The 144,179-nt window shown below is 35.0% G+C and overlaps 6 protein-coding genes and 1 pseudogene across 13 annotated transcripts; 6 read left to right on the forward strand and 1 right to left on the reverse strand.

Moving 5' to 3' along the window:
- Nucleotides 1-17,004: 17,004 nt before the first annotated feature.
- On the forward strand, nucleotides 17,005-20,197 carry LOC139901056 (uncharacterized). The gene is made up of 9 exons (XM_071883794.1): nucleotides 17,005-17,181; nucleotides 18,060-18,268; nucleotides 18,439-18,498; nucleotides 18,592-18,716; nucleotides 18,796-18,883; nucleotides 18,936-19,086; nucleotides 19,179-19,322; nucleotides 19,684-19,991; nucleotides 20,110-20,197. Exons 1-9 carry the CDS (start codon nucleotides 17,005-17,007, stop codon nucleotides 20,195-20,197), a joined length of 1,350 nt encoding a protein of 449 aa, XP_071739895.1.
- A 2,426-nt stretch (nucleotides 20,198-22,623) lies between these two features.
- On the forward strand, nucleotides 22,624-26,196 carry LOC139901057 (uncharacterized). The gene is made up of 6 exons (XM_071883796.1): nucleotides 22,624-23,452; nucleotides 23,730-24,265; nucleotides 24,327-24,462; nucleotides 24,715-25,120; nucleotides 25,219-25,346; nucleotides 25,754-26,196. The coding sequence occupies exons 1-6, from the start codon at nucleotides 22,624-22,626 to the stop codon at nucleotides 26,194-26,196; spliced, it is 2,478 nt and encodes an 825-aa protein (XP_071739897.1).
- A 24,702-nt stretch (nucleotides 26,197-50,898) lies between these two features.
- Nucleotides 50,899-54,910, forward strand: LOC139897435 (uncharacterized). 8 transcript variants are annotated; one of them, XM_071880128.1, is made up of 8 exons: nucleotides 50,899-51,163; nucleotides 51,412-51,565; nucleotides 51,951-52,197; nucleotides 52,674-52,703; nucleotides 52,815-53,571; nucleotides 54,126-54,338; nucleotides 54,409-54,561; nucleotides 54,643-54,910. In XM_071880128.1, the coding sequence occupies exons 2-4, from the start codon at nucleotides 51,413-51,415 to the stop codon at nucleotides 52,679-52,681; spliced, it is 408 nt and encodes a 135-aa protein (XP_071736229.1). In that variant the 5' UTR covers nucleotides 50,899-51,163; nucleotide 51,412; the 3' UTR covers nucleotides 52,682-52,703; nucleotides 52,815-53,571; nucleotides 54,126-54,338; nucleotides 54,409-54,561; nucleotides 54,643-54,910. The 8 variants fall into 8 exon arrangements, with proteins under 8 accessions (XP_071736229.1, XP_071736228.1, XP_071736234.1 ...); XM_071880127.1 differs by having other exon boundaries at nucleotides 54,421-54,561; XM_071880133.1 differs by having other exon boundaries at nucleotides 54,421-54,527.
- LOC139903697 (U2 spliceosomal RNA) lies at nucleotides 53,654-53,835 on the reverse strand (annotated as a pseudogene).
- Nucleotides 54,911-57,680: 2,770 nt separating the features above from the next.
- Nucleotides 57,681-71,149, forward strand: LOC139902799 (transcription factor TGA2.3-like). Its single transcript, XM_071885427.1, has 20 exons — nucleotides 57,681-57,711; nucleotides 57,838-57,954; nucleotides 58,148-58,262; nucleotides 58,578-58,659; nucleotides 58,939-59,012; nucleotides 59,189-59,300; nucleotides 59,454-59,496; nucleotides 59,754-59,821; nucleotides 60,493-60,540; nucleotides 60,652-60,723; nucleotides 60,801-61,575; nucleotides 62,930-62,994; nucleotides 63,159-63,258; nucleotides 63,360-63,422; nucleotides 63,684-63,743; nucleotides 67,833-67,910; nucleotides 67,996-68,047; nucleotides 68,680-68,951; nucleotides 69,953-70,198; nucleotides 70,604-71,149. The coding sequence occupies exons 13-20, from the start codon at nucleotides 63,193-63,195 to the stop codon at nucleotides 70,748-70,750; spliced, it is 984 nt and encodes a 327-aa protein (XP_071741528.1). The 5' UTR covers nucleotides 57,681-57,711; nucleotides 57,838-57,954; nucleotides 58,148-58,262; nucleotides 58,578-58,659; nucleotides 58,939-59,012; nucleotides 59,189-59,300; nucleotides 59,454-59,496; nucleotides 59,754-59,821; nucleotides 60,493-60,540; nucleotides 60,652-60,723; nucleotides 60,801-61,575; nucleotides 62,930-62,994; nucleotides 63,159-63,192; the 3' UTR covers nucleotides 70,751-71,149.
- A 51,152-nt stretch (nucleotides 71,150-122,301) lies between these two features.
- Nucleotides 122,302-125,192, forward strand: LOC139897436 (exonuclease V, chloroplastic). Its single transcript, XM_071880134.1, has 6 exons — nucleotides 122,302-122,693; nucleotides 123,347-123,451; nucleotides 123,729-123,850; nucleotides 123,994-124,300; nucleotides 124,422-124,498; nucleotides 124,776-125,192. The coding sequence occupies exons 1-6, from the start codon at nucleotides 122,358-122,360 to the stop codon at nucleotides 125,002-125,004; spliced, it is 1,176 nt and encodes a 391-aa protein (XP_071736235.1). The 5' UTR covers nucleotides 122,302-122,357; the 3' UTR covers nucleotides 125,005-125,192.
- Nucleotides 125,193-129,558: 4,366 nt separating this feature from the next.
- On the forward strand, nucleotides 129,559-130,056 carry LOC139901058 (uncharacterized). Its single transcript, XM_071883797.1, has one exon. It carries the CDS (start codon nucleotides 129,559-129,561, stop codon nucleotides 130,054-130,056), a length of 498 nt encoding a protein of 165 aa, XP_071739898.1.
- The last annotated feature ends 14,123 nt before the right edge of the window (nucleotides 130,057-144,179 follow it).

Raw genomic sequence — 144,179 nt, forward strand, 5'->3', positions numbered from 1 at the left:
TATGCGTCAAAGTAAACACATCGTAACTTATGGATTTCCCAATGTGATATCCCCCATCTTTCGAACGAAAGCCTTTTATAAACCAAGGCATTCTTGGAACGTTCTTCGAATGTCTTACAAACTGATCTCGCCTTAAATAGTTGTGCCGAAGAATTCTGACCGACTCTAGACAAGATTTCATCAATCATGTCTCCGGGTAGGTCTCTTAAAATATTGGGTTGTCTATCCATTTTGTGTTTTTATACTGTAAAATAGACAAGAGTTAGATTCATAAAAAAAATACTTATTAATACAAGCAATTTTTTCATATATCATAAAGCATAAGCACACTATATTACATATATTACACCACACGAATACAACTATCTTATTCCGACTCGCTTGTCTCTTCTTCTTCAGTTTTGGTTCGTTTTGCCAAGTTTCTAGGGATATATGATGTTCCCCTAATACGAGCCGTCGTTTTCCACATTGGTTTAGATAGAAATGGTAATGGAACAATTTTGATTTGTCAAATTACCAGAATATCCTAGAAAAGACCGAATCATCAAGAAATATTTTCTTGATATTTTAGGATTTATATAGAATGCAAGAGTCGTGTAACATGGCACATGATGATGGTACTGTGAATCATCACATTCCATTAGAAACTCAACATGACTTACTGTAATATAATCACGTTGATCAAGTGTCATTATATTATACTAACTCATGCATCAGTTCCCAACATTACTTCATTAACATTTATATTTTAAGCTCGAAAGTTTACAGAATATAGAAACTAACAGTTTCTATATGATGTAACACTGATAGAACGAAGAGATTAATGATTTCAGATAAGAATAGTTATAAAAATATCTTCAGAAATATGGAGGATATTTATAATGAAAGATACGATGATATCTTGGAATTTCTAATATCGATGGATGATGAAGAAGATTTGTCTGTAAAGGTTTAGAGTCAGGAGCAAGGTATTCATTAATGACTTCAGTAGATACTGAATCATTTGGATTCTTTGAAGGCAGAATTAGTCTTTGTGATTTGTCTATAGCCTCCTTTATAGTTTGCTCAATCCGTTTTTCAGTTCCAACATTTTTGAGCTTTGCCAACATAGAATTCTTTATCATCAAATTTTTGGTTGTTAAGGTCGTTTACAGTTGTCTATGGCTTCTGCTGCTTCATTCAGCTTTTTTAACATTCAGAGTATTGATTTGTAGACTGAGTGCTTTTTAGAATTTCAGAATGAAAGATCATAATTCTAATAGATAAAGGTTATACATATAACTGTTGATGTAGATATGCTGTGAGTTTTCAAAGTACTGATTGCTGATTCCCGGTAATTGGTATGGCAGTTCTCGTTACAAGATGCAGTTGAGTATATGTTAGGGTTTTAATGAACAATTATAATGGTTCTTCGGTGCGACTTAAGTCAATGAGTAATGAAGTTGCTGGTAAGTTTACTGCTAATGTGGTGGAATATAAACGGTTCTCCGATAACGAGGATAAAATAACAACTTATATATTGAGGTTATAATAAGGCTAATCTGAATGGAAGTCGAAGTTGATTTGCTGGAGCTGTGATGAAATTGGCTAATTTGAAAAGGAATTGCAATGTTATTTTCGGTAATAACAATGCCAAAGGAATTAGCACAGCTACGCGTTAAACGTTTACTCAGTTTCCGAGAGTTTTTCAGGTGCAATACTATATGCATAAATCTTTTCTTCCGTAGATGAAGTGCGGTTGGTTCATCCACTCGATTGAGGTGTTTCAAGAATCATGATAGGTTTGAACGCAGATTGTAATCGTCAAGATACAAATGAAGTTTAAGATGAAATCAAGTGGCAGACTTGAAGAAATGTTTAGTTTCATATGTTATAATCAATATTTTAATTCATTTTAATTGTCCAATGTTATTAGTCCACAGTTAACAGTCCAATAATTCATATATAGTTTAATATAATATTCGAATTAATTAATACGTATCGTGACCCGTGTACATGTCTCAGACTCGATCACAACTCAAACTATATATATTATTATAGAATCAACCTCAACCCTGTATAGAGAACTCGATCATTACTGCATATAGAGTGTCTATGGTGATTCCAAATAATATATATAAATGCGTCGATATGATATGTCAAAACCTTAAATACGGGTCCCGATATTTAAAGTGCGTAAAATAAATAACAGAAATTAAATAACGATAAATAAAATTGCGAGAATTAAATTGCGATAAAATAAATTGTGATAATTAAATTGCGATAAATAAAATGTAATACGGAATTAACAGTTAGCTAGGATTTTGTTAGCGTGGATTCTTAACAAAATTTCATATTGTTAATTAGTGTGTTTCTAATCAATTTTTATTGTGTCCATTTTTTTTTTCTTCATTATGCCACTTGTTGGATTCTGATATGTCAAAATCCTAATATGAAATTTGAATTTGAATGAAAATAGTTATTCTGTGATGAACGGATTCGTATAACTGTGGTTGCAAGTAGGATAGTAAATGACTGTTGAATCAGATTCAAAGAACGTACAATGTAACTTATTAATGTGAAATTTAAATATTCCTCGGGTATTACCTACCCGTTAAAATATTTTCACCATTAACAGTTTGTACAAGAGATTTTTTTTTTTTAATTACAATCTTTATGAAAATATATATACATATATATTTTCTTCAGATGTATTCATGAATTTAATGAGTTAATATGATATTAAACTCATTTGCTTTTCGGTTGGAACTAGAATAAATAATCTCTAAAACTTTAGAGATTACATATTCGTCATGTCGAACGAAGATAAATGAGGTAGAACGATACGTAGAACGAAGATTATACTCAAAGTACAGATGATGATATTGAAGCATGGATTGTTGATGGTACTGGTGTTGTTATTGATGGTACTGTTGGTGCCGGTGATATTGTTGAAGCTGGTACATTTTGCACCACGTTTTCCAAATTGATTTCTCGAGCGCGAATTTCGTTGACCTCTTCAATTACTCTGGGATGATTGTCGGTAGGAATGAGCGAATGAATAAGATCTAGAATTGTGGATAAAATATAATCATTGTTGGATATGCTGGTAATGAAGGTGAATATGGTGTTTCGAATAGATTCGCCGGTAAGTGCCTCAGGTTCTTCACTAAGAGGTGAATTTGGTTGATGAAAAGGATCACCTTCTTCTTGTCTCCAATGATTAAGTAGACTACGAACCCATCAGATGAATTGATGATGGCCGGTTGGTTGATCCATTCCGGTTATACTGCTTTCGGAGCTCAAGTGTGTTTCCATATCGAAATAACTATCGGAATAACTATCGGGATAGTTATCGGAATCTGAAGGACTCGAACTGGTTGAGGGATTTATTTCGTACAATCAGATGAAGGATTTACGATAAGAAATAGATTATATGATGTATATTAGTACCCTGCAATACATAGTTTACATATGCATATATAATACTAAAATCCCATAAGTTACGAAGGAATATACGGAAGCTATCAGGCAAATGTAACAATAACAGATACGCTAAAATATAGATTTTTATCTATACACTATTCATGCAAGTAAGATATGTCTAGACTAAGAATGTTAAGCAGGTAGTTTCCTAAGGATGATAAGCAGATGATTTCCGACTAGAAATGATAAGCAAAACTTTTGACATGCAGACACGGTCGAAGTCCAGACTCACTAATGCCTCCTAACGACTTATCAGTTAGACACACTAATGCAGACCTGGTTCGCTAAGACCTCCGCTCTGATACCAACTGAAAAGACCGGTCCTAATCCTCCCGGACGAAGTCTTCAACAGTTGGTCCCATTGCGATGATCGACTCCAAATAATGTCCTTAAAATGAGCATATGCACAGCGGAAGGCTTAATTCGTACCTGAGAATAACATGCTTTAAAAAGTCAACATAAAGTTGGTGAGATATATAGGTTTGTTGCTAGCAGCCTTATAACTATGGACCACAAGATTTCATATATAAAAATATAATACTCTCGTAAGTGTATAAAATCATTCTGCTTATGTTGAGGCCTCAGTAACCAACCTTAACAATAATATAATAAGTCATCTTCGCAAAGATGGATATGTACACTCGCAAGTGTATAAATAATCCTCGAAGTACTAAACATCCGCCCACTAGTTCTTATGTCTAGTGCAGCCTACTGGATGGGGGTGTTAAACCCGATAGATCTATCTTTAGGATTCGTGCTTACATGCTATTATAACATATAACTAAATTACCTAGCACATCAATCCGCAGAATATCATTTTTAATCACTTGTGTCCATAACGTGAATCATTTATAAAAACAGTGCATGTATTCTCAGCCCAAAATATTTAAAGTTTAAAAGGGACTATATACTCACCTAATGTATTTTGTAGTAAAAATACATATAACATCATTGCTCAAATATAAGGTTGGCCTCGGATTCACGAACCTATTTCAGTAATGTATATATTAAAACACATAATGAGTATGAAATGATATTCCATCCAGTTTATATGTATTAATTATAAAATATATTACTTGTTAAAAAATATTAATGTATTTATTATTTCCAATACAATATATATCCATATATGTTATTATTATTATTATTATTGTTATTTTTAAAATAGTGAATTAGTTATATTTACGATATATGTAATAATTATATTTTTATATAAATATCTTTTGTTTGTCAAAATAGTAATTATGATAATACTAATGATAATAATACTAATATTTAGATTTAATAATGATATTTATAATAATAATTTTAATAATAATCTGTCATTTTAGTTGTATTGATAATAAAAATAATAATAATAATAGAAGTACTACCTTAATGAAAGGAGCTTAAAAAAAATAAACACTCTTGCCCAGACTCGAACCTACAACCTCCCATTCACCCGTCAACATCCCTTACCAATGCTCGGTCTCTATATATTCAGTCATACCCTAACTTTATATGTATATATATCCCGTATATCTTCATTCTAGTTCCATATCTTCTGGCCCAATCTAATAAAACGAAATTAGAAGCCCAACATGTACCTCGGCCCCAAAATCAAATCACGGCCCAAGTATGAGTTCCAGTTAAATGACCCGTTTCTTTTATCAGTTGTTTTTAATAAATCCAATATTATCAAACCATTAAAGATTCGTTTAAGATTTTTAAACAAATTAGGTTGTAACTTTGTGGTGGTGGGTTCCCGTCATTTGGAAAAAGGGAAACAGAAGTAATACATCATCATCATATTTATACGCAATAATTTTTCATCAATTCAACTATTCGCCTTTTTTCATCTTCAATTTTATAGAACACTACACCGTACAGTTTATAGGAGTGCTCCGTGGTTGGTTGAAAAGGGTTGGTGATGGTTAAAGGTTGCAATAGCAGCAGCTCTTGATAGAAGGAAGAAACAGGAAACAGATTTCGAATAGCAACAAGTTAAATCATAAAAATAACCTTCGAAAGTTATAGGTGGGTTTGTTGTTGTTATAGTGATGGTGCTAGGCTGTACAAATAAGAGAAAGATAGATAGGTGGCCGGTGATTGAAGAGGGTGGCAGGAGGATCATGGTGAGGTTCATGAAGATGAAAATAGAGAGAGGTGGATTGAACAGAAAAAGAAATAGAAAAGAAACGAAGCACTGTAGCATCGTCTTCCTCGTTTTTGGTTTTAAAACAGAAAAATAGTTATTAAGTTGCAGCTGTAACAACGAGTTGTAGCAGTTTCGAGAAAGAAGAAGTGAATAAAAAGTAAGACAAAGATGATGATGGTGGTGAAGGTCTTGCGGTGATGATGGTTGTTAGTTGTAACAGAAAACACGAAAGGGGTGTTCATGATGGGTGGATGATGGTGGTTTAATGATTGTTTGAAAACGGGATCATAAAGATAGAAAACACATGTGGTGGTGGTTAAATGGCAACCAGGAATAGCTGCAACAACAACCGAGAAGGTTTTGGTTTGTAGATGGTTGTTTGTTGTTAAATGAAAACGAGAATTGGTGGCGGTTTATGTCGATAGAAGAAGATAATAGAAACATAAACGGTTTCATGTATTGACCTTGGTGGTGATGATAGCGACATTCGTTGGTGGTGTCGAGTGGTGGTAATGAAAGGAAGAAGGATGCCGTATACAGTGGTGTCCGATTAGTGATTAGGGTTGAGGATGGTGATTGTGGTAACGGTTCTCAGTTATTAAGATAGAAGAGGGATGTTAATGGAGAAAGAGAAGGATGTAATGTGATAATTGATATGTATCTAGTTTTATAGACAATGTATCACAAGAGCACAGAAGAAATATTCATAAGTTGAAAAAAAATAGGAACTATCTTGGTTTTATTAGCTGTATAAGTTTTATATAATTAACATATTTTGATAATTCTATTATAAATGACAATTATATAGATAATAGTATTAATAATACAAATACTAATGAAAATAGATTTAAATACTGATATAGATAATAATAATAATAATAATCTTATTAATAAACATAATATTGTTAATAATAATATATATTAAATTGTTTATATTTAATTTATATTACAAAAATTATTTTTAACAATAATAATAATGATAACAGTTATGATAATAACAATTATATTCAATCTTGCAATTAACTTTACTATATAAATTTTATGTGATATTAATTATGTAATATCTGATATATTATTTAACAGTTTGTATTGTGAATTTAATATTTATACCTTTTAATATATATATATATATCTATTTATATTTATAAATATATCTATTTTAAATTAGTTGTTCGTGAATCGTCAGGCTTGGTCAAAGGGTAACTGGACATATGAACATAGTTCTAAAGTTTTTGAGACCCAACATCACGAATTTTGCTTATCGTGTCGGAAACCTATAAAGGTTAAGGTTTAAATTTGGTCGGAAATTCTCGGGTCGTTACATAACAATATATACATATATATCAAAGTATGTTCAAAATATATTTACAACACTTTTAATATATTTTGATGTTTTAAGTTTATTAAGTCAGCTGTCCTCGTTAGTAACCTACAACTAGTTGTCCACAGTTAGATGTACAGAAATAAATCGATAAATATTATCTTGAATCAATCCACGACCCAGTGTATACGTATCTCAGTATTGATCATAACTCAAACTATATATATTTTGGAATCAACCTCAACCCTGTATAGCTAACTCCAACATTCACATATAGAGTGTCTATGGTTGTTCCGAAATATATATAGATGTGTCGACATGATAGGTCGAAACATTGTATACGTGTCTATGGTATCTCAAGATTACATAATATACAATACAAGTTGATTAAGTTATGGTTGGAATAGATTTGTTACCAATTTTCACGTAGCTAAAATGAGAAAAATTATCCAATCTTGTTTTACCCATAACTTCTTCATTTTAAATCCGTTTTGAGTGAATCAAATTGCTATGGTTTCATATTGAACTCTATTTTATGAATCTAAATAGAAAAAGTATAGGTTTATAGTCGAAAAAATAAGTTACAAGTCATTTTTGTAAAGGTAGTCATTTCAGTCGAAAGAACGACGTCTAGATGACCATTTTAGAAAACATACTTCCACTTTGAGTTTACCCATAATTTTTAGATATAGTTTCATGTTCATAATAAAAATCATTTTCTCAGAATAACAACTTTTAAATAAAAGTTTATCATAGTTTTTAATTAACTAACCCAAAACAGCCCGCGGTGTTACTACGACGGCGTAAATCCGGTTTTACGGTGTTTTTCGTGTCTCCAGGTTTTAAATCATTAAGTTAGCATATCATATAGATATAGAACATGTGTTTAGTTGATTTTAAAAGTCAATTTAGAAGGATTAACTTTTGTTTGTGAACAAGTTTAGAATTAACTAAACTATGTTCTAGTGATTACAAGTTTAAACCTTCGAATGAGATAGCTTTATATGTATGAATCGAATGATGTTATGAACATCATTACTACCTTAAGTTCCTTGGATAAACCTACTGGAAAAGAGAAAAATGGATCTAGCTTCAACGGATCCTTGGATGGCTCCAAGTTCTTGAAGCAGAATCATGACACGAAAACAAGTTCAAGTAAGATCATCACTTGAAATAAGATTGTTATAGTTATAGAAATTGAACCAAAGTTTGAATATGATTATTACCTTGTATTAGAATGATAACCTACTGTAAGAAACAAAGATTTCTTAAGGTTGGATGATCACCTTACAAGATTGAAGGTGAGCTAGCAAACTTGAAAGTATTCTTGATTTTATGTAACTAGAACTTGTAGAATATATGAAGAATACTTAGAACTTGAAGATAGAACTTGAGAGAGATCAATTAGATGAATAAAATTGAAGAATGAAGTGTTTGTAGGTGTTTTTGGTCGTTGGTGTATGGATTAGATATAAAGGATATGTAATTTTGTTTTCATGTAAATAAGTCATGAATGATTACTCATATTTTTGTAATTTTTTGAGATATTTCATGCTAGTTGCCAAATGATGGTTCCCACATGTGTTAGGTGACTCACATGGGCTGCTAAGAGCTGATCATTGGAGTGTATATATCAATAGTACATAGATCTAAAAGCTGTGTATTGTACGAGTACGAATACGGGTGCATACGAGTAGAATTGTTGATGAAACTGAACGAGGATGTAATTGTAAGCATTTTTGTTAAGTAGAAGTATTTTGATAAGTGTATTGAAGTCTTTAAAAAGTGTATAAATACATATTAAAACACTACATGTATATACATTTTAACTGAGTCGTTAAGTCATCGTTAGTCGTTACATGTAAGTGTTGTTTTGAAACCTTTAGGTTAACGATCTTGTTAAATGTTGTTAACCCAATGTTTATAATATCAAATGAGATTTTAAATTATTATATTATCATGATATTATCATGTATGAATATTTCTTAATATGATATATATACATTAAATGTCTTTACAACGATAATCGTTACATATATGTCTCGTTTAAAAATCATTAAGTTAGTAGTCTTGTTTTTACATATGTAGTTCATTGTTAATATACTTAATGATATGTTTACTTATCATAGTATCATGTTAACTATATATATATATCCATATATATGTCATCATATAGTTTTTACAAGTTTTAACGTTCGTGAATCACCGGTCAACTTGGGTGGTCAATTGTCTATATGAAACATATTTCAATTAATCAAGTCTTAACAAGTTTGATTGCTTAACATGTTGGAAACATTTAATCATGTAAATATCAATCTCAATTAATATATATAAACATGGAAAAGTTCGGGTCACTACAGTTGGGTCGAATCGGGTTTGGTTAGTGCATAGGTTTATGTGAACTAATCTTGCGCTAATTGTTTTGTGTTGTATTCGAAATCCATCAAGCGAGATAGACATTGTACTAGTAAGTTAATGCGAGATGCTCGTGTAACAATGACTAGCTACCATTGTTACGGGTGCAAACCGTGTCAAACAAGCGATGTACGACGATTGTTGAGCAAGATGGGGCGGTAAGGTGTATATGTCTATATATATGTGTCGTTTCTTTTCGTTTCGTAGTTTAACCTATTCCGTTTTATAGAATGAAGACAAGAAACGGACCCGATACTGAGAATGGGGGCACGAGTGATGACCCCGAGTTCACGGCCAAAGTCGAGGCCATTTTGAAAAGTCATCATGCGGCTTTCCTAGAAGATGTTAAGAAGATGTTTCTAGATACGATTGACGAGCAATTAGTCAATGTAGTAAAGGAACAAATTAAGGTTGTCCTTCAAGAGGATAATGTTGGAAGGCGGGACTTTTTCTACAAGAACTTCAAAGATGCTCAACCTCCCACTTTTGAGGCGAACGGAACCCACTTAAGAGTGCCCGATGGATCTCCGATATGGAGGGGGCTTTTCGTACTTGTGAATGCCCTCTCGATAAGAAGACGAGGTACGGTTGTAGCATGTTGAGAGGTGATGCTAATTTGTGGTGGGACGCGAAAATCCAACTTTATGGTGAAGAACAATGTATGGAATTCACGTGGGATGAAATCAAGGTGGAATTTTTCAAGGAATACCGAACGTCGGTCGATCTTTTAAGGCTTAAAGACGAGTTGCGTACTTTGAGACAAGGGTCAATGGACTTGAACACTCTTAAGTCCACTTTCTTGGCGAAGACCCAATTTTGCCCAGAGTATGTTGGTAATGATCAAATGTTGAAGGAAGACTTTTACCGAACCTTGAATGATAGTTATCAAGAAAAGATTAGTGTGAACATGGTGAAAAGTCTTGACGAGTTGTTTAATATGGGCAAAGGTTTTGAGTCGCTCGTCTTGAGAAAAAAGTGGCTTTACTTTTGGCAAAAGGAAGTTTGAAGCTACTAGTCAATCGAACTTTTCAAACAAAAAGCACAAGAACGGCTCCGAGAGTGTTGGTAGTGTGAAGAAGGGTGCTTCCGGAGATTTTACCTATGAGTACTACAATTATGGACAAAAGGGGCATATGGCTCGTGATTGTCCGAAACCATCATCTACCACCAAGCTTACTTGTTTTAATTGTGGTAAAGAAGGGCACCGAAGGACGGAATGTCCCGATTTGCGGGGTGATCATGTTAAGAAATTGGAGAAAGCGGAGGGTACGGCTCGGGGGCGAAATTATTTGATGACCAATGATGAGGCCAAGCAATCCAATGAAGTTGTCTCAGGTACTTTCATGGTTAACTCTAATCCGACAAGGATATTATTTGATAGCGGTGCTAATTTGTCTTTTGTGTCGCCTCGATTTGTGTCTAAGCTTAACAAACCGCTAGCTAAGTTAAGTCATCCGGTAGAAGTCGAAATAGCGGATGGTAAGACGGTGCTAGGGGTTGATGTGTGTAAGGATTGTAATGTTGTGTTTGGTACCGAAACGTTTAAAATTGATCTCATTCCCATGACTTTGGGTGAGTTTGATATTGTTGTGGATATGGATTGGCTCAATCGTTATAGAGCCGATATTGCATGCCATGATAAGTTCATTCGTGTAAAGACCCCAAGTGGGGGAGAGTTGATTATTCATGGTGATAAACGAAGAAGACTCGTACCATTATGAACTTATGCATGGTCGCGACGTTTTCTTAAGAGTGGTGGTATGGGTTTTCTTGCCCATGTAGTTGATACTCGTGATGAGCCACCATCCATTCGTGAAATTTCGGTGGTTAATGAATTTGAAGACGTTTTTCCGGATGAGTTACCGGCTGTTCCAGAGGAAAGACAAGTTGAATTTCGCATTGAGTTGGTTCCGGGAGCTACACCCATTGCTAAAACTCCTTATCGTTTAGCGCCGACGGAAATGAAAGAATTGTTAAATCAAACCCAAGAGTTGCTTGAAAATGGTTTCATTCGACCGAGTGCTTCACCATGGGGTGCTTCGGTTTTATTTGTGAAAAAGAAAGATGGTAGTATGCGGATGTGCATCGATTATCGGGAGTTGAACAAAGTGACGATCAAGAATCGTTATCCATTGCCTCGGATTGACGATTTATTTGACCAACTCCAAGGTGCGACGTATTTTTCTAAGATTGACTTGCGGTCCGCCTATCATCAAGTGCGGGTCCGTGAGGAAGACGTAGAGAAAACGGCTTTTCGAACGCATTACGGGCATTATGAGTTTGTGGTTATGCCTTTTGGTCTTACGGATGCACCGGCGGCATTCATGGATCTTATGAACCAGGTGTGCCAACCTATGTTGGACAAGTCAGTAATTGTGTTCATTGACGACATACTTGTTTATTCTAAGAGTATGAAGGAACATGAGCACCATTTGTGGGAAGTGTTGAAGACATTGCGGAAGGAGAAGTTGTATGCTAAATTCTCCAAATGTGAATTTTGGCTAAGGGAAGTGCAATTCCTTGGCCATATTGTGAATAGAGAAGGTATTCAAGTAGACCCGGGGAAGATTGAGACGGTGACGAATTAGGGAAAACTGACTACGCCTACGGAAATTCGAAGTTTTCTCGGATTGGCCGGTTATTATCTTCGGTTTATCCAAGACTTTTCTAAAATCGCTTCTCCGTTAACGAAGTTGACAAGGAAGAACGTGAGATTTAATTGGGAAAATGAGCAAGAAATTGCTTTCCAATTGTTAAAGGAGAAATTGTGTCAAGCTCCGGTGTTGGTATTACCGGAAGGGATTGAAGATATGACGGTTTATTGTGATGCCTCATTAAATGGAATCAGGTGTGTTCTAATGCAAAGGGGTAAAGTCATCGCTTATGCCTCTCGACAATTAAAGGAACACGAAAAGAGATACCCGACTCATGATCTTGAATTGGCGACGGTGGTTCATGCGTTGAAAATTTGGCGCCACTACTTTTATGGTGTCAAGTGTACGATTTATTCGGATCATAAGAGTTTGAAACATCTCTTTAATCAACGAGATTTGAATTATCGTCAACGTAGGTGGATGGATGTGGTAAAGGATTATGATTGTGAAATACTTTATCATCCGGGTAAGGCGAACGTGGTCGCGGATGCGTTGAGTCGAAAGAGTCAACATCCGGCAATACAAGTAGGATCGTTACGCATGATTATCACTAACAATTTTCTTGTGAAGCTCAGTGAGATTCAAATTGAAGCTTTTATTAACAACAAGCATGAAGAACGAATCGTGGGGCAAATGGAGTCCATTACCTTAGGCCCGCATAGTTTGTTGTCTTTTCAAGGAAGAGTGTGGGTGCCTAAGAGGGGTGACTACCGACAAGTGCTACTTGATAAAGCACATAAATCAAAGTATTCCATTCATCTGGGTGCAACAAAGATGTACTATGATTTGAAGAAAGAGTATTGGTGGCCCGGCATGAAACGTGATGTTGTTAAGTATGTTGAACAATGCGTCACGTGTTTGCAAGTTAAAGCCGAACACCAAAAGCCGTACTGTAAGCTACAACCATTAGAAGTCCCGAAATAGAAGTGGGAGCACATTACCATGGACTTCATTACCAAGTTACCAAAGACGACGAGAACCCAATTTGATACGATTTGGGTGATAGTTGATCAATTAATAAAGAGTGCTTTGTTTCTTCCCATTCGGGAAATGATATCGTCGGAGACTTTGTCCAAGTTGTTTATCAAGGAGGTGATATCGAGGTATGGGGTTCCAATATCTATTGTTTCAAATCGAGATACTCGTTTCACGTCTCGGTTTTGGAATAAGTTTCATGAAGATATGGGTACTCAATTGAAAATGAGCACGGCGTATCATCCTCAAATGGACTGTCAAACCGAGCGTACGAATCAAACTTTAGAGGATATGTTAAGGGCGTGTGTTATTGATTTCGGTGGTAGTTGGGATGAGCACTTACCATTGGTGGAATTCTCATACAATGATAGTTACCACACTAGTATTAGGATGCCACCTTATGAGATGCTTTATGGGCGTAGGTGTCGAACTCCTATTTGTTGGGGAGAAGTAGGCCAACGAGAAATCGGGAGTACCGATTTGGTCTTGGATATGAATAGTAAGATTAAGATGATTCGGGCTCGACTTAAGGCGGCGCAAGATAGACAAAAGTCTTATGCCGATAAAGGAAGGCGACTGATTGAATTTCAAAAAGGTGACATGGTGATGCTTAAGGTATCGCCATGGAAAGGTGTTATTCGGTTTCGAAAACGAGGAAAGTTAGCTCCTCGGTTTATTGGTCCTTTCAAGGTTTTGACGCGTGTTGGTGAGGTTGCTTATAGGCTAGAGTTACCCAAAGAACTTGCGGGAATTCATAACACATTTCATGTTTCCCATCTCCGTAAGTGTCTTGCGGATGACTCTACTTGGGTGTCATTAGATGAGATTGCTTTGAACAACAAATTAGAATATGTTGAAGAGCCGATTGCAATTCTTAATGAGAAGGTTAAAATGTTGCGGAACAAAGAAGTTAGAACTTACAAAGTGCAATGGCGACATCGAAAGGGTTCCGAGTTTACGTGGGAATCCGAAGAGTTTGTTTTGGTTTATCTTCCGGCTTGTCATGCGGCTTGGATCGCGAGAACGCGCTCTGATTCAAGTGGGGGAGAGTTGTAACATCCCTTTTTCCTCAAATATGACTTAAGGTGCGTATTTAACTTCGTGTACGTTTAATATTGTATCTATGATCGTTGGTATATAGCTTGAATGTTAGAAAATGGACGATCAGGTCCAATGTCGCGTTCCAATGGGTTATATTGCGTCTGGGTTTATCACGAAACACGATGGGTATGCCCAAGTCGCGATGGCTCGAGACCCCCTTGCTCCTGTTAATCTATCGCGTATAAAGCACTTGTGTCGCATCTGGGTTGATCGCGAAACGCGATGAGTTTGTCTGAAATGCGATGCGACCTGAACCCCACTTCTGATTAATCTATCGCGTTTAAAAAATGTGGATCGCATTTAAGTTATCGCGTGTCGCGATGGTCAGTCGCGGATCTCGACAGTGGTCGCTGTTTTACCTTTTTAGCCATTTTAATTGGCATCTTTTGGGGGTATATTAGTCCTTTCATTTGTGGCCGATTTTGAGGGTCTGAAAACTGATCCAATCTTATCCTATCCTCATTTATCACATCTCCATCTATCTAAATTAAATCTAGAGAGAGAGTTGAGGTTTTTAGTGAGAGAGAGCTCACTTGGAGAAGAAGGAGACCAAATCTCACCCGAGTCCAAGTTTTAAAGTTGTTCCCTACGTCTCTAGCTATGTTGCGATAGTATTGGTAAGTCTTAACTCTATGTTTTGAGTTTTAATTGATTTATGGCTAGGGTTTATTTCATTTGAGACTTGTGAGACCCATTTGGGGGTCAAATGGGTGAATTTGGGTTAAATTGATGTGAGGAAAACCCTAATGGATACAATCTAGGGTTTGGTCATGTGAATTGAGGTATGTAAGTGTTAAATTGTGTTGTTAGTCACTAATACACTTGTTAAATGATGAAAGATTGTTAATGGGTTAAGTTTGACCAAAACTTGTAAGTCTAAATGGTAAAATGGGTCAAATGGGTAATGGTTGACCTAGTTGGGTGAGATAGGCATGAAATGCTGTGTTAATTGGTGTTAGTAGACTCTAATCACTAGCTTTTAGTGATTTATGATGAGTCATGGCCATTTATGGGCGGTTTTGGTGTAAGTGAGTCATTTAATGCGTTTGGGTCATTAAATGCTCAAGGGTTAAGTGTTAGTGGTTAATTCCACTAGAATGTATGTTAATTAAATGCATAATGTGATAGGTGCATTACATTGAAGGTTGCGAGCTTGATTCCTAGTTCACCAAAGGCGATAAGGTGAGTGGAATAATTATATGCGTGCATATATAATGTATTTATTTGTGTAGCATGAGTTGTGAAGTGTTGATGTGTCAAGACACCACATTTCACGTGGCGAGTGAAGTGTTGACGTGTTAAGACACCACTCTGGGGTGAAGTATCGACATGTTAAGATGCCACTCCAAGAGTTGTAATGGTTGAAGTGTCGACGTGTTAAGACACCGCCCGGGGTGAAGTATCGATGTGTTAAGATGCCACCCGTGGGGTTAGAGTACGATGTGTTAAGTACTCTAACGGTTGTTGTGAACACCGATGGGAAATTCGAGTACCATTCCTTTGTACGATTGGTTAACCATGGTTGTGTGTTGTAATGCGGCATATTATATTGTTCGAGTTATATGCTTTTGTTTTGCTAGCTTGTGTGGTCAAAGGTTTAACATTATACTTGTGATAGTATGATTATTTATATTGCTAACATGTATGCGGTAAATGCGTAAGTGATTGCAAGTAAGTAGGTTGTATATGTAATCGTATAATTGTTGCACTCACTAAGCATTAGCTTACCCCTCTCGTTGTTTATCTTTTTAGATGCATGTGCGGAGAAAGGGAAAGGGGTTGTTGGGCACTAGTTTCCCTTGTTGGATGCTTGTTGAAGCTTTTTGAAGTTGGCCTAGTGTTTTGGGTAGTTTAGCCCCAAACCATGCTCAAGTGTCGTTTGGATTAAAACACTCATTTTTAACGGGTCGAACTTGTATTACATTTGCTTAAGGGCCTTAGTGCCGTTTGGAAACATTAACTTTGTGATATTGCTTTAATAGGTTGAATGGAATGTTTCACGTTATGTAACCATTTAATTGGGCGTTAATGGTTTATTCAAAAAAAAAATTGTCGTGTTGATTATGGGTTGGGTTGTTTCAGAATGATTCCAAATTGATATTCACAAAAAAAAAATACATACATTTTTATTATTAACCAAAATCAAAATCACAATCTATATCAATATCATTAAGTCTAAATCAAAACCCAAATCTATATCCAAAAATCAAACATTTATTTCATGCTCCTATAATATCTATATACATATAAATTTTGGCTCCCATCTTCATAAATGAGGCCTTTGCACCTAATTGTTAAACTTACTAATAATGCATACAATGACCATTTTACCCCTAACTTATAAAAATATAACTATATTAATTTAATAATTTAATAAAAGTTCTTAATTTTATTATTTTACTATATTAGATATGTTTAATTTAACAGTACTTATGTGTGTACGACCCTAAAATTCAAAGGTATTCCTTCCCCTCCAACCATGTATAACCGACAGTACCACCAACACCTCTAAAATTCCTGTGCATGTCTGATTAACCAGAGTAGATTGAACGAAACTTCCATTGATTGACACCAGAAGGGTTGGGGTGCATCGTCTGCCCCCGAGTTCTCTCTAATTATAGGTCATTCGCAGTCGATTTCCCCCAATTTGTTCGTAGCCGTCAGTGATGACTCTAAATCCGGTGTTAATTTTTCCAGGTAAGACATTTAGTTCATGGATTTGTTAATTGTTAATTAATTGGCATAATTAATTTTCAATAAATACATATAATATACATTAATTTGTGGTTTAAAAGTTATTATAATTAATCTGTGGAATTCGATTAGTCACCCCTTTGATATTCCCTCAAAATGGCAGTCCACATGTATGGTAGAAGGTTATAAATTGCTAGGCTCACCCATGTTACTACGCATTACTACAAAGAACACATATTACAATGGCACTTGCAACTCAAAACCACACCGTCCAAGCTAATGAAAGAACTTATTCATACCTTCATGAGCTGCAGGTTGGTAAGGAGGCGGAGGTCAGAATCATGATATGCCGCACGTGGGATACGCATACAAAATATGGGAAATACCTTAGTACCGACTTCATTGCTTCGGATGAGCAGGTTTGATAGTTATATATGTATTAGTTGTTCTTTTCAAACAACAAACCATGTTTACAAATATAAAGCTTATTTGTGTATATGTTTTTCGTATACATGCCTCATTGTATCCATTTGTGTTGTTTAGAATTCAATATATATGTGTTTATGTATGTGTATATAAATGTAACCTTCTGTTTCAATATATTGATATAGAAGATGGATAAATGAATGGAAGCTCAAAATCTATTGTTAAAGGCTTATTTGGGTACATATAAATATGTGTTTGTGTGCTTACAACTATTTATATACATATTTTGTTTCAATTTATTGATATAGAAGATGGATAAATTAGTGGAAGTTCAAAATCTGATTTTAAAGGCTTATTTGGGTACATATAACTATGTGTTTGTGTACCCACAACCATTTATATACATATTCTATTTCAATATATTGATATAGAAGATGGATAAATCAATGGAAGTTCAAAATCTGCTGTTAAAGGCTTATTTGGGTACATATAACTATGTGTTTGTGTGCCTACAACCATTTATATACATATATGTCTTCTCTGTTCATCTTTATGTTTATTAACAACACTTTGGTCATATTTATACTACGATGAATACGTGTAAACATAGTTTAAATATTCTGTCTATATCTATATATGTGGTCTGGTGTCTGTGTATGTCTCTGTATTCATGTAGGTAGGGTTGCATATATAAAAAGAATGCCCACAAATTTACATTAGATTGAATGTGTTGTGTGTTTGTATATGTTTAGGTCCATAGATGAGTTTTCTTATATGTTTAGGTACACATATGACTAGACAAACATATATATAAAGAATCCATGTACAATGGTAACATGTCTGACCTCTTTTCCAGGGTAATGTGATTTAGCTAACTGCCAGAAACACTGTAGCTCACTTTTTTATCTCAAGGTTAAAAGAAGGATCAGTATACTTGCTCAACAAATTCGAGGTGATCCCCAAAAAGGGCGACTACCGCCTACTGAGGGATAACAAGGTAGTTATTCAGTTGCAGGGTTCTACCTTCCTCAAGAAAATATCAAGTGATGAGCATGAAGGGTTTATCCATCACCCGTACACGTGCGTGTCATTTGAAGACTTGGAACCAAATGGTGGAAAATACTTAATAGGTACACCTATTGTCAACTACACCTGTAAATTGTTTTTGCGTATTTATATTATTTCTGTGCACCCTCTAACGACTCGAATATATATGTTTTAAATGTTGTGGGGTGTGTTCTAAATGTCAGGTCAGTAACTCCCCAAAGAGGCGGCTCCACGACACTTGAATTTGAGCTGGTGAATGAGAGGTTGGTTGTTGACTTAACTCCAAATACACTCCTTGCATGATTTGCCTCACTGTTTTATTCTAACCAAGTGATATTTTTTGGTTTTTGTTCAAGGCGTCGGAGGGTTCGGGTAACGCTGTGGGGGAAATTGGGCGACTCTTTCCTTGCTAGGAAACCCGCTGCTCCTGCACAGTATAGCATCATTTTATCCTCCATTTCTGTTAGAAGGGACTACTATGGTATGCCTCATTACTCTTCTCCTATGTGTCAACGTTGTCACACCCTACTTCTCTAACCGTTGGCCCATTACATCTGCAGGCGGGACATCTCTCTTAAGCACGTCAGCCACTTTGGTAATTGACGACACTCAGATACCGACTCTGGATGATTTTATCAAGAAAATCAGGTTTGTGTTTCCTTGCCATCCGGGCTTATAAAGTATATTGCGTATCTTGCAGCCTCCTCACAAATCATGCTTCCTTGCATTGCAGCGACATGAAATTTGCTGATGACATGGGAAAATTGGCTCTTCAACGGCAACTCCCAGTGCCAAAAGAGGGTTCCATCGCTGACCTCCTGGCACTAGCCCACAGAGGCAAAAACAATGTTGTAAGTACATGTACATTAGTTAAGTGGCATGTATGGCCAACTCCTAATAATGTATAATTTATGGAAAACATACTTATTGCGAAAAATATTAGGCCGATGTGTTCAAGTGCACAGTGGAACTCACCAACGTACGGATGAAAAACGGCTGGCATTACAATAGCTGTAGTATTTGCAAGGCCAGGAAGAGCATTACGAGACAGAACGGGGGCTTTTGGTGTGAATCGTGTGACAAAAAGGTGCCCGAGCCACTTACAAGGTTGTCACTGTCCATTTTTGTGTTAAAGTTATTACACTATGAAAATAAAAACTATCTTTGTTAACATAGTACACCGCCTAACACCTGGTCTACTAACCGGCTCACAGGTTCCGCATTCAGTTTGACGTTAGGGATTCGACCACTGAAACTGTTGTGGTCATGTTTAATGAAACAGCTGAGCAGTTGGTTGGGGCAACCGCTCAATCCCTGTTGGATGCATAAGATGCGGTAACATTTTTTCGGGCATATCATCCATTTGTCAGTTAATAACATAGGAGCAAGAACACATAACATATGTGTGTCAGTTTAAATAACATTTCTACGTGTTCACATACTTACAGGCAACCTGCACCACCATTTTACCTAATCCACTTGCCAATCTACTTAATACAACCCAAGTGCTGCTTTTGAAGATCAACTCTTACTATGAACATGGAACATATGAAAGTTTTAATTGCATAAAAGTTTATTCGGACGAAAAAGACTCCGCACCGTTGTTGTCCGAGAATTTGGATCCAGGTACATTTTCTCCAGCTGCTAAAGTAGGTGCTGCCTCAACAATTCCGTCAGCTACAACTCCAAAAGGGGTTAAGAGATCAATCGAAATTCCTACTTCAGTGAAGGAATTGGAATGGCGTAGCCATCGCAAGTAAGACATATGTTGGCTCAGTATTTAATGCATACACTTACGTTTGTTCATGTACATATAGCTAAATGTTTCTCGGGCTGACTTCCGATCTGATATAAACCATTATCATACACTGCAGGTTTATTGTTACAACCTCCGATTCAGAAGATGACACACCTGCTGTTGTAGTTAACGAGATGGATAAGGCTGGCCTGAGCAACGCATGAAAAGGATCTGCGTATTTAAATAAATAGCTCCATCTGCTGAGTTATCCTTATGTTATTTGTCGTTTTGAACGAACACTTTTTGCTTTGTTGGTTTTCCTGTTTGGCCTTATGCTATGGCCTAAAAACTTAAGGTTTATGGTTTTTGGATTTTAAATAAAGTTATGGTTTTTGTGATGTTGTGTTGTTTACACTCACTTTAATTAAATCTCATTCTACCATGGTTGTTAATCTGTGTTATACAACTCACCTGATTGGTTGCACAACCAACAAATATAAGGCCCTTTCGTTTGAAAATTTGACCTTCTCCTCCAACCGATATACATGTACAGTTTTCGTATGTTGATTTCAAGTCAGTTTACTATTCTCGTGTTGTGGGGTATAAGGCGGAAGCAATAAGTTTATCGTGTAAGTGTGCACCCATTGGTGAGGTGTGGTAGAAACCACTTCTGCCCCATTTCGACTTATAAGAAAGCAGGCTTTAGTTTTCCCCCTTCAAACACTTCCCATACTTGATGGCCATGCTCCAGGTATCATCACTCAAGTTTACCTTTAGTTACCGGCCCTTTATTACTTCCAGTATCAAACACTACCTATATAATTGACCCGTTCATTTACGCCTGCGATGTCTTATGTCATGCAGCCCGTCTTCATTGGTAAACTGTTTTTTGAAATATTACTAATATATTTCACCAGATTAGATGGCTGTGTTATTAACATCATATACTCACATTAATGTCCCCTAACAGGTTGGAAGACAATTAACCTACATGAATGTAGAGAAACCAATCATTCTCTGCATGGTATTTATTATGACTTTATGCCTAACCCAATTACTATTCAATGTTTGCAGAAAAATGAAAGGACTTAGGAATAGGAAAAGCCTCCACATACATTCATTTACATCTCTATATGAACCTATTTTCTACATCATCAAATTCAAACATCTCAAATGGAAGTAACTGCAAATACATCCACCCACCGAGATAATTGGCCAGGTCTGTTATACACCACTCTGCTGTTGCAACAAATTATTTTTGTTATAAATATACATATGACCCTTTCTCCCGTGTAATCCACAGGACAATGGCCAAAGCTGGCAATATCGAGCAACACAAATAATGGTCTATCAATTTGCTTCTCAAAAACAACAACCCCGTTTGGGAAAACACAAACGTTATGTGCTCTCAAGTTAACTGATGCTTGGGATCTGGAAGGAGGTAATTTCAAACTAATTAAAAAGTAGCTTATGTTAGATCAGTTTTGGTATTAATACAAAAACCTTTCTAACCATATCCCTTAATTTTATAGGGGGGGCAAGTGCAGAAGAAGAATTCGTATCGTTTCCAGAACCGTTGATCCAATCAATAAAGATAGAATCAATCACCACACTAATCCATGGTCAGCTCCAGCGGTTTATTGGCCTGAAATTTGACTGGCCCATTATGGGGTCAAATTTCAGTAAGTGCAAAGCAATTTACTTTACCAAACTCATAGTTTCAAGTAGTCACTCATTCTTGATGTACCCCTGTTTGCATTTGGTAGCTATGTACATTATCAACACATCTCACACATTACGTATTTCAGGTGGCCCAGTCAACACATCAGATGGTCAAAGGCAACCGAGCACCACAGCAGGTTTATCCCATCTTAAGTGGTATATATTCGTCGAGGTTCGCTCCCACTTTTTCTGAGGTTATTTTAATACACGCAGGTATGAGTCGGGCAGGTTCGCAGTAGCCTGGAAGGACCATTACAAAAAAGGCCTCGAATTCTTCAGGTAGCTTGCTGACCTTTCGAGCACCATGTCAACCAATAATATTGTGAATATTCCATATACATCTACCCATGTACATATGATAACTATATTACCTACTTTTTCAGGTTCACCCGTATCTTACCATAGCCACGGCTCCCCTTCCTACACGTGCATGTTTTGCCATGCAACAATGTGGTATGAGGAAAGAAGTAACAAACCAAAAAAAACCACCAACCCAACCTTCTCCCTCTATTTCCAGAATGGAAAAGTTCTTCTACCAAAACTTAAAGACCCTCCTCCGGTCTTGAAAACATTGCTCAACTATAGTGACCACTCAACGGCCAAATTCAGAGAACAGATGAGGATCTACAACAGTATGTTTTCATTCACATCTTTTGGCACCAGAATTGACCACTCGATTAACCGTGGCCACGGACATTACACATTTCGGATTAGTGGCCAAACATACCATAAAATTGGATCGTTATTACCGGAGGAAGGGGGCCCTCCAAGGTATGCACAGCTATACTTTTACGACACACAAAATGAAGCCAGAAACCGTATGTCTGCTTTCATGGGAACCGAATCAAGCCAGCCCTTAGATGAAAACATCACCAACAATCTCATTAATATGTTAAATGAATTCAGTGCGGTTGCATAGGCCTTTCGCATGGCCCGAGATTGGGCTACTAACAACGCGACATCAAACTTTGAGCTGCGTTTGATTGCTAAGGCTACAAATACACGCCAGTATAATGCCCCTAACGTGGCGGAGGTCACAGCATTGATAACGAGTGACTTTGGACAGTGCACAACTGCTCGGGATATTATTGTCCAAAAAAATTCGCCGCCGAAGAGAATATCAGAACTTCACCAACTATACATGGCGTTGCAATATCCTTTGCTATTTCCCTATGGAGAAATGGGATATCACGAAGAAATACCATATCATAGTAATAGTGGCAGAAGGAAAACTAACAGAGGTTACCTCACCATGCGAGAATTCTATTGTTATCGGATTCAACAGTGGGAAAATGAAGGAACAACTATACTTAGAGGCGGAAGGTTATTCCAACAATATTTAGTGGACGCTTACACAGCCGTAAAAGAACAGAGACTTAAGTGGCTAAGGAATCACCAAAATGAGCTCCGCATCGATCTATACAATAACATGTGCGATGCTGTCACCCGAGGTGACACCAGAGCTACCGCAATTGGAAGGCAGATAATTCTCCCATCCTCGCATACAGGCAGTCCGCGCTATATGGTGCAGAGCTACCAGGATGCAATGGCTCTATGTCGAGAATTTGATAATCCTGATTTGTTCATCACCTTCACGTCAAACCCGAAATGGCTCGAAATTGAGGGGATGCTTTCTTATATTGAAGGTCAGCGAGCACCAGATAGGCCGGAAATTGTTGCAAGATTGTTCAAACAAAAGCTAGATGCTATGATGGCTGATATCATGAAAGCTCACGTCTTTGGCACATGTGAAGCAGGTATAACATCCTACGTCTCTAATACAACCGCACTAGTAGTTTTATTCATCTTAGTTCTTACTCACAACTTCTTTTACTTTAGACGTCATCCCGTTATTCACTTACTGAAAATTGTGTATCTACCGACTACGTTTAAATAGTGACTGTCCGAGTATTACAGCCATCACCAATTTTAATATTCATCGATCACGTTACTGCTAAACTAATTGAAACACATTACAATACAGTTGTCGCATCTCACACCCGCAAACTAACCATTATTCACCTTATTTTGCAGGCATCTATATAATTGAATTTCAAAAGCGCGGCTTGCCACATGTATATATGTTAATTTGGCTTACACTGAACTTTAAATGTACAACCCCGGAAGAGATCGATGATATCATCTCCGCTGAAATACCATGTGAAACACAGGTTCCAACTGCCTACAAAGCTGTTACTAAATACATGCTGCATGGCCCATGCGGTGGGAATATCCTAGACGCACCTTGCATTATTGATAAAAAATGCTCTAAGCATTTTCCGAAACCCTATAACGCAGAAACAACAATAGATGAAGATGGATATGCAAACTATCGCCGACGAAACAATGGAATAAAAGTCAATAAAGGAAAGGGCACACTTGACAACAGTTTTGTTATGCCTTACAATAGGTATCTCCTTCTTAAATACAATGCACATATAAATGTCGAGTGGTGTAATCAATCTCGGGCCATTAAGTACTTATTTAAATACTTAAACAAAGGGCATGATCGAGCAACTATAGTGATACAAGAGAATCTAGCCCCGGTTAATGGCTCCGCTGCAGAAATGGTAACTGAAGTAGATGAAATCAAGAATTATTTGGACTATCGGTATCTATCTCTGTGTGAAGCTGTTTGGAGAATGTGTTTCATTCGATATTCACTTCTCTAAGCCATCGGTCATAAAGCTGTCATATCATCTACCAAATCACCATACAATCACATTACGTGATTCAGATAATCTCCCTGCACTATTGCATAGGGAGAGTATCAAAGAAACCATGTTCACCGAGTGGTTTGAACTTAACAAGCGAGACCCCGCTGCTCGGAGCCTAACTTATGCAAAAATCCCTAAGCATTATGTTTGGAATCAATACGCAAGAACATGGACACGTCGAAAATAAAGAAGCTGCATTGGATGCATCGTCTACTCACACCCAGCATCGGGCGAGCGTTATTATCTCAGGTTGTTGTTAAATAAAGTGAAAGGGCCGCAAACGTATGAATAAATACATACAGTCGACGGAACTTTACACCCCACATTTAAAGATGCGTGTTTCGCGTATGGGTTGATCAATGACGATAGAGATAGAACAGAAGCTATAACTGAGGCTAGATTATGGGCATCTGGTGCACAGCTGCGGGATTTATTTGTCACAATTTTACTTTTTTGCAATGTTACTAAACCGCTCAACCTCTGGGAAGCGAACTGGGAGGCTTTGGCAGAAGATATCCTCTACAAGAAACACAGGCTATACAACTTCCCTGATTTGATCTTGAGTGAGTCTCAGCTTAGAAACTATTGTTTGTTGGAAATTCAAGGTATCTTGAACAAAAATGGTAAATCATTAGCGGATTTCCCGGATCTACCCCAACCTGACCCTGACCTCCTAACACAACTCGACAATCGTCTGATTCGCGAAGAGTTGAACTACAATCTAGCAGAATTGAAGAATGAACATCAGACCCTTTACGCCTCCCTCAACCCGGAATAACTTAACATTTATAATCGAGTCATTTCAGCTGTAACACAGCAAGCAGGCGGCCTTTTTTTCTTATATCTGGAGGTACCGAGAAAACTTTTGTCTACAAGACCATTCTTGCAAAGTTAAGGTCCGAAAAACTGATAGCACTAGCAGTGGCATCCTCAGGTAATTTCCCTTTAAACTCAAATAAGTTGAATTATAAGTCATAAATATGATTTACCCTCTAATACTCTAACTCTCTTCAACTTTTTCCATTTATTAGATAAAACTCTTTATAACACTAAAATAATGATCTTATGTTACTAATTTACTTTTAAAATACATTTTGTTGCATTTAAAAAAAAAACACCATAAATAGGATTTACACTCTAATGCTCTTAATCTTTTCCCATTTATTAGATAAAACCTGTTTACTTTACAGAAATAATGATACATGAAAATCTAAAAAAATTATCAATTATATATATATAACTAACTAATTTTTATATGTTTGCCGACTGCACATCAATAACGGTAGAAACACCAAATTCATTTTTCGATCATATGCAAAAAATAACGATCTACATATGCAGGCATCGCTTCACTACTTTTGCCAGGAGGTCGGACTGCCCACAGTAGATTCGTCATCCCTCTTGACCTTATGGAGAACAGCACGTGTGGTATAAAACAAAAAACCCATCTTGCAGGACTGATGCAACAAGTCAGGTTAATCATTTGGGACGAAGCTCCCATGACTCAGAGGTTTGCATTTGAGGCTTTAGACAAAACCTTAAAGGATATTTTGGGTGCTAAGAATGAGGTGAACAGAGGCAAGCTATTTGGTGGATTGCCTATTCTACTAGGGGGTGATTTCAGACAAATATTGCCCGTTATACCGAAAGGAAAAAGACAGGAAGTTGTACAAGCTTGCATCAACCGATCTGATTTATGGCAACACTGTCAACTCCACACCCTCTCTCGCATTATGCGGGTCAACGAATACACAGCAGATGGTCAAGTTGATCCTAGAAAATAGCAATTCAATAAATGGGTACTAGATATTGGAGACGGCTAGGTTCCAGCGGTATGTAAAGATGGAGAAGAGGAACCAACATGGATAGAGATTCCAGATGAATTCATAGTAAAATCAGAGAAACCGCCAATTGACGTGATCGTAGATACCATTTTCCCTGATTTTATTCAAAGGCATAAAAATGAAGACTACTTGCGTGAAAGAGAAATTTTAACACCACGCAATGATGATGCAGACCAGATAAACAAGCATATGTTTTAGAAGCTACACGGACAAACTATGATATATAAAAGCTCAGATGAAATATGCAAAGGCTCAACCGATGCAATCGATCAGCACTAATGGCACCCGGTTGAATATCTAAATAAATTAAATTTCCCCGGGGTACCTCCTCAAAAGCTGAAACTAAAGATAGGTCAACCAATAATGTTGTTGCAAAATTTACATCCCAACGCTGGCATGTGTAACGGGACCCGTCTAATCATAACAGACTTCCAAAAATTCGTTATTCAAGCTCGGATCATTACTGGATCCCATGTAGGTAATATGGTCATTATACACAGGATTGTGCTAACTTCCGCCCAAACAAAGTGGCCTTTTGTTATGCAACGCATTCAATTTCCAGTTAGGCCATCCTACGCCATGACGATTAACAAGAGCCAGGGGCAATCACTAGACTATGTCGGCCTCTACTTGCCGAAACCAGTTTTCAGCCACGGACAACTATATGTCGCACTATCAAGAGTCACTAACCCCGATGGTCTTAAAATAGTCATGGTTGGTGATAATGAAGGGCGGCTTCCTAACCACACAAAAAACGTCTTTTACAAGGAAACCTTCCAAAACCTTAAACAAAATATCTAAAGTTTTGCCATGTCTTTTACCTTTTATATTAACTGCTCCTATTACCTATTTATTTCAAACACATTTTTCCCACCTACCGTAACATACATACTATTACTCGGGTAGCACTGTTATTCGACCCTCACAGTGTACAGACATATGCAGGTGGTGGCATAATCAAGAAAATCAACTCCTGATTCGCCAGTTTGCTTTTTAGTCCCTACTACAATCTGTGTGATACCATTGGCTTCATTTCACTTCTTGACTATTTGTATCCAATTACACAATCCTGTATATTTAATAATTATATTCTTTGAATGCCTATATGTCCCCATTATAGAGTCGACCCATTTTAGGATAACGAAACTGTATTTGCCCACTTTGTATATCTGTAGCCCCCAATCCCCTCACAACAGACAGTAAATGGTTAGCCTCACTGTCTTTTAAAGATTACACCCTTTAAAGTCTCTCTACTATGAGTATATGATCTTTGCCTCTGTTACGAAAACCTAACAATTATATGTTTAAATTTACTAATTAATCTGCTGTATAAATGTTCCTGGTTTTTTTGAAAGTATACAATAACATGTATATGACGTGACTGTTCCCCAAGGTTACATATCGTCGCAGGTCAGCAGGTAATGTGTACCAGCTACAGTTTTTCTTATTGTTTATGCTGATTGTACTTTTATTTGTAGGTAAACTTCTGTGTTTATATTCCGTTGATGCTTCATAATTCATTCAATGTGTTGCCCACCCTATTTGTAGTTCTTCATCTCTTAAGTATATTGATTGGTTATGGTCACTGTATAGCCTTTTAACACAGCACTGGGAAACATATTGTTGCAGGTGTCCAGTCCATCTTCGTCCAGAGGATCAGCCATCACTTAATCGGCCTATTTTTTAATGACAGTCACTCTATACAAGCATACCGTTGCCCTTAAACACACTTGATTGCTGGTGATCTGCTTTGTTCTGAACACTATGCTGCATATTGAATTAAACTGTTAGTCTCTTGAATCAAGTCTCTACCATGCCTCATAAGTTTATCTTAGAATAAATGTCGTTTGTAATTGTTGGAATGCACATTTAATCAGTCCTTCATTACTATGTCAAACTTATATGGAAAAACAATGAAACCAAATATTTTGGCAGCTCATCGACCCCCGGGACTTTGTACCTATTACACATTGTTTGAAGGTGCCGTTAACGTTAACCGACATGTCCTCCATCAAACATGCCCCGTGCAACGCACGGGCAATGACCACTAGTAAATTAAAAATGAAAAGTCATAAACAAACATATATACATCCGAGTTTGAAATAAATTTGAGATCTAGGTATGCAGAACACCCTTAATAGTTTCAACTATTTTAATGAACTTGTGTATTTTCATCGTCATACTACATGCATCGGACATCCAAAACCCACTTCAGGTTGTAGATTTTATAAAGTTCCGGTCTTCACTTGCGACTCCACCATTGCTACCTTTCGATTTTTGAAGTTCCCTGAGTCGTTTACACATACGAGATTTTAATTACGCATCTCATAATCGTGTTTGAATAAGAAAAGTAAAAATTCGATCATTCTCAGCCCAATAATTACTTAAAACTTTCACACCAAAGCACTATAGTCCTTAATGATTACCTTATACAAACCATCATTCACTGTCACTTGTCTCTCTAACACATACATCAAATGCTAACAAAGTTGAATACAACCAAAAAGATGAAAAAGTATACCATTATTCCATTTAGTACCTATAATATACCCAAGAGGCCAAGATCAAGCAAGAATGGACAATATGGTATCGTGAAATAGGCTTGAAAAGAAGAACAGTAACACTTCAAGGAATCAAGAATGGCCATTGCCTCTACAATGCTAACCTCAATAGTTGATCAGCTTGGTGCCTTAGTGCATTGAAATTAATCTTTAAACCATAAAGCAAGGCTGGATTTTTGAACCAAACACATCTAATGGCATTTATGGAAGACACAAAACTGTTTCAGCTTAAACTGAAGCTAAGTATGAACGTGACCACATTCTTTTAGCAAAGATCAAGGAAATAAAAGCCACACTGTAAATTAGAGGAATAACACCTTTAAACAAAAACACGAAATACTAACCTTAATTAAGTGAATTTCTCTTGAAACAAAATACTAAAAGACAACCTTATGCATCAGTAGGGTATATATACAATAATCTGTACCAATTACAAAAAAGAAATCAGATTGCAGCGTCATTATTCCAGAAAGATATGTTTAATCGCTATATATTTATAAAAACTCAATCATACAATGTTATGATTTGATCGGAACCCATAACGTGTTTTACTCTTTCTGTCTCAGGCATTTAATCCAACAACTTTCATGAAATAAGGATATAACCCTGCCGTACCTTTTAACAAACAATATTAAAACCCTAAAGGACCAAATCATCTACTAACTATAACTTTAATGGAAAAATAATAGACTGGTTAAAGATAGACCCATATAATTATACAAAAGTATAAAATTCAGAGAGAAAAAGCTAGTATATTTATACTCTTAAAAAAATGTACTTATAGATGGTTCGAATTAATTGAATTCAGGGTTCATGTAAACGCAACTTCATAAATTATAAGCTGGACAGTTAAACATAACAATGCGTTCTTGTAGTCACCTGAGAAGATAGAACTTGCAGAAGTGCAAATGTGTATCAACTTAATGAGAAATGTGTATTCACATAGAACATCATTCCAAATTTGGAAACTTAGCTTTACACCAATAGAAGATGAACCATAGTAGAGATTATCATAGTGCTTCAGATCTATGTTATTAAGTATTAACTCATAAAAGTTCCATCATATATAAACAACAAATTGAGTTCAAGAGTACCTGTCAACATGGCTATTTTCAACTGCAACCATCTCTTTGATCAAGTTTTGTCCATATCTAGAGAAGTGTCAAAAAAATGGTTGGAGTTATAAATCAATTATGATATTTGATCTTAAACTTTGTTTGAATGTTTTTGCTTAAAAATTACAGTAACAGTTAGTCAAAAACAAAATATAACCAAATTTGTTTGTTATACCATTAGCCTTAAACACTATATAGAGTTGAGTAATTACTATTAAATATGATAAAACCTATAACGTATTTTATCACAACAGTTTTGGTGGTACTTGTCATTGAACAGAATGAACACCATATAAATGTAGAAATAATACTAATACAAGGTGTAAGATTCGAGCGTACTTGCAGCAACATCATCAGCCATACAACATTCTAACTTTATACCTAGCCAATATAAAAACAAAACTACTGGATCATACTATTTTGTCTCTTTTTGTCTCAGACGTTATCAAACATCTCCCGTGCATTGTATAATTATTACCATATAACACAACTTTTCTCACATGCATATAATCGTATTAAAGAAAACATAAAAAATGATAACATCAAATACTTAATTAGCATTCGTATAACCAAACCCCCATCGGTTTCAAGTAACGAATTCATTACAATATTTCTTTCGCATACCTTTTTTGCGAAAAAAAATCATTTCCTGAATTGATGTCCATACCCGAAGTTACTGTAAACATCAAAAACGGCTTCCATGGCCAAAGTGAAAATGTCATTTAGCAAAACCAATTATTCGAACAAAATATGTGAAGAAATTCAATCTTACTGAGGACAACCGATTACTGGAACCAAACAATCATCTCAACATATAGACTTATCAATATTAAATCTGCTGATGTTGTCGATGAATCCTAGCACGGAAACATTAACAACGTAATCAATTCAGAAAGATAGGCAATGATCCTTCTAATTCTAAATTCGATTAATACAATATAAAACCAGGAAAAGAAAGATATACAAACAAACTTACTGTATGCGATTGGTTGATTTCAAACGATGTAAAAAAAATGGGTTCGATTTTTGTATGAAATCGCCTCAGATAGAAACTGAATCGTTTTGTTAATTGATATGGTCAATTTGAGGATAAGTAGGTTATAGATTACTAGAAGTCTTAAAAAAATGCAATTATTTTCATTTATTAATCATTAAATTAAATGGCGTATCATTCAAATTTTTAAGTTTTAATTTATAGATTACTGAAAATCCTAAAAAAAAATGCAAATTTTTGGAAATTCTAAATAAATGCAATTATTATTTCCATTAATCCTGAAACAAGCACTCCGTAATACTAAAACGTCCCCTAAATTTATGGTTATTTATTTATTATATTAATTGATAATGGTTGTTAATTGTAATATTAGTAAAGTTTTAGGGTACAAACAAGCCGTTGGCCATCCGCGCGTTGCTGCGGTTATTTCAGTTAGCGGTACTCGTTTGTGAAACGACCTGGACGTAGGATAATGCATAAATTTACATAGTAAAAGTACACAACTTTATATAAATTTACATGATGGTAGGTGCAAAAGCTGGTGCATAAGTCTACATAAGTTTTCATAGAAACGTACAAAAGTTTACTTAAATGCAATTATTATTTCCATTAATCCTGAAACAAGCACTCCGTAATACTAAAACGTCCCCTAAATTTATGGTCATTTATTTATTATATTAATTGATAATGGTTGTTAATTGTAATATTAGTAAAGTTTTAGGGTACAAACAAGCCGTTGGCCATCCGCGCGTTGCTGCGGTTATTTCAGTTAGCGGTACTCGTTTGTGAAACGACCTGGACGTAGGATAATGCATAAATTTACATAGTAAAAGTACACAACTTTATATAAATTTACATGATGGTAGGTGCAAAAGCTGGTGCATAAGTCTACATAAGTTTTCATAGAAACGTACAAAAGTTTACTTAAATGCAATTATTATTTCCATTAATCCTGAAACAAGCACTCCGTAATACTAAAACGTCCCCTAAATTTATGGTCATTTATTTATTATATTAATTGATAATGGTTGTTAATTGTAATATTAGTAAAGTTTTAGGGTACAAACAAGCCGTTGGCCATCCGCGCGTTGCTGCGGTTGTTTCAGTTAGCGGTACTCGTTTGTGAAACGACCTGGACGTAGGATAATGCATAAATTTACATAGTAAAAGTACACAACTTTATATAAATTTACATGATGGTAGGTGCAAAAGCTGGTGCATAAGTCTACATAAGTTTTCATAGAAACGTACAAAAGTTTACTTAAATGCAATTATTATTTCCATTAATCCTGAAACAAGCACTCCGTAATACTAAAACGTCCCCTAAATTTATGGTCATTTATTTATTATATTAATTGATAATGGTTGTTAATTGTAATATTAGTAAAGTTTTAGGGTACAAACAAGCCGTTGGCCATCCGCGCGTTGCTGCGGTTGTTTCAGTTAGCGGTACTCGTTTGTGAAACGACCTGGACGTAGGATAATGCATAAATTTACATAGGAAAAGTACACAACTTTATATAAATTTACATGATGGTAGGTGCAAAAGCTGGTGCATAAGTCTACATAAGTTTTCATAGAAACGTACAAAAGTTTACTTAAGTTTACATAAGTGTACGTAAGTTTGCATAGGAGAATACATAACTTTATATGATGGTAGTTACAAAAGTTGGTGTAGAATATGATGGTTTTGTTGTTTGCTGGTTCCTGCTTTTGCGTTCCTGCTTTTTCTTCACGATGGCATTTCGGTGATTGCAATGGGCATAGTCTTGTTGGTTGTTTAAAAGTATGGAATACATAACTTTATATGATGGTAGTTACAAAAGTTGGTTAATGTGATGACCCGGGAAATTCCGACCAAATTTAAACTTTAATCTTTATATGTTTCCGACACGATAAGCAAAGTTTGTTAAGTTGAATCTCATAAATAGTAAACTGTGTTCATACATTCATTCAACCTCGACCAAGTCTCGACGATTCACGAACAACTGTTTGTAAATAAGATATGTATATATATATAAATAAATATATTTGTATAATAAATGTTATTAATTGTTTGTATGAAATAATTGTTATAAATAAATATTAATGTTAATGTTAATATCATTATTATGAATATTATCATTTTAACATAACATATAGATATAAAATTTGATACATTTAATTTGTCATATTATTATTATTATTATTATTAATTCTATTATTAATATTATTAGAAAATTTAATTATTATTGATATAATTATAATTATTAATTAAAAGTATTACTTTCATATAAATATGATTGAGAATCTGAATCCGTGTTGCACGTACCTTTCACACTGTGTTAAATTTGTTCCTTAATATCTAAATTAGTACAAATCGCAAATCATTTATCAAAACAATCCAAATTCTGTTTTCAGTCACAATCAAACAGTGTTTGATTTTTGTTCTATCTCCTAAAGTAATCAACATCAAAATCCATAGTACAGATTAGTTGAAGATATGATCAATATTATTTAGTTTATTATTATTAATATAATTTTAATTATTAATTATTAACAAAAAGTACATTAAATTGGCTGTATACGTTTGGAATCGAATTCATTTACACTTCTCCATCAAATTCTGTAGCTAAATTTTGTTTGAATCCCTTAAGTTGTTATGCATCTAAATCGATCACCACCACCTATCTCTATCACTTTTTATTTCTTGTTTCTACTTCATTGAACCATCACCTAAACCACTTTCGTTAAATGCACGCACGAGTGATGAACCACAAGGATATCCACCATCGAAAAATCACTTGCAATGTTTCTATTTTTCTGCTTCTATTCGCACCACTACAATCAAACCACGACAACCATTCTCCTGTTTCGTTTCGTGATCAACAAAACCCACATCATCTTCTTGTTATTAATCAATGAAACAACCGAATACCACCTTCTTTCATGCTACTCGTTACATGTATACTTCTCCCTGTTTCTGTCAAACTAAACCACCGGTACCATCTTCACCATTTAAATAAACCACCTTCATTACTTCCTTGATCAACCCATATTGCAAATTGAGAAAAACCCAACCCTCCTTCACCATATCACCACCTTACAACCTTAAACCACCATCAACTACAATTACAACTGCTACCATTTTCGATTCTATCCAGTTCCGCAAACCCCAAAACCGTGATTGTTTCTTTTTCTCTCCTCGTTAAATCAACTGCCATCAAAGGTATTATATTATATAAGGAATGATGATGATTACAATAATCTTTCTTTTAACTTTGTGGTCAACACACTTATTAAGAAACCCCACAACCATTTGTTTGATATTACTTCTTTAATAATTCTAGATAGGAACCGAACCCCACAAACATAATCAACATCCAGCTAGTTCATAAATATACAACGACATTTTTGTTGACTGCTTGATCGTGACCCACACCTCACCTCTCCTTAAGTTAAGGATTTTAAACAATTGTTTATCAAATGAATTAGTTGTTTTATATAGTGGCCGACCCCATCAAGAAGAAAAGATACCGTATATATTTTTGTTTCATAGAGGGGACACTAGTGAATTTAAGGACCCATTAATAAGAATCCCATGTATATATGTATACTTGAAGATGTAGGGTTGAGGAGGTTAGTCACTAAAAAGGGACGTTTAATATAATCATTAGGTAGCTGCGTATGATATTGATAATGTTGGTGATAGATAGAGACGAGAATGATTAGGATTAGGATTATGAAATCAGTGGTATCTCATGATATGATGACGATGATGTTCATGAGAATAATCAAGATGGCGATTGCAAAAATGATGATGATAATTATTAATGATGAAGATGAACGATTTCGATGATGGTATAGTTGATGATGGTGATACGAGAAGATCAAAATGATGATGATAAGGAGTCTGTAATATTTATGATAATAATAAACCGAACAAATCCTGCTGTTATTACTCGATTGCTGCTATGCGTGATTTTATCAATCTGTACCATAACCTAATTGATATTGGGCCATTAATTGATAGTTGGGGTGTGTGAATAGTGGGTTTATTAAACTGCTGTTGGGCCAAAAGGAGTTGGGCCAGATTATTGATATAATGACGGTTTATAAGGATAAAATGTTATAATCAAAATAGGAAAAGGCATAGATAGATCGGTGGTTATGGATTGTTATGGGTAGCGAGAGGTCGCGAGTTTGAGTCTTGCTTGGGACAAATTCTTTTACATAAGATCTAAGGTAGTCTTTATATTTTTTTATTATTATTATTATTATTATTATTATTATTATTATTATTATTATTAATGTTATTATTATTAACCATGTTATTATTATTGTGTAAATTATTATTATCATTAACATAACTAATATTATGATTATCATTGTTAATACTATTATTATTATTATTATTATTATTATTATCATTATTATTATTATTATTAGTTATTATTATTAGTAAGATAAATGTTATTACTCCTAACAACTAGAAGTATTGATATCATTAATCAAATTTTATCATTTATCAAATTAAGAGTGTTATCATTATCATTAGTGTTTTCATAAGTATTATTAAGATTATTATAAGTTTTGTCATTTTAGTATTACTATCATTGTTAGGATTATGATTAACATTGGTAATATTATTATAAAAATGATACGATTTATTAAGTATTTACATAAATGTTAGTATTATTATCATAAGTATATTATTAAGGTTATTATCATTATTTTTACCTTTACTAATATTAACTTAGTATAATTATAACTATTGTTTTAATAAACAAACGAAATATATATACATAAATATATTTAACACATACAACATAACAAAGTATTTCTTTTCTATATATATAAAACGAATATATGAAACCTAAATATATTATTAATATAAATATGATATAACTAATAAGTTATGTATGCACATATATAAAATTATTCTATTACGATTATGAGTATTAATAAATATACAAATGATATAGGTTCGTGAATCCGAGGCCAACCCTGCATTGTTCAGTTATTCGGTGTCGTCATATGTATTTTTACTACAAAAATACATTAGGTGATTTTCATTTGATCCCTTTTTACTCTTTACATTTTTGGGCTGAGAATACATGCAAATGTTTCATTAACTGTTTTACAATATTTATATGCGTGAGTTTCATTTGCTCCCTTTTTACTCTTTACATTTTTGGACTGAGAATACATGCAAATGCTTTATTAACTATTTTACAATATTTATATGCGTGAGTTTTATTTGCCCTTTTTACTCTTTACGTTTTTGGGCTGAGAATACATGCAAATGCTTTATTAACTGTTTTACAATATTTACATGCGTGAGTTTCATTAATCCCTTTTTAAATGCTTTTGCAATATATGTTTTTGGGACTGAGAATACATGCGCTGTTTTTATAACTGTTTTACGAAATAGACACAAGTAATTGAACTACATTATATGGTTGAATTATCGAATCGAATATGCCCCTTTTTAGTCTGGTAATCTAAGAATTAGGGAACAGACGCCCTAATTAACGCGAACTCTAAAGATAGATCTATCGGGCCCAACAAGCCCCATCCAAAGTACCGGATGCTTTAGTACTTCGAAATTTATATCATGTCCGAAGGAGGATCCCAGAATGATGGGGATATTCTTATATGTATATTGTGAATGTCGGTTACCAGGTGTTCAATCCATATGAATGATATTTTTGTCTCTATACATGGGACGTATGTTTATGAGAAATGGAAATATGAAATCTTGTGGTCTATTAAAAATTATGAAATGATTATTTATGTTAAACTAATGAACTCACCAACCTTTTGGTTGACACTTGAAAGCATGTTTATTCTCAGGTAAGAAAGAAGTCTTCCGCTGTGCAATTGCTCATTTAAAAGATATTACTTGGAGTCATTCATGACATATTTCAAAAGACGTTGCATTCGAGTCGTCGGGTTCATCAAGATTATTATTTAGTCAATTATAGTTAAATATATTATGAAATGATTTGCATGTCAATAGTTTCGATATAAAGGAAGTTTGTCTTTTAAAAACGAATGCAATGTTTGTAAAATGTATCATATAGAGGTCAAGTACCTCGCGATGTAACCAACTATTGTGAATCGTTTGTAATCGATATGGACTTTGTCCGGATGGATTAGGACGGGTCCTTTCAGTTGGTATCAGAGCGGTGGTCTTAGTGAACCTGGTCTTGCATTAGTGTGCTTAACTGATAGTCATTAGGATGCTTTAGTAAGTCTGGACTTCGACCGTGTTTGCATGTCAAAAGTTTTGCTTATCATTTTTATCGGAAATCATCTGTTTATCATCCTTAGAAAATTACCTGCTTATCATTCTTAGTCTAGACACATATTACTGCAATGATTGCATGAATAGTGTATAGACAAAATTCGTATCTTAGTGTATCTGCTAATTCATATCTTAGCATATCTGTTACTGTAACTTTGCCTGACAACTCCCGTAGATTCCTCCGTAACTTATGGGATTTTAGTACTATATATGCATGTGTAAATTATGTATTGCAGGGTACTAATCTACATCCTATAATCTATTTCTTATCGAAAATCCTTCATCTGATCGTACGAGATGAATCCTGCAACCAGTTCGAGTCTCTCAGATTCCGATAGCTATTCCGATAGTTATTCCGACAGCTATTCCGACATAGATGTTCACCTAAGTTCTGAAAAGAGCGTCATCGGCATGAATCAACCAATCAGCCATTATCAATTCATCTGATGGGTTCGTAGTCGACTTAATTAATGGAAATGCGCAGAAGGCAATCCCTTCCACCAACCGAATTCACCTCACAATGAACCTGAAGCGTTTACCGAACCTGTTCGAGACACCATATTCAGTCTCATTTCCAGGGTAACTCGACAAGATTATATTCTATCCTCAATTCTGAACCTTATTCATCCGCTCGTTCCGATCGACAATCATCCTGGAGTAATAAGTCAACGAACTTCACGCTCGAATAGTCAATTTGGAGGATATGGTGCAAAATGTACCAGCTTCAGCAACATCACCGGCACCAACAGTACAATCAATAATAGCACCAGTACCATCAACAATCCATACTTCAATATCATCATCTGTACTTTGAGTATGATCTTCGTTCGACATGTCGAATATGTAATCTCTAAAGTTTTAAAGATTATTTATTCTAGTTCCAACCGAAAAGCAAATGAGTTTAATATTATATTAACTCATTAAATCCATGAATACATCTGAAGAAAATATATATGTATATATGTTTTCATAAAGATTGTAATTAAAAATTCTCTTGTACAAACTGTTAATGGTGAAAATATTTTAACGGGTAGGTAATACCCGAGGACTATTTAAATTTCACATTAATAAGTTACATTGTACATTCTTCGAATCTGTTTCAACAGTCATATACTATCGTAATTACATTCACCGATATACGAATCCGCTCACCACAGAATAAACATTTTCGTCCAAATTCAATTTCATATTTAGATTTTGATTTATCAGAATCCAACAAGTGGCATAACGAAGAAAATAATTGACACAATAAAATTTGTTAGAAACAAACAAATTAACTATGAGGAATTTTGTTAAGAATCCACGCTAACTGTTCCTAGCTAATTGTTCCTAGCTAACTAATTATATTTTATTTATCACAATTTAATTATCGCAATTTATTTATCGCAATTTACATTCTCGCAATTTTATTTATCGTCATTTAATTTCTGTTATTTACTTTACGCACTTTATTTATCGTCATTTAATTTCTGTTATTTATTTTACGCACTTTAAATATCGGGACACGTATTCAAGGTTTTGACATATCATATCGACGCATCTATATATATTATTTGGAATCACCATAGACACTCTATATGAAGTAATGATCGAGTTCTCTATACAGGGTTGAGGTTGATTCTACAATAATATATATAGTTTGAGTTGTGATCGAGTCTGAGACGTATACGGGTCACGACACGTATTAATTAATTCGAATATTATATATTAAACTATATATATGAATTATTGGACTGTCAACTGTGGACTATCGACTGTGGACTACCAACACTGGACAATTAAAATGAATTAAAATATTGATTATAACATATGAAACTAAACAATTCTTCAAGTTTGCCACTTGATTCCATTTTAAACCCCATTCGTATCATCATAATTACAATCTGCGTTCAAACCTTTCATGATTCTTGAAAACACCTCAATCGATAGGATGAATCAACCGCACATCATCTACGGGAGAAAAGATTGATGCATTTAGTTATGCATCTGAAAAATTCTCGGAAACTGAGTAAACATTTAACACATAGTTGTGCTAATTCCTTAGTGTTATTATTACCCAAAATAACTTGGTAATCCCTTTCAAAGTAGCAAATTTTGTCACAGCTCCAGCAAGTCAACTTCGACTTTTCGTTCGAAACAACTTCATTATAACCTTGATACATACATTGTCTTTTCGCATTCGTTATCGGGGAACTGTTTATATCCCACCACATTAACAGTAAACGTACCAGCAACTTAACTACTCTTTGGCGTAAGTCACTTCGATAAATCATTATATTTCTTCATTGAAACCCTATCATATACTCATCCGCATCTTGTAACGAGAACTGCCATAACAATTACCGGGAATCAACAATCAGTACTTTGAAAACTCACAGCATATCTACATCAACAGTTATATGTATAACATTTATCTCTTAGAATTATGATCTTTCATTCTGAAATTCTGAAAAGCACTCAGTCTACAAATCAATACTCTGAATGTTGAAAAAGCTGAATGAAGCAGCAGAAACCGTAGACAACCAAAAATGACTTTGATCATCGGAAGTTTGATGATAAAGAATAGTATGTTGGTAAAGCTCAGAAAAGTTGGAACTGAAAAACGAATTGAGCTAACCACGAAGGAGACCAAGGATAAATACAAGGACCACACCCTATATTCAAAGAATCCAGGTAATTCTGGATCCGTTGAAATCTTTAGAGAATATCTTGCTCCGAAGTCATGTTAAAATCTTGCGGAAAATCTTTATCCATCAACCATCGAACTTAGAAATTCCAAAATATCATCATCAATATCTTCGATATTTCTGAGGATATTTTCATAAATATTCTCGTTCGAAATTATATACCTTCTCGTGCTTCCTGTGTATCATTATATTGGGAACATTCAATAAAAAAAATTAGTATCGAAAAGCGGATTATGCGAAACTATGAAGGAATCCGTGGACAAATCACAAAGAATAAGTTTGACTTCAAAGAATCCAAATGATTCTGTTTCTGATGAAATCTTTAGCGAATACCTTGCTTTCGAATCTAAACCCTTACGGATAAATCTTCTTCATCATCCATCGATATTAGAAATTCAAAGATATCATCGTATCTTTCATTATAAGTATCCTCCATATTTCTGAAGATATTTTCATAACTATTCTTATCTGAAATCATTAATCTCTTCGTGCTATCAGTGTTACATCATATAGAAACTGTTAGTTTCTATATTCTGTAAACTTCGAGCTTAAAATATGAATGTTATTGAAGTAATGTTGGGAACTGATGCATGAGTTAGTATAATATAATGACACTTGATCAACGTGATTATATTACAGTAGGTCATGCTGAGTTTCTAATGAAACGTGATGATTCACAGATCATAACGTTATCATGTGTCATGTTACATAACTCTTTCATTCTGTGTAACTTCTGAACATATCAAGAAAATATATTCTTGATAGTTCTATTCTCAGTGATTCTGGTAATTAGACAAATCAAACCGTATTATCACGTTCCTTCTTGCTTAGAACCTTATAATCATTCGAAACTCTATATCTACAAATTCTGGACTATTATTCGCTTGACTTGAAGTCGGGAAGAGAAAACCAAAGCATAGAGCTTTGAAATATAAGAGGGAATATAAAGCCCGATAACAACACATAAATTACAAATCGTGTATATCAATGTTTAACGCAACATAAAGACACGGGAGAATTAAAAACATTATAATCCCAAGAGCGAAGTAGAAGAAGGCAGATTCCTCTGGTGGAAGTTGGAAAAGGAGAATGATTGTTGCGATAGTAAGGATGAGGACAAGGATCAGAACTGGATTAAACATTTTCACCATTTAAATAAACCACCTTCATTACTTCCTTGATCAACCCATATTGCAAACTGAGAAAAACCCAACCCTCCTTCACCATATCACCACCTTACAACCTTAAACCACCATCAACTACAATTACAACTGCTACCATTTTCGATTCTATCCAGTTCCGCAAACCCCAAAACCGTGATTGTTTCTTTTTCTCTCCTCGTTAAATCAACTGCCATCAAAGGTATTATATTATATAAGGAATGATGATGATTACAATAATCTTTCTTTTAACTTTGTGGTCAACACACTTATTAAGAAACCTCACAACCCTTTGTTTGATATTACTTCTTTAATAATTCTAGATAGGAACCAAACCCCACAAACATAATCAACATCCAGCTAGTTCATAAATATACAACGACATTTTTGTTGACTGCTTGATCGTGACCCACACCTCACCTCTCCTTAAGTTAAGGATTTTAAACAATTGTTTATCAAATGAATTAGTTGTTTTATGTAGTGGCCGACCCCATCAAGAAGAAAAGATACCGTATATATTTTTGTTTCATAGAGGGGACACTAGTGAATTTAAGGACCCATTAATAAGAATCCCATGTATATATGTATACTTGAAGATGTGGGGTTGAGGAGGTTAGTCACTAAAAAGGGACGTTTAATATAATCATTAGGTAGCTGCGTATGATATTGATAATGTTGGTGACAGATAGAGACGAGAATGATTAGGATTAGGATTATGAAATCAGTGGTATCTCATGATATGATGACGATGATGTTCATGAGAATAATCAAGATGGCGATTGCAAAAATGATGATGATAATTATTAATGATGAAGATGAACGATTTCGATGATGGTATAGTTGATGATGGTGATACGAGAAGATCAAAATGATGATGATAAGGAGTCTGTAATATTTATGATAATAATAAACCGAACAAATCCTGCTGTTATTACTCGATTGCTGCTATGCGTGATTTTATCAATCTGTACCATAACCTAATTGATATTGGGCCATTAATTGATAGTTGGGGTGTGTGAAGAGTGGGTTTATTAAACTGCTGTTGGGCCAAAAGGAGTTGGGCCAGATTATTGATATAATGACGGTTTATAAGGATAAAATGTTATAATCAAAATAGGAAAAGGCATAGATAGATCGGTGGTTATGGATTGTTATGGGTAGCGAGAGGTCGCGAGTTTGAGTCTTGCTTGGGACAAATTCTTTTACATAAGCTCTAAGGTAGTCTTTATATTTTTTTTTTATTATTATTATCATTATTATTATTATTATTATTATTATTATTATTATTATTATTATTATTATTATTATTATTATTATTATTATTATTATTATTATTATTATTATTATTATTATTATTATTATTATTATTATTATTATTATTATTATTATTATTTTTAATGTTATTATTATTAACCATGTTATTATTATTGTGTAAATTATTATTATCATTAACATAACTAATATTATGATTATCATTGTTAATACTATTATTATTATTATTATTATTATTATTATTATTATTATCATTATTATTATTATTAGTTATTATTATTAGTAAGATAAATGTTATTACTCCTAACAACTAGAAGTATTGATATCATTAATCAAATTTTATCATTTATCAAATTAAGAGTGTTATCATTATCATTAGTGTTTTCATAAGTATTATTAAGATTATTATAAGTTTTGTCATTTTAGTATTACTATCATTGTTAGGATTATGATTAACATTGGTAATATTATTATAAAAATGATACGATTTATTAAGTATTTACATAAATGTTAGTATTATTATCATAAGTATATTATTAAGGTTATTATCATTATTTTTACCTTTACTAATATTAACTTAGTATAATTATAACTATTGTTTTAATAAACAAACAAAATATATGTACATAAATATATTTAACACATACAACATAACAAAGTATTTCTTTTCTATATATATAAAACGAATATATGAAACCTAAATATATTATTAATATAAATATGATATAACTAATAAGTTATGTATGCACATATATAAAATTATTCTATTACGATTATGAGTATTAATAAATATACAAATGATATAGGTTCGTGAATCCGAGGCCAACCCTGCATTGTTCAGTTATTCAGTGTCGTCATATGTATTTTTACTACAAAAATACATTAGGTGAGTTTCATTTGATCCCTTTTTACTCTTTACATTTTTGGGCTGAGAATACATGCAAATGTTTCATTAACTGTTTTACAATATTTATATGCGTGAGTTTCATTTGCTCCCTTTTTACTCTTTACATTTTTGGGCTGAGAATACATGCAAATGCTTTATTAACTATTTTACAATATTTATATGCGTGAGTTTTATTTGCCCTTTTTACTCTTTACGTTTTTGGGCTGAGAATACATGCAAATGCTTTATTAACTGTTTTACAATATTTACATACGTGAGTTTCATTAATCCATTTTTAAATGCTTTTGCAATATATGTTTTTGGGACTGAGAATACATGCGCTGTTTTTATAACTGTTTTACGAAATAGACACAAGTAATTGAACTACATTATATGGTTGAATTATCGAATCGAATATGCCCCTTTTTAGTCTGGTAATCTAAGAATTAGGGAACAGACACCCTAATTGACGCGAACTCTAAAAATAGATCTATCGGGCCCAACAAGCCCCATCCAAAGTACCGGATGCTTTAGTACTTCGAAATTTATATCATGTCCGAAGGAGGATCCCGGAATGATGGGGATATTCTTATATGTATATTGTGAATGTCGGTTACCAGGTGTTCAATCCATATGAATGATATTTTTGTCTCTATGCATGGGACGTATGTTTATGAGAAATGGAAATATGAAATCTTGTGGTCTATTAAAAATTATGAAATGATTATTTATGTTAAACTAATGAACTCACCAACCTTTTGGTTGACACTTGAAAGCATGTTTATTCTCAGGTAAGAAAGAAGTCTTCCGCTGTGCAATTGCTCATTTAAAAGATATTACTTGGAGTCATTCATGACATATTTCAAAAGACATTGCATTCGAGTCGTCGGGTTCATCAAGATTATTATTTAGTCAATTATAGTTAAATATATTATGAAATGATTTGCATGTCAACAGTTTCGATATAAAGGAAGTTTGTCTTTTAAAAACGAATGCAATGTTTGTAAAATGTATCATATAGAGGTCAAGTACCTCGCGATGTAACCAACTATTGTGAATCGTTTGTAATCGATATGGACTTTGTCCGGATGAATTAGGACGGGTCCTTTCAGTTAACACTCCATTTTGACCAACAATGGAATAGCGAAATCTGCGCTTAAAATTCCTATCACCGGCAATATTCTTACACTATTAACCACAGATTTGATCCATTTTGTTCGAGACCTAACAAACACTTTTAGACGAATTTTCAACCAATTAAACCATCTTACTTAAAAAACTGTTTAAGTAAGCTCTGACCAGAAAAGTCAGAACTACTACCAATTGACAGAGTCATTACACCATAATCTATCCAATTTATGTCCAAAAAGATTGCTAAAAGACATTACTAATTAATTTTCGATATAGAAATGAATGGTTAGATTTAAGTTTTCAATTTTGATCTAATGCATATGATTTGATTTCAAGGTTGAATTTAAAAATTTATTTTTTAATTTGACTTTTCTTACAATATAAGTATAAGTATAAGTAAGTATATAAGTATCTACTTGTTATAATTCAGTAGGCTTATAACTACCTTTAGTGGTTTGATTCTTGATGTTATAATTCAGTAGGCTTATAACTACCTTTAGTGATTTGATTCTTGATTTAGAATACTAATAATGAAGTGTAAGAACAAAGATGATAATGGAGAGAAAGAAAGAAACACTTTGTAAGTGTGAGAAATGGTGCAAGTTTAATGCTTGCATTCATGAGTATTTATAGCCTAAAATCTCAATATAAAAATACATACTTTGTGTACCAAAATTGACTATATGTATACACCAAAATTGACTATCCATATCTATATTATTATTATTATTATAACACTCCCCCTTGGATAGCAATTTTATTTTGTTGAAGATCAACTATAAATTACTGCCTCGTTAAAAACCTTGCTAAAGAAAACCCAGTGGGAAAAAAACTTTAGCTAAGGGAAAAAGAGTGCAGCATAGAGTTGACTCCCCCTCAAGTAGACATCGCTTCAGCTGTTACATCTTTTGAACATGTCTCATGCCAATGTTATGAACGTGTGTTCTGAAAATAGCAGTTGGAAGTGCTTTCGTGAAAAGATCAGCAGAGTTTTTGCTAGATTGCACATATCTCATTTCAATCTGGTTGTCCTTAATGAGATTTTGAGTGTATGAGAAGAATCTAGGTGGTATGTGTTTTGTTCGGTCACTTTTGATATACCCTTCTTTCATCTGTGCTATGCAAGCTGCATTATCTTCAAAGATAGTTGTTGGACTTTTATCGCGTTCTAGTCCACAAGAATCAGTAATGAGTTGTGTCATTGATCTCAACCAAAAACATTCTCGAGTAGCTTCATGTAATGCAATCACTTCGGCATGATTTGACGATGTAGCAACAAGTGTTTGTTTTTGAGAACGCCATGATATTGCAGTACCTCCATTTAGGAATACATATCCAGTTTGAGATTTAGCTTTATGTGGATCAGATAAATAACCTGCATCTGCATAACCAACCAAATCTTGTTTTGATTCGTTAGAATAAAATAATCCTAAATCAGTAGTTCCTCGAAGGTATCGAAATATGTGTTTGATCCCATTCCAGTGTCTTTTGGTAGGAGCAGAGCTGAACCTTGCCAACAAATTAACTGCAAAAGAAATGTCAGGTCTTGTACAATTTGTAAGATACATAAGAGCTCCAATTGCACTAAGATATGGTACTTCTGGTCCAAGAATGTCTTCTTGATCTTCACATGGACGAAATGGATCAGCTTCAACATTGAGTGATCTAACAACCATAGGAGTACTTAATGGTTTTGCCTTGTCCATATTGAAACGTTTCAAAATCTTTTCAGTATATGTTGTTTGATGTACAAGTAAACCATTAGGCATATGCTCAATTTGTAAACCAAGGCAATACTTGGTTTTTCCGAGATCTTTCATTTCAAATTCTTTCTTTAGAAGTTGAATGGCTTCATGGATCTCTTTATTTGTACCTATGATGTTAAGATCATCAACATAAACAGCTATGATCACATATCCGGATGTTGTTTTCTTAATGAAAACACAAGGGCAAGTAAGATTATTTGTATACCCTTTGCTTATCAAGTAATCACTTAATCGGTTATACCACATACGTCCCGATTGTTTTAACCCATATAAAGATCTTTGTAATTTAATCGAATACATTTCTTTGGGTTTTGCATTTGATGCTTCTGGTACCTTAAATCCTTCAGGTATCTTCATATATATATCACTATCAAGTGATCCATATAGATAAGCAGTCACAACATCCATGAGATGCATTTCTAAATTTTTAGAAACTGCCAGACTGATTAAGTACCTAAAAGTAATTGCATCCATAACAGGAGAATAAGTTTCTTCATAATCAATTCCCGGTCTTTGAGAAAAACCTTGAGCTACAAGTCTAGCTTTATACCTTGTAACTTTATTTTTCTCATTTCTTTTTCGGACAAAAATCCATCTGTATCCTACAGGTTTCACATCTTTAGGAGTGAGAATGATGGATCCGAAAACTTTTCTTTTATTGAGTGATTCTAATTCAGCTCGTATTGCTTCTTTCCATTGAGCCCAATCATGTCTATTTTGACATTCAACCATAGATGTTGGTTCTGGATCATCATCATTATTCATGATGTCATATGCAACATTAAATGAAAATTTCTCATCAAGATTTTTCATTTCATTTCGGTTCCATAATATTTTTGAATATGCATAATTGATTGCAATTTCTGTATTGACATCATCAATCTCCTCTGCAGTAGGAGTACTGATTTGTGGTTCTTCTTGAACACTTTCTTTTACTTCATTATCAGCTGATTTTCTTTTTCGAGGATTTTTATCCTTTGAACCGATTGGTCTTCCACGTTTCTGACGTGGCAAAGATTCATGAGTGACGTTATTGCCAGCTTTTGGAATTTCAATTCGAGCTGGAGTATTTACTGCTGGTATATATGATTTTGTCACCGTTTTTGTATCTGTAAATGCATCAGGCAATTGATTTGCAAGTTCTTGTATATGCATTATCTTTTGAACTTCTGTCTCGCATTCTTTTGTGCGAGGATCAAGATACTTTAATTGAGGTTCACACCATGAAACATCATTTTCTTTATTTTTCATTTCTCCCCCTAATCTAGGGAACAATGTTTCATTAAAATGACAATCAGCAAAACGTGCTGTAAAAACGTCACCTGTCATAGGTTCAATATACCTTAATATTGAAGATGTTTCATATCCAACATATATTCCCAACCTCCTTTGAGGACCCATTTTTGTACGTTGTGGTGTCGCAATTGGAACATACACTGCACAACCAAATGTTCTAAGATGGGAAATATTTGGCTCTTGACCAAAAGCAAGTTGTAGGGGGGAATATTTATGACTTGCACTTGGTCTGATGCGAATCAATGCAGCAGCATGTAAAATTGCATGACCCCATATAGATACAGGGAGTTTTGTTCTCATTATCAATGGTCTAGCGATTAACTGTAAACGTTTAATCAATGACTCGGCTAAACCATTTTGTGTATGCACATGAGCAACAGAATGTTCAACAACAATTCCTATAGACATGCAATAGTCATTAAATGCTTGAGATGTAAATTCACCAGCATTATCAAGTCTCACCCTTTTAATGGTGTAATCAGGAAAATGAGCTCTCAATTTAATAATTTGGGCAAGAAATTTTGCAAATGCCACATTACGGCTTGATAACAGACAAACATGAGACCATCTGCTAGATGCGTCTATTAGAACCATGAAATATCTAAATGGTCCACATGGTGGATGAATTGGTCCACATATATCACCTTGAATTCTTTCAAGAAACATTGGTGATTCTTTCTCAACCTTAAGTGGTGAGGGTCTAGTTATCAATTTTCCAAGAGAGCAAGATGTACATGGAACCATTGTATCATGATGGATTTTTCTATCCTTTAGTGGATGTCCATGAGTACATTCAATAATCCTTTTCATCATTGTTGATCCTGGATGGCCTAATCTGTTATGCCATAAACTGAATACACCAGGATCAATATATTTTTCGTTAACTACCATATGTATTTCTGGTACATTTATATGTGTATAATGTAATCCAGAACTAAGTCTTGGCAGTTTTTCAACCACATGACTCTTGTCAGTGATACTTAAATATTTCTCATTTTCTGTTGTCACTGACTGATAATCATACCCGTTAAGGTATATGTCGGAGAAACTCAATAAATTTCTGCTTGATTTGGGAGAAAATAAGGCATCATTTATTAAAAATTTTGTACCATTTGGTAGTATGAAATTTGCCTTTCCTATCCCTTTTATCAAGTTAGCAGGTCCTGATATTGTATGTATAGTTCCTTCCGTTGGTTTTAGATCAATAAAATATTTCTCGGATTTAAGTATAGTGTGTGTAGTTCCACTGTCTGCTATACAGAGATCTCCACCACTTGATTGATGTTGTATTCCAGCAAAATTCATATTGAACTTCATATATAAGAAATAAATAGTGAGTACATTAATATTACACAATATTTTAAACGCAAATAGATAGTACTGAAACATTTAGCAAACATAATGACAAAGACAGACGATATTAAATCGTTTATTTTTCAAAAGACACACAACTTAAACATTCAAGAAATCTTCATATAAATCAGATGGTTTCTCAGTGACTGTTGGATCAATATTATCCACAAAATTTACTTCCTTTTCTTTACCTTTCAGCGAATCCTGATACATCTTAACAAGATGTTTAGATGTTCGGCAAGTATTAGCCCAGTGGCCCATTCTACCACATCTGTAGCAAGATTCTTCAGAATTTTTAGAAGAATTTTCTTCAACATCTTGTTTAATGGGCTTGTTTTGTGGTTGATATTTATATTTTCGTGGATTACTATTTCTTTGACCACCACGGCCACGACCACGACCACGTCCACGCCCATTACCATTACCATAAGGATGGTTTCTACCATAGTTATGGCTTTTGGCATGATGATGGTGATGGTTATTATAACCACGACCTTGCCCGCGTCCTTGTCCCTGTTTATAATTATTTGCAGTATTTGCTTCAGGGATTGCAAGTGTACCAGTAGGACGGGATTGCTGATTTTTCATTAATAGCTCATCATTTTGCTCTGCAACTAAGAGATATGAATTAAGTTCAGGATATGTTTTGAACTTTAGCATTCTCAAATTTCTTTGCACTGTGATGTTTGCAGCATTCATTGTGGAGAAAGTTTTCTCCATCATGTCTGCATCACTAATTTCATGTCCACAGAATTTAAGTTGTGAACATGTATTATACAGAGCTGAGCTGTATTCATTTACTTTCTTAAAGTCTTGGAACCTTAATGTTCTCCATTGTTCCATTGCAGCTGGAAGTAAAATTTCTCTTTGATTATTGAATCTGCTTTTGAGACCTTCCCATAAAACATGGGGATCTTCTACAGTCACATAATTATTTTGTAAGCATTCATCAATATGTTGATGAATAAAGCAACATGCCGTAGCTTGTTCTTTTTTAGAACAAGTGTTGTTTTCATTTATGGTTTCAAGAATGCCCATTGATTTAAGATGCATTTTTACTTTTATAACCCATGGCATGTAGTTGTTTCCAGTTGATTCTAAAGGAGTAAATTTAAGCTTTTCCAGATTCGACATTTTCTATTATCAAAAATTAAAACAAACATCATGATAAATTAGAGTCAATTTATATTCATAAGTATATAAACATTAAACATAAATTTAATATAACATAAATGATAAGTAGGTGACAGTGTCGACCATGTGTAAGCAATCATAAATAAATGTTATATAACAAAAATATAAATATTAGTAAACATAAATGAAAAATTTGGCGACAGTGTCGACCATATATTTTTTCAGGTGGTATAACCGACCTATATCATTCTGGTGGTATAACCGACCATATATCATTTTGGTGGTATAACCGACCATATATCATTTTGGTGGTATAACCGACCATATATCATTTTGGTGGCAGAGCCAACCATATTTAGTATTAAGATTATCGTGCTGATAACGTGTTATAATTCAGTAGGCTTATAACTACCTTTAGTGGTTTGATTCTTGATGTTATAATTCAGTAGGCTTATAACTACCTTTAGTGATTTGATTCTTGATTTAGAATACTAATAATGAAGTGTAAGAACAAAGATGATAATGGAGAGAAAGAAAGAAACACTTTGTAAGTGTGAGAAATGGTGCAAGTTTAATGCTTGCATTCATGAGTATTTATAGCCTAAAATCTCAATATAAAAATACATACTTTGTGTACCAAAATTGACTATATGTATACACCAAAATTGACTATCCATATCTATATTATTATTATTATTATAACACTACTCTATATATTAAAGCAAAGTTATAATCTCTCTTATTTATAATAAGAAAAAAATTATGATGTTATTTTTTATTCAAAAAACCTACGTGTCCAAATTCTAGCCTTTAGATGAAATCTTAACTTTCAATCCTAGCCATTTAAATGCATAATGACATCATTTAAGATTCTAATCAGCAGTTGATCTCCCTAATTACACTAATGACCTTAATTTGAATTGAATAATTACGTAGTTTTCATATAAATAAATTGACTTGGACTTCTTATAGGCAGTTACCAGTACAATTTTCATATAATGAACGTACCTTCACATTTCTTCTTCACACACATAGTTTTCTCACACACACATGTTCATTATTTCGCACTTCAACAATTGTTCAACATCGATCGATTAATTCAATCAGGAAACAATAATTAGGGTTCGTCGATTCGTCAGGGTGCTATTTTATGATTGAATTTTGGTGTTGGTGGCATGACAAGTTTTTTTTAGGAGTTTAGGTCAGACAGTAGGCTGTTGTTATTGCCATGGGCTAATGGGTTGTTTGCAATTCCATTTATATGTATGCTTTTGTTTCTTGCACTTGCTTCATATGAATAAGAGAACTTTTTGACTTGAATTGTTTTTTTTTTTTTTAGTTGTGTAGTTGATTGAAAGCAGGGGTTAAATTACTCTATGCTTTAGTTTGGTATTAAAAATGTGCTTCTTACTTCCGAGAAGAATACAGTGTTATAATTTTATGATTGATAATTGCATGACAAATGTTCAGAAACTTGCTATGCAACATACTTATGTATAAGGGTGCTGCAGAATGGACCAACAAACAAAAGTGTCACCAATCTCGACTCTGCAACCAGGAGACTGGCTCAAAACAATCGAAGCAGTGGTATATAGGCGTTGGATAGCCAAAAGACCAAATATTCAAAATCCAAATGGATACAGCTGCATTCTCCTCGACACATATGTAAGTAAAATTACATATGAAAATACTCAGGTTACCAAAATACAGTAAAGATTAACTATGGCGTATTTGTATAACTTCGGTTAATAGGTTTAATGTTTTGTTAACAAGTCTAGAAATAAAATTGGTTTTTGTATGTTGTTTTATGATGCTTGTATATGCCAGGGAAATAATTTGAAAATGTGATCTAAGTTTATGTTAGATAAATCATCATTGTTTTATTTTACTTATACTTTATTAACATGCTGATATTCTCTTATAAGTTTATAACTGATTGTTTTTTAACGCTATTATATATGGCTAACATATACCATAAAAAAAGAGCTGTTATAAACAAACATGAAAATGAGTAGTATGGTTTTTTAATAAATTCGTCAACAAATTACAGGGAAACGCTATCCAAGACAACACCAACTACAAGGACAAAGACCATTTTGAAAGAATGTTGCAGCCAAGCATACAGAATTTCAAACTTCATATGCAAACCCACAAAAAAATGGGACGAAACTATCTCAACTCAACGTCTCTGATATTCGGGTTGCAAACAGAATTCGAAAGCATACCAGCAAAAGGATACCTACAACACTACTTCGAATTCGAATCCTTCAACCAAGTGAAAGCCTACACGATAACAGGTAACGCTATAACTATCTAGATACTGCACATCTCAGTAAAATAATTAGACAATATGACTTTTTGCGATCTTCCAAAAAATTCACAAGTTGATTACCTTTTACATGCCTCCATATATGTTTAGCAGATATTACAAAAACATATTTCCCATTTGCAGTGTCTTTATTACCATAATGATAAATTATATAGCTACTTGCTCTTTTCCATTTGTTGCGGGACTTGATTAGCTTTGTTATGTCAGATAAGCAAAGAGGCATGTATTTCGAATCAATTTCCATTCTTAAAGATTAATGAGTTGTTATGTATGTTAATGTATTATTATGATTTTGTTGAAACATGTTTTGATTAGTTCAAGCTCTGATTTTGCAAGAAGTTTTGTTAAGATCTTATTCCCTCATAATTCATTTCTTAAGCCTCATATTTAAATAAACATTATTTATGTATGTTTTCTGATGTTGCTTTTCTACATATGTTTCAGATACTTGATAATCCTAGATTGAAGATGGAGGTCAGTGCATTTTATTAAAATATTCTTTCTACCTCATAATTTTCATATGTTTTAGAAAAGAAATAAAATAAGATATTATTTTTTCTGATTCATTGTTTTCACTGGAAGTAGAAAGAGCAATTTTATAGAACATGTAATGACGTACTACTCATGAAAAATCAGTTCAGATCATGGGGGATGTTATTTCAACCTAAGGTACATAGCTCAAGCTGCTACATAATTTAATGCTTTTATATATTTGACAATAAAACTTAAATAGTTATCCAATTTTCAAATGTTGGTCGTTTTGGTGTCAAATTGGGTAATGGTTGGTTTATACATGCTTATTATGCTGTACTAAGTGTGTTGGCAAATTCTGGTGTCTTAAAAAGGATTTTTAGATGTATTTTCGTTAAGGATTGATTTTAACGCGTTTGTGTAATTTTGAGAATTTGACGTTACCATCACATTTAGAATCTGATTTCGGAACTGTGGGATGATGTTCGGTCACTCGGGTCTGCTGATGATCTGGTTCCAATTAATGCTCCATCTATGGATTTGTTTTCCCTTCCCTAGCAGTACTGGTAGCTTATTTTGTTTGTTTTCGTTCCCACCAGTATTTATGCGATTGTTGATCCGCGATTTAGTTTAATATAATGAAGTGTTTTTTTGCTTAGAAAAATGACTTTTCCATATTGCTCTTTATTTTTCAATATTGCACATATGTCGACTCAAACAGGTTAGTGAAATGCGTTAGACCAATAGAGGTGCAAATTTGGTTAGCAAAACTATTTTTGATGTGGTGAGAATGAGGTTGTGTCAATTAAAAATCAATATAACAGTGCAGCCAAAGTCAGCAGCTTGTATATGGCAATTTGGGATGCTAAAGGTCAGCCCTAATCCTTCATTATCCCTTACTCATTTGATTATTTATTTATTTTTATTTTTTATTTTTTTCTCTTCTTTCATTGGAGGGGTGCGCCGGCCTAGGCTGTAGTGCAACGCCAAGGCGACACCTGAAGAACCCCATTAGCAAGCTAATGTAGTGGGCTTTCCCCCATAAAAAATAAGATTAATATCGAGTGGGCCAATAGCCCACATATCAGATATTAAACTAATAAGAACAGAAATTTGATTATTTACATTATAATATAACTTGTTATCTATGTATCAATAGTAGGTTAAAATATTATTAAGTATCTATGTATAAGTTGATTATGTTTAAAGTCATTTTGAGAGAAGACTCTTTTCATCCAGTCATAATTTTGACTTTTTATGGTCAAAATGCATTTTTTGGGCAGTGTCTGACTTTTGGGTTTTGGTACACTTTTACGCTACTTCAGGGTCTGTTTAATGTCATGCAAAATACCTCATTAGTTGATTTAAGTATTATGGGTCTAAGTTAATATTTTGACATTTATAATTTTAGTGATAATGTATCAGTTATAGTAGCTTGGTGTCCTTAATTGCCCAAGTGCATTATGGTTGAAAGGTCACTCAAGGGTTAAAGAACATGATATGATTTTGTGCATGGGATGTACAGTACAATTTCATTTTTCTGATTGATTTAAGTTTTTTGAGTTGATCGAATGCTTACAATTAATGCTTCAAGATGAATTCTAGAGATGATGATCAGGATTTGGCTAAATATTCCCAGTAGGTTGCTTCATTTGTAAATTATGTTTCTTTCTGGTGAATCATCTATTTCTTATTTGATGTTTTTTAGTGGTCAATGCAGGAACCAAACTCTGGAACTGAAAGTTCATCTTCTAGACTAACATCAAGGCCTAAAGCAATGTGTGTGTCCCCAAGATAAGATAGATCCAGATGAAATCGGATACCGAGGTAAACAAGTTGTACACTATCATCTCGGCTTAAGGTCCGCACCCTTTACTTTCTATACAAGTTGTCGTTTATGGTGTTATTAGTTGTACTTGACCATTTTTTCATATGATGACAGATGAATAAGAGGTCTCAACAGTTAAAGCATCTTAAAAGAATCAGCATCAAACCACTAAGCTTAGGCTGTGTTCCTAAGTTATTAATTGAAAGGAAGTGAAATGAAGGGGAAGGAAAATAAGAAGAAATGGTGTTCCCAAGTTTGTTAATTGAAAGGAAGTGAAATGGAGAGGAAGTGAAATGTAGTGCAATTTTCCTTTAATTGATTCCTTCCAAATTGAAAGGATTCTTCATCCCTCGCTTTCATTTCATTTCATTTCATTTCATTTTATTTCATTTTATTTCATTCACTTTCCTGTAAATTGAAACTTGGGAACACACCCTTAGTGTTGAGGGTCGAGGTATGGTCAAGTACTTATAGATCAAAGTTGAGGAGGCTTAGTTTTAAAGATGAGTGTATTTATAACTCCTACACTTGGGTCACCTATACATGTAAATTTAACATTTCATGTTGCATTTGAGGTCCTAACAGAGTGTAAGTTGTTTGCATGATTTTTCACTAATTATATATATTTGACAGGGTGCTGTATAATTATTGATGGTTGGTTTATCTTGTGGATTAGCTTTATGATGATGTGATTCATATCAACTTCTATAGTGAGCATGGTGAAATCTGTGTAAGTAACATTTGACATTTGATATTGCATTCGAGTTCTGAACAGATTGTAAGTTGTTTACATTTGTCAAGTATCGTACTCATTTACTTAGTGTGTATAATGTATCTGTTTTTGATATTTGTTGATTTATTATTCACATATATTTCACTACTCATCCCTCCGTCTCATATTAATAGTCTCGTTTTAACTATAGAAGTCCTTTTGTTTTTTAACTTTGACTTTAAATTATTATGTGTTATATAATACTTGATGAACGTTATACCATTTAAAATATATTCAAAAGTCAATCTATTGATATAAGTTTTATCAAATAATATTTAATACAAAAAATAATATTTAAAGTCAAAGTTAAAAAGAAAATACTTTAAAAATCAAAACATGACTATTAATATAGTACGGAGGAGTATTACTTATATCATTAGCATAAATAAGTTATTTAGAATATATTTTTAACATCTTGTATGATTAAATACCCGCGAATGCGCGGGCTATAAACTAGTTGGGTCAGATTTTAAAATAATTCATTAAAACAGCATATCTCCACCGTTAATCCAAAGGCTCACATTTATCTGATGTCAGAATTCTTTGTCTGATGTTAGATTGAAGTGTGCTTCCTAAATTACCCTCTAATCAATCAAACAAAACCGGTTCCTTCCCATCCATCAAATACGAGCTTTTAAACCGTTCATAACCTCCATCAGTTTTTCCACTATGAAAAAAATAACCCAATTGAGACGATCCATAAAATGATTCAAAGAATGAAATCGATGCAGGCTTCGTACAAATTGAAAGTTGAAGTTGATGTAGATAACTGTGATGGTCTTTACTGTGATTTTCGAAATTCTATAACTGTGATGGTGGTATGTGATTTTCTGAATTTTTTTTTTTTTTTTAGAGATTCTTTGAATAAACTGCGTTATCAATTAACCCTATTTCAGTTAGGGTTTATAATTTTCAGTTATAATAGGTTTTAATTCAGTTCATGATTTACGAAATTATGATTGTTGATTTTAAGAAATTCCGGTTGTTGATTTTGATGAAATCGCACTCATACCAACAACCCTAAAACATTGTAAAATCTCTCCCTGTGAGATTTACATTCGGATTATTTCTTTGTAAAATTCCGATTGATGTCATATTGTTTGTTGTTACTTGAACCATCAATCAATTATTATTAGGTATATGTTATGGGAAGTGCCTTTTGATAGGATTATGTATCAGATTTTGTGTGTTATGCAGGGTTCAACAACACCATATCACTTTATCTTATCAACATCCGAAGCAACCACTCAGTTTCGAAAACTGCTTTCAATAGGTACACTTTCAATTTTCTAATTTATGTTCACGATCACATGTAGAACTAACTGAACTTTGTTTCCAAGAGCGGAGCCCGCCAATTGAGCAAGTTATACAATCTGGTGTGGTACCTCGCTTAGTTGAGTTCTTGATGAGAGAGGCTTTCCCACAGCTCCAGGCCAGCTTTGTATAAGCATTGACATAAACTATAAAGATCCAAACTTTATTTATGATTTCAGTTTTTTCAACTTGAATTTGTGTCATTTTATATGGGTTTTTTATTAGGTTGGTGATGATGAATTTGGGCATATGTTAGCTGACATATTAAAGAAAAACAAAGTTGACAATTCAGGCATGAGATTTGACCATAATGCAAGAACAACATTAGCTTTTGTGACTCTCAGATCTGATGGAGAGCGTGAGTTTATGTTTTTTCGTAATCCAAGTGCGGATATGCTTTTTCAAGAATCTGAACTCGATAAGAGTTGTATTAAGAAGGTGCACATTTATTTGTTCCGTTTATGAACAGTTTGACAAACTCTGGATATCATGTTATTAATACATCAAGTAGCCAAAATGTTGCAATAATCATTTTTGTTGCTCTCTGATAATCCAAAAAAAAGAACAATAAAAAATAAAATAATTGATTTATGATTTAATGCAGGCGATTATACTATATTATGGCTCGATTAGTTTAATAGAGGAGCCATGTATATCGACACATCTAGCTTCAATGGCAATAGTTAAGAACTCTGGTAGCATTCTCTGTTACAATGTGAACTTGCGATTGCCGTTATGGCCATCAGAAGATGCGGCTCGAGATGGCATAATGAGCATATGGGATCAAGCTGATGTCATTAAGGTATAAATAAATATGCTCAAATTGGGCGTTTATTATTATTGTTATTATTATTATTATTATTATTATTATTATTATTATTATTATTATTATTATTATTATTATTATTATTATTATTATTGCCAACAAATTATCTTAAAAATTATGAATGCGTACAAGTTAGCGAGGATGAGATTACGTTCTTGACAAGGGGCGATGATCCTTATGATGATAATGTGGTGCTAAATAAGCTTTAATTTCATCCCAATCTTAAGCTTTTGCTTGTTAGTGAAGGGATGGTTGTAGATATTATACACAGGTAAAAATAATTATTTAATTTTATCATCATAATCTTTATGTATCTCAGTATTGGTGCATTATATAAGTAGGACCCACAAAGTGAAAAACTAAAACGGCTAAGAACGAGTGATTACATTTTGTGCAGCAATTTAAGGGTAGAGTTCCTGGTGTTAAAGTAAAGGCGGTTGATACTACAGGCGCTGGAGACGCATTTGTTGGTGGAATTTTGAGCATTTTAGCTTTTGATACGAATCTTTACAAGGTATCATTTGTTTACACAATTTTTTTATCGTCTATAATTTCTTAATTATGTGTTTTATTTTCCTCCGTTCTTCATTTTGTAGACTTAATTTTTATTCTTCTCAAACAAAATGAAAAAAGGAAGTACGTAGTCAAATATTGATTTCAAACATATTGGGAAAATTAACTTTGGATATGATCTTTGCAAAATACAGGTGGAAAAAGCCCAAAGGCTGATGATAAACCTACTGAAAGCCCTAAAGTTCAAGCAAGAGGCATCTTTCAAGGGCATCAGGATACCGTTAAGGATGTACATTTCTGACCGTCTAGGTATCTTATCTTACCCCGTCTTTATGATGTATTGACGTGAACATAATTTTATCTATTTAAAATTCATAAAAGTTGGTTTTATTATATTTAACATGACTATACGCTCATCGTCCCAAGTTTATTGTCCACGTCTAAAAATAGATGGGTATAATTAACTAAATCTCTTAATCATGGCAAAAAAATGTTATTTTACAAACATAAAGAACAATAAAAAGAGACTGTAATGATTGTTTTCTATACACTACTTGTTTATTGTATGACCTATATTTGCTAACTGCATTTTTTTAAAAAAAAATTGTTACCAATGTGGTGAAGTGCGCAAGAGTTCTGTAGTGTTGGTGACGATTCTTGTCTTATTCTATGGGATGCGAGAACCGGGTTTTCTCCAGTTGTCAAGGTTATTTTCTCTTTTTACTTTTTTTTGGGTTTCAATAAGTTCATGCTTCATTAAAGACTCGCACGGTTAACTTTTTTTCTTCCCTTTAACACTGCATTTTTATTTTATTCCGTATTTTTAACACTATGTAGATATACAAATGTATAGAATATAGGGCCTTGTAATTCTCCAAGTTTTTAATAATAATATTTTACTTGCTTTTCAAAAAAAAAAAAAAAAAACACTGCATTTTTATTTTAAATAAATAATAAGCTAAGTTTACTTTATGATACTTTGCAGGTCGAGAAAGCTCATGTTGCTGATCTCCACTGTGTTGATTGGAATCCCATTGATGAAAATTTCATTTTGACGGGGTAAATATCACATATATTTGCCCTTGTTTCCTTTTTAGTGAATACGACTTAAGGTTTTAAATTTTTAATAGAGTAAAATGAATTGGAAAAATAAATTATATAGAATAGAATTAAGATAGGGAATAAATTAAATAAATTATGTGCCCCGTCAATTAAATTGCAATTATGTTTTTTAGATCGGCTGATAACACTGTTCGCTTGTTTGACCGTCGAAGTCTGACTTCTAATGGTGTTGGATCACCCGTACACATATTTAAGAACCACAGCGCATCTGTTCTTTGCGTGCAGGTAATCATGTTTTTTTTTTTTTTTTTTTTTTTTTTTTTTTGTCTTGCAAACTCTTTATATGATACTGGATTATTATTCATGCATATTGGTTGATGGAGTTAAGTAATAAATAATATTTTGGTGGTCTACTGACAAATCGTCTATTTTTGGAAGTTCGGCTGAGGATGGTGTATTGAACATCTGGGATAACAATAAGGTGGGAAGCCGTATATTACGCATACCTACGTTTTACTTTAGGTCATTTTGTAGATTTTCATTTTTTGGCAGCGTATGTTAAATACCAGCAACTTAATGTTTTAAAAATCAACGTCTCTTTCTGAAATATTCTGAGGTCATGAGAGTTTGAAATCTGTATGGATGTTAAAATTTTTTTTTTGCATGCTTTTGTTTGTTCTTTGTTGTTTACGCAGATGTTCATTTTCACGTGATTTAAGCATGTTTGTTTATCTTCAGGTGGGTGAACGTTCGGGTCCGGCTTCGAAGTTTGCACCTGGACTTTTGTTCCGTCACTCTGGGCACAGGTACAAACTTGCTTATTTTTCTTGGATATCTGATTTAGATGATTTGGGCTGTTTGGGTATTGGGTTTATAGTTTAAAACAGTTCAGATTGGGCTGACCTGCAAAAGTTTTTTTGTCCCCCTATTTTTTTTTCCCTTCAGTTGTACGCGTAAATACTGCATGTAATATGAATACACAAAAACTATATTAATAAAGTAGTAACCTTTTATCCTATGAAGTTAATATGGACAAGTCTTTTAGAACTGGTGTGTTTGAACGCCTAAGGTTTTATCAAACTTTGTGTGCTATAGGTAGCAATACATAGCTGTTTTGGGTAACAAGTCAAATGTTTGGGTTGAAACAGATGACTTTTATTAATGATGAAACAAGCTAGGTCGGGTTGACCGATTTTGATGATCGGATCGGGCCTCTCAAAGAAGCGATTAAATCCATTTTTACAGCATTTCCATTTGAGATCAACACAAACAGACCAATTCTTTGATAAGTAATTGAGCCATAATTGTCAGCTCTAATGTGACTGGTTGTTATCTAACCCGCCGTATTATTCAACTGTTGATGCTACTGTTCATAACCAAACATTTAGAATGCTTGACTAATAATAGCTTTGGAACTGAAAATTTGATAATATTATTTTATTGATTGAATGTCGCTATTGTTTACTGTCATGTGCAGGAAGTGAAGCCTGATTGTCTGCAGTTGGGGGTTTGTTTTTTTAAATAGGTATAGCCTTAGTTTGTACTCCGAATTACGTCATTGATATTACTTTGTTTGAAAAGACTCTACAAATAGATAACTAATGTGTAGTTTCATTTTTTTCTCACTTGTGCGTAGGTATTGAAAGCACTTAAAGGGTCAACTTCAACAAGACCAACAATATTTGCGATGTCAAATCTTACAACCAAGGTATGTATTGTTTCATATGAACAACTTCACATTAATATGAAAGCTTTAAATGTAATTCTTGATTTTTGTTATGACAGCTGAAAGCACCTCGGGAGAAGCATTTTCATTAGAGGACGCAATGTTGTCTTTGCAAGTGGAAGCCCATTTGCTAATGTGGATCTTGGTTTATGTTCTGAATTTTTGTACATATTTTACTTTTAACATTTCTAAGCTCGCACATTAGACCTTTGTTTGAACATTTATTAAATTATACGTTGTTTATTGTTGTAGGAAATAGGCACATAGGACAATGCAATCAGGGAGACAATATACTTCGTATATCTTTTTCTCGGGTCTCTTGTGTTAGTAGTAATTATAATTATACATTCTTATTCTTATATTTTCTTATATTTTTTTTTATATTACTAAATGTATGTATAACTTAACCACAAATGATTGCTTGACTAGAGATCCGTTGCATCATGATTTATCTTATATCCAGGTCAGAATCATGTGTTATAAGATAGTGGTGGAAATTTCGAACAATTTAGGTTGTGTGGGAAAAAAATCTCGAGTTGGTTTGTTTATGAATTTTAGCTACAATGGAATGAATCATGATATTTAGTGGTTCAAATTAGTGGAATTATGCTCAAAGTTAATTGTAATACCGACATCAAGTTATTAACTATATTTTCTGTTTGGTGGTTAATTTCATATTTTGAAGATGACCACAAGTCCAACCACTGCTAGCGGTTAGCTCCCTGACCCAACTGAGCAAAATGGATAAAATTCATTGGAAAGGAGAGATACAAAAAATGAAGGTTTTGCTGAGACTCAAGTTCTCCTCCCGAAGTTAATTAGAGATATGTCGAGGTAGAAAATTTTATAATGTAAAAATGTTCTTCAATGACACGTTTAATCTTCTTCATTGCATATATAGGGAATTTTAGTTCTCTGAACTTTTACATCCTAACTTGTGTTGTTTAAAAGATTTAACATCTAAAAATGTTAAGGTAATGATTTAACATCTAACCAATGATTCTATTGCCTTCTCATGCTGATTAAATATGTGAATTGATTCTTAAAAAGATGCGTGAAATACTCACAATACAACAACTGACACTGGCGTTTCTAGCAATTCACGATTATCTCACCAAGATAAGTCCCATTAGTTATTTTCTGTTTCGAACCCGCAAGGTTGCGTGTATTAAAGTATAAAACAATTTAATAATGATTGTTTTACAAAGCGGTATTCCTTTTTTTTTTTTTTTTTTTTTTTTTTTTTTTTTTTAAAGTAAGAGAAAAGTATATTGGGTTGGAGTAGTGATGAAAAAGTCAAAATCGTAGACCATCTTCTCCTTTGTTTTCCTTCCTGTTCCTCTCCTCACTACCTGCGTTGTTGTTAACATAAACAAATCAGATACACACATACAACTAACTGCCTTTTGATTCTGCTCCTAACTGCGTGCTTATTAATTAACCAACTCTCAACTTCTTTCTAATCAATTTTCAACACCTACAACCACTTTTGATTTCTGGGTAAGTCAATTTTTCTACTCTTCTTCTTCTATACATGCTAATAATTGATAATAAATATTATTTTATGATAATAAAGTTTGCTGCTTGTTACCTTGTATAGATAGATAGATACATTTATAATTAAGGATTTGGCTAATTTATGTATATCTTCTACCCTAAGGGCATAACATTTGTTTCTTTTCTGTAGTGTGTTATGATAATACTATAATCCTTTGTAAATGAAATAATATTTGTGTTGCAAGTTGTAAGCTGTTATATGTGAAAGAACTAGGTTGAAACAAAACATCAAGTTTATGAGGGAGTATATTTTTTTGAGCCGGTTTTGACCTATATTTGGTTTAGGTTTAAGTATGATTATTATTATTATTTGCCACTTAGCGAGTTTTTTGGTGGAATATTGAATTTATTAGGTTGGAATTAGTCCTTATATATGGTTGAATTTAATTTAATTTAGGGTAGCAGACCTCTTTCAACTGTGTTCTCTTTGTGCTGTAGACTATTTTATGAACTGTTTTGTGTTTGATGTGTTGAGAATTGAATACAAGTACACGTGGCTTTCTAACATTATAGTATGGAGACCCAATGACCAATTATTGTATGTGGTATCTGTTTTAGATTTTATATCTCATATATATATTATGGCATACAAAGTATTTCTTTTGCTGTTAATTCTATCCGTAATATTCAGATCATTCACCAAGATCAAGTGCATGGCCAATGTGTGCCATTGCAAGGTTTTAATCATTTGATGAGGTGAAGAGTTCAATACAATGCACACTCTTTCTATTATTTTTATACTTTATATATGTACTTACATATATTTTCTTTATGTGATTTCACAGTGTCTTTATCTTGTTAAACTTCAAATGTTGTTTCAAAAGTTTTTAATTTTCTAAAATTATTTATTATTTATGCAGAGTCAGTTTTAAAATTTATAACTGAAAGTCGATAATGGCAGAGTTCAGTCCAAGGACTGATACTTCGACGGATGGGGAAACCGAAGATAAAGCTCTTGGGGTGATACTTCTAACTTCTTAAAACTATGATTTACGATACGTTATTTTCTATATAGTAACACTAGATTTATGTATCTCCTGACCAATAAAATTTTGTTGCAGTTATATAACAGTTCACATGGGCTTGTGGTTTCTGATGCCAGTGATAAGTCAAGGGATCAAAAGGTTCGGTATTATGTTCCCGATCTCTTTTATTAATTGCTACACATTTTGCTCAATGACATCTTAAATAACCGGAACCCGGTTTTGAAAAGTAAACATAAAATATGGAACTAAATTATTGTTATGGATTGACAATTTGGAATTTGATTTATTTTTTATGGGTCAAACTGGTCAAAAATGTTTTATGCAATCTATTTGTAAAGCATAAAGCCTCCTACATAAGTGTGGTGTTGTCTTATTGATTACGTTGTTGATCTATCGCAGACACTTCGTAGGCTTGCTCAAAATCGTGAAGCTGCAAGAAAGAGCCGTCTGCGGAAAAAAGTATGTTTTCTGTACATTATCCTTTTGCTGTATGTTTCTTGTATATCTTGGTTGTAAAAGTCGCCCCAACTAGGCCGAATAGTCGGGATTTTGTACTACTCCGACTAGTCCCCTACTAGTCTTCGACTTGTTCAAAATAGGTCACATATTGCCAAAGTTAGTCAACATCTAACTAGTCCTCGATTAGTCTCTGACTTGGTTAGTTAGTCCCCTACAAGGTCCGACTGACTAGTCCTCAACTAGAAATTTGTTATATGTAGTATATATTTGTATCTTGTTTATGAAAGGAGTCAGGAAGAAATTATTCCACACTTAATGATATCAAAGGGTAGACCTAAAACTTCTCTTTTATCATGTCGTCTATGAAATCACCATACAATAAGTTCTTCATCCTTTCTTCCTCGTAAAGATGTATCAATAGTATTTTCTTGTTTCTTCATCCATCCACAACCGTATTACATATTATATCTCCTTAATTTATAGAATTCATTGTTGAAATATTCTTTTTTCTTGTGAGTTTCTTTTGCTAATACTCCTGATATCCAGAATCTATTGTCTATGTTACTATTTTTGGACGTCCCAGTCTGCCCACTTCTAAAAGTAGATGAGATATTGATTAAAGTTTCATTATTGACCCTAAGCATAAAATATGTAACATAAAAAGGTGGGTAAAAAGTTGAGGTAAACTCATCATCTTACAAAAAGTAATTTTTAATAATTCGGCTTTAGTAAACTGCATGTTTATGTGTGAGAATGATATAATTGGGACGAAGGAAGTATTTCTTTAGTCTTAATGTTACCTTATTGATTCTGCGCCTTCTCATATTTTAATCCTTTAAGTATTTATGGAAGCCAATTTAAAACATATTACATTCACTAATCGTTAATTCAATTGGAAAAATATTACTAATATTTGTAATTTTGTTTTCGACAAATCATTAAGTTAATTCTTTACAAGTTCGTTTAGTCTAAATCCCTATCGTGCTTTTCATCTAAAAAATTTGCTTGTCAAATCCCTATTTAAGTTCGAAAGCTCACCACCTATAATCAGTGTTTTATTGACTTTGACCCTTATAGGTTCACCTACGGGATTCTCATACGGTCAAATTTTTCTTTATTGTGTCTATGGGACTTTGTTTATTCAATTGTTATGTACCAAAACCAAAGCATATCGTCGATGAGATAAAAAAAAAGGATCCTACTTCACTCATGCACTGTCTTTTAACCTTTCCTAATGCACATTAGTACATTTTCATTGACCACTGAGACCAACCCCCAAGCCCGGTCTTTAAACTAATGAAGATGGCATAGTAGAATACTTCATACATATGTTGAAGGTCTCAATTCTCTATGGTATTTATAATAGATGAAGAAACTAACTTAATTAATACTAATTAATATTAATAAGTTATTGAAGATGAATGGTCACGGTAGATAAAAGGTTACTGAAGATAAAGGGTCGTATCAGTCACCTTGGTGGGTTACTTGATTCTGGCTTCATTTATAGCACAAGAATCTACTACTCAAGCTGCATACTCATTTTTTTCCTATAATAAACAAAACACTTGCCCAGTTTATCGACTTAAGTCTGGTAGTCACATCCCTTTTGACCTTGGTTATTATGACATTTAGACATCTTCTAATATTATGTTCTATTTCTACACCACCTCCTCTAGATCTATCCATTACGTTGAAAATTCCGGTGCTTGGTCTATTCTTAAAAAAAAGTAACGCGTTTGTCAATACAGAGCTCAATCGTGAATTAAATCTTTCCAATGCGATTATGGTGGTGGAATTTGACAACTATACAAACATGTATTCAGTTTCGCTTCTCTTACCATGTACATTTCAACAAAATGGCAAACCGAACGCATGATTTTTACCATTACTAAAGTCATGTGTTCACTTCTCTTTTAAGCCTGCCTTAAAATATAATTAATTTTGAAACAAAAATTAGGAACTTTTTAAGTTTTGATCCTAGATTCGCGAATACTACTTAACCTCCTTTTAGCACCTCTATGGATGCTGTCCAACACACTAACTTGTTAATGATCCATTAAACCAAATTATTATTCCAATCTTTGCACATTTTGATGTATTTATAACTCATGCTTTCGTGCCACATAAACTTTCTCTGCGTACCACACCATTCATATTCTTGGGTATCCTTCAGATTATTGTGGTTATGGATGATCTATACACTAACAAATCTCCATTTCTTGTTATGTCACTTTTTATAGGTTAGTCTTTTTACTTGGATTGTAAATCCCTTATTTATCTAGATCCATCCCCTAGCCTCTATGCCTTCTCACAAATCCTAATCATTCTCAACAACCGCCACCTCAAAATCAAACTACAACCTAACAACGATGTACCTCCACATCTGATGGTCACATTTGAAAGTTAGCATCGTCAAACCTATTGAATGACTTGTTCTCTCTCTCTCTCTCTATATATATATATATATATATATATATATATATATATATATATATATATATATATATATATATATATATAGGGGCATGATCAATGGGGGAGTAACCAATCAATCGGGGGGAAGCGGGGGGAAGCAAAATTTTTTTTTTTTTTCGATTTTTTTGGAATTTTTTTTTTCAGGCATCAAGATCACACGAAAACGAAAATATGAACATTTAAAAAGACACTTCGTGATGAATGTTATTATTTAGGCGGGAAAATGATCGACAAAAATAACATTCAAGATAATATTGATCGTGAAGAATGTTAACGTTTTCTTTTCATGTTTTGTGAAGTAAAATTTAGCCGATTTAGAGTTTAGGGTTTAGGGTTTAGTGTTTTGGGTTTATTCCATAAACCCAAAACCCTAAACCCTAAACTCTAAACCGTTCGTGTTAAAAACTCAATCTAAATCCTAAATCTAAACCCTAAACCCTAAATTTCTAAACCCTAATATCTAAACCCTATAAACCCTAATATCTAAACCCTAATATCTAAAACCTCAACATACGCTCGAAAAACACGATAATTGTTATATATTACTTCTTCGAGCGTTTTCCCGCCAAAATAAAAACATTTATAACAAAGTGTCTTTATTAAATGTTCATATTTTCATCCAATCTATAATGTTCGTGAACAAAGTTTTTTCAAAAAACGAAAAAATAAAAATAAATTTTGCTTCCCCCCGATTGGTTACTTCCTTCTTGATCCTACCACTATATATATATATATATATATATATATATATATATATATATATATATATATATATATATATATATATATATATATATATATATATATATATATTTATACTCCCCATACCTCAGCATCCTCTCCATTATCTTATTAACTGTAACTGGAAACATGCTATGTCTTTCAGTATTTGATGTACTTGTTTCTTTCAACAGTTATGCTATGTTGTTACCTGGTGTTACATATATAATTAAAAATGGATCTCATAAATTGTTTCTCATATTCATTTGTCGAAGTAAGTATTGCGAGCTTTTGACTCTTACGTTTTAATTTGCACATATGACATATACATTATCAGAGGATGTAAGCAACTTTGAGTATTACGAACTTTTGACTCTTACGTTTTAATTTCAAAGAGTTAGTGTTTAAGGAGATCCCACACAATACCAAGTCCACATACAAGTCAAAAGGGTTTAAGTGACTTAATCTATCGAACTAAACAACATATCTCCTTCTTAAGAAACGGGCGTTGTTCCCTAAATTTTACATTTTAGCTGTCCGAGTATCCTAGAATTTTAGTGGCAGGTACTTGCTAGGCAGAACTATCGAGTTTAGGCCCCACAACAATAACACATCCGAATATGTTGATCCGGGTTGTTATTTGGTGATGATGGGCCAAACAGGTATAATAAATACATTATGAAAATCTACTAAGTTGCTGAAAGTGTATTCAAATGTTTAGAATCTTCTTAATTCCTTTAAATAAAATCAGATCATCATCATCATCATTATAGTTCATATTCAACATGTCATTTACTTATACGACTCAAAAATGTTGGGGTTCATGTATATTTTTTTCAACTGTTGGTCTTTTTGAGTTGTCATGTATTTATTTTTCAAACGGTGGTGTTTTAGGCTTATGTGCAACAACTGGAAAGTAGCAGAATGAAACTTACCCAACTCGAACAGGAGCTTCAGCGAGCTCGACAGCAGGTATGGTACACTTTGAATATTTAATTTGTTGAAGAGTATTTTCAATTTTCTTGATATATTTATTTTATTTTCATTATTATGGAAGGGCATCTTCATTTCAAGTTCAGGAGAACAATCTCAATCAATGAGCGGGAATGGTAAGATGCTTTCAGGTTTTTTAATTTTTTTTCCTAATATAACTACTTTTTGTAAGACTTCAATAAATGTAGTGACGTTAGTATAGATTCATGCTTGTCCGAAAATATGTAGCTTCATATGCATCAAATATGCAGTAAATTATTGGTTTTAGGATAATGTATTCATAGGTCAACCAATTATTCTTAGGAAGTCAAGCCATGTATGAAAAGACGTTTCTGGCCCTCAATTTGGTTTTGTCTTTTCGTTAGAATAGTCCAACAACACATATTGATAGGTTTTGCTTGCAAACATCGCTACTCGAGGAGTACTCGGTTAGGACTTTATAGGGAGTACTCGCTAACTCGGGGTGTACACAGATGTTTACCAAGTTTGACTTTGACCGAGTTTTGACCAATTCTGACTGCTTTTTGACTGATTTTCGGAGTAATCCTTAGTTATGGCCGAGTTTTGACCTATTGTTCGATTAATCCCAAGTTTTGACCTAGTTTGACCGAGCACTCCCTGAGTTACTAAAACCGAGTACTGGCCGAGTAATTCCAATAAGTGATTAGTAGAATAGCAGGGTATTATTAGTATGGACTAAATATGCTGATATGAAATGTGATGTGATGAGATGAGTAATTTAATGCAGGAGCCTTGGCATTCGATGTTGAATACGGACGATGGGTGGAAGAACATAACCGAAGGGTTAGTGAACTGAAAGGAGCAGTTAGCAATCATGCCGGTGACGGTGAACTGAGAATCATAGTTGACGGAGTTGTCGCTCATTATGAAGATATTTTTAGAATTAAAAGTGATGCCGCTAAGGCTGATGTCTTTCATGTTCTATCTGGCATGTGGAAAACACCTGCCGAAAGATGTTTCCTTTGGTTGGGTGGATTCCGTTCATCAGAACTCCTAAAGGTAGGTCAGCGTTACATCATGCCACTTAATCTTTTAAGTAGTTTCATTATAATGATGCTTCTTATAATTTATATATATTTCAAGTGACAGTTTCACCATGTTTATTTCTAACTGGGTCGGTTTGGGTCGTCTCTAATGAATCAGATGAGTTAATAATGCTGTTTTTGCTAATCATATTTGACACAATAATCTGGAAAACAGATTCTGTTCATGCTGGAAATTTTGTACATATTCAACTATATAATTTTTACATGATTTAGAAATGTAGTAGGGTATATATTCAGCTATCAAAATTTTGTATGCATAGAATAATTAGATCATTAGCCCCATAACTTTCTTAGCATTAAGAGGTGTTATTACCTGATCCATCTTCTATATATGCATGTCATATGAAATATGAGATATCTGCAAAAAGTTTCTCACTATTAATAGGTGTTCTTACCTGATCCATCTTCTATATATGCATGTCGTATGAAATATGAGATATCTGGTTGTTAGATACAAACCATAATTTAAAAAAGAAAAAAATTATTTTTGTCATTTTTGTATTCCTCTTTATAGTAGTTATTAAAACTGATGATACAATTTTAATATCAAAGTTAGTAATATATTATGGCTTTAAAATTAAGAATTAGCCTAGACTGTTACCAGTGCTGTTTTAAGAGATAATTATAAGTTATAATAGTTTAACAAATTCTGGTTTTGTTAGGATTAGTAGTACTCAGTATTGTGGCTTGACAAACCATCCCAAGATATAGCCCAGTGGTTGAGGCCCTGAACTGAACTCTTTGTGAGAGCATGTTCAAATCTTGGGGTGGCTAGGAATTCTGGATAGGCTGCATACGTCAGACTTAAAATTATGCGCCCTAACGGTTAACCGGAACACGGAATACCTTATAATGTGTAGTATAGTGGCTCGCTTGACTGCCACAAGACTCGAGTCTTAACTATTAGAATAATCAAGAAATAATGTTAATTATTACGTATGTTGGGATTTGCAGCTTCTTATAACTCAGTTGGAACCTTTAACGGAGCAACAGTTGTTAGCGATTGGGAACCTACAACAGACATCACAACAGGCAGAGGATGCCCTGTCTCAAGGGATGGAGGCATTGCAACAGTCGTTAGCCGAAACAATAGCAGGCTCTCTTGGGTCCTCAAATTCATCGGGCAATGTAGCCAACTACATGGGTCAAATGGCTATGGCTATGGGTAAACTTGGAACTCTTGAAGGCTTCATCCGACAGGTTATTATTACTGTTATTATTATTATTAATATTAATATTATATTATTCTAACCCATTTCATCCTTGTTATCATCGTATTGGTTATTCTAACCCTAAGGGATGTCGTTAACATGCTTAAAAGTGTTGTACATCTGAATAACCGCTACCATATAAATAATAATCAAGTACTATGTACAACACTTTTAAGCGTGTTAACTTTTTTGAATTTTTCTAACGATCACCCTTAAACATCCATAAAAGTGCTAGAACGGTTATATATGGTAAATATTTTCAACACACGACCTGTTTTAACACTCGTTGTAAATTAACTATACACAGCAATTTGGGTTCATTCTGCAACCTCTACAGGCACCTATGAACAAATTGGTGGTGTAACTCGTAACTTGTTTTCTTTGTTTAAATCAGGCTGACAATCTAAGGAAACAAACCTTGCAACAAATGCATAGAATATTGACAACACGCCAATCGGCTCGGGCACTCATAGCCATAAATGACTATTCATCTAGGCTTCGAGCTCTGAGTTCATTATGGCTTGCACGCCCTCGTGAGTGACTCATCAATAAAACTTGTGATCCAGGTTATTGTACCAAATATACAAAAAAAAAAAAGTTTCAATGTGCAACAAAGATACTGATTTGTATGTAGCAAGAAGAGGAAGGTTGACAAATATGTGTAACAGCACTTTAAGTTCTTCAATTCATTCCCGGTACCTTCTTCATTCTGTTGCTACTGAGTTCTACCTTTAGATTCGTATGAAAGATATCTCAACTGTTAACTGATTATAAGTTACAATAGTTTGGTTTAACTTCGTTCTAAATTAAACTTTTAAGATAGGTACATTGTGAATTTGTAGTTTTGTAATGAGTTTAAAGTGCCAATGCTTGAGTTTGGGTTGTATTATGTTGTTATTGTTGTGGGTATCTTACTCAAGGATGAACTGAAGTTATTGTCAATAGCAAACAACTAAAGTTTCAAGTTGTATAAACGTTTCGTCATTTCTTCTTGTTATCTCTAACTTTTTCTTTATAATTAATAGTTGTATAGTTGTAGAAGTGCATTTGGTTGAGTATAAGCCAAAGGTAATGTGTGAAATCACCTGCGGCTCAAGGGTTTATGCCTTTATGGTGCAACATTTCACATATGTAAAATGGATTTATAAAATAAGTTTTTTTTTTTTTTTTATTATATTTAGCTACCTCGGAAAGACTAATGTTTTTACTCAAATGTACGTTGTCTAACCGAATTATTATGTGGATAAGGTTTTTTTTTGTTCAGGCTAGCTCAAAAGGGCAAATGTTTTACTAAGATGAACGTAGTTTAATCGGGTTATCTTGTGACAGATTTTGGCCATTTCATTGTTTACTCCAAGATATGTTTATAGTGAGATTTGAACATGAAAACTATTGTGAGTATATTAAAACTCCACCACTAGACTATCTTAAGATAGTTTATATATTTTCTTAAATAGATAATAGGGATAAGGGTTTCTCTATTTAGGCTACCGAGGATTGTGAAAATTCATGCTCATATGCACGTGATGGGGACTATCGCTGACTGATAATGCTAAAAACGGACATATATTTCATAGCATTATCCCTCAAGAAAGACAAGCTTTTAGTTGCAATTGTTCTATTTACAAGTGATATTCGTTTAAATAATAAGAGGTGAAGACAAAAGACAGATTCGACGAATTGAAGACGCAAACGACCAAAAAGCTCAAAAGTACAAAGTACAATCAAAGTGGTTCCAATTATTGATGAGAAACGTCTCAAAATTACAAAAGTACAAGACGCAAAACGCAAAGTACAAGATATTAAATTGTACGCAAGGACGTTCGAAAAACCGGAACCGGGACCAAAGTCAACTCTCAACGCTCGACGCAACGGACCGAAAATTACAAGTCAACTATGCCTATAAATATAATATAATATATATATAATTATAATAAAATTATATATATATATATATTATATATTATAAAAATCTGGCGGCTATACTGTTGCAAAGCTGAATGACAGCTGAAACCGACGGCCATGCGATCGCATGGCCTGGAGGAAGAAATCCCATGCGATCGCATGGCAAGCTGGGACAGGCCTCACCTATAAATCTCGCATGTTTTGGACGTAAAAAACACACCTTTTTCTAATTTCTTTCTCTTATCTAATGTACCAAGTATCACTCTAATTAGAAAAAAAAAAAAAAAAAATTTGTAATTTTAATTTTAAGTTAGTGATAATAATAAGGTTGGGTTAGTCGAATGTTTTAAAGTCTTGTAAGTCGGAACTCTGTCCGTGTAACGTTACGCTATTTTTAATCACTGTAAGTTATGGTTAATGTTATTTTTAAATTAATGTCTCGTAGCTAAGTTATTATTATGCTTATTTAAGACGAAGTAATCATGATGTTGGGCTAAATATTAAAATTGGGTAATTGGGCTTTGTACCATAATTGGGGTTTGGATAAAAGAACGACACTTGTGAAAATTAGACTATGGGCTATTAATAGGCTTTATATTAACTAAACGATACCTCGTTAATTTAATATATACACTTATAATTTGACGTATTTATATATAACCACATACGCTTGACTGGACACGGTGGGCGGGATATCTATAAATACCAATAATTGTTCATTTTACCGGACACGAAACTGGATTAATAGTTAGTAGACTTGTTAAAACGGGGGTGGATTACATTCAAGGGTAATTGGTGTAATTGTTAACAAAGTAGTAAAACCTTGGTTTACACGCAGTCGATAACCTGGTGTATTCATTAAACAAAGTATTAAAACCTTGTTACAATTCGAATCCCCAATTAGTTGGAATATTTGACTTCGGGAATAAGAATAATTTGGAGAAGACTTCCGCATTTTATGATTATGACTGATGGACTATTATGGACAAATCCGTATGGACATATTGAATAATCCAGGACAAAGAACAATTAACCCATGGGAATAAACTAAAAATCAACACGTCAAACATCATGATTATGGAAGTTTAAATAAGCATAATTCCTTTATTTTCATATTTAATTGCACTTCTAATTATCGCTCTTTTATTTATTGTCATTGTATTTAATTGCACTTTTAATTATCATACTTTTTAATTATCGCACTTTTATTTATCGCAGTTTCATTATCGTTATTTATTTTACGCTTTAAATTAAGTCTTTTATTTATTTAATATTTTACATTAGGTTTTAACTGCGACTAAAGTTTTAAAATCGACAAACCGGTCATTAAACGGTAAAAAACCCCCTTTTATAATAATATTATTTATATATATTTGTATTTTTATAAATTTAAATCTAATATAGCATTAAGCTTGTTTAAGAGTTCCCTGTGGACGAACCGGACTTACTAAAAACTACACTACTGTACGATTAGGTACACTGCCTATAAGTGTTGTAGCAAGGTTTAGGTATATCCATTCTATAAATAAATAAATATCTTGTGTAAAATTGTATGGTATTTAATAGTATTTCGTTGTAAAAATAATACTATTTCCTAGTACACCTCGCACACATCAAGTATTTTTGGCGCCGCTGCCGGGGAACGAATTCTGCTTAAACGCCGGAAGCGCAACGCTATATATATAAAAAAAAGATTTTTATTTTTAGTTAATTTTATAAAAATACGTTTTAAATATACAAAAATATAAAAGAAAAACAAAATATATATATATTTAAGAGTTTGTTACATATATATATATATATAAAATTATAAAGTTTCTTTATTTTTATTTTAGTTTTTAAAATTAAATTTTTATTTAAGTTATATAAATATTATATATATATTTAAAACAGAAAACTAAATATATATATATATATATATATATATATATATATATATATATATATATATATATATATATATATATATATATATATATATATATATATATAAAACTACTCGACCCGTACTGTAGCAGCCCATTTACTGGCCCGTAACCTTAGCTCATGCGATCGCATGAGAGTGTCTGACACGCCACAGTTAACCCTAAAACTGCAATCATTACGGAGTATTATTATTAATTATAATTAATTTAAAACCCTAATTAGGTTTTACTTATTTTATTATTTAAGTTTTAGTTTTATTATTTAATTTGTATTATTTTAAGTTTAATTAGTTTAATTAAATTATAAAATTAATAGTTTTATAAAATAAATAATATAAAAATAATATTTTTATAAAAATTGTACTTTTTACAACTTTAAGTTTATTTTTATATTTTGTATCTTTTTATTTGTTTTAGCGTAATATTTGTATTTTTCGCTCGTATTTAGTTTTAAGTCATAGTTTTTGCCATAGTTATTTTTACTTCTAGATTTTTAGGCTTTGCCGTAAAATCCCTTAAGTGCTTTTTCTTTAGACTAAGATTTAAGTGCTTTAGAATTTTGCAACGCCGTTTTTAAATTTTAGTACCTTTCTAAGTTATTGCCATTTGGGATATAGTTTTTCTTTTAAGCTTTAATATTTTTAGACGCAACTTTTAATTCTTAGTTTTTAGTTCCTTTTTAAGTTTCGACGCGCTACTTTCTTATTTTTATTTTTCGACACTTTTTATTTTTCGACGTTTTTCGACGCGCTCTTTTTCTTTCTTATTTCTCGCCGATCTAGTTTTTAGGACTTAGATTTTTTCTATTTCTTATCTAAAATTTCTTTAAATTTCAAAACGAAAAATTATTTTAAGTGGTTAAATTGATAGACATCAAAATTTTCTGGTTCGTAGTAATAGTTGAATTTGTACGTGGACCGGGTTATTGGAGCCAAACAGTACTCAATTATATTGAGACCAAACGAATCCTGCCCCTCTGCTGCATCTTTTGGCTATTCGAAACGTGGGCAAAAATCAGAAAAGTCTATTAATTTGATAACTTATATAATTTTTTTTTCTTTTTAAAACTAATAGGATATTCAGTAAATGCACCGAGCAAAACGTTCACCACCTTTTGTACGTTCACCACCTGTAACTCGATCAAGACATCTAACAAATATTTTTGCCGTTGATTTTTCTTTAGAATCGTCATCCAGTCGACCAATTACTCCAATTCAAATTTCCGATAATTCATTTTTTGAACCCGACCTCACAATTGAGAATTCGGAGAATATTCAGGGACGATTCATAGATCCTGAACCATTAATCTTTCCTCCGGAACCACCAATCATTCAAACAGAGATTATTGAGGAGCCAACCATTAAATCAGAATCCTATAGTGATTCAGATTCAACAAATTCAATTATGGAGAATCTAAAACCTTTAAGTATGGAAGACCGAATGAGAGCTAAACGCACTGGCCAAGGTCACGCAATTACTCAACCAGACATTAATGCGCCAGATTATGAAATGAAAGGACAAATTCTACACATGGTAACAAATCAATGCCAATTTAGTGGTGCACCGAAGGAAGATCCAAATGAACATCTTCGTACCATTAATAGGATTTGCACTCTATTTAAAATAAGAGGAGTGGAGAATGAACAGATATATCTCATGTTATTTCCATGGACTTTAAAGGGAGAAGCCAAAGATTGGTTAGAATCGTTACCTGAAGGGACGATTGATACATGGGACGTTTTAGTTGAAAAATTTCTTAAACAATTCTTTCCGGCATCTAAAGCCGTGAGACTTCAAGGAGAAATTGTTACGTTCACACAAAAGCCAAATGAAACTTTATATGAAGCTTGGACAAGATTTGGAAAGTTATTGAGAGGATGTCCGCAACATGGTTTAGACACTTGTCAAATAGTACAAATATTCTACCAAGGATGCGACATCACTACAAGGAAAGGCATAGACATAGCAGCCGGTGGTTCCATTATGAAGAAAACAGCAACTGATGCTTACAAAATTATTGATAACACTGCTTCCCACTCACATGAGTGGCACCAAGAAAAAGATATCGTTAGATCATCTAAAGCAGCTAGAGCCGATTCTAGCCATGACTTAGATTCCATTTCCGCAAAGATAGATGCTGTCGAGAGACGAATGGAAAAGATGACTAAAGATATCCACTCAATACGAATTAGTTGTGAGCAGTGTGGAGGACCACATTTGACAAAAGATTGTCTCAGTATTGAATTAACAATGGAACAAAGAGAGAATGTTTCATACATAAACCAAAGGCCTGGAAATAATTATCAGAATAATTATCAACCGCCAAGCCCGATTTACAATCAAAACCAGAATTATAACCGAAATGTTCCATACAACAACCAACAAGGTCCTAGTAATCAACAAGTATCCAATAATACTTACAATCAGCAAAGACCTAATTTTCAAAATAAACCACCACAAACCGATGATAAAAAGCCGAATCTAGAAGATATGATGTCGAAGCTAGTTGATTCTCAAACTCAGTTTTTCACATCTCAAAAACAAACCAATGAACAAAATGCTCAAGCATTTAGAAATCAACAAGCTTCTATTCAAAATCTGGAACAAGAAGTAAGTAACCTAGCAAGGTTAATAGGTGAAAGAAAATCAGAAAGTCTACCTAGTGATACAAATGCTAACCCCCGGAATGAAACAGCTAAAGCCATTACCACGAGAAGTGGTATTACACTTAAACCACCTGAAATACCTGTAATTTCTGATGAAGCTATTCCTACTCCACAAGAACCACAACCTGAGCAAGATAAGAAAAAAGAACCGGTAGTTGAAAAGGTTAATGAAGATAACACAGTTAAGGCTAAACCTTATGTTAAACCATACCAACCACCACTTCCTTACCCGAGTAAAATGAGAAAAGAGAGACTTGAAGCCGAGCAATCCAAATTCTTGGATATGTTTAAACAGATAAATGTTAATCTTCCTTTCATTGATGTGATTTCAGGAATGCCTAGATATGCTAAATTTCTGAAAGATCTAATCACAAATAGAAAGAAAATGGAAGAACTCTCGGCTGTTACTATGAATGCTAATTGTTCTGCAGTGCTGTTGAATAAGATACCAGACAAATTATCAGATCCAGGAAGTTTCACAATTCCATGTTTTCTGGGTAGTCTTAGTTCAATAGAAGCATTGGCAGACTTAGGTGCTAGTATAAATTTAATGCCATATTCATTATACACTAAACTAGACCTTGGAGAATTGAAACCAACAAGAATAAGCATACAACTAGCCGATCGATCAGTAAAATATCCTAGAGGGATAATGGAAAACATGCTAGTTAAAGTTGGTACTTTAGTATTTCCAGTAGATTTTGTTATTCTGGACATGGAAGAAGATTCTCGAGTACCTCTCATATTAGGAAGACCATTCTTAAACACGGCTAAAGCAATAATAGAAGTGTTTGGTAAGAAACTGACCCTAAGTATAGAGGACGAGAGTGTTACCTTTTGAGTTGATAGAGCAATGCAACAATCGCAATCTGCAGATGATACATGTTATTATATTCAAACTATAGAATCACATGTAAAATTGTTAGAAGAATTTCCAGAATTACAAGGAACAGGAGAATGTTCTTTAGGAGAAGGTACTGAACCAATTGATGAAACTGAAATGTTAGCTACACTTATGGCTAATGGATATGAACCAACAACAGAAGAAATTCAAATGCTAAAAGAAGAAGACAGATATCGATATAAATCATCGATAGAAGAACCACCGACATTAGAGTTAAAGCCACTTCCAAACCATTTGGAATATGCTTATTTACATGGTGAATCTGAATTACCTGTAATAATATCATCTTCTCTTACTGAAAATGAAAAATCTCAACTCATTTCTGTGCTAAAGGCTCATAAACCAGCTATTGCATGGAAAATTCATGATATTAAAGGAATAAGTCCTTCGTATTGCACACATAAAATCCTTATGGAAGAAGGTCATAAAACGTATGTGCAACGCCAACGAAGACTAAATCCTAATATGCAAGATGTTTTTAATGACCCGGAAATTTTTGATCAAATTTAAACTTTAATCTTTATATGATTCCGACACGATAAGCAAAATCTATAATGTTGAGTCTCGAAAGCTTTGAAAACTATGTTCATATAATCAATTACCCTTTGACTGCGCCCGACGATTCACGAACAATTGGGTGTAAATAAAAATGTAAATATATATATAAATATAAATATAAGTATATGTAATATTTTAAATAAATAAAATACCTTTAATTAATTAGAATTAAGAATGTAAAATTATGAACAAAATAAATAAGTTATCATTAAAATAAATATATATAAATAGATATATAAAATTATTATAAATCTATATGGTTATAGATATAAAAGATTTCTATATTGAAATAATTATAAAATATATAAATAATAAATATTCAATAGATGTGTTCATATAGTATATGATATAAAATGTAATATAAATATAGTAAATGTAATTACAAGTTCAACTATAACTATTATATGACTATTATTACATTCATTATCATTATTAATATTAATATCAATGTCATTAAAAATTATAATACTGAAATTGTTATATCTGATTTGTTAATATTATTATTAGTGTCACTTATAGAAAAATTGTAATTTTAGTTACATGATTAATATTAATAATATTATTAAATATTATTACTATAAGAAATTAGTTATTCTTTATACATTTATTTATATTATTATTATTAGTATTTTTGATTATAATTAATATAATTATAATTATTAATAATTAATTCATTAATTACTAATATTATTTATATATAAAACCGTGTACATAGAATTGGAAAGGCAGTATTGTTTCAAGTCGTTTTCCAGCTTTAGATGACTGTTAATTTCGTACAAATAAGATTCCATCTTCACAACAAGATTACAAAATTTGTTAGAACTCACTTTCATATTTTTTTTTTCTGTCCTTGATATAAATTTCTGTCGACTAGCAAGTTTTATATATAAACAATCCAATTCTGTAAAAAGTGATACAAATCGACTTACCACTATCAACTAAATCACAAGTACCTGGTTACAACTTTTAAATTTTGTAAACTTTATCAAAAACACGAAGAACCCACGAAACCACCCATAACTATATACCATCGTTTTCTGTTTCAGCTCAAACCCTCATCACCATTGCAAACTACCCATCTTCTGTTCTACTTTGAATTAGTGATCACACACCACCCTAGTCACCAACGGTCAACGGGTATTTATATTTTTTTTCTCTTCTCTTTCTCTTCTTTTCGTGAAGTCTAAACCGAAACAAATGATCACCATCATGAATCAATTACTAACCACCACTTAAACCACCACTTCGCCATCCCTATCTCTTCCTCTCTTCCATTTTTTCTTCTTCTTGAATTCACCATAGTAATCGCCACCATCCTTGAATAAACCACCAAAACAACCCAAACATTATCGAGTTATTTATTGCCACTTGCTACTGCTGTAATACTACTATTATTTTCGCTGATTCACAGAACCCAAACCACCAAAATCGCTTTTATTTTTCTGTTTTTTCCAAACCCTTTGCAAAACCACCAGCGAGTGTTAATACTACTGTAAATTGCTTCTGTTATTACGTGACATCCATACTACATCTATTATGCATTTGTTTCCTCTTGATGGCCGACAAACACCATAAAGAATCACCCCACTTGATTTTATTTAAAGTATAAAAGGATAATTTATATGAGAGTGACAGTTTCTTTTTTTTTCTTTTTTTTTTTTACTCCTAACACCGAATTTTTTTTTTTAGGGTTGTTGACTTCGTGATATAGCAGGCCATCGAAATTTCTTTGGGCCATTTAAACCGTTTTTTTTGGGCCGTATAAGTTGATTGAATTTCCAGTTGGGCTGCCATTTTTTCTTGTTTGCTGTTGGGCCGAATATCCTCTGTTGGGCCAAGCTTGGTTGGAATGATATTAGGCTAGAAACAGAAAAGTAAGAGTTGAAATAGAATTTAAAACGGGTACAAATCAGAAAAGCAAGGCAGATTGAATGGTTAGGAGTGTTGTGCGTATGCGAGAGGTCTCGGGTTCGATTCCAGCTTGTGACAAATCTTTTTAAAAAACCGATTTTTGAGGTAGTTCCTAAGTTCAAGAATCTTTATTATTATTATTATTGTTATTATTATTATTGTTATAATTATTAGCAATTGTATTATCATTAAATTGATTATTTTCATTATAAGTAGTATTATAGTTATTAGTATTATTAATTAACACCTACTATTATTATTATTATGATTGAAGAAAGTAAATTATTACTAATATTATGATTACTAATATTATTATCATTACAAAGTATTAACATTTAGTATTATTATTATTATTGTTATTATGACTAAGATTATTATTATATTATCATTGATATTGTTATTATTATCATTGTTATCTGTATCAATATCAATAAAAAGTAGTTTTATTAAAATTTTAGAATTAACAGTATTATCATTAATTTAACAAACAAAATATGGTTATATAAAAATTTATTAATATTGTTATTATTTCAAAATATATAAATTAACATATATAAATTATTAATATAAAAATCATATCACCAATAATAATATATATTTGTTCGATTACAAGTATACGTTTTAATATATATATATGAATAATATAGGTTCGTGAATACAAGGCCAACCCTGCAATGTTCAATATAGTCATATGTATTTTTACTACAAAATACATTAGGTGAGTTTCATTAATCCCTTTTTAAATGCTTTCACAATATATATTTTTGGGACTGAGAATACATGCGCTGTTTTTATAACTGTTTTACAAAATAGACACAAGTAATTGAAACTACATTATATGGTTGAATGATCGAAATCGAATATGCCCATTTTTATTAAGTCTGGTAATCTAAGAATTAGGGAACAGACACCCTAATTGACGCGAACTCTAAAGATAGATCTATCGGCCCCAACAAGCCCCATCCAAAGTACCGGATGCTTTAGTACTTCGAAATTTATATCATGTCCGAAGGAGGATCCCGGAATGATGGGGATATTCTTATATGCATATTGTGAATGTCGGTTACCAGGTGTTCAATCCATATGAATGATATTTTTGTCTCTATGCATGGGACGTATGTTTATGGGAAATGGAAATATGAAAACTTGTGGTCTATTAAAATTTATGAAATGATTATTTATGTTAAACTAATGAACTCACCAACCTTTTGGTTGACACTTGAAAGCATGTTTATTCTCAGGTACGAAAGAAATCTTCCGCTATGCATTTGCTCATTTTAGAGATATTACTTGGAGTCATTCATGACATATTTCAAAAGACGTTGCATTCGAGTCATTGAGTTCATCAAGAATATTATCAAGTTATTTATAGTTTAGATATATTATGAAATGGTATGCATGTCTGTCAACTTACGATGAAATGAAAGTTGTCTTTTAAAAATGAATGCAATGTTTGTAAAATGTATCATATAGAGGTCAAGTACCTCGTGATGTAATCAACTGTTGTGAATCGTTTATAATCGATGTGGACTTCGTCCGGATGGATTAGGACGGGTCTCTTCAATGTTGTTAAGAAAGAAATTATTAAACTGCTTTATGCAGGTTTAATTTATCCAATTTCTGATAGTCCATGGGTAAGCCCAGTTCAATGCGTGCCTAAGAAGGGTGGCATGACTGTCATCACGAATGAGAAAAATGAGCTTATTCCTACTAGGACTGTAACAGGATGGCATGTTTGTATTGATTATAGAAAATTAAATGACGCCACCAGAATAGATCACTTTCCCTTACCTTTTATTGATCAAATGTTGGAAAGATTAGCCGGAAATAGTTACTATTGTTTTCTTGATGATTTTTTCGGATATTTTCAAATTCCAATAGCACCCGAGGATCAAGAGAAAACCACGTTCACGTGCCCTTATGGTACTTTTACTTACAAACGCATGTCATTTGGACTTTGCAACGCCCCTGCAACCTTTCAAAGGTGCATGATGGCGATTTTTCACGACATGATAGAAGAATGCATGGAAGTTTTCATGGATGACTTTTTAGTCTTTGGTGATACTTTTGAAACATGTCTAGTTAATCTTGAACGAATGCTTATTAGATGCGAACAATCAAATCTAGTACTTAATTGGGAGAAATGCCATTTCATGGTTAAAGAATGCATCGTTCTTGGTCATAAAATTTCAAAGGAAGGAATTGAAGTGGATAGAGCTAAAGTATATGTAATTGCTAAACTTCCACATCCCACCAATGTTAGAGGAGTTAGGAGTTTTCTAGAGCATGCCGATTTTTACCGACGTTTCATAAAAGATTTTTCTAAAATTGCCACTCCTATGAATAAACTCCTAGAAAAGGATGCTCCATTCATCTTTTCGGATGAATGTATCAAATCTTTTAATATTCGTAAAGAAAAACTCACTAATGCGCCGATTATGATAACTCCAAATTGGAATCTACCATTTGAACTTATGTGTGATGCAAGTGATTTTGCAATGGGAGCCGTTTTAGGACAAAGTATTGAAAAACGATTTCAACCTATATATTATGCTAGTAAGACGTTACAAGGAGCACAAACAAATTACACAACTACTGAAAAAGAACTCCTTGCTATTGTCTTTGCTTTTGACAAATTTCGTTCATATCTAGTTCTAGCTAAAACGGTGGTCTATACCGACCATTCTGCTCTTAGATACCTATTTTCGAAACAAGATGCTAAACCACGATTAATCCGTTGGATCTTACTCTTACAAGAGTTTGATATTGAAATCCGAGATAAAAAGGGAGCATAAAATCTCGCAGCTGATCATCTTTCTCGTCTTAAAAATCCTGAATTAGAAGTTCTAAATGAATCGGCCATACAAGACAACTTTCCTGATGAATATCTATTGAAGATAGATTATAATGAAATTTCATGGTTTGCATACTATACAAACTACTTAGTATGTGGATTCCTTGAAAAAGGGTTGTCGTACCAAAAACGAAAGAAATTCTTTAGTGATATAAAACACTATTTCTGGGAAGATCCACATTTGTTTAAAAGTTGTCCCGATGGAATAATACGCCGATGTGTATTCGGAGATGAAGCTAGTAAAATCTTAAACCATTGTCACACAGGACCAACAGGAGGGCATTATGGGCCTCAACTTACAGCAAGAAAAGTTTACGATGCTGGATTCTATTGGCCTACAATTTTCAAAGACGCACACCTTCTTTGCAAATCCTGATGCTTGTCAAAGGGCCAGAAAAATAAGTCAACGTGATGAAATGCCACAAAATGTCATTCAAGTATGTGAAGTATTTGACATTTGGGGTATTGACTTTATGGGTACATTTCCAAAATCTCATAATAATCTCTACATTCTCGTTGCCATTGATTATGTATCTAAATGGGCGAAAGCACAAGCTCTCCCAACTAACGATGCACGAGTTGTAGTCAACTTTTTAAAATGTCTTTTTGCAAGGTTCGGAACACCGAAAGCTTTAATAAGTGATCGGGGTACTCATTTTTGTAATAATCAACTTGAGAAACTTCTTAAAAGATATGGAGTAACTCATAAAATCTCCACCGCCTATCATCCACAAACAAGTGGACAAGTTGAAAATACCAACCGAGCTTTAAAACGTATTCTAGAGAAAACCGTATGATCAAATCCGAAGGAATGGTCCATGAAATTGGAGGATGCACTCTGGGCTTTTAGAACAGCCTACAAAACTCCAATTGGAAGCACACCTTTTAAACTCGTTTACGGAAAAGCATGTCATCTTCCAGTAGAAATTGAACACAAAGCATTTTGGGCTTTGAAGACATGTAATCTTGATTTACATGAAGCTGGACGTCTACGATTAAGTCAGCTAAATGAATTAGAAGAATTAAGACATGAAGCATACGAAAATTCATTAATCTATAAGGAAAGAACGAAGAAATGGCATGATAAAAGAATCAGAAGTTCAAAAGAATTTAAAGAAGGAGACAGAGTTCTTCTTTTCAATTCACGATTCAAGCTATTTCCTGGAAAATTAAAATCAAGATGGTCTGGACCATTCATAGTCAAAAGAGTTTTCCCATATGGAACAGTAGAGTTAATAAATTCAAATGGGATTGAATTTAAAATTAATGGTCACAGAGTTAAACATTACATATATGGTCCGATGAAAGTTGACAATGAAGTCAATCATAATTTCACCACCCAAGAAAACCCTCAAAATAAAAACATAAATATGTTATCAACAACATATGAAAAATCAAAATTGGAAAATAGGGAGGATTCAAATTGGAGTGATGAAGAAGAATTCTTATACAAACCTCCCATTCCAAGAAACGAAGAAAAATGTGAACAAGAAGTTCAAATAGAAGTGAAAGAACCAAGAAAGGAACATCCGAAAAAGGTTTACAAACCAACTCGACTTACTAAAGCAGGAGACCCAGGTGAATTTATCATTTCTTGCTTGCTTAATGATGGTGCCGTATATAATGGACTCACAGATTTAGGAGCAAGTGCAAATATTATGCCTCTTTCCTTATACAAAAGATTAGGTATGGGTAAATTAAAACCAACCAAAATAGGTGTTCAATCATTTGACCTAACCATTAAACACCCGGTTGGAATAGCAAATAATTTACTTGTTAACGTGGGAAGTTTGACCTATGTTGCAAACTTCATAGTGATTAATATGGAGGAAAACCTTGATATTCCTCTAATTTTATGTCGCCCATTTTTAGCAACCACCGTTGATGATAAGAAATTAGATGAACCCGTTTTTAACAGTTCAATGAAGAAACTTTATAAACGGATTCACGATGCTAAGATTAATGGAAACTTTAAGTTATGTAACCGATTAGTATCCAATTTATCGCCAAAAGAAAAGGCGATGTTAGTTGAATTTGTGAAAGTTACGGAGGAAATCAACAAATGGATTGAAGTAAAAGTCAAAGATATACAAGTTGTTGATGATCCAATTGAAAATAACGTTAATCACAATTTCAACTAAGTGTGGGGACGTTCGAATCTTTTTAAGATAATATGTATTTCTGTTAGAGTTAGATTTTCTGTTTTTGTGTAGTTCTCGAAAATGGAACCCGAATGGTCTTTCCCTAGCAGACCCTAAAGAACTAGTCTTCTCCCCCCATTCTGAATTTTTATTTTTTTTAGGTTTTACGAGATGAAGACTTCCTGTGAATTAAACCATGGTCTAATGCTACATGCTTTGATCACTAAACGTAATAATGACACCCTTTCAAGTGAAATAGTATCATTAATCAGAGGCAAATTGGACGGAGTAAGAAAATAATCCAGGAACGAAAATAATAAGTTACAGTTTGGTAAAGGAAAATCAAAATCTGCAGCGAAAAGGAGAGCTCGACACCTTGAAAGATGTCACAAATGCGAAAAATGGTCACACGAAGAAAAATGCTCGACGAATCAGACATATTCCAATACCAAATTTGTTACTTTATGCAGAGACGGACCGTTCATATGTTTAGAAGAAAAAACGTTGAATGCTCGAGGTTACGCCTATGTAGCTATGGAAAACCAATTAGTCCGACTATCTTATGAGTGGGATAGAGCATATCACTAAGAAATCAATTTCAAAGGTAAGTATGTACAGTTTTCATTTTTATTTTTATTTTTAACCTTTTGATAATAAACGCTAAATCGTTCGCTATAAAGTATTAAATTGGTATTCAATAAAATTAGGTATGCGTAACCGAAATTATTGATATCATACAAAAATTTATTACATCACTGCGAAATTTACCGTTTATTATTAAGGTATAAATATCTTTAATCAATCAACCCAAAATATTTCAAAAATTCCTCAGGAGTAAAACTAGGTAATATAGCCGAAATTACTTTACCAAAAAGAGGGGCGTATATTTTTGATAATATTTGATTGATTAAAGTGGGATAAAAGACCAAAAAGATTTTTAATTTTATTTTTACTTTGTTTTTAAAATTAAAATTAAAATAATATTGTAAACTTTTTAAATCAATATATTTAAAATTGTAAATATTTAAAAAAATTAATATTTTTAATATAAGTTTGTATGTATAAAAACAAAAATATAATTTAAGATTGGTGTGAATTTTTAATATGAATTTTTAATTTTATGCATTTTAAATTTAAGTTTGGTGTGAATTTAAAAACAAAAATTTACTTTATTTCGCTAAGTTAAAAATTGATTTCTAAAAATTCTTCGTGCGTTGAAGACTAGGTAATTGAACCGAAATTACTCTACCCAAGGGAGGGACGAGAACTTTTATTATCATTATTTTTAATCTTATTGAACTAAAGTATGTCAAAAATATTTAAAAAACCCAAAAATCTTTACTTTTAAAACCGCGCTTTGAATTGACAAATTTTAAAATTTTGTCGAGGGACGGACTAGGACATCGATCCGAAACGCCCTCATCCTAAAAAGAAACAAATTTTTAAAATTTTATTAATTATATGTTTTATAACTTTTAAGGTTTTTATATAAAAAAAAAAAAACAAAAATTCACTGTACCCGGACTCCATGCGATCGCATGGAGTTTGGCCTTTGCAGCCATGCGATCGCATGGCCCTGGAAAACAGGCCAGATACAAGTAAACCAGCGAGCTGTTCTTCACACCACAAAACACACACATATACACAAAATACTCCCAAATCACCTCTAAAATTCGCCAAAATTCACCGTAATTCGTCAAATTTTTCGCTCTAATCATGAAATTGTTCAGAAGTTTATCAAAAAAGGTAAAAATTACACCCCTAAACTCTTAAATTCTCTAGTTTTTATGATAATTACCAATATTTTACCTAATGCAATTTTGTTAATTTCTAGTGTAATTAGTGTTAAATTGATAGTATTTTATGCATGTATAACCTAGATTGATGCTATTTAACATGATTTGAAGCCAAAAACTTCAAAATTTTTAGAAATCTAGGGTTTGTGTTCTTGAGCAATTTGGGGCTTTTTGATATAAACAGGTTATGGCCGATTTTTGTCATGAATTATTGCTAAATTGAGTAGTGTAACATGTTTAGGTAGCTAAATGATCCAAACTTTAATCCTAAACATGATTTTTGAAGATTAAAGTGGACGTTTTAGTTGCAAAATTCATGAACTTGATTAATTTGACATAATTGCCATTTGAGACTTGTTTAATTGTTAGTAATGACTATTTTGACATGTTATTTGAGTTAAATGCTTATGAACTTTGTCTACATTTTCATATGTGCTTATTTGAAAAAGTGTAGAATTGTAAAAATTGTGAAAATGCGTATAAGTTTAAGTTTGATTTAACATGTTATTGTGGTTAATTTAAGTTGTTATTTTGCTAACACTAATGCATATTTGAATGCACAAATTTTGTGTTTAATGTGTTTTGCAGAGAGCCGATACTGGAGGTTCATCATCATCATCATCTAGACGACCCGCTCCAGCTCCAGAACCAGAACCAGAAATGCAATTTGAACCCGAACAAGAACCACAACAGGAACAACAACATCAGCCTGATCAACACGTACCTTATTATGACCCGCTACAGTTACCTAATGAATTCATAGTATTTCCGATGCATCCACCTGTAGAATATCCAACGATTCCTGAACACACGTTGCATCCTAATCTGAGATTCGATAGACGATGGAGAGATTACCCGGCATATCAAAGTAATAAATTCAAATTAATAACGAAAGATGTAGAGGTGCCTAGGGTAATTGATTGGGATCCTTTGGAAAGGGTCCAACTTGCTGACCGTGTTAGGGAGCATTTGATACAAAGGTATGGCAGTTCTTCTTTTACTGATTGAGAACGCTTATTCACCATTCGTAGACCTGTATATAAGGAATGGTGTGTTGAGCTGATGCGTACTATACCGTTAAATGTAGATGTAGATAGATTAGATGATAGAAGTTTTCTTAGGTTTATACTTGGCAGTAGGATGTACAGGATGTCCATGCTGGACATGGCCAGGGCATTACAGATATATACTCCTAGTGAATTACTACTACCCGATTGTATGAGTTTGATTTATCGTGGTGAAAGGGTAGATAGGAATTTTGACGCGAACGCCGTCTGGAGGCGTATGTCGGATTATAATGTTTTTGGGCGGGGAGGAACACATACCTACTTACATATTAACAAAGCCGAGCTTCGTATAATTCATAGATTTTTGGCTAACTCAATTACACAGAGAGGTCACAACAAGGAAAAATTGACCTTACATGATTTATTTTACCTAAAGTGTATTCGAGACCCAAGAGGCTTTGTTAATATCCCCTACTGTGTTGGTTTTTATTTATCTAAGATGGTTGAAGGAATACAGGAAGGGGGGATAATTGGAGGAGGTATTTTTTGTTACTCTCATTGGAGAGTATTTAGGTGTAGATAATGACCAATGGGGTCCACTTATGGAATGTAGGGAACAGGTTGAGCTTTTAGGATTGAAGGTTTATGCGGGTGCTAAGGTATTGAAGAGTAGACGCAACCAGGCAATACCCTATGTAGGTAGTCAACCTCAGGTAGAGAGAGGCTCAGATGAGGAGATGGAGGAAGCGGATGACATTAGGGATGTCATTCGGAAGGCTATGACTGATGTCTACCAGCGTGTAGATGAGGTAGACATGTCAAACGCGGAGAGATTTCGTCGGATGGAGCAGTGGCAAGCCCGGAATGATTACGAGCATTCCAGGCAACGACAGCATGATAGATGGGACTATCATCAGCGTCAGATTATGAGCCGGCTGTCACCTCAGGAGCCCTACATCCCGACCCGACCAGCTTACTATCCTTCACACCAGCCCGAGATGAGACCGCCTTATACTCTCTACGACCCTAACCAGGCCTACCAGTACACCTATCACCAACCATGGAATCCGGACGATGACATGAAATGGAACCCCTATCCATGATTGATTTAGTTCCGGTTGGTAATTTATATGATTTTTAATTTTTATTATTTCTGTTTATTTATGTTTAAACTTATGATATTGTGATACTTTTATTGTAATATTTAATATTTTTATTATGTTGTACTAATATTTCATATTTGATTTGAAAGTGGGATTTTAAGTCCCATTTCAAATTATCATGCATGTTTATATTTGTATTGTATGTATATTGTCGATTGTACAAAACGGGGTAAAACAGCGTATTTTCAAAGACTGGCATTAAGTTCAGCAAAAGCTAGTACTTTGACGACAAAACGAAAAACAAATGTGATGTAACAACAAGACGGAATGAACAAATGATGTGCACCATTTATCATTAAGCAAACAAACGCCAATATGTTTGGAAACTTTGGTAAAATTTAATCATTTTTCTACGCTAATCACCCTCAAAAATTTAAATTGTTACTGATTTCTTGCAAATGAGGGCATTGCAAGATCTTAAGTGTGGAAATGGGTTAAATTCTTTCGGATTTTAAAATTTTTTAATTTAAACACTTGGTTACCATTAAAAATACTAGTAAAGCAGTAGTTGTATTAGAATCTAGTGCTATCTGATAATAAAGAACAGCCCTAGTCTTATATACTGACTACCCAATTCTAGTGAAATTGTTCAAAATTTTCAATTAAATGAACTCAAAATCATGTTTATACATATTTATGAACAATAAAACTAGGTGTTAACACCGAAATTATTGTTACCTCGGAAAGGACATAAATTGAGAAACAAACCAAAATGTTAGAATTCATTTAAAATGGAATAGAGGACAATAAAAAGGAAAATAAAAGCCAAGTGTGGGAAAATTTACCAAGTTATTTAAAACATATATCACATATTTTTGTACAAATAACTGAAGATACTTTTGCTTTGGACTAATCTAAACAGTTTTACCCAATTTACTGTAATATATTTGAAAGAAAAGATGGATCTACACGATGAATCAATTCCATCATTAAAAGGAAGTAAAGTCTTCCGAAAAAGAAATGCGCTTCTTGATTTAGGTCATGAAGTTGTCGTCCAGACCAGCTGTAGGTTGACGAAAAATCTAGAAAAGTCATCTCTAAAATCAGCAGGAAATCCACGGACCTCAGCATCAAACAGGGTCGCCAAGTGGTCAGACTTATCCTAACCATGAGAGGATCTGTCTTGTAAAATGGGGAGAACGCCGTGCAAATTAGCTGGATAAGACTAATGAACCAGATCCCCAGAAAGGATAATCTCCTTAAAGATCAAAAATCAGCTTTTAAGCCTGATATTACTCAATCCTAGAGATTGACCTTAAAGATTGAGAATTACAAACTCATGGAATTCGATGATATCTAAACTCGAGCTTGAATGAGAAAATAGTTTGATCAAAATTACAAACCGATTTGTTTTCTGAAAACCCATTTTTAATGCGTTCATTACCATTGAACGTAAAATCCTAGGAATTCACCTGGAATTCATTAGGTCACCTGAACCAAATCGGGTGTCAACCGTAAGAACGGTGGTTGCATAGCATGGTCAAAGACAGGACCTTGTGCCAGACCGAAGAAAAATTATAAGGGTGAGCTTTACTATTGCTCCTACCAAGGATAGTAATTGCATCCGACACGTTATAGACCATAATTAAAAGCATGTCAGGGGACATTGCCTTAACAGTTGCTTGTTCAATGCTTTCCTTTACAACCGGACGGTAGTTTACCGAAAGGTAATATACGGAACAAGTATACTGGACGTGTTGCTTTCCTAATACAAGGTTAGCAAGTGGGTGACACAAAACCGTAAGTTTTGAGCTAAAAGTTTCAAATCTGAAACCCACCAAACCCACAAAAAATAATTTGCAAACACCGGTGAAGGGTTATTCCGGAAAACTTATCTAGGGTAAAAGCTAGATTTAATTTTCAAAAGATCAAATGTTTTCATAATAATCCAATTTCCTTAATGGATCTAAATTTTCATAGTCATGTGGGACTGTAAACCACAACGTTGCTACCATTGTTTATACCGCCGTATAGAAATCACTGATGTACAAAGTATGAAGAATAAAGAAGTGATTCTAGTATATTTCAAGACTATATTGCTTGAGGACAAGCAACGCTCAAGTGTGAGAATATTTGATAATGCTAAAAACGAACATATATTTCATAGCATTATCCCTCAAGAAAGACAAGCTTTTAGTTGCAATTGTTCTATTTACAAGTGATATTCGTTTAAATAATAAGAGGTGAAGACAAAAGACAGATTCGACGAATTGAAGACGTAAACGACCAAAAAGCTCAAAAGTACAAAGTACAATCAAAGTGGTTCCAATTATTGATGAGAAACGTCTCAAAATTACAAAAGTACAAGACACAAAACGCAAAGTACAAGATATTAAATTGTACGCAAGGACGTTCGAAAAACCAGAACCGGGACCAAAGTCAACTCTCAACGCTCGACGCAACGGACCAAAAATTACAAGTCAACTATGCCTATAAATATAATATAATATATATATAATAATAATAAAATTATATATATATATATATATATATTATATATTATAAAAATCCGGCGGCTATACTGTTGCAAAGCTGAATGACAGCTGAAACCGACGGCCATGCGATCGCATGGCCTGGAGGAAGAAATCCCATGCGATCGCATGGCAAGCTGGGACAGGCCTCACCTATAAATCTCGCATGTTTTGGACGTAAAAAACACACCTTTTTCTAATTTCTTTCTCTTATCTAATGTACCAAGTATCACTCCAATTAGTAATCTCAATTTGTAATTTTAATTTTAAGTTAGTGATAATAATAAGGTTGGGTTAGTCGAATGTTTTAAAGTCTTGTAAGTCGGAACTCTGTCCGTGTAACGCTACGCTATTTATAATCAATGTAAGTTATGGTTAATGTTATTTTTAAATTAATGTCTCGTAGCTAAGTTATTATTATGCTTATTTAAGACAAAGCAATCATGATGTTGGGCTAAATATTAAAATTGGATAATTGGGCTTTGTACCATAATTGGGGTTTGGATAAAAGAACGACACTTGTGGAAATTAGACTATGGGCTATTAATGGGCTTTATATTAACTAAACGATACCTCGTTAATTTAATATATACACTTATAATTTGATGTATTTATATATAACCACATACGCTTGACTGGGCACGGTGGGCGGGATATCTATAAATACCAATAATTGTTCATTTTACCGGACACGGAACTGGATTAATATTTAGTAGACTTGTTAAAATGGGGGTGGATTACATTCAAGGGTAATTGGTGTAATTGTTAACAAAGTAGTAAAACCTTGGTTTACACGCAATCAATAACCTGGTGTATTCATTAAACAAAGTATTAAAACCTTGTTACAATTCGAATCCCCAATTAGTTGGAATATTTGACTTCGGGAATAAGAATAATTTGGCGAAGACTTCCGCATTTTATGATTATGACTGATGGACTATTATGGACAAATCCGTATGGACATATTGAATAATCCAGGACAAAGAACAATTAACCCATGGGAATAAACTAAAAATCAACACGTCAAACATCATGATTATGGAAGTTTAAATAAGCATAATTCCTTTATTTTCATATTTAATTGCACTTCTAATTATCGCTCTTTTATTTATTGTCATTGTATTTAATTGCACTTTTAATTATCATACTTTTTAATTATCGCACTTTTATTTATCGCAATTTCATTATCGTTATTTATTTTATGCTTTAAGTTAAGTCTTTTATTTATTTAATATTTTACATTAGGTTTTAACTGCGACTAAAGTTTTAAAATCGACAAACCGGTCATTAAACGGTAAAAAACCCCCTTTTATAATAATATTACTTATATATATTTGTATTTTTATAAATTTAAATCTAATATAGCGTTAAGCTTGTTTAAGAGTTCCCTGTGGACGAACCGGACTTACTAAAAACTACACTACTGTACGATTAGGTACACTGCCTATAAGTGTTGTAGCAAGGTTTAGGTATATCCATTCTATAAATAAATAAATATCTTGTGTAAAATTGTATCGTATTTAATAGTATTTCGTTGTAAAAATAATACTATTTCCTAGTACACCTCGCACACATCACTGACCGATTATGGCTTTTCTTTTTACTGACCACTCAAAATATGTTGCTAGTTGCTAGTGAGGTTTAAACTTAAAATTTCTTGTAACGATATTAGGTCACCAACCAATAGCATAGCTCGTTTTGCAAGACAAATTTTGTTTCTGCTTAATGATGTGGTTGTAGCGACCCCGACAAATCGTCAAATGACGGCGTCATCTACGTATGGTCCCATTACATGGTCGTAAGTCTTTATAACAAAGTTTGACCGAAAAGTATGTCGCATTCATTTCATAAATAAGGGTGTTTCAAAGTTTACAAAAGTAGTTTCCATAACAAGTACATAACAATGTTTAAAGTTTGTATGAAACACGTGCGACACGATTAAAAGTAGTCAAAAAGACGCTCCACGTATGCAAGTATACTCGACATCCAATGCAAGTATCAAATAGTATGAGCGGAAGCATGTATCACCTAAGTTCAAGGACCTGAGAAAAACATAGAGAATCTGTCAACGAAAACGTTGGTGAAATCATAGGTTTAAATAAGTAAATGAGTAAAAGTAAGTTGAACCACAAGATTTGCAACATCGATAAAGCCATAGTACATTCTAAAAGTTAATATTCACGAGCACTCAATTATCAAAGCTTAACATTCCGTCCGTTGAACCCCGTAATAATAGTGTTAGAACATACACTGTTTCCCGAAAATATATTTCACCCGTAGACGGTAGCGAACCGTCCGAAGTGAGGGTTTGTCAAACCCATATGGCCATATAACATAAGTTCTCGCTTACACCATCTGATGTAACTAATGATAATCGAATTGAGGATTTGTGTTCAAACTCGTATGTAGAATGTTTGTTTTCCCTGTACTTGTGTTCACGTAGTTTAAAAGAACGTTTATGTTTTCTCATCCCAAAAGTAAGTTCAAAAAGAGTAAAAGTGGGACTATGATCTCACCTTGTATGCACGAACCAAAAAGTACTTCGACAAGTAACGTGTGCAAAGAACAATGCTAGTCTTGACCTAAACAAATAGGTTGTATCAATAACGATAATCACGAAGGGTCAAAGATGTTCAATTAGTCCTATGGCTCAATACGACTCGATTAATATAGCATGTGAAGCAAATTGTCAAGTTTCATGCAAGATATAAGTATAAAAGCATGTTAGGAAGATTGCATAATTAATTGGTTAAGTTTGACAAAAAGTCAAACTTGGTCGGGTCAAAGTCAACGAAAAAGTCAACATGTTCGGGTCGGGTCCCGGACAAATTTTCCATGCTAATTATTCATATACAAGTATATTAAAACAAGTTTCATGTGAATCGGAGGTCGGTAGCTAGTCAAACATTTCACGTTAAAAGGGACATGGAGGTCAGAATCTGTCCAGACCATTTGGCGCGCCGCGCGGGGTAGGGTGCGCGCCGCGCGACCTGCAGTTCAGCTATTTTTCTGTCTTTCAAACTATGCACGAGCCAAAACCAATTCTAACACAACTCTTGACCCGCAAACACTTATAGCGCCTATCATACATCGTTGGAAAGGTATTTTGACGAGGAATGCAACTAAACACATATCATCAATCAAACTTCCACTTATAACAACCAAAAACCACAATTAATGTTCCCCATTCAATGCATACAAGTCATAAATGCAATTTAATGATTTGGCAACCAAATTACACGAACGATATGCCGTAGCGAAGGTAATTAAGCATACAACACAACCTAACACTTACAATCGACATTTTCAAGCATTTAAAGCATCAAAAATCCATTCCTAGTTCATGAAACCCTAACCAAAAATCACCAAATTTCATAATCAAGTTTAAGAGGTTTCTTTGATAAATCTTTACATCCAAATGAAGCTAGTAACACTAGGAACAAGATTAAAACATGAACTTTTAACATCAAACAACATATAACCACTTAAAATTCAAGATTAAGCATGTGAACTTTCAATGTGAACTAGTTACATTAAAATAGCAAGAACAAGCATACAAAACACATAATCAAACTAGACTTGAGCCATAGACACTAATTAACAACCTTTTAATTCAAAAATCTCAAGAACACATAAAATTAGTGATTTTAGAAAGTTACCCAAATTTGATGAGGTCGGTATGGAATCGAAGAGGAGATCACGAGGAGTTCAAATATGTACTTTGTTTGGCAAGATGACCGCTAGCTCGATTTTGGATGATGAATCTTTGTATGGAAGTTGAGAGAAAAGTTGAAGTAGTAAGAGTGAAAGAGATGAGATTGAATGGATGAGGATGAGGGTTGACTCTTTGACCTAGTCAAAAGTTTCAACCTTTGGCAAGTTTGGTCCCTTAACTTTAAAACGGGTGTGGGAATTACCTAGACAAGATAATTCAAACACGTATCAACGAGACGTGTTATAAACATATCACGGAACATAAATAGTTAAACGGAAAAGTTGACGGAAAAAGGCGGGATGTTACATTACCTACACCTTAAAAGAAATTTCGTCCCGAAATTTAGGTAGGCGTAGTAGTCGTTGTTTCTTCCTCGGAATCTGACGTTTCCGGAACCGGGAATAGATGAGGGTGTTTCTTTCGCATTTGATCTTCTCTTTCCCAAGTAAACTCGGGTCCTCTTTTGGCGTTCCAACGAACCTTAACAATCGGGATCCGGCTTTGTTTTAATTCCTTCTCGACGTAGTCCACAATTTCAACCGGTTCCTCCACAAAATGAAGTTTGTCATTAATAGTAAGTTCCTCGAGAGGAACGACGATATCGGGCTCGGCAAGACATTTCTTCAAGTTAGATACATGAAAAGTAGGATGGACGGAGCTTAGTTGAGGCGGAAGATCCAAACGATACGCAACGGTTCCAACACGTTCTAAGATTTCGAAAGGACCAACGTACCGCGGATTTAGTTTCCCACGTTTCCCAAAACGGATGACACCTTTTCAAGGTGCGACTTTTAACATGACGCGGTCACCGACTTGAAATTCGAGGTCTTTGCGTCTTTTGTCGGTATAGCATTTTTGACGACTCCGGGCCGTCCGAAGCCTATCTCGGATTTGAAGAATCTTCTCGGTGGTTTCGTGAATGAGGTCGGGTCCGGAAATTTGCACGTCACCCACTTCGGCCCAACAAAGAGGAGAGCGACATTTTCGACCATATAACGCTTCAAAAGGTGCGGCCTTAATACTCGCGTGATAACTATTATTGTAAGAGAATTCGGCGAGAGGTAAGTGATTGTCCCAAGCTTTTCCAAAATCAACAACGCAGGCTCGTAACATATCCTCTAAGGTTTGTATTGTACGTTCACTTTGCCCATCGGTTTGGGGATGATATGCGGTGCTCATGTCCAAACGCGTTCCCAACGCTTCTTGTAACGTACGCCAAAATCTAGAAACGAAACGACCATCTCGGTCGGAGATAATCGATAACGGTACTCCGTGTCGGGCTACAATCTCTTTAATGTAAAGTCGTGCAAGTTTCTCCATTTTGTCGGTTTCTTTCATGGCGAGAAAGTGCGCGGATTTGGTGAGACGGTCAACAATGACCTAAATTGTATCATAACCGCCCGACGTTTTCGGTAGTTTGGTGATAAAATCCATCGTGATCCTTTCCCACTTCCATTGCGGGATCTCGGGTTGTTGAAGTAACCCGGACGGTCTTTGGTGTTCGGCTTTGACTTTAGCGCAAGTCAAACATTTGGCAACGTAAGTAGCGACTTCCTTTTTGATGTTCGGCCACCAATATCGTTCTTTAAGGTCGTGGTACATCTTATTGGCGCCGGGATGAATCGAGTATCACGATTTGTGGGCTTCGTCTAGGATGAGGTTTCGTAAGTCGCCATATCTAGGCACCCAAATTTTTCCGGCGTAATATCGAAGTCCGGTCTCCTTAACTTCGAATCGGGAGACGAGAATGTTTAAAAGTTCGCGTGCGATGTTGTTGTCCTTAAGAGCTTCATCTTGGGCTACCCGAATTTGGCTATTAAGGTTGGAGTGAATGGTGATGTTTAAAGCTCGGACACGAAGAGGCACCGCTCTTTCCTTTCGACTTAAGGCATCGGCCACTACATTTGCCTTTCCGGGGTGATAACGAAGCTCGCAATTATAATCGTTCAAGGTCTCAATCCACCTTCGTTGTCTCATGTTTAGTTGCTTTTGATCGAAGATATGTTGGAGACTTTTGTGATCGGTAAAGATGGTACTTTTGGTACCAAGAAGATGATGTCTCCATAACTTAAGTGCAAAGATGACGGCACCGAGTTCAAGATCATGTGTCGTGTAGTTTCGTTCGTGGACTTTGAGTTGCCGAGAGGCATAAGCAATGACTTTCTTTCGTTGCATTAATACGCATCCATAACCGTTTTTCGAGGCATCACAATATACAACAAAATCATCATTGCCTTCGGGAAGTGACAAGATAGGAGCGGTGGTTAGCTTAGTTTTCAAGATTTGGAAAGCGGTTTCTTGTTCGGATGTCCAAACGAATTTTCGTTCCTTGTGAGTTAACGCGGTTAAAGGACGAGCGATTAGGGAGAAATCCTTGATGAATTTACGATAGTATCCGGCGAGACCCAAGAATTGACGAATTTGAGTAGGAGTAGTAGGAGTCTCCCATTTACTAATGGCTTCGATTTTTGCGGGATCGACTTTAATGCCTTGATCACTTACAACATGACCGAGGAATTGAACTTCCTTTAACCAAAATTTACACTTGGAGAACTTGGCATAGAGTTGTTCTTTTCTCAAGAGTTTAAGCACGAGTCAGAGATGTTCTTTGTGTTCCTCTTCGTTTTTAGAATAGATCAAAATATCATCGATGAACACGATAACGAATTTGTCGAGGTAAGGTTTGCACACGCGGTTCATGAGATCCATGAACACCGCCGGTGCGTTAGTGAGACCGAAAGGCATGACAAGGAACTCATAACTACCATAACGAGTCCGGAAAGCGGTTTTGGAGACATCTTCCCCCTTAACCCTTAGTTGATGATAACCCGAACGGAGATCGATTTTTGAATATACACGAGAACCTTGTAGTTGATCAAAGAGGTCATCGATGCGAGGAAGAGGATATCGGTTCTTAACCGTCAATTTGTTTAGTTCACGATAATCAATGCACATTCGTAGGGATCCGTCTTTCTTCTTGACGAATAAAATCGGAGCGCCCCATGGTGAATGGCTAGGTTGAATGAAACCACGGTCAAGTAACTCTTGGATTTGACTTTGCAATTCGTGCATTTCGGATGGAGCGAGTCTATATGGTGCACGCGCTACGGGTGCGGCTCCCGATATAAGATCGATTTGAAATTCAACCGGTCGATGAGGTGGAAGACCCGGTAATTCGTCGGGAAATACATCGGAAAAGTCACTAACAATTGGCACATCATCGATGCGCTTTTCGTCGGCCTCGACTTTCTTAACGTGAGCAAGAATCGCGAAACAACCCTTGCGAAGTAGCTTTCGAACTTTAAGGCACGAAACGAGATTGAGTCCGGTGCAATTTTTGTCGCCATAGACAATCAATGGTTCACCATTCTCGATAGGAATTCGGATTGCGTGAAGATCGCAAAGAATGTGAGATTTATTTTTGACCATCCAATTCATACCGATTATTACATCAAAACTCCCTAATTCCATGGGTATCAAGTCAATTTCAAATTCCTTACCCAAAATGTTCAAAGTACACCCCCGGTAATATGTGTCGGCACTTAAGAGTTTTCCGTCGGCCACTTCGATGGAATAAGTAGTATCTAAAGGGTGTGGTGGAGTGCAAAGGGTAGGAGCCAAAGTCTTAGACACAAAACATTTATCGGCACCCGAATCGAATAAGCAAGTAACATAAGAGTTGTTGAGAAGAAACGTACCCGTGACTAGTTCATTGTCATCTCGGGCTTCCTCGGTATTGATGTTAAAGGCTCGGCCTCGGTTGTTGGGGTTGGCTTTCTTTTTCGGGCATTCGTTCTTATAATGGCCCGTTTGGCCACATTCGTAACAAGTGACCGTTTTTGGAGGATTGGGCCCCTTTCGAGTAACGGGGGCGGCGCTTGTGCAATTGTTGGCCCTATGACCAACACCTTGGCAACGGTGACAAACTAGCTTGTTACATTCGCCGTGATGATGCTTGTGGCATTTGTTGCAAAAAGGTAAGTTTCCGACATAACCCTTCTTGCCGTCGTTGTTGAAAGGCTTTTTGGTGAAGGTGTTGTTGTTGTAGTTGGTTGATGGAGTGGCTTCCCATTTCCTTTTGTTGCCACCCGACTTGTCCTCGACCTTAGGAGCCGGTACTACGATTTCGTCAACCGTTTCAATTAATTGGCGAGCCATGTTCATAGCGGCTTGATGAGTAGTGGGTTTGGATGACATCACCCCTTGTTTGATGCTTTTTGGAAGACCGAGCATGTAGAGCTCAATCCTTTGAGATTCGGGGTTAACAAGATTAGGACACATCAAGGATAGTTCGGCGAAGCGTTGATTATAAGCCTTAAGATCGTTTCCGACCGCTTTCAAAGCTCTTAGTTCTTCCTCGAGCTTTCGGGTTTCTTCGCGCGGAAAGTATTCGACAATCATCTTTTCCTTCAAATCGGCCCAAGAGAGGGCATGAGCTTCATCGGTACCCACCGATTGAACATAGGTGTTCCACCAGGTGAGAGCAACACCGGAGAATGTGTGGGTGGAGTATTTGACCTTGTCTTGATCCCGACAACCGCTTATGCTAAAGACGGCCTCGGTTTGTTCAAACCAACGAGTAAGCACAACCGGTCCCCCGGTTCCATCATAAGTGTGAGGTTTGCACCCCATGAAAGCTTTGTAGGAGCACCCTTCGCTAGAGTTACCGGCTCCTTGGTTATTGTTGTTGTGGTTGGTGTTATTGTTGTTATTAGACGAGTGACCAGCCATGGCCGCATCCACGGCGGTGGCTATCATGCGTTGTAAGGCTTGTTCGGGAGTTTCATTGCGTCGTACACGGCGAGGAGCCATTGTTCCTTCAAAACAAAAGAATACCGTTGGTTAGTATTCTAAATAATACTAACCGTGATATGGGATAAAGATAGAGAGAAAATTATCCTTGACCCGCCTTAAATTCTTTATGTCATAATGTCGGTATGTTCATATGAGTCACCGTAATATAATTTCCGGGAATTATATTACCCTAATTCATATGTGCATTCGACATTACATCATATAGTCAAGGTGGCGTGTCAATTAAATTATATAACGCAAGATTTAGATAGAATAAGAGTAGATATGAGTAGAAGAGTCAGAGTATAAATGCACAATTTGTCAGGTAATTCCTATGTCAAGTCTATATGCCGGTTGTAGTCTAGACTCACCAATGTACCCTATGACTCGGGGTTGACACCAATGAACTCTAAATCCCTACAACCAAAGCTCTGATACCACTTGTAGCGACCCCGAAAAATCGTCAAATGACGGCGTCATCTACGTATGGTCCCATTACATGGTCGTAAGTCTTTATAACAAAGTTTGACCGAAAAGTATGTCGCATTCATTTCATAAATAAGGGTGTTTCAAAGTTTACAAAAGTAGTTTCCATAACAAGTACATAACAATGTTTAAAGTTTGTATGAAACACGTGCGACACGATTAAAAGTAGTCAAAAAGACGCTCCACGTATGCAAGTATACTCGACATCCAATGCAAGTATCAAATAGTATGAGCGGAAGCATGTATCACCTAAGTTCAAGGACCTGAGAAAAACATAGAGAATCTGTCAACGAAAACGTTGGTGAAATCATAGGTTTAAATAAGTAAATGAGTAAAAGTAAGTTGAACCACAAGATTTGCAACATCGATAAAGCCATAGTACATTCTAAAAGTTAATATTCACGAGCACTCAATTATCAAAGCTTAACATTCCGTCCGTTGAACCCCGTAATAATAGTGTTAGAACATACACTGTTTCCCGAAAATATATTTCACCCGTAGACGGTAGCGAACCGTCCGAAGTGAGGGTTTGTCAAACCCATATGGCCATATAACATAAGTTCTCGCTTACACCATCTGATGTAACTAATGATAATCGAATTGAGGATTTGTGTTCAAACTCGTATGTAGAATGTTTGTTTTCCCTGTACTTGTGTTCACGTAGTTTAAAAGAACGTTTATGTTTTCTCATCCCAAAAGTAAGTTCAAAAAGAGTAAAAGTGGGACTATGATCTCACCTTGTATGCACGAACCAAAAAGTACTTCGAAAAGTAACGTGTGCAAAGAACAATGCTAGTCTTGACCTAAACAAATAGGTTGTATCAATAACGATAGTCACGAAGGGTCAAAGATGTTCAATTAGTCCTATGGCTCAATACGACTCGATTAATATAGCATGTGAAGCAAATTGTCAAGTTTCATGCAAGATACAAGTATAAAAGCATGTTAGGAAGATTGCATAATTAATTGGTTAAGTTTGACAAAAAGTCAAACTTGGTCGGGTCAAAGTCAACGAAAAAGTCAACATGTTCGGGTCGGGTCCCGGACAAATTTTCCATGCTAATTATTCATATACAAGTATATTAAAACAAGTTTCATGTGAATCGGAGGTCGGTAGCTAGTCAAACATTTCACGTTAAAAGGGACATGGAGGTCAGAATCTGTCCAGGCCATTTGGCGCGCCGCGCGGGGTAGGGTGCGCGCCGCGCGACCTGCAGTTCAGCTATTTTTCTGTCTTTCAAACTATGCACGAGCCAAAACCAATTCTAACACAACTCTTGACCCGCAAACACTTATAGCGCCTATCATACATCGTTGGAAAGGTATTTTGACGAGGAATGCAACTGAACACATATCATCAATCAAACTTCCACTTATAACAACCAAAAACCACAATTAATGTTCCCCATTCAATGCATACAAGTCATAAATGCAATTTAATGATTTGGCAACCAAATTACACGAACGATATGCCGTAGCGAAGGTAATTAAGCATACAACACAACCTAACACTTACAATCGACATTTTCAAGCATTTAAAGCATCAAAAATCCATTCCTAGTTCATGAAACCCTAACCAAAAATCACCAAATTTCATAATCAAGTTTAAGAGGTTTCTTTGATAAATCTTTACATCCAAATGAAGCTAGTAACACTAGGAACAAGATTAAAACATGAACTTTTAACATCAAACAACATATAACCACTTAAAATTCAAGATTAAGCATGTGAACTTTCAATGTGAACTAGTTACATTAAAATAGCAAGAACAAGCATACAAAACACATAATCAAACTAGACTTGAGCCATAGACACTAATTAACAACCTTTTAATTCAAAAATCTCAAGAACACATAAAATTAGTGATTTTAGAAAGTTACCCAAATTTGATGAGGTCGGTATGGAATCGAAGAGGAGATCACGAGGAGTTCAAATATGTACTTTGTTTGGCAAGATGACCGCTAGCTCGATTTTGGATGATGAATCTTTGTATGGAAGTTGAGAGAAAAGTTGAAGTAGTAAGAGTGAAAGAGATGAGATTGAATGGATGAGGATGAGGGTTGACTCTTTGACCTAGTCAAAAGTTTCAACCTTTGGCAAGTTTGGTCCCTTAACTTTAAAACGGGTGTGGGAATTACCTAGACAAGATAATTCAAACACGTATCAACGAGACGTGTTATAAACATATCACGGAACATAAATAGTTAAATGGAAAAGTTGACGGAAAAAGGCGGGATGTTACATTACCTACACCTTAAAAGAAATTTCGTCCCGAAATTTAGGTAGGCGTAGTAGTCGTTGTTTCTTCCTCGGAATCTGACGTTTCCGGACCGGGAATAGATGAGGGTGTTTCTTTCGCATTTGATCTTCTCTTTCCCAAGTAAACTCGGGTCCTCTTTTGGCGTTCCAACGAACCTTAACAATCGGGATCCGGCTTTGTTTTAATTCCTTCTCGACGTAGTCCACAATTTCAACCGGTTCCTCCACAAAATGAAGTTTGTCATTAATAGTAAGTTCCTCGAGAGGAACGACGATATCGGGCTCGGCAAGACATTTCTTCAAGTTAGATACATGAAAAGTAGGATGGACGGAGCTTAGTTGAGGTGGAAGATCCAAACGATACGCAACGGTTCCAACACGTTCTAAGATTTCGAAAGGACCAACGTACCGCGGATTTAGTTTCCCACGTTTCCCAAAACGGATGACACCTTTCCAAGGTGCGACTTTTAACATGACGCGGTCACCGACTTGAAATTCGAGGTCTTTGCGTCTTTTGTCGGTATAGCATTTTTGACGACTCCGGGCCGTCCGAAGCCTATCTCGGATTTGAAGAATCTTCTCGGTGGTTTCGTGAATGAGGTCGGGTCCGGAAATTTGCACGTCACCCACTTCGGCCCAACAAAGAGGAGAGCGACATTTTCGACCATATAACGCTTCAAAAGGTGCGGCCTTAATACTCGCGTGATAACTATTATTGTAAGAGAATTCGGCGAGAGGTAAGTGATTGTCCCAAGCTTTTCCAAAATCAACAACGCAGGCTCGTAACATATCCTCTAAGGTTTGTATTGTACGTTCACTTTGCCCATCGGTTTGGGGATGATATGCGGTGCTCATGTCCAAACGCGTTCCCAACGCTTCTTGTAACGTACGCCAAAATCTAGAAACGAAACGACCATCTCGGTCGGAGATAATCGATAACGGTACTCCGTGTCGGGCTACAATCTCTTTAATGTAAAGTCGTGCAAGTTTCTCCATTTTGTCGGTTTCTTTCATGGCGAGAAAGTGCGCGGATTTGGTGAGACGGTCAACAATGACCTAAATTGTATCATAACCGCCCGACGTTTTCGGTAGTTTGGTGATAAAATCCATCGTGATCCTTTCCCACTTCCATTGCGGGATCTCGGGTTGTTGAAGTAACCCGGACGGTCTTTGGTGTTTGGCTTTGACTTTAGCGCAAGTCAAACATTTGGCAACGTAAGTAGCGACTTCCTTTTTGATGTTCGGCCACCAATATCGTTCTTTAAGGTCGTGGTACATCTTATTGGCGCCGGGATGAATCGAGTATCGCGATTTGTGGGCTTCGTCTAGGATGAGGTTTCGTAAGTCGCCATATCTAGGCACCCAAATTTTTCCGGCGTAATATCGAAGTCCGGTCTCCTTAACTTCGAATCGGGAGACGAGAATGTTTAAAAGTTCGCGTGCGATGTTATTGTCCTTAAGAGCTTCATCTTGGGCTACCCGAATTTGGCTATTAAGGTTGGAGTGAATGGTGATGTTTAAAGCTCGGACACGAAGAGGCACCGCTCTTTCCTTTCGACTTAAGGCATCGGCCACTACATTTGCCTTTCCGGGGTGATAACGAAGTTCGCAATTATAATCGTTCAAGGTCTCAATCCACCTTCGTTGTCTCATGTTTAGTTGCTTTTGATCGAAGATATGTTGGAGACTTTTGTGATCGGTAAAGATGGTACTTTTGGTACCAAGAAGATGATGTCTCCATAACTTAAGTGCAAAGATGACGGCACCGAGTTCAAGATCATGTGTCGTGTAGTTTCGTTCGTGGACTTTGAGTTGCCGAGAGGCATAAGCAATGACTTTCTTTCGTTGCATTAATACGCATCCATAACCGTTTTTCGAGGCATCACAATATACAACAAAATCATCATTGCCTTCGGGAAGTGACAAGATAGGAGCGGTGGTTAGCTTAGTTTTCAAGATTTGGAAAGCGGTTTCTTGTTCGGATGTCCAAACGAATTTTCGTTCCTTGTGAGTTAACGCGGTTAAAGGACGAGCGATTAGGGAGAAATCCTTGATGAATTTACGATAGTATCCGGCGAGACCCAAGAATTGACGAATTTGAGTAGGAGTAGTAGGAGTCTCCCATTTACTAATGGCTTCGATTTTTGCGGGATCGACTTTAATGCCTTGATCACTTACAACATGACCGAGGAATTGAACTTCCTTTAACCAAAATTTACACTTGGAGAACTTGGCATAGAGTTGTTCTTTTCTCAAGAGTTCAAGCACGAGTCAGAGATGTTCTTTGTGTTCCTCTTCGTTTTTAGAATAGATCAAAATATCATCGATGAACACGATAACGAATTTGTCGAGGTAAGGTTTGCACACGCGGTTCATGAGATCCATGAACACCGCCGGTGCGTTAGTGAGACCGAAAGGCATGACAAGGAACTCATAACTACCATAACGAGTCCGGAAAGCGGTTTTGGAGACATCTTCCCCCTTAACCCTTAGTTGATGATAACCCGAACGGAGATCGATTTTTGAATATACACGAGAACCTTGTAGTTGATCAAAGAGGTCATCGATGCGAGGAAGAGGATATCGGTTCTTAACCGTCAATTTGTTTAGTTCACGATAATCAATGCACATTCGTAGGGATCCGTCTTTCTTCTTGACGAATAAAATCGGAGCGCCCCATGGTGAATGGCTAGGTTGAATGAAACCACGGTCAAGTAACTCTTGGATTTGACTTTGCAATTCGTGCATTTCGGATGGAGCGAGTCTATATGGTGCACGCGCTACGGGTGCGGCTCCCGATATAAGATCGATTTGAAATTCAACCGGTCGATGAGGTGGAAGACCCGGTAATTCGTCCGGAAATACATCGGAAAAGTCACTAACAATTGGTACATCATCGATGCGCTTTTCGTCGGCCTCGACTTTCTTAACGTGAGCAAGAATCGCGAAACAACCCTTGCGAAGTAGCTTTCGAACTTTAAGGCACGAAACGAGATTGAGTCCGGTGCAATTTTTGTCGCCATAGACAATCAATGGTTCACCATTCTCGATAGGAATTCGGATTGCGTGAAGATCGCAAAGAATGTGAGATTTATTTTTGACCATCCAATTCATACCGATTATTACATCAAAACTCCCTAATTCCATGGGTATCAAGTCAATTTCAAATTCCTTACCCAAAATGTTCAAAGTACACCCCCGGTAATATGTGTCGGCACTTAAGAGTTTTCCGTCGGCCACTTCGATGGAATAAGTAGTATCTAAAGGGTGTGGTGGAGTGCAAAGGGTAGGAGCCAAAGTCTTAGACACAAAACATTTATCGACACCCGAATCGAATAAGCAAGTAACATAAGAGTTGTTGAGAAGAAACGTACCCGTGACTAGTTCATTGTCATCTCGGGCTTCCTCGGTGTTGATGTTAAAGGCTCGGCCTCGGTTGTTGGGGTTGGCTTTCTTTTTCGGGCATTCGTTCTTATAATGGCCCGTTTGGCCACATTCGTAACAAGTGACCGTTTTTGGAGGATTGGGCCCCTTTCGAGTAACGGGGGCGGCGCTTGTGCAATTGTTGGCCCTATGACCAACACCTTGGCAACGGTGACAAACTAGCTTGTTACATTCGCCGTGATGATGCTTGTGGCATTTGTTGCAAAAAGGTAAGTTTCCGACATAACCCTTCTTGCCGTCGTTGTTGAAAGGCTTTTTGGTGAAGGTGTTGTTGTTGTAGTTGGTTGATGGAGTGGCTTCCCATTTCCTTTTGTTGCCACCCGACTTGTCCTCGACCTTAGGAGCCGGTACTACGATTTCGTCAACCGTTTCAATTAATTGGCGAGCCATGTTCATAGCGGCTTGATGAGTAGTGGGTTTGGATGACATCACCCCTTGTTTGATGCTTTTTGGAAGACCGAGCATGTAGAGCTCAATCCTTTGAGATTCGGGGTTAACAAGATTAGGACACATCAAGGATAGTTCGGCGAAGCGTTGATTATAAGCCTTAAGATCGTTTCCGACCGCTTTCAAAGCTCTTAGTTCTTCCTCGAGCTTTCGGGTTTCTTCGCGCGGAAAGTATTCGACAATCATCTTTTCCTTCAAATCGGCCCAAGAGAGGGCATGAGCTTCATCGGTACCCACCGATTGAACATAGGTGTTCCACCAGGTGAGAGCAACACCGGAGAACGTGTGGGTGGAGTATTTGACCTTGTCTTGATCCCGACAACCGCTTATGCTAAAGACGGCCTCGGTTTGTTCAAACCAACGAGTAAGCACAACCGGTCCCCAGGTTCCATCATAAGTGTGAGGTTTGCACCCCATGAAAGCTTTGTAGGAGCACCCTTCGCTAGAGTTACCGGCTCCTTGGTTATTGTTGTTGTGGTTGGTGTTATTGTTGTTGTTAGACGAGTGACCAGCCATGGCCGCATCCACGGCGGTGGCTATCATGCGTTGTAAGGCTTGTTCGGGAGTTTCATTGCGTCGTACACGGCGAGGAGCCATTGTTCCTTCAAAACAAAAGAATACCGTTGGTTAGTATTCTAAATAATACTAACCGTGATATGGGATAAAGATAGAGAGAAAATTATCCTTGACCCGCCTTAAATTCTTTATGTCATAATGTCGGTATGTTCATATGAGTCACCGTAATATAATTTCCGGGAATTATATTACCCTAATTCATATGTGCATTCGACATTACATCATATAGTCAAGGTGGCGTGTCAATTAAATTATATAACGCAAGATTTAGATAGAATAAGAGTAGATATGAGTAGAAGAGTCAGAGTATAAATGCACAATTTGTCAGGTAATTCCTATGTCAAGTCTATATGCCGGTTGTAGTCTAGACTCACCAATGTACCCTATGACTCGGGGTTGACACCAATGAACTCTAAATCCCTACAACCAAAGCTCTGATACCACTTGTAGCGACCCCGACAAATCGTCAAATGACGGCGTCATCTACGTATGGTCCCATTACATGGTCGTAAGTCTTTATAACAAAGTTTGACCGAAAAGTATGTCGCATTCATTTCATAAATAAGGGTGTTTCAAAGTTTACAAAAGTAGTTTCCATAACAAGTACATAACAATGTTTAAAGTTTGTATGAAACACGTGCGACACGATTAAAAGTAGTCAAAAAGACGCTCCACGTATGCAAGTATACTCGACATCCAATGCAAGTATCAAATAGTATGAGCGGAAGCATGTATCACCTAAGTTCAAGGACCTGAGAAAAACATAGAGAATCTGTCAACGAAAACGTTGGTGAAATCATAGGTTTAAATAAGTAAATGAGTAAAAGTAAGTTGAACCACAAGATTTGCAACATCGATAAAGCCATAGTACATTCTAAAAGTTAATATTCACGAGCACTCAATTATCAAAGCTTAACATTCCGTCCGTTGAACCCCGTAATAATAGTGTTAGAATATACACTGTTTTCCGAAAATATATTTCACCCGTAGACGGTAGCGAACCGTCCGAAGTGAGGGTTTGTCAAACCCATATGGCCATATAACATAAGTTCTCGCTTACACCATCTGATGTAACTAATGATAATCGAATTGAGGATTTGTGTTCAAACTCGTATGTAGAATGTTTGTTTTCCCTGTACTTGTGTTCACGTAGTTTAAAAGAACGTTTATGTTTTCTCATCCCAAAAGTAAGTTCAAAAAGAGTAAAAGTGGGACTATGATCTCACCTTGTATGCACGAACCAAAAAGTACTTCGACAAGTAACGTGTGCAAAGAACAATGCTAGTCTTGACCTAAACAAATAGGTTGTATCAATAACGATAGTCACGAAGGGTCAAAGATGTTCAATTAGTCCTATGGCTCAATACGACTCGATTAATATAGCATGTGAAGCAAATTGTCAAGTTTCATGCAAGATACAAGTATAAAAGCATGTTAGGAAGATTGCATAATTAATTGGTTAAGTTTGACAAAAAGTCAAACTTGGTCGGGTCAAAGTCAACGAAAAAGTCAACATGTTCGGGTCGGGTCCCGGACAAATTTTCCATGCTAATTATTCATATACAAGTATATTAAAACAAGTTTCATGTGAATCGGAGGTCGGTAGCTAGTCAAACATTTCACGTTAAAAGGGACATGGAGGTCAGAATCTGTCCAGGCCATTTGGCGCGCCGCGCGGGGTAGGGTGCGCGCCGCGCGACCTGCAGTTCAGCTATTTTTCTGTCTTTCAAACTATGCACGAGCCAAAACCAATTCTAACACAACTCTTGACCCGCAAACACTTATAGCGCCTATCATACATCGTTGGAAAGGTATTTTGACGAGGAATGCAACTAAACACATATCATCAATCAAACTTCCACTTATAACAACCAAAAACCACAATTAATGTTCCCCATTCAATGCATACAAGTCATAAATGCAATTTAATGATTTGGCAACCAAATTACACGAACGATATGCCGTAGCGAAGGTAATTAAGCATACAACACAACCTAACACTTACAATCGACATTTTCAAGCATTTAAAGCATCAAAAATCCATTCCTAGTTCATGAAACCCTAACCAAAAATCACCAAATTTCATAATCAAGTTTAAGAGGTTTCTTTGATAAATCTTTACATCCAAATGAAGCTAGTAACACTAGGAACAAGATTAAAACATGAACTTTTAACATCAAACAACATATAACCACTTAAAATTCAAGATTAAGCATGTGAACTTTCAATGTGAACTAGTTACATTAAAATAGCAAGAACAAGCATACAAAACACATAATCAAACTAGACTTGAGCCATAGACACTAATTAACAACCTTTTAATTCAAAAATCTCAAGAACACATAAAATTAGTGATTTTAGAAAGTTACCCAAATTTGATGAGGTCGGTATGGAATCGAAGAGGAGATCACGAGGAGTTCAAATATGTACTTTGTTTGGCAAGATGACCGCTAGCTCGATTTTGGATGATGAATCTTTGTATGGAAGTTGAGAGAAAAGTTGAAGTAGTAAGAGTGAAAGAGATGAGATTGAATGGATGAGGATGAGGGTTGACTCTTTGACCTAGTCAAAAGTTTCAACCTTTGGCAAGTTTGGTCCCTTAACTTTAAAACGGGTGTGGGAATTACCTAGACAAGATAATTCAAACACGTATCAACGAGACGTGTTATAAACATATCACGGAACATAAATAGTTAAACGGAAAAGTTGACGGAAAAAGGCGGGATGTTACAGTGGTACCTTGTACCTTATAACTTTTACCTTAAATAATAAAGCTTGTTTACACTTGCTCCGAACATTGAAAAAGAACCTCCTCATTAAACACCTAGGAGAGAACAAGCAAAACAATACACAGGCTTAAAAAACCACAAAGTTCTATGAAATATCATACCTACCACTATAGCTTAACCAAAAATAGGAAACATTACAAATGAAATCAAACAATAAACTCTTCTTCATCGGGCGGACACTAAAAAGAATTATTCCAATACTTCCATATGCACAAAGTATCTCTAACAACGAAAATATTGTTTTCTTCTTCTATGTGACCACGCCAATCTTGAATCCTACTAGAGATCGAGTGCCATGAATCAAAATGAGGATAATCTATGTTCATCCATATTCTTAATTTGTCTCCAAAGTTCCAAGGCTACTTCGCATAATAATAGACCGAAGATTCCACAACAAATATAAGTATATATCCATATCAGTAAAACGACACCATGAATGGAAGAGAATTGAACAAAGCTAGGCTTACAAAAATAAAATAAAGTTTATACAAACTGAAGTGCAAGGAAGGCACCTGTGTGCCATAAGCGCGTATCTACTAGTTAGGGGTGTTCATCGGTACGGTTTTTGGTTTTTCGGTTTATTCGGTTTTGAAACTTATAAAATCAAAACCAAAAATCACTAAAAATAAAAATCCTAACCAACATAAACTTACATATAAATTATGAACAATGGTTGTTGAAATAATTTAAGTATACATGGTATATAACATGTTTTTTGTTCGATAAAGATGTAATAATACATCAAATATAATATAAAATATAAAATATAAATATTATAATTATAAATATGTTTTAATATGTTATTAATTTAAATTCAATTTTTATTTCGGTTTCGGTTAATCGAATTTAAAATTTTCAAAACCAAAAACCGAATTACAAATTCGGTTTCGGTTTCGATCGATCCGAAAACCGTTTAAAAAATTCGGTTTGGTTTTTTTTTTGTTTCGATTCGATTCGATATTCGGTTTGAAACACAATGGTGCACACCCCTAGTTTAGTCACCTGTATCCTTTTGATCAGCCCATTATACCACAAATCTTCACTGACAAGTTTATTTTTAGACTCATTCCCATACTCGTGAATATCCCCGAGTCAAGATTTTACCAGCGTATTTTGCATACCTATTACTCGTCATGTGACCTCGTTTGCGGGTACTGATATTGCTCAAATTAGACATATCTTTAGTCGCAATATCAAGTTCTATCGTTGTTTATTTCGTGTGTAAACATAGTATTTTCGTTTGTATTCCATTTTATTGTAAAATAGTTAGAATCATTGTGTAATTGAAGAAATATAGAAGATTTTGGATGATACTACTCAGAGATCGAAAACAAGTCAAAAAGTCGATGAATAGTAGAGTGCGCCAAGGAGTGCGCCACGGGTGTGCGCTCAGCTCACTCGTTCAAATTTTGATCAGAGAATCTCTAGAGATGAATAGTAGAGTGCGCCAAGGAGTGCGCCAAGGGTGTGCGCTCAGCTCACTCAGTGTGCTCAGCGCACTTTCTCCGCGCACTCTGACGTGTAAAGCATATCTGAACGTGCAACTCGAGCTGTAAAGTGGAATTGTGGTAGGTGAACAGTGTGCGCCGCGCACGTGCTTTTGTGTGCTCGGCGCACCCTACTTTCCAGCTACTGTTCAGCCTTTTTAAACCCCTTTCCAGCTTCATTCTTGAGACACCACTACACAGTCATTTTCAGAGGCAGAGGTTATGATTCAAGGTGATCCTTGGAGTAATCCAGGATCACCTAATCCATCATTTCAATCCAGAATCAAGAATCATCAGGATCATCATCCAAGATTGCTTCAAGAGGTCGATTCTTGTTAGTTCAATGAATTCTATCTTTGTTTCCAGTTTGTTATTATCTTTAATTATGATTGTTAGCTAGTTCTTTTTATGCTTGTCTAGATAAATAACCGAGATGTTGATTGTTTACTTTTGTTGATTAATTGTTCTTATGAATGATAGTTTGATGTTTGAATAAAAGAACCATTCTTGTTAAGTTTAATCTTTTCGATTCAATTAGTTAGTATACTTATTCAACTAAGAAACATCATCTTGTTGATTTAATATATCGGTTTACACCTAGTGACAAGTGTTTGCCCATCTTTGACCAAAAGGGGTAAATTGCGTTCAAACGGTTAATCTCTATAGGAATGTAAGAACGACTCTTGTAGATACTTTCGGATAGCTTAATTGATATGTGTAGTTGTCTAGGAGAACGATCAATTCCCTAGAATATGTTAAACATATTTTCACTACTCAATTCCATATAGCTAATAGGTGTTAGAAATTTGCCTTATCTAGTGACGTTTATAGGGATCCTATTACTACACTTAATTGATTACTTAGGTTGGGTGAATTGAGCATTTAACCGGACCAAGGGAATGAACTAAACTAAACCATTAGTTGACATAGGAGTGGATCATGATCGACACATCATTGGCATGATCATCATTCAAGTCTTTAGGCTAGTTGAATTAATTGATTACAAATAGGAGGTCTTAGATGACAAGAACATCACTTGCGTCGTGTAATCCCGTTTGAGTGTTTGCACAAGACTACTCTTGATAAACCAATTAATTAGTTCTCGTACGTAGTCAATCAATCCAGTCTTAATCCTAAAACAACAATCAACATTCGAGGTTAAAAAGTCTAGACGAGCATATTTGTTTAATTTGATATAAAAACTATCTTTTCATTTTTTATAAATCTAAAATACCAAAAATATTGTCCTTTAAACTTATTCCTTTATTGATTTGTCCATCGTTAAACGACAACCCAATATCTTGTATTTGTTTGATTTCATTTTATCTACTTAAAACTCAATTTAGTTTATACAATCTTAACTTGCACATATAACTGTCTTTGGAACGATACACGGATTTTACCATTATCTATACTACTACACGATCGGGTACACTGTCCGTTAGTGTGTGTAATCTTTAAAACCGGTATTTTCCATACAACAATTCATATACCACGTTTCACACATCAAGTTTTTGGCACCGCTGCCGGGGACAGTTGTGTCAAGATAAGAATTGTTTACTAAGTTGTGATTATTTTTTTATTTTATTATTATTATTATTATTATTATTATTATTATTATTATTATTATTATTATTATTATTATTATTATTTTTGTTTAGTGTCGGTGCTTTTATTCTTTTCTAGTTTTTGTCAGTTGCAGGATGATGCTTAATTACTTGATTAGAAAATTGGAGGATGAAACTAACGAGCTTGTTAGAAGAGATGAAGAACGTGGCCTCTCAAATAGATTAGAAGATATGATGAATGAGCTTATTGCCTCTCAAACAGAACTTATTGCCGCTCAAACACAAAGTAGTGAGAGGTATGCACAAATGTTTAGAGATCAAGAAATCTTCTTTCAGAACATAGGGAAACAAATAAGCAACATATCACAGATGTTGGTTCACCTTCCGAGTGGGCAAGAGTGTGCTGATATTGGAGATGAGTCGATAATAAATGAAGTTGATCATGAGCCAATCCCAATAGACACACTTTCTGAGTTAATGATGGAATTCCCAGAATTGCAGGATTTGCATTCCCGTCCGTTTGGTGATGAAGAAGAGGTTGCTATGATTGATGAAAAAGCATTGTTAACCGTTCTCATGGCTAATGGCTATGAGCCTACAACTGAAGAATTAAAGCTGAAAATTGAGCCCCGCTCTATAGTTGAGATTCACAGCAGGTCCACGCTTATTTCAGAGGATGTCAATTTGGGGAAGACAATCTTTAAAGACCCATTTGACCAAGATCCACCAATAAGAATAAAAGTTTTACTGAAATCCGCACTTGGAGAGGAGTCGTATGTTAACCCTCCGGTTAGGTCATCCTTTTTCGGGAAACTAAAAAAGGATTTATCACATATAATATACACCACCCGAGGTGTAAATGATTGGCTCACTATTCTGATTCGTGGAACTTTTTTCACCGACTTCACGTCTCATCCGATAAAGTGTGGAGGAGTTTAACCCCACTAGGCATTAAATTCTGGGGTCCAGTCGAGTGCATGACGCGTTAATAAAAGTGTACGATGTTTTTCAAAGGTTTTAGTGACACTAGCATTATAATTCAGCAAGGTACCTATCAAATTAGAATTTGTGTGATGAAGATCAAGGAATGAAGGATGCGCCATCGCTCACCTATATTCCACGATCTTCGGTTTTTGAACCTAGGTTTTTCGAACTCCTTTTTCTCAATATTGTCCTCTCGAATTTAAATTTTACTGATTTTAAGTAATGATGGCATTACTTAATCTTAAGTGTGGGGGATGGTATAAATTCTCGCGGGTATTCAAACAGTATTCAACTTGGCTCATTTTCATAATTTAATGGGAAATTTTAAAAAAATTTGAAATAAAAGTCTTAACGAAAAAGCCAAGTGTGGGGGATTTTACTAATCTTTTCGAATTACTATCACCAAATTTTGCTAAGAAAAATGTTTAAAATACTTTTGGCTTGAAAGGAAAAAGAATAATGTCACTAAACCTAAAGGATGTATCTAGTCCATCCTTGAAGGAAGTAAAGTCTTCCGAATGTTACCTTACTTGATATAGCAAACTTCCTAAACTATGTCATTTCATACAAATATCATTTCACGATATAAAGGTAAAGTGAGAAGGGAAAGTCTTGAACTTTCAAACCCGAAAATAAACTTGGTAGGGTAAATCCAAGTCGCTATCCAGTGTAAGACCGATTACGGTGAATAAGCTGGAGCAGGATCTGTCCCACGCGATAGCTTAGTCTTCGCAGTTTTAACCCTTGAATTAAAATGTACAAATTGTCATAAAAGACCGATATTAATATCGCGTCAGGGGGCGCCCGGTTAAGAGTTCCATGATACTACAATCATGGGAGTGGATAGCTTGCTAATCGCTGACTGAGACTTCGGTTTTCAGTTACCCTCAACCAAAATTTGAGGTTAAAACCGGAAAACGTGTCTAGTTTAAAACTAGCATTGACATTTTAAAAAAAAAAAAAAAAAAAAAACTTAAAACGTTTTCTCAAGATCCACTTTTCCCTAAGGATTCAAATTTTTAAGAACTTTCACCAAAGTTCGTTTCTCCCAAACAATCCAAATGTGTGCGTGTGATTCATAAATTGTATGTGTACCTCAACGTGTGAGTATTCCATTTGTGTATTATGTGTTTCATATAGCGTGAGTTTGGTGTTCCAAAAGAACGTGTGTGTTTCATGTACTTCGTGTGACTAGTGTAAACTTGTGTACTATATCGTGTGAGTGTGATTCCTATTATTGTGTTCTCCAATAAATGTGTGTGTATTCTATTTGTGCTCTGTATTAGTATTTTTGAAACAAGACTTGCTTGAGGACAAGCAAGATTTAAGTGTGGGGGATTTGATATTTCTCAAATTAGACATATCTTTAGTCGCAATATCAAGTTCTATCGTTGTTTATTTCGTGTGTAAACATAGTATTTTCGTTTGTTTTCCATTTTATTGTAAAATAGTTAGAATCATTGTGTAATTGAAGAAATATAGAAGATTTTGGATGATACTACTCAGAGATCGAAAACAAGTCAAAAAGTCGATGAATAGTAGAGTGCGCCAAGGAGTGCGCCACGGGTGTGCGCTCAGCTCACTCGTCCAAATTTTGATCAGAGAATCTCCAGAGATGAATAGTAGAGTGCGCCAAGGAGTGCGCCAAGGGTGTGCGCTCAGCTCACTCAGTGCGCTCAGCGCACTTTCTCCGCGCACTCTGACGTGTAAAGCAGATCTGAACGTGCAACTCGAGCTGTAAAGTGGAATTGTGGTAGGTGAACAGTGTGCGCCGCGCACGTGCTTTTGTGCGCTCGGCGCACCCTACTTTCCAGCTACTGTTCAGCCTTTTTAAACCCCTTTCCAGCTTCATTCTTGAGACACCACTACACAGTCATTTTCAGAGGTAGAGGTTACGATTCAAGGTGATCCTTGGAGTAATCTAGGATCACCTAATCCATCATTTCAATCCGAAATCAAGAATCATCAGGATCATCATCCAAGATTGCTTCAAGAGGTCGATTCTTGTTAGTTCAATGAATTCTATCTTTGTTTCCAGTTTGTTATTGTCTTTAATTATGATTGTTAGCTAGTTCTTTTTATGCTTGTCTAGATAAATAACCGAGATGTTGATTGTTTACTTTTGTTGATTGATTATTCTTTTGAATGATAGTTTGATGTTTGAATAAAAGAACCATTCTTGTTAAGTTTAATCTTTTCGATTCAATTAGTTAGTATACTTATTCAACTAAGAAACATCATCTTGTTGATTTAGTATATCGGTTTACACCTAGTGACAAGTGTTTGCCCGTCTTTGACCAAAAGGGGTAAGTTGCGTTCAAACGGTTAATCTCTATAGGAATGTAAGAACGACTCTTGTAGATACTTTCGGATAGCTTAATTGATATGTGTAGTTGTCTAGGAGAACGATCAATTCCCTAGAATATGTTATACATATTTTCACTACTCAATTCCATATAGCTAATAGGTGTTAGAAATTTGACTTATCTAGTGACGTTTATAGGGATCCTATTACTACACTTAATTGATTACTTGGGTTGGGTGAATTGAGCATTTAACCGGATCAAGGGAATGAACTAAGCTAAACCATTAGTTGACATAGGAGTGGATCATGATCAACACATCATTGGCCTAATCATCATTCAAGTCTTTAGGCTAGTTGAATTAATTGATTACAAATAGGAGGTCTTAGATGACAAGAACATCACTTGCGTCGTGTAATCCCGTTTGAGTGTTTGCACAAGACTACTCTTGGTAAACCAATTAATTAGTTCTCGTACGTAGTCAATCAATCCAGTCTTAATCCTAAAACAACAATCAACATTCGAGGTTAAAAAGTCTAGACGAGCATATTTGTTTAATTTGATATAAAAACTATCTTTTCATTTTTTATAAATCTAAAATACCAAAAATATTGTCCTTTAAACTTATTCCTTTATTGATTTGTCCATCGTTAAACGGCAACCCAATATCTTGTATTTGTTTGATTTCATTTTATCTAGTTAAAACTCAATTTAGTTTATACAATCTTAACTTGCACATATAACTGTCCTTGGAACGATACACGGATTTTACCATTATCTATACTACTACACGATCGAGTACACTTTCCGTTAGTGTGTGTAATCTTTAAAACCGGTATTTTTCATACAACAATTCATATACCACGTTTCACACATCAGGTACACTTATTTTACCCATATCCGTGCTAGCAAGTAAGATTTTATGAATTTTACTTGCCGAGCGAATATCTGTGTGTCGCAAGTTTGTTTCAAAAAAATGTTTACTTACTGAATTAAGAATTAAGAGCTACACATAAATACATTATTTAGTGGAAAGTAAATAAATACAACTTAAAAAATTATTTAAAAAAATTGCCCAATAATAAATAAACTAGTTCGGACCGGCCCGCGCGTTGCGGCGGGGCTTTCGGCCTGCGTATTCATATTTAATATAGCGTTGTGTTAAGCGCCGTTAAAGGTGTCGTCGTCTTCAGTGTTTTTTAAAAAGTATCCGTTTCGAACGTAGTTAGTTTCGTTTTGTTGATAAAATTATTTCGAGTCTAACGGTGCTGTCAGAAAAATTTAACTCGCGTCGAGGAGGAAGATACGGGCTGACGTTGTGTTTAAAGTTTTTTAAAAGTGCCCGTTTCGAACGTGGTTAGTTTCGTTTTGTTCATAAAATTATTTCGAGTCTGACGCTGCCGTCGAAAAAATTTAACTCGTGCCGAGCGGGAATATACGGGTTGTCGTTGTGTTTAGCGTTTTTTTGAGAAGTGTCCGTTTCGCGTATAGTTAGTCCCGTTGGGTTCGAAAGATTTTTTCGAGTTGAACGGTGGTCTCTGAAAAATTTAACTTGCACCCAGCGAGAAGATATGGCCCGTTATAAATTCGGGTGAAATTAGTTTCTTATATTTTAATTAAAAAATATATTTACGCTTTTTACCCCTAAAAAGTGTAAATTTGAGGGACTGTTATTGAAATTGAGGCGTAGTTGAAGGACCGGTTGTAATGTGAACGCAAAGTCAAAGCTACATCCAAATATAAATAAAACTACAACATTTCTAAAAATGTAAAAATTTGAGGGACTGTTATTGAAATTGAGGTATAGTTGAGAGACCGGTTGTAATGTGAACCCAAAGTCAAAACTACATCCAAATATAAATAAAGCTACGGAGTACAACATTTGTAACTACTTTTAGTATGTAAAGTTTGTTAAAGTTAATAGTTAATAATAATAATAATAATAATAATAATAATTAATAATTAATAATTAATATATTAATAATTATAATAATAATAATAATAATAATAATAATAATAATAATAATAATAATAATAATAATAATAATAATAAAAATTCCCCATTTGCAGTAGATTTGACGTCTGCTTTATTCACGATATCCCCACAATCAACGGGATCATCATTTTTTAGATTCAAAGTCTTAACAGCTATTTTACCATCTTCTGCTGATTTGCACTCTGGCTTAGTAGCGTTGTTTTCCGGTAAAGAAACAATAATTTCAAGCTCAAACAACTTTTGATGTCCCAACTCAAATGACACTGAATGAGGACAATAATTAATATACAGAAGGATAGTTTGGTAACGATTCATTCCCTTCAATTTGTTTGTTTGCTTATTTGCTTCATTTATTTGGTGAATGGATTGAGAGTTGTAGCAGCTACCAGGAAGATTTTGGGAGAAGATTGAGTTGTATCATTACTCAATTGAATTTGTGCCCACAAGGTGTTTGTTAAAAGTCCCCTATGAGTTTTTTCTTGGCTTCATGGTTATAATTTTATTGGTGTATGGGGATTTTGTCTCTGTCATTTTAGCTATGCACTACAACTGAAGGTTGTGTGCAGTTATGTCGCATGCCACAGTGAAGTTTCATTGTCCCTTTGTGGGTCTTAGTGGCTGTCAAAATGGGAGTGGAAATGGGCTTGTTAGAAGTTCTCTTATCAAGCATCTTAGTGATCGTCATTGTGGTATCGATGCGCGGGATATCACTCGACATTCTCTTACTTCTAATTTGGGTGTTTATACTGAGGCTGATGTTACTTTTAGGCGTATGGGGATTTGGTTATGTGGTGTTTGCTACAAAACACACACGGTACGTGCTAAGTGCCGTCATGGTAGGGGCCCGGATGTGCCGTCCCCCGATGAGGGAAATGGTGTTGTTCGTTTTGTGCTTCATAATTTTTCCAAGCCACTAGCTCCCTCTTCTCCTGCTCGACTTTGTATTGAGGATGGTTCGGTGCGTGATCATAACGATGGTTTTGACGTGGCTCTCCTGGACCAGTTGTTCTCTAAGGAGTTTCGCACGGTTAAGTCTATCCCTCCCAAGTGTCGTTTGGGGTTTTCTCGGGTTTTGAAAGGTGCTCTTGATAAGGTGATCTTTAAGCCTGATGACATTTCTAGTTGGGTCTCTTTGTTGGTGTTACCCCTTTGTACCCTTAAAACCTTTCGGCCACGGAGTAGTCGTGAGTCTAGGTCTTCGATAAAGCGTCAGCATCAGGAAGAGAATATTTCCCGTGCTATTTGCTCTTGGGGGACAGCGGGTGGGAGTTTACAGCTTGTGAGGGAGTATTTGGCAGAGGATTCTCCTATGTTGTCAGTGGTTGATGATGAGGTCCTTGATTTGGAAGAGCGTAATATTAAGCAGTGTCGTAGGAAGATTTGTGATGGCCATTACACCGCTGCAGCTCGTGTTCTTTCTTCATCAGGCGTTGCTCCTTATAATGACGCCACACTGGCGAACTTGCTGTCTAAGCACCCTTCTTCTATCGCTCCATCCTTGCCTGATATGACGGTTGATCACCTTCACCTCGTTACGACTTCTGCTGTTGTTTTGGGCCAGATTAAAAGTTTTCCTCGGGGCACTTCATGTGGTAGGGATGGTTTACGTGCACAACACCTTATGAATTGCTTGAGTGGTGCTGCTGTGGCAGTCTCGGATGAGTTGGTTGGCTCTATTACCGGAGTCGTTAATCTCTTTCTAGCTGGAAGGTGCCCTATGGAATTAGGGGAGTATATTGCTAGTGCTCCCCTCACACCGCTTGTCAAGCCCGGCGGTGGTCTTCGTCCTATAGCTGTGGGTACTGTTTGGCGACGTCTTGTTTCGAAGGTTGGCGCTGCTATGGTTGGCCAGTCTTTGGGAAGTTACTTCGATGGTCTTCAGTTTGGTGTTGGTGTTTCTTCAGGTGGTGAGGCTATTCTTCATGCTGTGAATCGGCTGATTGAGGATCGTAGCTCTGATGTTGGCCTCTCTATGTTATTAGTTGATTTTCAAAATGCCTTCAATCTAGTTGATCGTACGGTCATGTTACGTGAAGTTCGCCGCCTTTGTCCGAGCCTTTCTCGGTGGGTTGAATTTTGCTACTCTAATCCAGCCAGATTGTATTATGGGAACCACACATTATGGTCTTCTCAGGGGGTGCAACAGGGTGATCCCCTTGGTCCGCTGCTTTTTGCTTTGGTCCTACAACCCTTGGTTTCTAAAATCATAGATAATTTTGAGGTTTGTCTTCAGGCGTGGTATTTGGATGATGGTACTATTATTGGGGACACTTTGGTGGTGGGGAAGGTTTTGCATTTGATTATGGAGGATGGGCCTCGTTTTGGGCTGCATCTCAACGTTGAAAAAACAGAAATTTTCTGGCCTACGGAGGACCCTCGCAGCAGGCAAGTAGGTGTCTTTCCTCCTAATATTGCTCGGCCTTTAAATGGTGTTAAGTTGCTTGGGGCCCCCGCAAGTTCCGATCCTGGTTTTAGTAGTGAACTGGTGATGCAAAGGGTGACCAAGTCCATTGCGCTTATGGATAAGGTTGCTAAGCTTGATGATCCTCAGTGTGAGTTGTTATTGCTTAGGGCATGTACGGGAGTTTCTAAACTCTACTTTTCCTTGCGTACTTGTCCTCCTAGTATATTTGAGGCGGCTCAACGCGCTTTCGATGGAGCCCTTCGATCTTCCTTGGAGCGTATTGTTACTGCTTCAGGGCCTGGGTTTGGTGATTGGCAGTGACGGCTTGCCACCTTGCCATTTGCATTTGGAGGGCTTGGTGTTTATTCTGCGGGAGATGTTCGTCATTATGCTTTTCTGGCTTCTCGATTACAGTCTGCTGGATTGCAGACCAAGCTACTTCGTCATGCGAGTATTGTTGGTCTTGGTCGTGCTTTTGAAGATGCATTGGGTCTGTTTAATAAAACAGTTGGGTTTGATATTTTAGGTAATCCGAGTGAGGTCGCTGCCCCAATACTCATGAAGAAATTGGCAGATGTTTATTTCAAAAGGTTACCGCTTCTGCAGAATCCACTTTTTCGTTATCTCCCCGACAATCGGCCTTATGGAAATCGCAGCAGGGTGATCACACCTCTGCTTGGCTAAGGGCAGTCCCTATTTTGGGGTTGGGTCAGACGATGAACGCAAAGACTTACCGATGTGTGTTGTGCTACCGGTTGGGTGTTCCATTGTTCTCTATCTCGACGGCATGCTCTGCCTGTTCAAGGGTTTTTACTGGGGATATTTTCGGGGATCACGCGGTGTCTTGTGCTGGTATGATGGGTATTAAGCATCGACATAATGTTGTTCGGGATTCCCTTGTTGATGTTTGTTATCGATCTGGGATTTAAGCGAGAAAGGAGGTTGACATTGGGTTGTCTGGAGGGAACGACAGGGCCCTCAGACCTGCAGATGTGTTACTTTATTCCTGGGATTGTGGTCGCGATGTTGGTGTTGACTTGACAGGGTCTTCTCCTTTGACACAGTCTGGGCTTTCTGACTTTGTCCCTGGACGTGCTGTGGTTGATGCGGCTCGTCGAAAGCGGGTCAAGTACGAATCTAGCTGTCAGACGATTGGTTATGGTTTCATTCCTTTCTCATTTTCTTCCCTTGGGGAATTAGAAAAGGATGCTGTTTCTTTGCTAAAGCGGGTTCAGAAGAGTTCGATGGCGCAAGATATTGGTGCCGGTGCTGCTGCTCATATTTTTACTAGGATAGGTTTTGCTATTGCTAGAGGTGTGGGGGCCCAGATTGTCTCTAGGCTCCCCACTAATTTTTTGTAAGTTTTAATACTTTTAAGTTTATTATTATAATAATAATAATAATAATAATAATAATAATAATAATAATAATAATAATAATTATTTTTTAAAATTTGAAATCTTACGATGGAAGAAGGAAGGAAGGAAGTACAAATGGATAAAAACAAAAACAACTTGTAAATCCAAACGTTGAAAGAAGCCGCCTTAGGAAGAAACACAATAAGCAAATAAGAAAAAAAAAATAAAAAATTGTCTATGAGCGAAGTATCATCAACATCCATTCCGATAGAGATTGTGAGCGACGAAGAAATGTTGCTCATTGAAGCCGCCTTCTCTTTTGCTTTTCAATCCAATTCCAAACTCATTAATAATTTTAATAATATTAATAATAATTCTTGTTCTTCTTCTTCTTCTTCTTCTGCTTACAAGAACAGATCTTACTGCTCCATCGTGGGTGATATCGAGGATGGAATAGGAATTCGGAGCACCCAAACTCGAATCCAAAACCAATTACAAAAAAAGGAAGACTTTTCGTTATTAAATCGGTTCAGGAAGAAAACAGGCTTATCAGTTACTGATATTACCTCAACGGTAACCAACCCAACCTCTCTTTTTTAATTTATTATTTTTTCTTATACAGTTGTTTTCATATTGTACTACTACGATAGACTGCTTGGGTCAGGTTTTTATTAAGATATTATGATGCTAAATCTATTTATTTATTTTTATAGTATAAAAAATGTTAAATTTATCATTTTTAAGCACTCCACATATTCATATTCTTGTTGTGTTGATAGCATATATGAACAGAGACTCTGTTACAGATTATTTGGCTTCACTTATTTAAACCCGACTGTCTGTTACTAAAAAATTGAACTTTGGCTGTAATAATGAACTTAATCATTTTAATGTGAAAAACATTCAAGAATGTATGTATGATAGTAACCAAAATAGACAATGAAGTTGTATGGCTTTATCATTGTGAATTTATTGTGCTGAATTTTGTGAATAAATTTGTTTGAGTCTTTAGACTTTTCGAAGATCTCTGCTTCTTAAAATTGTAGGAACTATCTTGGTGTTTTGTTTATGTTTCATTCAATCAAATATGAATATATTTTAATTCATACCAAAATATATGCGTATCTGTTGTTGTCTTCTGTATAAATTACTTTGATCTTTGTCACGAATCCAACATATTACTGTTGATATTTCATCATATTGATGTTGTTGATCTATTATCCTAGGAATGGTGTGAAAAACAAAAGGAATTTTTTCTACTTTATGGGAAGCCAAAAGCTAGTAATGCAATGAAAGCAGGCAGTGCTCGTCACGCAGTACTTGAACAAGAGGTAATTTTTGAGTTTTTATGTACGAAAAGTTATTTTATTCTTCTACAATGGAAAAAAGTGTTGGTTACAAAAGTCATTCATGTCATTTCTTTGTGATTCATTCAAACTTTCAATAAAGTAATGGTAAAAAGTAAAAACCAAGCTCAATAAAGCAACTCTTCAAGCTTAAAATGTTTAACACCACAAAAAGTGAAATAACTTTGGTACTTTTACCAAACTTATAAACGGTAGATATGTGAGTGTTATATAATCCTCATATGTATATGTATGTCTACAGGTTATAACAAGAGTGGAAGTTGTCATAAGGTCAGCTGAAGAACATTGGGCTTTAAAAATGATTAATTTCATACATGGTACTAATCAATTAATTCACGATGGATTAACACGTGAGCTGCCAATGTAAGCTTCATTAAGTCTTAACTTCCTTTTCTTATTTCTATTCACATATATTTTTAATTAAATCTTCAATGCATCTGCACATTTTTAGCACTTCGTTGTATATTTTCTGAATACATTTTTTTGTATTTCGTTTGCATTGACAGGATAGGGTTTGTTGAAGGCGTATGTGTAGTAGGAGTCATCGATGAAATCAGGATGACCTCATTAATAGGAACTAATCGTGTACCGATATTAGTTGAAACCAAAACCCGTTTACAAGATAATCTTCCTTCTGAGCCTCAACAAAGAAACGCGAGGCTTCAGTTGATGTGCTACAAGTACCTTTGGGACAACCTACTTACTCGTCCTTTTCCTTCTCGTCACTTTCTCCAACTGTTCTCTTTAAACCCTAATTACGTTTTATCCAAAGAAATTCAAGATTTTGCTATTCAAGCAGGTGCACCCGCGCAGGTAATATCGTTTCTTTTCTTTTCTGTTATTTATTTTTTCATTCTTTATTATTTATTTATTCACCTTGTATATTCTGCAAATGCATGTATGATGCTAATTATGTTCACGAAGATGGTTTCAGACACTAAATGACGTACTAGGGAAATATGAATACGTTTGTTCCATGCTGCCCGAAACTCAAGACCAGCTTCTGTTAAGGTAAGTTTCAATGTATTTGATCCTATGACTTAACTTATCTTCCCCTATTAAATAATCTATTATCAAGTTATTCATCCCTGTGTATAGTAAACATTATAACTATTGAATGTTTAGCATAATTGAAGAATTTTTTTTATATTGGTTAAATATTTCTAATTTGTAAATTTGTGTCTGGAGAAAACTGGCACATTCTACGTGACTATTACAACACGCTAATATCATGCTTTAGCTCACATATGGTTGGATGTAATATTCATATAAGTGGTATTTTAAACAGATACGAGTACCAGAAAGATCAGTCACTGATAGGCGAGATTGAATATGTATACGACTGTAATTGGGTCTCGGATCAAATCAGGTCTAGTCTTGAATTCTGGAAGGGTGAACGAGAAGCTAGTTACGTTCTGGAGGATGAGCGTTTCAAATGCAAGTACTGCGTGTATGCATCTAAATGTCCAATAAACGCAATTTCTACCACACAAATCACTAAACAAACTTTGAAATGAATCCTGTGAGAAACTTTATGCTTTTAATTGTGCTTTTTTTTTTTTTTTTGTCTTTTAGGCCATCTCATCCCTTGTGGTATTTTTGTACACCACAAAAGCTCACAATATGACTTAATTAATGAATATTGTACGATACCATATATTATTGTGGGGTGTGCACACATTAATTTTGATGATGTACAAATTAGCTTCCATTTTTGTATTACATCTGGCAAAAATATAAGAACCTAAAAATACAATAACATTATTTCAGTATGATCTTGTTATTGTATTTTTAGGTTCTTATATTATTCATGCGAGTAGTTGTAGTTTGCGTATAATGTCATTTGTCTTTTTGGGAAAAATTAAAGACTTGTACCAATCAAACTGGTTAAACCAGTGAGCAAAGCTAGCCTCCATTTTCTACCTTTATTGCATTGATTTTCAGCAGATTGAAGTGGCAATTTCCACCCGTTAATGGCTAAATGGTAGATGTAACAAATTTTCAAAAATAAACATTGACTCCCCACCTTTTTTTATTTTTTCAAAATATGCAACTCATTTTCAGAAACCATGATCACAAACCATCACCACCTGATTAACTATATATAACCTTTATCGTTACTTGCATGGTACTAGTACCTTTAAAAATAAGTAAGTTTATAGACGAATATTTAAAATGTAATTAACACTTTTTCCGTTTCTCTTTTTATATCATGTTAATTTTTATTTTATTTTTAGTTTCAAACTTCTTATTATTTTTTTATATAAAAATTGTTTTGTATCAATTGTCCATAGCTGTATAGTAATTATAAACTACTGAAACACCAATTACTCTATATAGCCAATAGCCAGACCATTTGTTGAAATCATATATCGCTAGAAACGATTTCCCCTACAACGCGCCGGCCGTTCTCTCTCTAGTTTTAGGCTATTTAAAGTAGGGATGAGCATAAATACCTAAATCGAAATTGTACCGTACCAGTACTCTACAGAACCAGTACCTTCCGAATATATACGGTACGGTATTCGGTTCTAAAAATGTTCAAATTCGGGAATCGCTACTTACCGGTACAGTATTACCGGTACAGTACCGGTATTTACCGAGTTTAGTACGAAACCGACATTATAAGTGTTTCTTTTGAGCCATATTTGCTGTTATATATACGTTAATTATATTATATTAATAATAGATAATAGATAATGAAGCTACGATAAATTGTGCTTAGTTATGTTTTTTTTTTGTCACAATATGGATTAATGTTCTTTCGTTTCTACCGACCATATTTCATTTGTTTTCGCTGTTATTTTGCCCTCTTTTCGACTGCATGCTATGAAGGCCAACTCTGTTGAGGTAAATGTTTTCTTGTTTATATTACTTTATGAAAGGTCTTCATGTGACATATGCTAATTCTTTTGATAAGGTTAAACTGATATATGTATGTTATATATTCAGTTGGTCAATAGTGTATATATTTAAACTAAAAGTTTTGAAAATTATCAACAGCTGGCCAGTAACGAATTATACTAATATATTTATCACTTGGCCTTCATGTGACATATGCTATTTTCTTTTGATTAGGTTAAACTGACATAACCTTGTATTGTAGCTGAAATGGTAGTTGTCAGACACCCATTTTTGTTAGAGGTCAGGAGTTCGAATCCCGAGAACTACAACATTGCACATAAGTTTATCCCCTGACTTTGATATCCAATCAAGATCGCCTTTCGCAAATTGCGTTGCGGGAACAGCAGAGAGGGGGGTTTTACCGGCCATTCCCTCATATTGGTCCGGATTTCCTCTACGGCAGCAGACTTGGGGGAGAGTTATGTAACTGCGAGAGATGATTGCGTATGTAACTGCGAGAGATGATTGCGTGATTAGTTTAGTCTCTCTAGGTTGATCATATATACAGGCATATATATGTATATTTTAAGTGCAAAAGGCAACTCAAGTGCAAAAGCAAACAGAACCGCATAAGTGAATAAGCAATTATGTGCGGTGTTTAAACTCTGCGGAACCATGCGCAAAGAATATCCGCGAGAGTGTCCCGTACAATTACTGCGGGTATGTCGGTGCTGCGCGATTGATAGCTCCGCGGAAATCCGAAGCCTATAAATAGGGAGCTTGGCCTCTCATTTTAGGTTGTTGATTCTGTTCAATTGCTAAGGTTTTTATGGTTCGCTTGTGAACACGCCCAAGCCTTAATCATAATCAAACCAAGGTAATTCGATCAAGACCGGGACATGGTGATTGATCACTTGAATCTAAGTGAAAGACGATCATAAGGTCCCAAAAACATTATCAACACCATCATCCACCCCTCATTGCACTCAACTCCTAAATTAGATCTAAGCATCTAATTTAGGATTGATCAATTGGCGCCATCCGTGGGACCTGAATTAAAATTGAATTCAATAAATCTATTCTGTATAATCGAATGATTAAATTGTGAATTCAATTATAGTCATGTTCTTGTTTCATGATTTGAAGATTTTTACGATTTAATTGAAAGTGTCAAGCTAAAATGACAACACACAGCAAAAAGAAGAGTAATAATACAGCTGATATCTGTGATTTTAGAAATTCAACGTCGTTCGATTTTGAAACAAGTCCTGAGATCAGCAAGCAAACAAAAGATTTGCTTGCTAAATCATCAGGAAATGTTATTGCTAATGAAGGAACACAGCAAAATGCTGTAGTTGAAAAAGCGATTGCAGCTAAACGCAATGCTCAGCAAGTTATAAATAATCGCGAAGAAAATACTGCAAAAGTTGTTTCTACAAATCCTCAAGGGAATGTAGATAAAAATTCGGCGAATGAGAGCACTGTGAATGTTGCTAACAAAAACGCGAAAAAAGATATGGTAAATAAAACTGCAAAGCGCGTAATACTGCCTTTAGAGGCAAGGCAATTACTTCAAGAGAAAGGTCTTGATCTTCATATACCGCTAAACTATGAATGGTCACTAAAAGACACCTTATCGCAAGAGCAACAATTGGTCATAAATAGCAACGACACTTTAACTAAAGATATGCGTGATTGTAACGCGTTTGAATCGCATGTGCTGCTTTTAAAGAAAGCGAAGCATTCAAAAGTACAGCGTCAGCTCTCTGATAATTCAGAGAGTGATACTGAAATCATTGAAGTAAAAAAGTTAAAACGCAGAAGGCCTGGGACGCCAATTCCACAATATATGGAAGAGGGCGAAACTTCAAATGTTGCAGAAAAGGAAAATGCGCAATTATTTTTAGCAGATATATTTCGCAAAATTGCGCCAAAAGATATGCAACATAAATTTGATCAACCTGATGTGGTTCAAAAGATGATTGAAAGATATTGTGCAGAAACAAAAGAAACGCGCACTAAAACCGCGACAGAAATTACTTCGGTGACAGATAAATTTATACCGCATATTTCTGATTATCCAATCACAACACCGCTAATTGTGCCTTCAACTTTGGGCGTGTATTCCGGCTTAACTGATCCGCTAGATTTCTTACAGCGGTTCGAATGAGTCGTGAGTACATATAATTGGGATGAACCTGTCGCATGCAAAGTTTTTCCCATGGTTTTACAAGGCTTAGCGTGAGAATGGTTCCATAATTTGAATGCACGAAGCATTGCTGGCTTCATTGACTTGCGTGAAAAATTTCTTTTGCAGTTTCAAAACTTGGTGCCGCAGAAAAAGACGCACATTAAGTGCCATGATATCAAGCAAGGGTTTAAAGAAACGATAGGTGGCTTGCTTACGCGCTATGTTTATGAATATCAGAAGATACCAAATCTGTTTGAAGACCAAAAAATCTCTGGTTTCGTTCATGCAATTAACCCGCAGAAACACCCCACATTAGTGCGGAGATTGCGTAGAGATGTGCCGCAAACCTTTGCAAAGGTTATGCAAGAAACTTATGATTATATACGATGTGGGGAAGATAGCAACATTACGCAAAACTGTAATTGGGGAAAGGAAAGAGGCTGGCGAGATGATCATGATTATTATCGAGATAGTAATCAAGATAATTACCGTGATAACAATCGTGGATCAGGCTATCAGCGAAGAAACAATAATGGCGGTTATCAGTGTAATGATCAACAGCGTAGTAATGGTGATAATGGTAACCATGGGTACAACAATCGCAATTCATCAAGAAAATGGAGTAATGATTCATTCGATATAATTCAGGCATTATCTAAAATGCCAAAAGAGATTTTGATGCAAGAGTGGATCGCGAAAGCTTTCCCAGTTCCACCACCGCTGTCAGAAAACAACAGACGCCATAAATCTAAGTTTTGTGTTTTTCATGATGATTACCGTCATGACACAAATAGATGCCGCGATCTGGTTAAGTTGATTGTAGAAGCAACAACGCAAGGCAAATTGAGCCACTTGTTAATTGATAAAACAACAAGTTCTACAGATGCAATGATTGCGTCATGTTTGAATAACACACCCAAGACGCCAAATGTAAACGCAACTGTTCAACAAGAGCGAAAAGCTCCCGCTGTCAAAAATTTGGGCGCAAAATTTGTTGGAAAAAAAGGAAAATTTGCAGGAAATTAAAGCGATTAATATGGTGCAAATAAACAATGTTGCGCAGAAAAGGAAAGCTGATGAAGTTCTTGAAAAATGGCAATTTGCGCCAATAACTTTTCCGCCAGTGCAACACTGCGGATTGTCAGAAGAGCCTGTAATCATCTCATGTAAGATTGCAGATTCAACAATTCTTATCCGAAAAGTGCATATTGACACTGGAAGTAGTGTTGATGTCATGTATGAGCAATGTTTCAGTAAATTGCCAGACAACATTAAATCAAAACTGCTACCAACTGCAGTATCGCTCTCGGGATTTTCGGGCAAAGCAACATGGCCTTTGGGGCAATTGGAATTAGATGTTGAATTAACTGATGAGGTGGACGTAAAAAGGGTGCGAAAGATGATTTTAAATTTATATGTTATGCGGTCCACTTCACGTTTTAATATCCTTCTGGGACGCACTGCACTATGTAAATTGGGTGTTATTTCATCCACATTTCATGAATGGTTAAGTTCGCAACATGCAAAGGCATAGCGACAGTAACATCTGCAGAAAGTGAGCCAATGTGTGCGTTAATTACTGCGCAGGAAAATGTGGGTATCGAAGGTCATGAGGTTGTAACCAGCTGCATTGTTCTAAAGCAAAGTGATGATAGCTCAAGAGAAGTCATGAGCCAACAAACAATGGCAATTGAGCATATCATGTGTGATACTTATGACACCGCTAATTTTTTTTTATACGTGACGGAAGCATTTATTTATTAATTACAAAATAAACAATAACTATTGTTAATACAGTACAACCAGTGTCACGTGTCATTTCAACAAAATACATGATTATCCGGAGAAGACGTATTTACAATATGTTTACAAAATATCACTGTTTAAACAAAGCAAAACAACATCAGAGTTGACTCCTGTCAAACATAACATTCACATGCCCGTCTTCTCCCCAAAATGCATCACTTACAAAAGCTAACAACCTGCAGGGAGGAGATGGAGGGGAATTAGCACGAAGCTAAGTGAGTAAAACTAACTACAGGCAATAGTATACAGGAATCGTCATACTAATCATGTCACAAAGGCTAACACACAAACATCACCCAAGTGCCGTCTACAGAGACTCTGGCGGCTCGGCCAAACCATTAACCACCAGCTGATCGGACTGGGGCTTACCAGAAGTTCCTCCACCACAGTGTGTATATATATAATCCACACGCGACGGACGCATCATTCACATATATATACACCTCGATTGTTTAGGCTACCACATGAGGAACCCAACCCGCAGGTTGATCTCTCCTACCGAGGCTACCACACAATAGGGACACACTGGGCTCCAGCAGACAAGCATCAACTAACATGCAGTCATCACAACGTACTAGCTAACACAACAGTAAGTATACCTAACAAGCATGGCAATCATAATATAATGTAGCGACCCGACCAAATCGTCATTGACGGCGCCGTCTACTTAGGTCCCGTTACGTGGTCATAAGTCTTTAAAATAACATTTGACCAAAAGATATGTCGCATTCATTTCAAATGTAAAGGTTGTTCAAGTTTACAAGAATAGTTCCACCACAAGTTACGATACAAAGTTTTAAGTACAAATGAAACTTATGCGACACAATTTAAAAGTATCCAAAAGACGCTCCATGTATGCATATATACTCGACATCCAATGCAAGTATCAAAATAATGAGCGGAAGCATGTATCATGTATCGTTCAAGGACCTGAGAAAAACATAGAAATCTGTCAACGAAAACGTTGGTGAAATCATAGGTTTAAGTAAGTAAGTACAAGTGAACCACAAGATTTGCATCAATGAATTAATAGTAATACATTCCAAAAGTTTGTTTCACGAGCACCCAATTATCAATGCTTAACATTTCCTTCCATTGAACCCCATCACTTAGTGCTAGAACATACACTGTTTCTCGAAAATATATTTCATTCGTAAACGGTAGCGAACCGTTTGAATGAGGGTTTGTCAAACCCATATGGATCCATACAACATAAGTTCTCGCTTACACCCGGCAAGTGTAACTAATGATAATCGAATTGAGGATTTTGTTCTAAACTCGTATGTAGAATGTTTGTTTTCCTGTACTTGTGTTCACTTAGTAAAGAAATGTTTATGTTTTCTCATCCCAAATGTAAGTTCAAAAGAGTAAAAGTGGGACTATGATCTCACCTTGAGTGCACGAGTAGTAAAGTACTTCAACAAGTAAACGTGTGCAAAGAACAATGCTAGTCTTGACCTAAACAATAGGTTTGTATCAATAACGGTAAACACGATAGGTCAAAGATGTTCAATTAGTCCTATGGCTCGTTAAGACTCGATCCTAATAGCATGTGAATCAAATTGTCATGTTTCATGCAAGGTACAAGTATAAAAACATGTTAGAACGATTGCACAATTATTTGGTTAAGTTTGATTAAAAGTCAACTTGGTCGGGTCAAAGTCAACAGAAAAGTCAACGGGGTCGGGTTGGATATCCGACAATTTTTCTAAGTTATATAATCATATATGAGCATGTTGGCCAAGTTTCATGTTAATCGGAGGTCCGTAGCATAGCAAACATTTTCATGTCAAATGACCAAAGCAAACAGCCAGTTTTAGCCAAATGGGACGGCGTCCCAAATGGCTAGACGGCGTCTCGATTAAAAGAGTGGGACGGCGTCCCCAATTCCTAGACGGCGTCTAGGTTAGAAAAGTGGGACGTCGTCCTGGGTATCTGGACGGCGTCCTGAGGTGTTTCCAGGCCCTGGTTGCTGAAACTCCTAAGTGCACGAATCAAAACTCAACCCAACACAATTTACAAACCGCAAACATTCAAGGCATGCATTTTATATCACCGGAAAGGTATTTTGACAAGGAACGCAACTATGCACTTTTTATCAATCAAACTTTCATTTACAACAACCAAAAACCGCAATCAATGCTCCTCATTCAATGCATACAAGTCATAAACGCCATTTAATGATTCGATAGCCAAATTACATGAACAATATGCCGTTTCGAAGGTAATTAAGCATACAACACAACCTAACACTTACAATTAACATTTCATGTCATTTAATGCATCAAAAATCCATTCCTAGTTCATGAAACCCTAACCAAAAATCACCAAATTTCATAATCAAGTTTAAGAGGTTTCTTAGATCAATCTTTACATCCAAATGAAGCTAATGATACTAGTAACACTTTTAAAACATGCACATTAACAATCTAATAACATTTGATCATCCAAAATCAAGGATTTAGCAAGTAATTTTCATAATGAACTAGTTACACCAAAAACAACAAATCGAGCATACAAATTACTTACACGACATCACAATGAGCCATAGACACTAATTAACATACTTTTAAGTCAAGAACACAAATTTAAAGAAAACTAGTGTTTTAGAAATGTTACCCAAACGAGATGAAGTTGGTACCAAAACGAAGAGGATGAAGAGAGGATCACAAATATGTAGTTTATTTTGTTGTAAGCCTCCTAGATCGAATTTAGATGATGATTGAATGAATTTGGTTTTGGGTGTGTTCTTGCTAGAGAGAAAGAGAGAGAGAGAGAGAGATGGTTGAATGGTGGTGATTGGGGTGGACTAGGTGACCTAGTCAACTAGTTTGCCCCGTGTCAATTTTAGTCCCTCGAGTTTGTAGTCGGGTGCGGAAAATACCTAAACGGAATATTTTAAAACGCGTATTAACGGGAGATGTTATAGACATGTAACGGAGTTTAAATTAGTATAACGGAAAAGAAAACGGAAAAAGGCGGGATGTTACATTACCTACTCCTTAAAAGAAATTTCGTCCCGAAATTTAAGTAGGCGTAGTAGTCGTTGTTTCTTCCTCGAGATCTTGCGTTTCTGAATTCACAAATAGATGAGGATACTTCCTTTGCATTTGGTCTTGTCTTTCCCAAGTAAACTCGGGTCCTCTTTTGGCATTCCAACGAACCTTGACAATCGGGATTCGGCTTTGTTTCAATGTCTTGACGGAGGTGTCCACAATTTCAACCGGTTCCTCCACAAAATGAAGTTTGTCATCAATAGTAAGTTCTTCGAGAGGGATGACGATATCGGGTTCGGCAAGACACTTTTTCAAGTTAGATACATGGAAGGTAGGATGAACGGAGTTCAATTGAGGCGAAAGATCTAAACGATAAGCAACGGTTCCAATACGCTCCAAGATTTCGAAAGGACCAATATACCGCGGATTTAGCTTCCCGCGTTTCCCAAAACGGATTACACCCTTCCAAGGTGCGACCTTTAACATTACTCGATCACCGACTTGAAATTCAAGATCGTTGCGTCGTTTGTCGGTATAGCTCTTTTGACGACTTCGGGCCGTCCTAAGCCTATCTCGGATTTGAACGATTTTCTCGGTGGTTTCGTGAATGAGTTCGGGTCCGGTGATTTGCACATCGCCTACCTCGGCCCAACAAAGAGGTGAACGACATTTGCGACCATATAGCGCTTCAAAAGGTGCGGCTTTAATACTCGCGTGATAACTATTGTTATAAGAGAACTCGGCGAGAGGTAAGTGCTTGTCCCAAGTTTTTCCGAAATCAACCACGCAAGCTCGTAACATGTCTTCTAAGGTTTGAATTGTACGTTCGCTTTGTCCATCGGTTTGAGGATGATATGCGGTGCTCATGTCTAAACGCGTTCCCAACGCTTCTTGCAATGTACACCAAAATCTAGAAACGAAACGGCCATCTCGGTCGGAGATAATCGATAATGGTACACCGTGTCGGGCTACGATCTCCTTAATGTAAAGTTGTGCAAGTTTCTCCATTTTGTCCGTTTCTTTCATGGCAAGGAAGTGTGCGGATTTGGTGAGACGGTCAACAATAACCCAAATGGTATCATAACCGCCCGTCATTTTTGGTAGTTTGGTGATAAAATCCATCGTAATTCTTTCCCACTTCCATTGCGGGATCTCGGGTTGTTGAAGTAGTCCGGATGGTCTTTGGTGTTCGGCTTTGACTTTGGAACATGTCAAACACTTGGAAACATAAGTAGCTACGTCCCTTTTGATGTTCGGCCACCAATATAGTTGTTTAAGGTCGTGGTACATTTTATTGGCACCGGGGTGAATCGAGTATCGTGACTTATGGGCTTCATCTAAAATAAGGCTTCGTAGATCCCCATAACTAGGCACCCAAATTCTTCCGGCGAAATATCGGAGTCCGGTTTCTTTAACTTCGAATCGAGAGGTGAGGACGTTCAAGTGTTCGAGAGAGATGTTTTCATCCTTGAGAGCCTCATCTTGGGCTACCCGAATTTGGCTATTAAGGTTGGTGTGAATGGTGATGTTTAAAGCTCGGACACGGAGAGGCACCGCTCTTTCTTTTCGACTTAAGGCATCGGCTACTACATTTGCCTTCCCGGGATGGTAACGAAGCTCGCAATCGTAATCGTTTAAGGTTTCAATCCACCTTCGTTGTCTCATGTTTAGTTGCTTTTGATCGAAAATGTGTTGAAGGCTTTTGTGATCGGTGAAGATAGTACTCTTGGTTCCATAAAGATAGTGTCTCCACATTTTAAGTGCAAAGACAACGGCTCCGAGTTCGAGATCATGTGTCGTATAGTTTCGTTCATGAATTTTGAGTTGTCGAGAAGCATAAGCAATGACTTTCGTTCGTTGCATCAATACACACCCAAAACCATGTTTTGAGGCATCGCAATATACAACAAAGTCATCATTGCCTTCGGGAAGTGACAAGATAGGAGCGGTGGTTAGCTTCGTTTTCAAGATTTGGAATGCGGATTCATGTTCGGTCGCCCAAATGAATTTCTTTCCCTTGTGAGTCAATGCGGTTAGAGGACGTGCAACCAAAGAGAAATTTTCGATGAATCTACGATAGTACCCGGCGAGACCCAAAAATTGACGAATGTGAGTAGGAGTAGTAGGAGTCTCCCATTTGCTAATGGCTTCGATTTTCGTTGGATCGACTTTAATACCTTGGTCACTTACAACATGACCAAGAAATTGAACTTCCTTTAACCAAAATTCACACTTGGAGAATTTGGCATAGAGTTGTTCTTGTCTTAAAAGTTCAAGCACGAGTCGGAGATGTTGTTCGTGCTCTTCTTCATTTTTAGAATAGATCAATATGTCATCGATGAACACAATAACAAATTTATCGAGATACGGTTTGCACACGCGGTTCATAAGATCTATGAACACCGCCGGTGCGTTAGTGAGACCAAATGGCATGACAAGGAATTCATAACTACCGTAACGAGTCCGGAAAGCGGTTTTGGAGATATCTTCCCCCTTAACCCTTAATTGATGATAACCCGAGCGGAGATCGATTTTCGAATATACACAAGACCCTTGTAGTTGATCAAAGAGGTCATCGATGCGAGGAAGAGGATATCGGTTCTTAACCGTCAATTTATTTAGTTCACGATAATCAATGCACATTCGTAGGGATCCGTCTTTCTTTTTAACAAACAAAATCGGAGCGCCCCAAGGTGAATGGCTAGGTTGGATAAAACCACGATCAAGTAGTTCTTGGATTTGACTTTGCAATTCTTGCATTTCAGATGGAGCGAGTCTATATGGTGCACTTGCTACGGGTGCGGCTCCCGGAATAAGATCGATTTGGAATTCAACCGGTCGATGAGGCGGAAGACCCGGCAATTCGTCGGGAAATACATCGGAATAGTCACTAACAATTGGCACATCATCGATGTGCTTCTCATCGGACTCGACTTTCTTAACGTGAGCAAGGATCGCAAAACAACCCTTACGGAGTAGTTTTCTAACTTTAACACACGAAACGAGGTTGAGTCCGGTGCAACTCTTATCGCCATAGACGATCAAAGGTTCACCATTCTCGATAGGAATTCGGATTGCGTTAAGATCACAAAGAATGTGAGATTTCGTTTTGACTAACCAATTCATACCGATTATTACATCAAAGCTTCCTAGTTCCATGGGTATCAAGTCAATTTCAAATTCCTTACCCAAAATGTTTATCGTACACCCCCGGTAATATGTGTCGGCACTTAATAGTTTCCCGTTAGCCACTTCAATGGTATAAGTGGTATCTAATGGAAGAGGTGGAGTGCTAAAAGAATGAGTCAAAGTCTTGGATACAAAGCATTTATCGGCACCTGAATCGAATAAGCAAGAGACATAAGAATTGTTGAGGAGAAACGTACCCGTGACTAGTTCAGTGTCATCCCGGGCTTCCTCGGTGTTGATGTTGAAAGCTCGGCCGCGCGTATTGGTGTTATCTTTTCTTTTCAGGCATGCATTTCTATAATGACCCGTTTGACCACATTCGTAACAAGTGCCCGTCTTTGGTGCATTGGGCCACTTTCGAGCAACGGGAGTGGCACTTTTACAATCGTTAGCCTTATGACCAACTCCTTGGCACCGGTGGCAAATTATCTTACTACATTCGCCAAAGTGATGTTTGTTGCATTTGTTGCAAAGAGGTAGGTTCCCGGCATAACCCTTCTTGCCGTCGGAAGTGAAAGATTTCTTGGTAAAGTTGTTGTTTCTTGATTGGGAGGGTTCCCACTTTCTTTTGTTGCCGCCCGATTTATCCTCGGCCTTAGGTGCCGGAACTACGATTTCGTCAACCGTTTCAATTAGTTGGCGAGCCATGTTCATAGCGGCCTGATGAGTAGTGGGTTTGGATGACATCACCCCTTGTTTGATGCTTTTTGGAAGACCGAGCATGTAGAGCTCAATCCTTTGAGATTCGGGGTTAACAAGATTAGGACACATCAAGGATAGTTCGGCGAAGCGTTGATTATAAGCTTTAAGATCGTTTCCGACCGCTTTCAAAGCTCTTAGTTCTTCCTCAAGCTTTCGGGTTTCTTCGCGCGGAAAGTATTCAACAATCATCTTTTCCTTTAGATCGGCCCAAGAGAGGGCATGAGCTTCATCGGTACCCACCGATTGAACATAGGTGTTCCACCATGTTAGAGCAATTCCGGAGAAAGTGTGAGTGGAGTATTTGACCTTGTCTTGGTCCCGACAACCGCTTATGCTAAAGACGGCTTCCGTTTGCTCAAACCATCGGGTGAGCACGACCGGTCCCCCGGTTCCATCAAAAGTGTGAGGTTTGCACCCCATGAAAGCTTTATAGGAGCATCCCTCGTTTGAGTTTCCGGCTCCATTGTTGTTGTTGTTGTTGTTGTTGTTGTGGTTGTTATTATTATTGTTGTTGGATGAGTGACCGGCCATGGCCGCATCTACGGCGGTAGCTATCATCCGTTCGAGAGCTTGTTCAGGAGTTTCATTGCGGCGTACACGACGAGGAGCCATTGTTCCTTCAAGACACAAGAATATCATTGATTAGTATTCTCAATAATACTAACCGTGATATAGAATAAAGATAAAGAGAAGTTTTTCCTCGACTCGCCTTAAATTCTTTATGCCATAATGTCGGAACGTTCATATGAGTCACCGTAATATAATCCCGGAAATTATATTACCCTGATTCATATGTGCATTCGACATTATTCTATAAAGTCAAGGTGGCGTGTCAATCAAATTAAACAACGTGAGATTAAGATGAACTAAGAGTAGATATGAGTAGAAGCGTTCGAGTATAAATGCACAAGTAGTCAAGTAATTCCTACTTCAAGTCTATATGCCGGTTGTAGTCTAGACTCACCAATGTACCCTATGACTCGGGGTCGACACCAATGAACTCTAAATCCCTACAACCAACGCTCTGATACCATCTGTAGCGACCCGACCAAATCGTCATTGACGGCGCCGTCTACTTAGGTCCCGTTACGTGGTCATAAGTCTTTAAAATAACGTTTGACCAAAAGATATGTCGCATTCATTTCAAATGTAAAGGTTGTTCAAGTTTACAAGAATAGTTCCACCACAAGTTACGATACAAAGTTTTAAGTACAAATGAAACTTATGCGACACAATTTAAAAGTATCCAAAAGACGCTCCATGTATGCATATATACTCGACATCCAATGCAAGTATCAAAATAATGAGCGGAAGCATGTATCATGTATCGTTCAAGGACCTGAGAAAAACATAGAAATCTGTCAACGAAAACGTTGGTGAAATCATAGGTTTAAGTAAGTAAGTACAAGTGAACCACAAGATTTGCATCAATGAATTAATAGTAATACATTCCAAAAGTTTGTTTCACGAGCACCCAATTATCAATGCTTAACATTTCCTTCCATTGAACCCCATCACTTAGTGCTAGAACATACACTGTTTCTCGAAAATATATTTCATTCGTAAACGGTAGCGAACCGTTTGAATGAGGGTTTGTCAAACCCATATGGATCCATACAACATAAGTTCTCGCTTACACCCGGCAAGTGTAACTAATGATAATCGAATTGAGGATTTTGTTCTAAACTCGTATGTAGAATGTTTGTTTTCCTGTACTTGTGTTCACTTAGTAAAGAAATGTTTATGTTTTCTCATCCCAAATGTAAGTTCAAAAGAGTAAAAGTGGGACTATGATCTCACCTTGAGTGCACGAGTAGTAAAGTACTTCAACAAGTAAACGTGTGCAAAGAACAATGCTAGTCTTGACCTAAACAATAGGTTTGTATCAATAACGGTAAACACGATAGGTCAAAGATGTTCAATTAGTCCTATGGCTCGTTAAGACTCGATCCTAATAGCATGTGAATCAAATTGTCATGTTTCATGCAAGGTACAAGTATAAAAACATGTTAGAACGATTGCACAATTATTTGGTTAAGTTTGATTAAAAGTCAACTTGGTCGGGTCAAAGTCAACAGAAAAGTCAACGGGGTCGGGTTGGATATCCGACAATTTTTCTAAGTTATATAATCATATATGAGCATGTTGGCCAAGTTTCATGTTAATCGGAGGTCCGTAGCATAGCAAACATTTTCATGTCAAATGACCAAAGCAAACAACCAGTTTTAGCCAAATGGGACGGCGTCCCAAATGGCTAGACGGCGTCTCGATTAAAAGAGTGGGACGGCGTCCCCAATTCCTAGACGGCGTCTAGGTTAGAAAAGTGGGACGTCGTCCTGGGTATCTGGACGGCGTCCTGAGGTGTTTCCAGGCCCTGGTTGCTGAAACTCCTAAGTGCACGAATCAAAACTCAACCCAACACAATTTACAAACCGCAAACATTCAAGGCATGCATTTTATATCACCGGAAAGGTATTTTGACAAGGAACGCAACTATGCACTTTTTATCAATCAAACTTTCATTTACAACAACCAAAAACCGCAATCAATGCTCCTCATTCAATGCATACAAGTCATAAACGCCATTTAATGATTCGATAGCCAAATTACATGAACAATATGCCGTTTCGAAGGTAATTAAGCATACAACACAACCTAACACTTACAATTAACATTTCATGTCATTTAATGCATCAAAAATCCATTCCTAGTTCATGAAACCCTAACCAAAAATCACCAAATTTCATAATCAAGTTTAAGAGGTTTCTTAGATCAATCTTTACATCCAAATGAAGCTAATGATACTAGTAACACTTTTAAAACATGCACATTAACAATCTAATAACATTTGATCATCCAAAATCAAGGATTTAGCAAGTAATTTTCATAATGAACTAGTTACACCAAAAACAACAAATCGAGCATACAAATTACTTACACGACATCACAATGAGCCATAGACACTAATTAACATACTTTTAAGTCAAGAACACAAATTTAAAGAAAACTAGTGTTTTAGAAATGTTACCCAAACGAGATGAAGTTGGTACCAAAACGAAGAGGATGAAGAGAGGATCACAAATATGTAGTTTATTTTGTTGTAAGCCTCCTAGATCGAATTTAGATGATGATTGAATGAATTTGGTTTTGGGTGTGTTCTTGCTAGAGAGAAAGAGAGAGAGAGAGAGAGAGATGGTTGAATGGTGGTGATTGGGGTGGACTAGGTGACCTAGTCAACTAGTTTGCCCCGTGTCAATTTTAGTCCCTCGAGTTTGTAGTCGGGTGCGGAAAATACCTAAACGGAATATTTTAAAACGCGTATTAACGGGAGATGTTATAGACATGTAACGGAGTTTAAATTAGTATAACGGAAAAGAAAACGGAAAAAGGCGGGATGTTACATATAACATGCTACTCTATACTATGTTCTCCAGTTAGTCCCACTCACCAATTACCAGCAACCAGCTCAGATAAACTACTACTGAGCGGCTGTGACGACCCGGCAATTTCCGACCAAATTTAAACTTAATCTTTATAAGTTTCTGACACGATAAGCAAAGTCTGTAATGTTGAGTCTCGAAAACTTTGGAACAGATTACATGAATGCATTTAACCTTCGACTGATTCCGACGATTCATGAACAATTAATTGTAAATAGATATGTGTGTATGTATATATAAATAATAATTTGAAATTATAAAATAAACATTAGAAATAAATATGTAAAATATGATACAGAATAATTAAGTGTAAATGGATCTATAATTAAACATATATGATTTCTATATATAACTATTATTTAATGTATATTGTGATATAAGTTAAAATGTATAAGAATTTAATAACCAATATAAATTATTATGAAAGTTATATTATATAGTTATATGACATAATCAATAATATGAAATGTTAATAAATTAAATATAAATACAAGTAAAATATAGTTGTTATAATGATATAATCATTATTTTCTTTATCATTATTAATGCTAATACTAATATCAATATTTGTATTATTAATATTAATATTATTATTATAATTATAATTATTAAAATTCTAGTAATTATAAGATTTTGGTTATCAAAATAAAGATTTTAAGTATAAATATTATTATAAGAATGATTAAAATTATAATTCATAATTAAATAAATTATTAATTATTAATAAACTCATATTCGTACTAAAATGATTATTGTTGATATTATTAATATCATCATCATATTATTATTATTACTTTTAATTATTATTATTGTTAAAATTATTACTAATACTATCATTAGATCCATTATTATTAGTATTAGTGTTTCTACTATAATTAATTATGTTAATAGAATTATTATTTGTAATATAAATCTATTAATTATTAATATTTATTAAAAGTAATATATAAAATCATAAAACTACAAAAATCAGTTTTATATTCGTATCTGATGTCGATTTTTTTTCTTCTGATGGATTTAATTGTCGACTCTAATCACTACAAAACAAACGGTAATCAATCAGTGATATAGCATAATTCCATTCACTTGAATTCAATTAGATCCTACTGCTGTTATTCGATTATTAAACAGAGAAAGTAGAAAAACAATCGGTTCTCTGTGCTTCGCCATATCTTTAATTCAAGGTCTCAAATTCTGTTCTTTATTTAAAATCTATAAATGCAATTGTATTAGAAAACATCTATTCAATCTATCTGCAAGGTTTCAATTTCCAATTCTGAATATCGAATTCGAATTTTGGAGTCAAAGGTCTAGTTTTAAAAGTCAAACAATTGCTCTTCAGTTGAATTTGAAAGGACCCATTCATATACATTATAAACGATTCACAATAGTTGATTACATTGCGAGGTATTTGACCTCTATATGATACATTTTACAAACATTGCATTCATTTTTAAAAGACAATCTTTCTTTACATCGAAAATTGACAGGCATGCATACCATTTCATAATATCCACTATCCAACTATAAATTGATTTAATAATAATCTTTGATGAACTCAATGACTCGAATGTAACGTTCTTCGAAATATGCTATGAAAGACTGCAAGTAATATCTTTAAAATGAGCAAATGCACAGCGGAAGATTTCTTTAACACCTGAGAATAAACATGCTTTAAAGTGTCAACCAAAAGGTTGGTGAGTTCATTAGTTTATCATAATCATTTATTTCCATCATTTTAATAGACCACAAGAATTTCATTTCCAGTTCTCATAAATATACGTCCCATGCATAGAGACAAAAATAATCATTCATATGGTGAACACCTGGTAACCGACATTAACTAGATACATATAAGAATATCCCCTATCATTCTGGGATCCTCCTTCGGACATGATATAAATTTCAAAGTACTAAAGCATCCGGTACTTTGGATGGGGTTTGTTAGGCCCAATAGATCTATCTTTAGGATTCACGTCAATTAGGGTGTCTGTTCCCTAATTCTTAGATTACCAGACTTAATAAAAAGGGGCATATTCGATTTCGATAATTCAACCATATAATGTAGTTTCGATTACTTGTATCTATTTCGTAAAACATTTATAAAAATTGCGCATGTATTCTCAGCCCAAAAATATAAAGGGTAAAAAGGCAAATGAAACTCACCATACTGTATTTCGTAGTAAAAATACATATAACGTCATTGAACAAGTGCAAGGTTGGCCTCGGATTCACGAACCTAAATTAATTATATATATTTATGTGTTGGTCAATATCTGTCTAACAAATTAGGTCAAGTCATAGTGTACCACAATCCTAATGCTCGAGACTAATATGCAAAAGTCAACAAAAGTAAATTTGACTCAAAATAATTTCCAAAAATCTATACATGATTAATATATAGTTTAAATATCGTAGTTTTATATTTTTAAATATTTTTAAAAGATTTATTAGAGTAAATAATATAATTTATTTATTAATAAATAAAATTTTATATTAAATTTATATAATAAAATATACTTTTATATATATTAAGTAATAAAATTTATAGGGTTCATTTAATATCATAAAGATAATATGATAGGTATTATAAAAGTAAGTTATTACACGTAGTAAAATATGTTTGTATCACATATTTATTTGATAAAATAATATCTATAATGTTAGTAAGTAAAAGTTGTATTATTTTGAAATAATAATAATTATTATAAAAATATCAATATTTATAATTACTAAGATGACATTATGATAAAACGAAAATTTTAATTATGATAACTTTAATATTTACAATAATTTTTAATATTATCTTTAAAATAATAATTCTATTTAAAATAATAATAATAATAATGATATTTTATAGTAACAATGACATTTCTATTAAAATGATAATTTTTGTTAAAATGATAGTTTTAATACTAACGATATTTTTAATAATAATAGTAATGATAAAAATAATAAGAACGATAATTTTATCTAAATCAATATCTTATAATATTTTAATTTCATCATGATACTCTTACCCATTATTTCCTAATCGTTTCGTTTAATAGCTTTTAATCGTCTTTTATATCGTGTTCATAATAATGATAATAATAGTAATCAAAATAATTAGGTGTTACAGATATTTGTTTTAATTACACTAATATTAATAATGATAGTTACTATAACATTATTAATGATAATACTAATAATTATCTTAATGATAATATAGTAATAATAATAATAACAATAACAATAACCATTTTTAAATAATGATATATATATTAATAATGATAATAATAATAATAATACCAATAATAATAATAATAATAATAATAATAATTGGATAATAATAATAATACTAATTATAACTTTAACGATAATAATGATAGTAATGATAAAAAAACATTTTTTAATGATAAATCCCTTTTATTGATAAAGATAATAATAATGATAATAATAAGATAAAACTAGAACGATGATAAAAACGACGATAATAATAATCATTTTTAATAAAAATATCGAAAATTCAATTGATTATAACT

The sequence above is a fragment of the Rutidosis leptorrhynchoides genome, chromosome 3 (genome assembly GCF_046630445.1).
Source record: "Rutidosis leptorrhynchoides isolate AG116_Rl617_1_P2 chromosome 3, CSIRO_AGI_Rlap_v1, whole genome shotgun sequence".
NCBI lineage: Eukaryota > Viridiplantae > Streptophyta > Magnoliopsida > Asterales > Asteraceae > Rutidosis > Rutidosis leptorrhynchoides.

Excerpts from the sequence above, each read along its gene's own strand:
- LOC139901056 (XM_071883794.1), top strand. The coding sequence starts at position 17,005 with ATGGCACTTGCAACTCAAAACCACACCGTCCAAGCTAATGAAAGAACT. Across the intron at positions 19,323-19,683 it reads GTGAATCGTGTGACAAAAAG|GCAACCTGCACCACCATTTT; the intron begins GTGCCCGAGCCA and ends ACATACTTACAG. Across the intron at positions 19,992-20,109 it reads GAATGGCGTAGCCATCGCAA|GTTTATTGTTACAACCTCCG; the intron begins GTAAGACATATG and ends CATACACTGCAG.
- LOC139897435 (XM_071880130.1), top strand. The coding sequence starts at position 51,413 with ATGGACCAACAAACAAAAGTGTCACCAATCTCGACTCTGCAACCAGGA. Across the intron at positions 51,566-51,950 it reads GCATTCTCCTCGACACATAT|GGAAACGCTATCCAAGACAA; the intron begins GTAAGTAAAATT and ends AACAAATTACAG.
- LOC139901058 (XM_071883797.1), top strand. The coding sequence starts at position 129,559 with ATGGTGCAAATAAACAATGTTGCGCAGAAAAGGAAAGCTGATGAAGTT.
- LOC139902799 (XM_071885427.1), top strand. The coding sequence starts at position 63,193 with ATGGCAGAGTTCAGTCCAAGGACTGATACTTCGACGGATGGGGAAACC. Across the intron at positions 63,259-63,359 it reads CCGAAGATAAAGCTCTTGGG|TTATATAACAGTTCACATGG; the intron begins GTGATACTTCTA and ends ATTTTGTTGCAG. Across the intron at positions 63,423-63,683 it reads ATAAGTCAAGGGATCAAAAG|ACACTTCGTAGGCTTGCTCA; the intron begins GTTCGGTATTAT and ends GATCTATCGCAG.
- LOC139897436 (XM_071880134.1), top strand. The coding sequence starts at position 122,358 with ATGAGCGAAGTATCATCAACATCCATTCCGATAGAGATTGTGAGCGAC. Across the intron at positions 124,301-124,421 it reads AAGCAGGTGCACCCGCGCAG|ACACTAAATGACGTACTAGG; the intron begins GTAATATCGTTT and ends AGATGGTTTCAG. Across the intron at positions 124,499-124,775 it reads CAAGACCAGCTTCTGTTAAG|ATACGAGTACCAGAAAGATC; the intron begins GTAAGTTTCAAT and ends TATTTTAAACAG.
- LOC139901057 (XM_071883796.1), top strand. The coding sequence starts at position 22,624 with ATGGCCCGAGATTGGGCTACTAACAACGCGACATCAAACTTTGAGCTG. Across the intron at positions 25,121-25,218 it reads AATCGTCTGATTCGCGAAGA|CTGTAACACAGCAAGCAGGC; the intron begins GTTGAACTACAA and ends GAGTCATTTCAG. Across the intron at positions 25,347-25,753 it reads ACTAGCAGTGGCATCCTCAG|GCATCGCTTCACTACTTTTG; the intron begins GTAATTTCCCTT and ends CTACATATGCAG.